The 142,726-nt window shown below is 45.9% G+C and overlaps 3 protein-coding genes across 10 annotated transcripts; 2 read left to right on the forward strand and 1 right to left on the reverse strand.

Moving 5' to 3' along the window:
* The first annotated feature begins 5,399 nt into the window (after positions 1 to 5,399).
* MLF2 (myeloid leukemia factor 2) lies at positions 5,400 to 22,245 on the forward strand. Of its 3 annotated transcripts, none has more exons than XM_048503117.1 (9): positions 5,400 to 5,800; positions 6,953 to 7,025; positions 7,129 to 7,255; positions 12,235 to 12,270; positions 17,103 to 17,156; positions 17,900 to 18,025; positions 19,255 to 19,414; positions 19,535 to 19,700; positions 21,547 to 22,245. In XM_048503117.1, exons 2-9 carry the CDS (start codon positions 6,976 to 6,978, stop codon positions 21,557 to 21,559), a joined length of 732 nt encoding a protein of 243 aa, XP_048359074.1. In that variant the 5' UTR covers positions 5,400 to 5,800; positions 6,953 to 6,975; the 3' UTR covers positions 21,560 to 22,245. The 3 variants fall into 3 exon arrangements, 2 of the variants coding, with proteins under 2 accessions (XP_048359074.1, XP_048359073.1); XR_007245030.1 differs by having other exon boundaries at positions 5,401 to 5,800; positions 19,535 to 19,775; XM_048503116.1 differs by lacking the exon at positions 21,547 to 22,245 and having other exon boundaries at positions 5,401 to 5,800; positions 19,535 to 20,306.
* A 28,266-nt stretch (positions 22,246 to 50,511) lies between these two features.
* On the reverse strand, positions 50,512 to 63,321 carry COPS7A (COP9 signalosome subunit 7A). 5 transcript variants are annotated; one of them, XM_048504108.1, is made up of 9 exons: positions 63,233 to 63,321; positions 60,819 to 60,874; positions 59,868 to 60,080; positions 57,129 to 57,204; positions 55,896 to 55,984; positions 55,586 to 55,788; positions 53,310 to 53,415; positions 51,291 to 51,442; positions 50,512 to 51,148 (listed from the first exon to the last, which is right to left on the reverse strand). In XM_048504108.1, the coding sequence occupies exons 3-9, from the start codon at positions 60,027 to 60,029 to the stop codon at positions 51,109 to 51,111; spliced, it is 828 nt and encodes a 275-aa protein (XP_048360065.1). In that variant the 5' UTR covers positions 60,030 to 60,080; positions 60,819 to 60,874; positions 63,233 to 63,321; the 3' UTR covers positions 50,512 to 51,108. The 5 variants fall into 5 exon arrangements, with proteins under 5 accessions (XP_048360065.1, XP_048360067.1, XP_048360063.1 ...); XM_048504110.1 differs by having other exon boundaries at positions 51,247 to 51,442; XM_048504106.1 differs by having other exon boundaries at positions 51,291 to 51,445.
* A 24,792-nt stretch (positions 63,322 to 88,113) lies between these two features.
* On the forward strand, positions 88,114 to 121,010 carry LOC125437211 (PILR alpha associated neural protein). Of its 2 annotated transcripts, XM_048504647.1 has the most exons (6): positions 88,114 to 88,322; positions 107,879 to 107,948; positions 109,255 to 109,823; positions 110,304 to 110,385; positions 113,772 to 113,999; positions 118,693 to 121,010. In XM_048504647.1, exons 2-6 carry the CDS (start codon positions 107,932 to 107,934, stop codon positions 118,712 to 118,714), a joined length of 918 nt encoding a protein of 305 aa, XP_048360604.1. In that variant the 5' UTR covers positions 88,114 to 88,322; positions 107,879 to 107,931; the 3' UTR covers positions 118,715 to 121,010. The 2 variants fall into 2 exon arrangements, with proteins under 2 accessions (XP_048360604.1, XP_048360603.1); XM_048504646.1 differs by lacking the exon at positions 88,114 to 88,322 and having other exon boundaries at positions 107,877 to 107,971.
* Positions 121,011 to 142,726: the final 21,716 nt, after the last annotated feature.

Here is a 142,726-nt window from a genome sequence, read left to right on the forward strand (position 1 = left end):
CAGAGACCAGACTTTACAGGGCAGAATTGGTGAGATAGAGGGAGATCTGTGATCCGATCTCCTGTAGTTTCCCCCCCTATGTGCACAAGGGACAGATAGTTCTGGAATCTTGCCTCTTTTTGACCATCTGTGCCACACCATGTCCCCTTGTGTATGTCTTATCTGAAGTTTCTATTTTGCACTCTGGCTTCTCTGAGCAGAGCAAAAATTCAGAGGCCGCACTAGGGTTGGCATGGGGCCTAGAGATCTCCCAGAACTATGGCAGATCTCCAAATTGTATAGATCAGTTCCCCTGGAGAAAACGGTAGCTTCAGAGGAAAGATTCTATGCTATATCACAGGCTAGGTGAAATCTTTCACCCAGTTCCCCATACCTCCACATGAACCACCTCAAAATCTCCAGAAGGTTCCCAGCCTGGAGACAGCAACCATAGGCTGTGCTGACTGGGTTGCTTCCTTCGGATGAAAGAACATCGGAGACAGCTTTGTCATAAATTTTGCTTTTTAAAAACAAATATGTAAGTGGAACATTGAGGCAAAGAAGCACTCTGGCCATGCAGCAGACCCACTACCCTTCAACAGGTCCCCAGTGAGAGAGACCCTAAACATGATGCTGGCAGGGGCTGATGGGAACTGTAATCCATAACATCTGGAGGGCATGAGTTTGACACCTATGCCCTAAACCAGGGATCTGTAACCTGCAGCTCTCCAGGTGTTCATGGACTACAAATCACATCATCCTCTGCCAGGGGCTAATGGAAATTGTAGTCCATGAACATCTGAAGAGCCGCAGGTTGCAGACCCCTCCCCTAAACGTTGGGATGCCAAGCTTCAGTTGGGGGCTGGAGATCTCCCAGGATTACAACTGACCTCCAGACAGCAGACATGGATTCCCCTGGAGACAATGGCTGCTTTGAAAGGTGGATGCTATGGCATTATACCATCCTGAAATCTCCCCTCCCCCTCTCCAAACCCCATCCTCCCCAGGCTCCACCCACCAAATCTCCAGGTGTTTCCCAAGTGGGGTGTTGGCAGCTCTACCTACACTCTGTGGCTTCAGTCCACTTCCACCAGTGATTTGGACACATATATCCCATTTTCCCCAAAGCAGCATGCAACATCATTCTCCCATCCTATATTTGACCTTCACAACAACATCCCTGTGAGTTGCATAGGCTGAGAGAGAGAGACTGGTCCAATGGAATCCAACTGACTTCTATGGCAGAGTGGTAATTGGATCCTGGGTCTCCCGAGCATGTATGCAAAGAGAGGTAGGAGGTGTGCATGTGCAAAAAGCAGAGGTGAAAAACAACTTGCAGTGGCAACAGGTAGAACTTCATGACTAGCCTGAGGGTTCCAGTTTATGGGCTGCAGCCTGCAGACCACTGGGACAGATCGGTCCACTGTAATTGACTCCGTCCAGACCCATTTTCCAAGGCAAACCAAAGAGCAGCTTTAGTGTACCTTAGTGTAATTTTAATCAAGAAAATAGCTCAAAGGGAAAGGGTTAAACCTCCATCTTTCCCAGCACAATGTGGTGGTTAGAGGGCAGGAGTACAGTCTGGGAGAGCCCGGTTCAAATCCCCATGCTGCCCTGGAAGCTACTATTACTCTGTCTCAGAAAAAGATGGTAGTAGATTGCATATAGAGAATTCAACACGTCAGACCTTCTTCGTTGTAGAATGCTCCTCCTGGGTCCTAGGGCCTACCTATCCCTGCTCCCTCAATCTGTTTGAAAGCTTGGTGATAGTCGTTCAATTAAGTATAAATGCTCTGGTATCAAAGTACCATGTTCAATAACACAAAAAATAATGGTTTTGACAAAGGCAGCGCATAAAAATGAATGATAATTCTCATATTCATTCAGGACTATATTCTAATGTGAAAGCACACAATTTTCTCAACTTCTGCACCTCAACTGACTATACTAACATCTTTATCTAAGACACATTATAGGTGCCGGCAACCCAGTCACACACTCTTAGCCTAATGTACCGCAGAGGGTTGTGAAGATAAAATAGAGGAGGGGAGAATGTTGTAAGCCACTTCCGGTTTCCACTGGGGAGAAAAGTGGGGAATATGTGAAATAAATAAATAGCATCACAATTGGTCTCAATCTGGTTCCTCCCCACTGCATCTTTTAACACAAAAAAATAATTGCAGGAGCTCTTAGCATGGCTCTTCTGTTACTTTGTCTGATAGGCAGTTTGAGAGACCACAGAGGGGAATCTGGCAGAATTAGGGTGAATTGTGCATGAAAAAAGAATCGTGCAGTTTCTTTGAATGAAGTAATAATCTAGGCTCAACAGATCAATTCCTTTGTGCTTCTTTTTCTATTTTACTCCCCTGTAGACATTTGCTGACTTTTCTGTCTGGTGAATATATCCGTCTGGTATTAAGATTAGTATATAATTATCACAGCAGTATTTAACCACCTTATCACACAGGCAGATCAGCAATGTAATGAAATTCATGTTAAATTTTCACATGTGGCCAGAAATTTTAAGTGGTTTGTTCAGGTGTGTCAGACTCTTTGTCAGCCTGAACCACAATGAAACCAGGACAGCAGAATCCAAACCCCTGCTGAACAACAACAGAAATCTAATATCAAATGTACACTTGACGAAGAACATTTGGCGAAGAACGGGGAGTCCCCCCGTTCAAATCCCCACTTTGCCTTGGAAGTTTGCTGGATGAACTTGCCCCAGTCACTTTCTCTTGTAGCCTAAACCACCTCGCAAGGTTGTTGTAAAATGGGAGACAGGAGAATGACGTTGTAAGCTGCATGGGGTCCCCATTGAGGAGAAAAGTGGGGTGCAGAAAAAGAAATACAAGTGCACCCCGCACCTCAACACACCTCTGCCAACAGCATGCAGGAGCCCTGGGAATTTTGGTATTCTGAGCCTACATTGCTTCTATGGTTAAGCTAGTCCCAGATTAACCTCAGGTACGTGAGGTGAAGTCTTTATTTACGGTCAATGACCAAGTATTGGTACGTGAGGTGCAATTTGGAAGAAAAGGAATGGGGAACCAAAACAAGAAGAAATTATGTTCTGGAATTTCATGCTGTCAAGGTCGGGGAAGGGATTTGGAACTTCTCAGCCAGCTGGATGTGACCATGGTGGAGCATCTCCCACTGCTTCCTGCAGGTAGCCAGTGCCTGAGGTTGGCTCAGTTAGTAGAGCTGAGGGTTGCCAATCTCTGGGGTGGGGAGGGGGGAGTGGCCTTCTCCTGGAATTGTAACTTCTTTCCAAACAACAGTGATCATTCTGCTCAAGTTAATGGCCGCTTCAGAGAACAGATTCTGTGGTATACCATATATTCTAGGTGGAATTCTTCATAAGATACCACTTCCACAGGGCCCACCCCCAAATCTTCAGGAATTTCCCAGGCTGGAGTTGGCACCATAGTTGTGAGCCCTCTTGACAGACCAAGTTTGTGTCTCGTAATCTGCTTTAATTACTGGGGCATTGTTGAGGTTGTGCATTTTGTTGGTTTAAACTGCATTTTTGTCTTATTTCGTTTTGTAAACTGCCAAGCCCTCAAACAGGAGAAAAGCAGGATAAAAATATTTAAACAAGCATGTATGAAAGCGATTGATTTCAAGAGCAAAAGAAAAATAACTACAGGGCGTCCTTATCAATTCCTAGATCTATAACTTGTAGATAGAACTTGGGCAATAAAAGTAGTCAACAGTGTCAGTGTGATTTACGACTGGCTACATTCTGGTTTCTAGCCTGACATTTGCAGTGTTCATACATACACGGGAAGAACATGAGAGCCCTAGATGTGAAAACAGCAACCAAAGCGATCCAGGAACTAAGCCCTCGGTTACATTGTTCAGGTAGGGCTTTTTAGCTAAGAAAACAAGGCAAGTAAGGAGACACATGGTAGAGGTCTATAAAAATAACGCAAGGTGTGAAAAGATGTTATTTGTTATTATTTATTACATTTGTACCCTGCCCATTCCCAACCAAGGTCAGTCTCGGGTAGCTTATGGGGATTAAAATGAAATACAAAAATATTACACATTATGACTAAAACCTATATATACGTGCATACACACAAACTCTTAATGGCAACAGCAATATCAAATTAACTGACAGTACATCTCCCTGTCTGGTGTTTCATCCATCGCATCAAACAGCAGGGTGGCAAGAACGAAAGAGACAAAGAAACAAGAAGGGATTGGTATCAGTGATTAGTCAATGGTAATTAGTAGTTGGGAGACTGGTGTGATGGATTAGGGACAGGAGGTGGCCTCAACCAAAGGCCTGGTGGAACATCTCCACCTTGCAGGCCCTGAAGAACTAATCAAGGACCCACAGGCCCCTGGTGTCTGCAGACAGAAAGCCCCATTAGGCTGGAGCCGAGACTGAAAAAGCCCTGGCTCTGGTCTAGGCCAATCAAATGTCCTTGGGGCCAGAGATCACCAGTAAATTAAATGCAGATTGGAGGACCAAAGTGACCTTCTTGGGCATTACAGGGAAATGCAGTTCCGAAAATATGAGGACCCCAGACCATGCAAGCCTGGATAGAGAGGGAGACGCTTTTCTAATACCAGATGAGAACCTGGGGTCATCCACTGAAGCAGGACAGACAAGAGTAAGTTCATATTCACATAGCACATAGTAAAATGGTGGAACTGGCTGACACAGGATATGGTGATGACTGCCAACTTGGAAGGCTGTAAAAAAGGAGTGGGCAAATTCAGGGAGGATGTATCCATGGCCATAGTGAATATCTACTCCAGTGCCACAGGGAGCATGCAGGGGAACGTGCGATTGCAGTCCTCCTGCTTGTGGCTTCCTAGAGGCAGCAGGTTGGTCACCGTGTGCATGGAGAGTGCTGGACTTGGTGAGCCTTTGGCTGGCTTCACCAGGGCTATATAAACCTCAACAGCAGAGTTGTAATCGCAGAGAGACCCATCCGGTTGGCCTCTTTCATTTTCTAAGGCTCGGGAGTCCTCTGCTGTTGTAATACACGCTTTGCAGCTTCGGCAAGTCCTGGCAGGTCCCCTCCCGTGACGAGGAAGAGGGCATCCTCTCCCTGTTCGTACGAATGGACCTGAAGTCGCACTGCAGGGAACCATTTTCTTAGCATCAAAATCAACGTTGAGATAGCTTCTAATGGTATATTCTGACCACCTTCGGAATCCCTCAAGCCCTGAAGAAAAATGGCATTGCATTCCACTTTTGAAAATTGCTGCTAACTGAGAGAAAGCCGAGAGTCAGTCATGCCACAGAAAGGAGAGGCTTATTACCGCCCCGCTGTTGACTGCACACTTTGCAAACTTCCACCTCTCACCCGAGCGAGCCCTGCGTCGCCTTCCAAAACTGCAACGCTACGTAGCTCTTTTCCCTGAGAGGCGGAGCTGGGGGGAGGGGAGGCGGGGGCTTCCTGACATCACATCCTGCTTGGGCCTTGTTGTGGGCTTTTCTTTGCAAAAGAGGGCAAAATAGCGCGTTTGCTGCAAAGGGAGCGCGGAGCAGCATTTGCATCTTGCAGAGCAGGAAGGAGGGGAAGAAGTGGTGCTTGTGCGGGGAGCCTGCCCGGGGGCTGAGGGGGCGGCTGAGTGGGCTGCAAGGGTGGAGAACTGGAACAAAGAGGCTCTCCTTTCTCTCCCCCTACGCCAGCCCGTTTGCAACAAAGAACCGCGAGTGGGGTGAGGGAGAAGCAAGAAGGAACGAAAGAAAGGAAAGGAAAGGATGCAGCAGTGAAGCTTCCTCTGCAATAGAGTCCGGGGGAGCAGGAAGCAGCAAGAAGAGGCGACGGGCGAAACAAAGCATCTGGAGACAGATGTGAGCCATCCGGGGGAGGGAGGGAGAACTCGTGTATTTTTGGGGAGGGGATGGTTAGTCCGCTCGCAAAGCCTGATTCTCCCTCCGGCTTGGATGCCCCGGCGGGTGACAAGAGGGAGGCTGGCTTTGGAGAGATGCGTGGGGAGATGCTGTAGGCCCAGGTGGGAAGATGAGGGCGAAGCGGAGGCTGAAGATGTAGAGGCGCAGCCTGCCACGGGTGGTGGCGAGAAGTGGACGGCCTTGCTTTTTTTGCAGTCTCATCGGGATGCACTAACCGCATTTGCGGCCGCTGTTGGGCCTCGGGTCCTACCCAAGGCGTAAAACTGTCCCATCCTGTTGCTGCAACCTGTGATGTGAAAGGGGGGCTGGGAGGGCAGTGGTCGGCGGAAGAGTTTTGATCCACTTCGGGACCGGAAGACTCTTTGCCAGACGCCAGTTGCTTTAACTGCGGGGTGGGCTGCGGGGAGCCATCTGGCCCGGGGGAGGGACCGCGAGCGGGAGCTCGAGTTGCATTTGGGGGTGCTGCTTCTGAGGTGGAGCTTTACTTGACCCCATTTTTAGCCCTGGCGTTAAGTGCAGGGTGCATGAATTTTGCCCTTGAAACTGGTTCATATTTATCCCTCAGGGTGACCAGATGCAAAGCGAGCCATCTGTGCCTTTAATGTGGTGAAGGAATTATGGGAGGTGCTACAAGAAAAGGAAAACGTCCCTACCTGGCTGCTCAGGTTTCCTTTTGTGTTAAAGGCACAGAGAACCTTGTCCTCTGGGGTTCCTCTGAGGTTCCAGAGTAGTAGAAGTTGGAGGCAAAACAGAAGCCCCTGGGAACAAGTGAGATTGGATGAAGGGAGTGCATGTTCAGTGTTGTTATGTGGGAACCTTTATAATAAATGGCCTCTGAGCACCTGGGGTGGGGTGTTGCTTCCTAGTGTAGAAAAGAGGGAGAAAGTTGGGGAACTGGAGAATTGTTCTTGCTAATGTTTATTTACAAACTGCCAGTGTACAAATGTACAGTTTCTGTGGGTGATGCTGGCTGTTGACTGAGATGAATGGGAATTTTGCTGTTTTTCACAAAGAGCGCTAAGGAAAACCATCTGGATTTGAGGCTGGCGCAAGTTTTGTAATATGTAGTTTGCCTCTTTCTGTCCTGGACAGCCCATCCTGTAATTGAGGGAATTATGTTCCGGTTCATGAGAGATGGGGAGCCAGAAGATCCAATGTTTGTAATGTAAGTATGGGCCCCTGAAACCTCTCTGATGTTTGGGTGGGAGGCATTGAGTGGAGAGTGTTTTTAGGATGAAAGATCTAATATTCTTCTGAACCTCTTACAGGGACCCTCTTGCCATTCACCACCAGCATGTGAACCGCGTGCTCTCGGGTGGCTTTGGTTATGGCCCCTTCCTCAGCATTGGTAATGGGACCATACCTACAACTCGCCAGGCGAGCCGCAGGATGCAGGTAATGGAGAACTGTGGGCAGGTTCGGTGTGATTGGGACACTCCGATTGGGAGTGTTCATGTGGTATCACAAGACATGCGTCAATGTGACCAAAGGAACCTTGTGTGGTGGGCGATATTTCCCAGTGTGGGATGCAAGGAGACACGCCAGATTTAAGACCACAAGAATGATCTTGTTGGCCGACCAGCTTGCCCTGGCATCATGACTATGGGCAATGTGGCACCTGCTGGTAGTTTTCCCAGCAACCACTTCCTCTTTCTGCAAAACAGGCAGTGTGTTTGGGCTTTTGTTCACCTCACTGGGGGTGCTTCGTAAATAGAATGAAGAAGCATTATCTTTGAATCTGCAGGAAGTGTCCATTTAGATACATCTGCCTTTTGTTGTGAGAGGATGCTTGGCTTGTAACCTCCCAATGGTTTTGTGATTGGCCCCTTAGGATTGGCCCCTTAGGTTTTGTGATTGGCCTTCTTGTGTGGGTTACTCCCCATTCTCAGAACCCCTGAAGGGTCTAAGCCCTAGAAACTATGTGAAGGAGGTTATGTTAGTTCCCCACCCTGCTTCTGAACATCTTTCAACTTGGCTATTCTGGCTAATAATGACAAAACTTAGCTGTTCTGGCTAATAATGTTAAAACAACCCTACATGAAGTTCTTATCTTTTTTCATTTAAAAAAAAGTTTGGGACCATCACTATATCTTGTATTGATAGATTCTGTAACTGACTGAGAAACTCTCTTGACTGGTCCAACTACTGCCAGTTGACTTTACTGAGTTACCTGCCATAATGAGACAGAGACGTTTCTCTCTGTTTGCAGCACTTATAATTTTATGGAATGTTATCATATCCCCCTACAACCATCTGCTTCCCAATTAAACTCGGTACACTTTGTCCATTCATTGCTGCGAAGATGATCAGAGTCTTTAATCATGTTACAATGTTGACTTCAATGTTCTTAAAAGGTTGTGATTCTGCTTGGTCAACTCATTGCGCAACTGGACTGAGGGGTGGAATCTGAATTCTGTATAAACAGAGATCGAATTTATGACTTCCTATGAAGCACCTGAGGGCCATTTTGGGAAGCCTAGATTAGAACATCAACTCACATGCTATGAGAAGTCTCAGCCTGGTAGGATGACAGATAACTTTGCTTGCAAAAGCTACTGGGTTTAGTTCAGTGGTGGCGAACCTATGGCACGGGTGCCAGAGGTGGCACTCAGAGCCCTCTCTGTGGGCACGCACAAACAGAGTGGCCCCCCCCCCACACACACACATCTAGGCTGGCCTGGGCCGCTGGGCTCGATTATTAGCATTAAACCTAAGACCTAGTTTTGGGGAAGCAGTGTAGGTAACCCTGTTAAGCAGTGTTAAACCCCACTGATTTTCATGCGAAGAACAAAAGCGCAATCCTTTACCTGGGAGTAAGCACAGTTGCTGGCAATTGGGCTTGCTTCTGAGTAAACCCTCCTAGGGTTGTGATTCACCCGTTGGAAGAGTTGCACAGTTGCTTCAAAGCAAAGCTACCGACTACCACCAAGCTTACTCCCAAGTAACGCACGCCTCAGAGCCAACCGTTTTTTCTAAACTAAAACCTCAGTATTCAGGTTAAATTGCCGTGTTGGCACTTCATGATAAATAAGTGGGTTCTGGGTTGCAGTTTAGGCACTCGGTCTCGAAAAGGTTCACCATCACTGGTTTAGTTCCAATGGAAAGGCCCTAGCTAGCGGTGCTGGGAAACGCCTCAGCCCATGATTGATCAGTGTGATAGTACTGGACTGGATGGACCATTATTGGACTTGGTAGAAGGTATGTTTCCGAATGTGTTTCAATCAAGACTTGGGGGAAAAAATCTCAATGTGAAGAGAGGCAGTATTATAACACTGTAGCATAGATGTAACTGGCACAGTCATATTTGAACAACTGGGCCCAGTTCTGTTTATCTTATTAGAAAGGGCAGCTAACAGTGCAGTCATGAACAGGATTAGGTCCTTCTAAGACCATTCAAGTCAAAGGAATTAGGAGGGGCTTAACTTGCTTGAGGATTGCTCATTCATCCAATTATGGGAATGCTTTTGAGCTCTTAACAAATCTGCTTGCAACTTTTCAAGTATGTTGGGGTCATCTATATTCCCAGTTATCTCAGGGTTCGCTCGTATACAGGTGTGGAGACTTTTTTTAGAGGAATTTTTAAAATTCCAGGCTTAAGACACAATCTCCCATCTTCATAAGCAGCCATGTATTTTTTTAGGATATAACAGACATTCTCAAAATTAGAAGATAAACATTTGGAGTGAGACAGTGTTTCATTTCAGCAGGAAGGTGAAACATATGGGATGTTTCTTCATAACAATGTACAAAAGTATACAGAAGAGATATGCAGTATTTGACATGGGCTTTCACAGGTGTAAGATAGTTCAATGTACGTTGAAAGCACCTTTGGATCATTGGAGCTTTAGAGATTCATAGCCCACTGTAGCAGAAATGGACACTGCCAGTGCCAGTGAAGGTTAAGATACTAGACGACTTCGTGGTTATCTGAGGCCCAAATAGAGGGTTTTGCTGAGCCAGTATTTCAATCAGTCAAAAGATGTTGCAGCAAACAGGACACATCACAAGCATTGCGTTGATAACACCTCTATTAGGCCCGAACCACAGGAGGACGAGTCTTGACACCCCCCCGAAAACACTCATAACAGAGATAGGTTCTGCGAGGGCGCTGTACGCCATAGTTGCATCCTTTTCACTATACCAACTATGGCCTCTCCTTACTCATAATTGTTGAAGAAGGTAAAATAGCCCTGGTCCCATCACAGGGCTAAGGATAGGACCTTGTGTCCCTCCTTATAAAAACCCCTGATTCTTTCCTCCCCGTTCTTTGTCCAATTGTGGATATATCAGGAGCGCATGCTGTTTTATCTCATGATTGCTCAGGTTCTTTAGGAGGTGTTGGTGAGAGAAATTTGTCAGAAGCTTTTTGAAATCCCAGGTATATAATATCTACTAGATTTTTCCTCTACTTAACTACTTTGGTGACACTCTTAAAGGCTTTCAAAGAGCTGTTGAAAGGAAATGTTGCTGATGTCATGCAGACTTTAATTCAGCAAGCTTGTTTTTCAGTTTTTCAGCACCCTGCACTTAATAATGCTTTCCTTGAGTTTATCTGGCACAGAATTTAGACTTTTAACTATTTGTAATCCCTCAGATCTTTTCTTTAAAAACTGGTATCAGATGAGTTATCTGCTAGCCCCTGGTGCGAGGAGTGATTTGAATAAAGTTACACATCTTAATAAAATGGCAGCAACTTCATCTTTATAGTCTTCAACAACCTTGGGGCTAATTAATTCAGCTGGGGCTAATTAATTCAACTGGCCCTAATGTGTTTTACTTGTTTTGTCAGCCAGTTATATAATTGTATCCCTAACACAGTTTTTAGATGTCCTTCCTGGGTATAACCTTTTCTGCAGTGAAGTGTGATATACAGAATTCATTTTGTTTCAGTGATGTTCCTCTTTCTCCAACTCATACCATTTACTTTGAACACCCTCTGCTTGTTTTTACTTCTAGTGTTGTTTAAAGTTTTTTTTTATTTTTAGTTCTTACAATTTTAGTCAGTTGTACTTCAGATAAAGATATTTGATTTATGTATGTAGGCTACAATCAAGAAATTAAGCTAATTGGTTTCAGAGCTTTCAGGCATCCTAAATCTGGACTGGATGCGGGACATTTTTTGATGGAAGCATTCTTTATTTAATTGTATTGGAATGTTCTGGACACCTGTGCATGATTTTTCTAATATGTGGGATACATTTTATGTAGGCCCTTCAGTAGCATCCAAGCTTGCTGAAGAGCCAGTGTGTTGTAGTTGGGAGCAACAACACTAATCTGGAGAACCAGGTTCTATTCCCCACTCCTCCTGCTGGGTGATCTTGGGCCAGTCACAGTTCTCGCTGAACTTTCTCAGCACACGCAGAGGCAGGCAGTGGCAAATCACCTCTGAACATCTCTCGCCTGGAAAACCCTTTGAGGTCGCCATAGGTGACTTGATGGCACATGGACACGCACATAAAGTATTCTGAAAGTCCTGGCCTGGATGTCCCAAGCTAGCGCAATCAATCTGGAAAGCTAAGCAGAGTGGGCCCTAGTTAGTATCTGGATGGGAGACCATCGAGGCATTAAGAACATAAGAACTAGCCTGCTGGATCAGACCAGAGTCCATCTAGTCCAGCTTTCTGCTACTCGCAGTGGCCCACCAGGTGCCTTTGGGAGCTCACATGAAGGATGTGAAAGCAATGGCCTTCTGCTGCTGCTGCTCCTGAGCACCTGGTCTGCTACGGCATTTGCAATCTGAGATCATTCCAGGATCGCTATGCAGAGGCAGGCAGTGGCCAACCACCTCTGTCAGTCTCTTGCCTTGAAAATGCTTCTGGGTTGCCATAAGTCAGCTGTGACTTGGCAGCACCTTCCATCCTCACCACCAAACTTGTTGGAAGAGTTTGACCTCTGACCTCTAGTTTTGAACTAATTATTGTATTTTTGAGAAATTCTGTTGAATTTATATATGACCAGATTTGATTTGGCAGTTTTCTGCTTAGTTATAAGTTGAGCTTTTCAGTGTTGTGATCACATATGGTACGTGATTCATTAACTTTTTGATCCACCTCCAAGTACAACTTGGGACAAAAACCAGGAGTGGCCTATGGTTTCGCTGGTTCCATGGTCAGGGCAACATTCCTCTCCACATACCAGTTCTTGCCTAAAAGTCCAATCAAGCTAATTGGCTACTCTGCTCAGTAGCATGTTTGCACGGGGCTATGTTTGACTCAGATAAACTTGAGGGCAGTTGATGTCCTATCTCCTCCCCGCCCCCCTACAGAATCTCTGAGCTTAAAAATAAGCCCCTTAGGATGTAGGCATGTTAGAGAGAAAAATCATAGGTGTTTATTACAATTCTAATTGTTGGATATTCCTTTCTGCTTTTACAGGCAGGAGCTGTTTCGCCTTTTGGGATGCTGGGAATGGTAAGCCCTTAATCTTCCTCATGCCTCTCCATACCTGTCCAGTTGAGGGGGGTCTTTTTCACTGAACAATATTTCAGTTTTCATAGAATCATAGAGTTGAAAGGGGCCATACAGGCCATCTCGTCCAACTCTGTGCTCAATGCAGAATCAGCCTAGAGCAGGGGTCTGCAACCTGCAGCTCTCCAGATGTTCATGGACTACAACTCCCATCCGCCCCTGCCAGCATGGCCAATTGGCCATGCTGGCAGGGGCGGATGGGAGTTGTAGTCCATGAACATCTGGAGAGCTGCAGGTTGCAGACCCCTGGCCTAGAGCATCCCTGACAAGTATTTTCCAGCCACTGCTTGAGGACTGCCTGTGAGTTGGAGTTCCCCACCTCCCTAAGCAGCTAATTCCACTGTTGCATGACTTTGACTGTAAAAGTTTTTTTTCCTAATATCCAGTTGGAACCTTTCTCCCAATAATTTATACCCATTATCCTCTGCTGCCAACAGGAACAGTTCTTCTAACTGACAGCCCTTCAAATAACGAGAGCAAATATGTGTCCCCTCATTCTTCTGTTCTCCAGACTAAGTATTCCCAAGTCCCCCGCCCTTTCTTTGTAGGGTCTCCTGGCCCCTGATCATCCTCGTCTCTGTCCTCTGCACCTGCTCCATTCTGTCCTCAACCTTTTTGAAATGAGGCCTCCAGAACTGTACACAATACTCCAGGTGAGGCCTGACCTGTGCAGTGTACACGGGGGGAGGGGGGGTTTGACATAATTTGAATGTTCTGTAGTAGAATGTTTTTCTTTCTGCTGAAATGAGGAAATGAACAAGTCAAAATCTGCCTACAGAATGGTTTGCATTCTTTAATTCAAGCAACAGGTGCATGATTCTGTGATTTAAAAGTTCCCTCCATTTTCTCTTTCCTGTCTCTTTCAATGCAGGAGGAAGTCAAAGAGCAGAAAAGGTTTAAATTAAAATGGTTTTAAGGCCTTCACTAATTAGGCTTTTTGTTAACTTGTGAGGTACTAAAGTTAGGAGTGTCGTGGTGTTGGGAAAGGGCAGGCGGCCTAGTTAAATAATGGGATCTAGTTAGGCTAGTTGGACAGAATGAGCAAGAAGATAATATTGTGTTGCTTGTCTTTAGGGCACATGCCAGGCCCAACAAGGTATTTGGCAACCTTTCTCACATGTCAGATTGTAGAAAGATGGGGTAGAAGACAACATTTGACTTGACTTGGATTATGGGTCAAGTGACGTCCTGTGTTCCCAGCTGGACCTCTCTCTCCTCTTAAGTCCTTGCAAGTGGGAGGGGAACTTTTTGGTCTTATAAAGCCACATCAAGCCTGGGTGGAGAGGCCTCACCTGGACATTAGGGAAAAAACGTTTTAAAGTAAGAGTAATTCAGCAGTGGAATCTGCTCTCTGGGGAGGTGGTGAGCTCCGAGTCACTGGCAGTTTTCAAAGCAGCAGCTGGACAAATAACTTGTCAGGGATGCTTTAAGCTGCTCCTGCATTGTGCAGGGGGTTGGGCTAGATTATATGACCCCTTTCCAACCTTATGATTCTACTGGGCCATGGAGCCAGTCTCTTGTGATGTTTGTGCCTGCTACAGTGCTTTGCCACGTAAATGAAACTCATGAAACTATCACACTGAATCTGAGTTTTAGTCTATCAAGGTGAGTGTCATCTCCTCTGACTAGCTGCAGTTCTCCAGCAAAGATCTTTCCCATCGCCTCCTACCTAGTCTTGTTACTGGAGATGTCCTGCCTTAAATCTGCAATCCTCTGTGTGTAACACAGATGTTTGACCATTGATCCATGGTCTTCCAGCCAGACAATAGAGAGAAAGGTTGTGTCATGTATCCCTGAGCAAGCTTGCTTCTAGCTGGCAACCAAATTTATGGACTCCTGGAGATACTTTATACCATAAATTATTTGGTCCTGGGCATTTACTGCCAAAGGTCTTAGAAGCCCAGTTAACTGTGCAGATCTTGCTGAAGTGACTGTGATTCCCTTTTGAAGAACAGAAGAGTTTGGATTAGTTATCCCGAAATGATTCCAGAGCTTTTATAAAAATGAGCAAAGCCAGCATTTTGTAGTGGTTAAGAGCAGATGGACTCTAATCCAAAATTTTCTTCTTTTACTCTTCAAAGAGTGGATTTTGTAGGTATGTAGAATGGCAGCTAAAATTGGCTTTGGGCTTTATAAGAATAAAACAGCAGTCAAAATGGACAAAATGATACTTTGTATAAAGACAATTATAAGTAACTTGGAAAAAAATACAAAAGACTTACGAAGATGGTCAGAATTGAGATTATCCTGGCTAGGAAAAATTGCTGTTATTAACATAAATATTTTGCCAAAGCTGAATTTGTTTGTTTCACATGCTTCCAATATAAATACAAGAAAAAACTTTGAAAGAATGGCAGACCCAAATTAATAAATTTATTTGGAGTAACAAGAGGCCAAGAAAAAGATTCAAAGTGTTACAAGATGAAAATAAAGAAGAAGTCTAGCTGTGCCTAATATTAAAGTATACTACCAGGCTGCAGGATTTGTATGGATTTCTGATTGGATCCAAAACCACGATCAAGGAATTTGAAAGGGGGAAACAGCAGATTTGAAAGCAGAAATACACAGTTATTTATGGAGGGAAAAATCAGACTAGAAGGAAGATCTAACCGAGGAAGACTCCCATGTAATCTGGAAAAAAGACCAGTACAAGACGTAGTCCTTTAATTTCACCTTTGAAATCTATGAAAAATACTACCGCAGAGAAACAAGAAAGAAGAATGATCACATACACTAAAGAAATGATCAATAAGGAAGGGAATATTAAGTCATAGCAAGAGATAAAGGATGAAGGAAAGACAATACAGTCACTGATATACTTCCAATTAATGTCAAGATTTAGAAGGGAATTAAAATCAAAGGGAGAAAGATTAAGAGACATGACAGAATTTGTAAAAGAGATTGCATCACAGAAACAACATCGGTTGGGACGGCTATATAAGATTCTGCTTAAATATGAAACAGAAACTGAGCCAGTAAAAGTTAGCATGGCGAAATGGATGTAAAACTTCCGAGAAGAAATACTCTTCCAACAATGGGAGGCATTATGGACCAAAAATGTTAAATGTACTACATGTGAAATGTTAAAAGAGAACTGATATAAAATATTGTATAGATGGTTTATGACTCCTAAAACGATTATGAAAATGAGTGAAAATAGCAGTGGGCTTTGCTGAAAGTGTCAAGAAGTTGGATCTTTTTATTCTATGTGGTGGACTTGTAGAAAAAACTAAAAAGCACTGGGTGGAAGCACATGCAAAAATTCAAAAAATATTCAAGATTAAATTTTCTTTTGCTGGCAAGACAATATTACTTGGTATCCTTCCTGAGAACCTCCCAAAGAAATGTAATGAACTATGCCTGTATATGCTAACGGCTACCGGAATAGTAATAGTATCCAGTTGGAAAATTTAAGGAAACCCAAAAGCAGAAATTTGGGAGGATAAAGTAAAAGAATATGCCACAATGGCCAAACTGACAAATTTTGTAAACAGAGAGCCAAAGTCTGAATTTGATCAGAAGTGGGAAGTAAGTTTTAAATTTGTAGCTGAATCAATAAGGTAAATATGTTAATAGTTCCATAAGTTATTGTAAAATTGAAATATACCAGTGGGTGCTAATTAAATGATCAAAACGCAGAATGTTAGATGGGGAGAAAGAAACAGAAGGCTTTCTCATCAAATTGTATTATGTTTATATGTTATGGAATATTAAGATCCATTCTACTTCTCTTTTCATTGTTTTATAGCCATTCTTTTTCTTTTGTTTTTCTGTTCTGTGTGTGTTTGCAGAAACTTAATAAAAATGATGTTTTTTAAAACAATAAAACAATAGTCTGATGCAGGAGTCACAGTCTTTTAGGGGTTGTGATTTTCTATTGTACTTTGATTATTGTGGCACAAAACACACCCTGTTCCAAATAGATACATTTGAAATTATGTGAAATATAAAACAAATTAAAACTACAATAGGAACAGTAGTTTTTGCTTAGTATTGTATTTAAAATTACATATATTGATACATATACTCTGCCATTGAAGTTTGCCGGGTGACCTTTCAGCCCTGCATTCCTCACAGGATGGTGAGGATGAAATGGAGGAGAGAACAGTGATCTAAGTCACTTTGGGTCCCCATCGGAGGAACGGTAGGGTGTAAATAAATAAAATATTTCTCACGGAGCAGAACTTTCCAATTGCCCCTTTCCCATTCTCCCTGGGCTCAGTGACCACTTGCACAACAAAAAACCTCCTTAGGAGCCAATTGAATGCATTTATTTACCATTTGGAAAATGTTGTAGAGAAAAATGATATACACACATGTGTATGAAATCTCTAGAAACTTCGTGTAGTGGATTCCAGATGATGAAGGTCCCCGAAAGAACTCTCACCATTCACACACAGAAAGCCCTGAAACAATAAATTCTAACATTTACAATATAGCAAAAAAATTAAAATAAAATAAACAGCTCCCTTCCCACTAGTTCCCAACAACATTGCAGTTACCTTATCAAGGTCTTAAGGGCTTATAATAATATATCCAGGTCCCAGCCTGGTAGCTTTGCTACTTCCAACCTCATGAGTTCTGCAGTCTTCTGCTTCTTTCAGACGCCATCCCTTTCTGGGTCATACCATTCTTAACATAAGGGTTACATGTACATATGTATGTATATGTATCTGTTCCTCCACCCTCCAACAGAAGTGAATTGGAAAGTCATTTTGTTTTGAAAATTTCATGGTAACCTGTCTCACCCCATCTCTCTCTGCTCCTCCCTTCAGACAGGCGGCTTCATGGACATGTTCGGGATGATGAATGACATGATTGGAAACATGGCAAGTTCTCTTAATTTTTGCATCTCTTATTGCCCAAACCCTCTCATTGCCAGTAGTCCTCTAGGTAGGAGATCTCTGTTGTAAGATCAGAGAGGAGGAAGATTAGATATCAGGAGGGCAGTCTTTCCATAGAAGTGTCATTTTTTACATTACCTGGTTGCATTACATTGTTATGTGGTTGGCCATGCAGTCACCAACGCAGACTTGCTGTGGTGGTGATCATAATTCTTTCTCCCTTGCTTCCTTCCTGTCCCAAGGGAGTCTTGCATCTAAGGGAGTTCATGATCTGATAACAGGAATACAATGTAGGTTCCTGATGATCTCTTGCTTTTTTTAAAAAATCAAGTTTTTATCCCTTATGGGTGTTAAAATGTTATTGAAAAATGAATGAATGGAGATGGCTTAGGATGCAGGATTTCTTTTTGTTGTTGTTGGTTGATTCTTTGAATTGCCCAGGAATATAGTTTTCAACGCACACCCTGACCTGGAGTACAGGGAGCCTTTTGTGCTGAGATGGATGGAAATAATTCCGCCATCTGGTTTTTTGTTTGTGCTTTGCCATTTTTTTCCCTGAATCTGTGTATTCCTCACTTGCTCCTCTGGAATAGTGCTGGAGAAAGAATAGTTGTACGCTCTTCTCCCAGATTTCAAGTAGAAATACACTTATCAGGAGGGGATGAAAGTCAGGTTTTGCCTCTTTGTTAGATTGCTCACTTATTTTCCTTGACTTTGCACACTTTCAGGAGCACATGACCAGTGGAACAAACTGCCAGACGTTTACCTCCTCAACTGTCATATCGTATTCAAACCTGGGGGAAGGGCCCAAAGTTTATCAGGAGACATCAGAGACACGCTCTGCACCTGGCGGGGTGAGAATATAAGGGGCATCTTCTGGCTAAAACTTAAAAAGACCCACTGTGATTCAGGTGTCCAACTTCGATCTGGTGGGCTCAGCTTTGAATCTCCTCTTCTGCCTTGAAAACTCACTGTGTGACCTTGGCCTACCCCACCTTCACAGGAAGGTTGTGTGGATTAAATGGAGGACAGGAGAAAGTGGAAGTTGCTTTGGATTCCCATTGGGGACCAAAATGGTGTATAAATGAATGAAACTGCCCACAAGGCTGTTCACTTGAGGGGCTTATAGACATGGTTCAGGGTTAGAGGTGTAGCTTGTATCCTAGTATGAGATTAATTCTTCTGTGGAGAAATAGACAGCGATGATTAAAGGGGAAAGTAGTCTCCTGTACAAACACTGGGCCATTACTGACCCATGTGATGTTTACCATCATGATGTTTATTGTACTCAGAAAAATATTTTAGTTATGGTTAGTTGAGGTGCAGAGGTTGAGAAAATTGTACACTTCCGCATTATAATATAATCCGAACAGATATGAGAATTATCATTCATTGTTACGCACTGCCTTTGTCAGAACCATTATTTTGTGCAATTTTGAACATGGTACTTTAATAAAAGAGCATGTATTTTTACTTTCAAATGGATGTTGGGGGAGAGCAAGCTAGACAGGCAGAGCATTCTACCACAAAGATGGTCTGTCATGTTGAGTTCTGTGGTGGAGGGATATACAACCCTACTAACATTTTTATCTGAGACAGACTATAGGCAAACTATGTTTTACAGGGTGATTTGCCAAGCTGAGTACTCGCTTTAACAACCTTAGAAGCCTTGAGCTGGCTATTGGAAACCGACTTCTGTCAGAATCAGCTCAGGTCTTGAGCAGATCTTTGTCTGCAGAACTGCAGCATACTGCTTTGTGCCACAGGGCTTCTCACAGCAATGATTAGAGTTTCCCTAGTATGAACTATGGGGAGGGGAATCTGAGCCGGGGGGAATAGCAGTGAAAGTGTTGGCATGGATTGATATCTCCATTGTAGCTTGAAGCTCTTCGGCTAACCTGGGGCAGTGATTCAGTCTATCCTACCTCATAGGTGTGTTGTTAGCTTCCTGGGGGGTTCTTGACTGAAAAGACCCCTCCACCAGCTAAACTGCGGACTATCAGAGGAAGCTTAAAGAGTTTTATTAAGCTTTTAGGAACCCCGCAAAGTATCCACCGCAGTGACTCTCTCCTCCTGCCCCCAGATCCGGGAGACAAGGCGGACAGTGCGAGATTCGGATAGTGGGCTGGAGCAGATGTCTATTGGGCACCACATCCGGGAAAGGGCACACATCATGCAGCGCTCGCGTAACCATCGCACAGGGGACCAGGAGGAGAGGCAAGACTACATTAACCTGGATGAAAGTAAGTGTGTTGCACGTCTCTTCCACCATCCTTCTTGGAAGGTTGCATTCCCCACCTGCTCTCAGTTCTGCTTTTTGCCCTGCCCCACTCAACCGCCCCCTTCCCTATTTCCCATTCCAGGTGATGCGGCCGCATTCGATGATGAATGGAGGCGAGAGACAGGCCGCTTCCGGCCACAGAGAGGACTGGATTACCGGCGTCACGAGGGAAGCAACGGCCGCAGGGCCGACGGGACCTGTCTTGCTATTCAGGGACCAGAGGAGTCACCGACCAGACAGTCCCGCCGGTACGACTGGTGAATCCAGAGCAGACTTAAGGGGGGGTGCGATGCGGTCACCCCCAAATCTACCTTCATGTTCTTGTAAGTCTTAACAGTTGCCCCTGCCAGAATATGACTGCCCAGCTCCAATGTATTCCTGTGCTCCTCAACGGAGCTGTCGGGGTGGCTGTTCAGGCCACTTTTCCATTTTGACATGATTTTGTTTCAGCACACAAGTTATAGTCCTCCTTGCTTTTTAGGTCTCCTTGTCATATGCGCAAATACAGACATAGGGGCAAAGCAGTGCATATAAACATTCACCCTTCTCACACACTCACCACAATTGAAACTAAGCTTCAGAACTGGTGCTGTTTGCATGGCAGGAAATATTGTGCATTTCTAGCAAACCTGACTAAATGTGATTAAATAGAGCGCTGAGATTTTCGGAAGGAAGGTAGTGACGTTTCTTTGGCGAGGGGAGTTATTGGTGAAGCACCTGTTTGGGGAATTGGGAATTAAGTTTATTTGTGAGGGGGACTGGAAGTTTTTGTTTGGAGGAAAGCTGTTATGAAACAAGTTTTTGTTTGGAGGAAAGCTGTTATGAAACAAAATAAAATTGAGAGAGAAAACTTACAATATGTGGAGCGACCTGCAGTTCCTCATGTAATTTTGGGTTGGAAGCGAAGCATGCTGAAGTCTCACGTAGTCCTTGGATGGAATCTGTCGGAGAACTGCATGCACATAATGGCACGCACCATTCAGAGCTCTGGGTGCAGACCCAAAAGGTTCTGTGCTCTTTCCAGACAGGATTTAACCACAGAGAATACCCCTGGCTGGAACTGCTGTTTTTATTAAGAAAAGTTGGTTTTTATGTTCCATTTTTCTCTACCTTTAAGGAGTCTCAAAGGAGGCTTACAATCACCTTCCCCTCCCCACAATGGACACTTTGTGAGGCAGGTGGGGCTGAGAGAGTTCCGAAGAACTGTGACTGGCCCAAGGTCACTCAGCAGGCATCATGTGGAGGGGCAGGGAATCAAACCCAGACCACCAGATAAGAGTCTGCTACTGTTAACCACTGCACCCTGCTGGCTTATTCCATGCCATTTTTTCCCCAAAAGACCTTTTCTTCGCTTCCCTTAAGGCTGGTTTTCTGTAGCTAAGGGTAGACTGGCTGCAGATTTGCACCCCACTTAATATTACACTTGGAAGGTAATCTCATGAGTTCAGTGTGGCTTTCTTAAGAGTAAATAGGGTTGCTGTCTCAGTGGCTTGGAACTGGGTGGACGGAGTTGCTGCTGCTTCTCCCTTGCACTCCTTAGAATTATAACTTTGTGAGGCAGTTAAGAAAATCTCTTGGGTGAAATGAGGTATCTGAACTGCTTGGGAACTGGCAAATTGGGCGTAGGTTCTGTTTTTAGTGATAGATTAAATGACTGAATAAGTCTTTTAAAAGTTCGTGTGACTCCAGTAGCAGAAGACACTCAACAGTCTTAGAAACTGAATCTCAACAGAAGCTTCCTTCAAGCCAGTGCTAACTTGTGTCTGGGCTGTACCATACAAGTAGAGACTTATATGGGGTTGGAATTAAAATCTATGTATGTTAATATGAATATGGATAAGGGGAAGATAAATTCTAGCCTGTTCTTGCTGATCTGCAAACATTCTATTCAGGAGGATTTTTTTCCTTCCTTGGAGCTGCATTCTGTTGTACATTTACCTGTCTGAAGTGGTATAGCCTCCTGCAATACAGGAGTCACCAGGCCTCCTGTATTGAATTTTCCATTTTCTTGTTCCTTCTGCGTTTCTTTTCTGTTCCCTTTTTTCCCCCTGATTTCTGTTGTCTTTCTCCTTCTCTTCCCATCTTTTTGTTCAGGTACAGACAGTGAAACTGATGGCGAAGCCCCTACCAAACATCACTTTGGACCTTCCACAAGTCGAAAACTAGCTTCCTCCCCCACCCCCCTTAAGATTTAAATTGACTAACTGTCTCACAGCAGCGTTATACTTTGCGAAGAGTGTCTGGCCAAGGGAAATGTCGGGGACTTAGTCCGTAAATGAGCAACACGGTGATTTGACTTCGTTCTCTTTCCTCTTAACTCTTCCCTGCCTTTCATTGATCTCCCTACGTCTGTTCCTTCCCCTTTAGTGTTTTGGGGGGGATGCAGGAATGATCCCCTTTGAGTTTCTTGGCATCCCTTCTGTATCTCCTGCTTCCAAGTTTTGGCTGGTTCTGGAGTTTGTATTTAATCGACCCACCCACTTCCCCAAGCACCAGCCACGTAGGCAAATCTTACTGACTTGCTATTAGATTCAAGCACTTGGAAATAACCTTCTAGTTGCCTCTGCTCTTGTCTCGCCTGCCTGCCCTGGAAGTGGGGTATGTTTGAAAGGTTGCAAGGGATATGCGGGGGTGGGGGTGGGGGGTGAGATGTGGACAAACCAAACATGCCCTACCTCTTGCACTGGTCCAGTCAACTCTCCCCTGTCTTATAAAATATGATTTTTTTTTTGGCAAAACTTGTAACTAGATGTTTCCAGAGTTGAATAAAGAAACCGAGCCTGTAAAAGCAAATCGAGCCTGCTTCATTTTTGACGGTACTCTAGGCAAGGGGGGAGGGACAGAAGAAGACGGTTCTATGTGAAGCTGTTTTTCTTAGCACAGCTGACCTGCCTTTCACTGAATCCATCACTCCAACCAGCTGTTTATCTTCTTTTTTAAAAAAAGAATCTTTACTCTTTTCTTCCTAATGTGTGAAGCTGTGCTTGCAAGGTAGAAACTTTAGCACAGGCCGAGGCAACTCCCGAGCACGTGTGCCGACAGTGGCACACCAGACTGCTTGCTTGGCACAAAACTCCACCCAGGCAAGAGTCACACTGAGAGTACTGCTGGGGCCAGTGGTGTAGGGAAAAGCCACAAGCACAGCTTAATGGCTGTTCATTCTGCAGAGCCAACAGGTGAGTCCCCACCATGGCTGATTATGCCACTGGGGCACACCTTCCTCCAAGTGTGTCTGGCCAAGTACAACCTTTGCCCCCATTCAACAGCTGCCACTCCCAACATCTTCTCAGGTAGATGTGGTTTGGGGGAGGGCATGTACCTGGTCCTAAAAGGTTTCCTGCCCCCTCTGGGAACAGAACAGGAATAGCATTCTTGTTTTTGTCATTTGTAGCCTCCAGTCAGTCTGATTAGGAACTCACATGAGAAGGAGATGAGTTTGGATCTATATCCCACCTTTCTCAACTGTAAGGGGTCTCAAAGTGGCTTACAAACTCCTTTCCCTTCCTCTCCCTACAACAAACACCTTCTGAGGCAGATGGGGTTGGGAAAATTTGGAGAGAACCGTGACTGGCCCAGCAGCCTTCCTGTGAAGCAGTGGAGAAACAAATCCAGTTCACCAGATAAGAGTCCACCACTTGTGGAAAAAGTGGGGAATCAAACCCGTTCTCCAGATAGAGGCACCACTCTTAACCACTACACCACACTGCCTTGAGGAATGCTTAAATTTCTTGGGCACCTGAGTATTGGAGAGCAAAGCTATTGTCCTCCGCAGACCTTGGATGCCGAGTCATTGAGCTTAATCCCTTCTTCCTGCCACAGCATTGCATGTATTAAACATGGAAGTTGCTTTGCTCTATCAGTTGATACAGCATCAATAATAGCAGTACCAGGCCGGGACCAACACTTGTTGACTGTAGTAGTCAGTAGAGCTCCCTAAGCTTTTGCTATTGCTCCCCCCCCCCCCCCCATCGTCCAATTTCTATGCACTAACACTCCATAGACAAGTGGGGCTTCGTGTGCCTTCTGTTTCACCTGTCCTAAAAGTGCTGCCACTCAACCATGTCATGAATTAGGGTGGAATTAATTTCACAAGAAAGGTGGATTTGCCGTCTCTGCATCCTGAAGCCAAAGAGATTTTGCTGAACCCGTCTGATTCAAGGTTTAGCAGGGTGGCTCTGTCTCATTCTGTCCTGGCTGCCCACCTTAACAGGAGGCTTTGCTTCTTCTCTCACAACGTCGTTCACCATGGACGCCACATACGGGTAGTGGCTGCAGGGGAATTTGGCAGAGTCCAAGGGCCAGGCGGGTGGGGTGATGGGATGGAGATGGGAGAAGGCTGTGACCAAGATGGGTTGGTGATTGTTTGCGATTCTGGAGGAGAAGGTGTTGGTCCTGTAGACATCTGTGGAGGAGGTGGCAGCAGTGGTGATGCCCTTAAAAAGGGAGGTGGGGCAGAGATAGTTTTGTGCGGGTGGCGGGGCCTGGAAATGGTTCCAAAGGAAGTCCTGAGCCCTGAAGTCTGTTCCAGCTGCCGCAAGATCTGAGACTTCATCTCCTGGTCCAAGCAGGAGCCAGCTGAGCTCAAGAAGGAGCTGACTGTATTGATGCAGTGGTGGTAACCAGCAGCAAAATCCTGACTGTTTGGAGAAGGAGACGCCGCAGCACCTGGAAGGGAAGCAGAAACTGCCACATCAGTTTCTCTGATGCTGTGGGAGAGCACAGATTGAACGCTGGCCCCCATGATTTCTTCTGCGCTCCCCGCATTTTCCGCAAAGAGCAAAAAGGGTCTAGGAGTCTTCATTACCTTGCGCCTTGAACCGCCGAAGCTGGTGCACCGTCATCTCCAAGATCTCGGCTTTCTCCAAGCGGGATAGAGCTCTTGAGTTCTGTGAAAGACCAAACATGAAACCAAAGCTTTGCTTTTATTATTATTTATTATCTTTAATAGACCGCCCTATCCCATAAGGGGATACCTTCCTGGGCTGGAAGAATTGTGATTGTCTTCACCATACATGCATATATGTGCTTAAAAGGTTTCCTTTTAGTTTCTTGCAGAAGTGGATTTGTTAAGTAACATTGCTAGGTATGCAGTATAACTCCAATTTTAAAGTAGAAGAGAAGTTCTCTTTTGCTAAACATGGTGTGCACTAATCCTGGCCAGTGCGGATAACCATGGCCACAAGCATAGGTGTTTTGAATTAGATAGGATTAGATTGACACATGGAGTATAGACCTATCGGTGGCTACTAGCCATGGTGACTAATGGGAACCTCCACATTCGGTAGCAGTAAACCTCTGAATACCAGTTCCTGATGTGACATCAGGAAGGCCTCAGTCTCTGTGCTCTGTTGGCTCTCCAGAATAACTGGTTGGCCACTGTGTGAAACAGGATCCTGGACTAGATAGACTAGATCTAATCCAGCAGGGCTGCTTTAAAAAAGGTCAAAATTATGCACTTGGACTATCCAAAGAAAAGATTAAATCATTGGAGTTGTATATATCTAAATACAAATTAAACTTGCACAAGGGAGGGACCTACAATGGCTTGCAGAGAGAAGTCTCATTTCCTTCTGTGATACTATTTCTTCTCCTTCCCAAAAAGCCCCTCTAGCTCCTCCCCCTTTTCCTGCTCTCCTTCTTACCCACTAAGCAACCTATCTTTATCTGACTCCTGCCTTCAGCTTTCCCTTCTTCCCTCTCCCCAGGAAAATTATGGCTGAGTAGCATAGTGCTGACTTTTTCGGCTACCTCATTTATTCTTGTATCCACCTTCCTACACTTTCTTTCCCTCCTGGCAGCTCTGATATTCTCACTTCTTCCTGCTTCCTTCTCTCGTTCTCATCAACCATCTTAACCTTCTGGGTGCTCCTCATCTTCAACTACACTTCCTTACTTTGCTCAAAGCCTGCTTTTCTCCTCAAGGTGAACCAAAAGCGGCTTGTGCCATTCTCTCTTCAATTTTATCTTCACAGCAACTCCGTGAGCTAGGTTAGACTGAGAATGTGCGACTGCTGCAAGGTCATTCAGTGAAAACTATTAGTAGGAATCTGAACCTGCATCTCCCAGATCCTAGTCTAAAATTCTAACCATTACACCACACTGTTTTGAGCAGCTGGGTCTGGGTGAACCATGGAACTCACATGGTATCTAGTCATCTGGAGGTTACTGTTGGCCCCATCCTTAGCAAGTCTTCCTTCAAAAGCCAAAACAGAGCTCAAATGGGACCTGCGCCCTGAACCTGCCTTTTGCTGAGAGAAACCAAGGCTTCAACTGGCAATATTGTTGTGGTTGCTTAGCAACAGCTCCTGATGGCATTTGTTTCTTAAAGGTATAGGTGCTGGTTCTATCGGGGTGTGTGTGTGATTAATTCCCCAGTAGTTTTTTTTTTAAAAGACTGCAAATTTTTCTGCAAACCTGTGCCTTTTCTCAGGTTTGTAGAAAGATCCGTCTTGTCTATTAATAGACTGAATTGCTGGATTTAAATATCCACAGATTTGACCATGTTGAGAGTTTGATGTATCGATAATACTTTTTTTTTCTGGTTTTATTTGTCAGAAGAACAAAGAGGTATGCGAGATGCTGAAGACCTACCTCAAACCACTGGAAAGTGTTAGCACAGAGAACTTCAGGCAACATTGTCCACCTCCTTTCAAGCATACTTTTGTAGCCTCAAATGTCTGCAAACATGACCCTCTTTAACATGAAAGTTGAGCTTCTCCAGAGAGTGACTTCTGTATCAATACTGTACTTGGTAGTTGGTATATGCACAGCCCTGTCTTTCTTAAAGGTCAGAGGCTGTGTACTTTCTTTGCTCCAGCTTAGTGCTAATGGGTTTACCCAACAGCACAGGAAGCTGCTGTTTGGATAAGCTCTGGCAAGAATCTCTTATCATAATAAGTGTGGGGGGTGCTTGCAACAGCTGATCTGAAATTTTGTTTATTTATGGTAATGTGTTCTCTAAATACAGGATTTTGTTGAACTTTGAATCTGAAGGGGGTTTGCTTTTTGCTTCCTTCGGCCCTGGTAAATACGCAAGGCTCCAAGCTAAGGAATTCATTGCTCTGCCTGTCACAGCAAGCTTCCTCTTCTAGAGGGCTGGCTGGGCGAAGCTGGCCTTACCTGTTGCTCTGGGCTTGTCTGCAACAACTTCCTCAGTTGCTCCAGGCTGGCGTTGATGCGGGCCCGGCGCCGTTTCTCAATCAGGGGCTTGATGGACTGGGGGAAAATAAAAGGGAAGAACGTGAGCCAGCAGAAATCAAAAGTATTAAATCGACCAGTGTCTGACAGGAGCACAGTTTTGGACAAAATGGGCTGATTAGTTCTGGCCGGATTGTTCGTCCTGAGTGAAGAAGCCATGTTACTTTGACCTGAATGTCCAACTCAACACTCTTGAATGCATTTCATAATTTTATCTTTTCTTTAATGTCTTTGAACGATGGGGCTTACTTTCAGTGAGAGCTTAGCCCCAAAGCCCAGTTTTTAAATCCTGCATTCAGTGCAGGAACACATGAAACCATAATGAAGAGTCTTATTTTAAGCTGTCTGTTGTAAAATACCTTGCATTTCCTCCTGTGTAACTTGTCACACAGTTGAGAACGATAGAACAGTCTGAGCCCTCTAATCAGTTTCCTTCTTGTATATATACTCTGTCATTGTCCCCAGTGGGGGCCCAAAACAGTTTAGGTTGTTCTCCTTTCCTCTGTTTTATTCTCACAACAACTCTGTACGGTAGGTTAGGCTGTGAGAGGGTGTGACTCGCCCAAGAAATACCTGCAAAAAGTTCTGTATTAAAAACAGTTCTCAAAAAGATAGGATTTCTTCTGCTCCAGTCCAGCATATATAGCCTACATTACATTTGAGTGTTGTTTGTTTATAAAGAATAGTTTTAAGGACATCTATGCAAAAGTAAATCTCATGATATTCAGGGGGGGTTACTTGCAGGGAAATGTTGTTAGGATTGTATAGAGAATATTACTGGGGGTTCTCTGAGAGAGCCAAATTACTTCATTCCCCCCTTCTACTTTGTTCTAGTCACTACCATGTTACTGCCAGTTTGGATGACTAGCATTTTGATTTTCCTCTTCTTTTCTGGAGTGTGGTAATAGAAAAGATCCAGAATGTTATTCCACTGTGCTAGGCAAAAAATGCACCCTCTTTTTCAGTAGTCCAAAGGAGCCACAAGGCTTGTTGCCTCCATACTGAGAACCCTGTTGACAAATTGTTTCATAGCACTGTATGACTCAAGAGGCATTATGTTAAAGGGACTTTGATTTTTAATGTAGGCTGTTCAACCATTAATGGCGGGGGGGCGTAGAAGAATTCTGCTTTGTCTTTGATTGGAACACACCCACGGCAGCTTGTTAAATCTTGTGTACCTCACTCACGGCAACGCTGAGCAAGGTTTATTGGGCTGTCTTGCTGTTTATTAGTAAGAGAAAGGAAAGGCTGATGGGTTTCAGAGCAAACCAGAAGAAAGTGTTTATGGCAAGAGGTGCAGAGAGGCCCCGTGCTTAGATGCAGACGGTGTTAGAGCCCATGAAGTCCTGAGGTAAATATATAAATTTGGGCTCATAAGACACTAGGGGGCGCAAGGCTTTGTAAAATCATGTGAGAGATGCGAGTGGAAGATGTCAGTAAGTTGCAGCCAGCTTATGGTGACCCTTGCAGAGTTTTCAAGGCAAGAGATGTTCAGAGACTTTGCTATTGCCTGTCTAGACATAGTAACCCTGCATTTCCTTGGTGGTCTCTCATCCATATATTAACCAGGGCTGACCTTGCTTAGCTTCCGAGATCTGGCAACTTTGGGCCATCCATGTCTGGCCTTGACAAATTTTCTTGAACTCTGTAAGCCAGCCCAGCCATGTTGTAGCCAGACTTTTAAGTCAACGGAGTGGTGTAGTGGTTAAGAGCTCTAATCTGGTGGTTGACTCTAATCTGGAGAACCAGGTTTGATTCCCCACTCGTCCACATGAGCGACGGAGTCTTATCTGGTGAACAGGTTTTTTCCCCTCCTACACAAGCAGCTTGCTGAGTGACCTTGGGCCAGTCACAGTTCTCTCTGAACTCTCTCAGCCTCATCAATTCCACGTGTCTGTTGTGGGGAGGGGAAGGGAAAGGAGTTTGTAAGCTGCCTTGAGTTTCTTTACAGGAAAGAAAAGGGGGTATAAACCCAAACTCTTCTTTTGTATATTAATTACCATCTTTTCTAATTATCAGTACCACAAAAAGCTCAAGTGGTTGACTTCAGTTTCTAATAATTTTTTCAAAGCTGTGACAAACATGTAGTATATAAGCAAATAACAAAGATAGCCTTGGTTGTCATTGCTACAACAAGCTAACCCGTCACCTTAGCCTAGTTTCTCTTCTATTTCGGATAATCTTATTATTGCCTTACAGGCTCTATTTAATTGTATACTGCAGCCAGTATACAAAGCGACTGATTGAATTCACCCACCACCTTTGGACGGTGAAAAGTTAATGTATAAACAATGACAAGAACTTCACGCACATATATTTTTTTATGCCAGACAACAAAGCCTATATTGATGTGACATGATAGTGTTAGTGCTTCTCATGAAGAGACTCAACAATAAAATCATTGCTAAAAATACAAGGGGCCACAGTGAAACTCCTGGCTGCCATGGTGATCTTTAAGGTATAAGCTTTCAAGATTCAAAGCTCCCTTCGACTCACAAAAGGTTGTACCCTGAAAATCTCATCAGTCTCTGGCCCTTTCCACACAAGTCACCTAAGAGATTTGCAAAATATTTTTGATCTCCTCCCCAGTTGTTCACACTCGCCCCCTTGAAACATTTCATGATTGCCATCTCTCTCTTTTTTGGCTATTTGTAGAATTGATGCTTTGAAGACATGATGAATGAATTCTTTGTTGCTGTGTGTACTCGATGCTTCAGAGATTCAACCATATTTAAAAGAACACACAGAACTGACAAACATAAAGGGGCAAGCAGTAATGCAGTGAACTCAGGGATGCCCTTAAATGGTGCTGAGTGGAAAGTTCAGACGTGGCACAGAGGTGTGGAAAATGCAGTGGGAAAGATAAAACATTTTAAATATGTCTGCATAGAAGGGAAGACATTTTGAAAATGTTTCACACAAAAGAATAGCTGTAAAAGGGTTTTCAAAAAAGAAACAATGCAGGAATCTACAGAAGAAAAGTTTTATTTTCTGCCTCAAAATGTGTGTGCGTGTGTGTGTGTGTGGAAAGGGCCTCTAAAGTGCTCTGTGTGTTTGTGTCGTGTGAAATCACAGCTGATATGGCAACCCCATAGGGTTGTCAAGGAAAGAGACATTCGGCTTGGCCCTGCGGGGGCTGAGGAGTTTGGAGAGAACTGAGACTGGCCCAAGTTCACTCAGTAGATTTCATGCAGAGGAGCTGGACATCAAACCCAATTTTCCAAGTTATAATATGCCACTCTTCACTACACCATGCTCGCTAAAGTGCTACCGAATTTGAATCTAAATACAATACACTAATTTTTACTAAGTGTAATATTGCTGCCCCATCTACCTCCTCAAAATACTCTTCTTGATAATACTTGAAAAACAGTTCTCTGTGTGAACGTGGACTATGTGAACTGTTACTGTGGAAGGGTATGCAGAGTGTTGAGTTTGTATGAGCTTTATTCAGCTTGTGTTGCTTGTGTTTATCTTTAAAAAGGGCGGGCTTACTTATATTTACACCAGTTTTAGCTTTCCCCTTCCTATTCCTGCCTGCAGAAGCATTTTGGTGCTATGATAGCTTGTTGCTACCTTGCCAACACAGATGGCCCCATAAATAACATCATCTCAACCATTAACATCCCATCTGTTCTCGTATCCTTATTTCTACCATCCTTCCTTTATTGTCTCCTCCACGGTTGGAATTCATGTTTTTAAGTTCCTTAGAGCAAGGACCTGGTTTTGCCCCCGTATGTTACTCTGTAAGGCTCTGCATCTGTAAATGGCTCATTTGTTGTCAAATAGAAATAATAATTGTGAGGAACAAACATGGCAGCCAAGTTGGAGGCTTTGAGCAATGGAAGCATTGCAGTACAATTCATGATGTTGATAGAATTGGGTGGAGGAAATCAAAATTGGAGGATGTAGACATGACTGACACGAACAAGACATGAGCTAAGTTCAGGTCTTACTTAGCTGGGCTTGTGTTGGTGACCCTTTGCATTCTAGATATAAGTAAGCATGCATAGTGAAACTTTTCCTAAGTACAGAGTGCCTAGGGAGAAATGTTCACATTTCCTTATCTCCTACCCAAAGACAGTTAGCCTGGAGCTGCATTCAATCTTCTTGCCTTTGTTGTTCTGTTCGCTTCCTCCTCCCTCCTTCTCCTGCATTCCTGCTGTTGGAGCACAGTATCAGCTCCCAGGGAGGAAAAAGCTTAGTTAGATTTTTCTCATTGGCTCTGTGCTTGTCCTGATTAACAGTTATTGGTTATTTGCGAGTATTCTGGTCTCTATGCTACTATGTCACTGTGATTTCAGTTTTTTTATAATTGCCTAAAGTTTGCTTTCATTGGTGGGCATGCCTTTATAGCAGGAGCTCTGTGCCCCATTTGGATTATTTTCTATACAAAATATGAACCTTTATTTTTCCTGTTGCGATTTTGTTTATTCCTACCTGGTTAAATAGTCCCAACATTGGACAGTGTGGACCAACTGTCTCTGGGAACCTGTTCTCACAGTCCCAGTGTGAAAAACTGCACATATAAACCGCACAAACTATAGACAGAGGAACAAAATGAACCCAAAAAATCATATAAAGAGAACTAAACATGACCATGTTGGCATTCTGAGTGAGGCTAGATTGTGGAAGTTCAAACTCAAATGGGATAGCTTTTTTTATAGTAGTTTTAAGTGGGCAGCCACATTGATCTGCAGTAGCAGAGCAAGATTCGAATCCAGTAGCACCTTAAAACCAACAAGATTTCCAGAGTGGAAGCGTTTGAGAGTCAAAGCTTCCTTCATCAGGGTAACTCATTCTGGCAATCCCATCCCACAGTTCAGAAGCTTCTGCCCATGTTGTCTGCTTATGTTTGATCATCTGAACTGAGTAAACTATACAGTCTCGTTCAAGAAGCTGTTTCTCTAAAAGCGCCAATCAGCCTGGACCATCTGAGGCAATCCTTTTGTAGGCCACAAAATGCAAATCATGTGGCAGGACTGAGAAGTATTCATGAGAGGCTGCTGCGTAGTATGTGCAGAGCAATTAGCATATTGTGGTGCTTTTGCTAAGTTTTGCTTGCCCACCAGGCTTGTATACATATTCATAAACAGTATCTGCTCAGCTTGACAAATTCCATAAAATAATCCGTGAGTCACTAATGTTGACTCTAGCAGAAGATCGCTGAAAGTCATAAGGACATAAAAAGACAAGAAGAGTCTTGCTGGAGCAGAGCAGTGATCTATCTGTTCCGGCATCCTTTCTCACACAGTGGCCAACCAATTACTCTGGAGGTCCAACAGCAGGGTGTAGAGCAGTGGTTCTCAACCTGTGGGTCGCGACCCCTTTGGGGGTCGAACGACCCTTTCACAGGGGTCGCCTAAGACTCTCTGCATCAGTGTTCTCCATCTGTAAAATGGATCAATATTAGGTTTGGGGGTCGCCACAACATGAGGAACTGTATTAAAGGGTCGCGGCATTAGGAAGGATGAGAACCACTGGTGTAGAGGCAAAGGCTTTTTCCAGTGTGGCATCCTAGCAACACTGGCAATTTACCTTTGGACATCATGGCTAGGATCCATTTGTGGGCCTCTCGTTCATGAATCTGGTGTAGTGGTTAAGCGGACTGTATGTTGGAGAACTGGGTTCTATTCCCTGGTCCTACACATGAAGTCTGTTGAGGGACCTTGGGCTAGTTACAGTTCTCTCAGAACTCTCTCAGTGCCACCACAAGGTGTCTGTTGCAGGGGGGAAAGGAAAGGTAATTGGAAGCTGTTTTGAGACTCCTTTCAGTAGAGAAAAGTGGGGTATAAAAACCAACTCTCCTTCTTCCCCACCCTTCAAGGCCATCCGTATTAGTTGCCGTCACTATGTCCACCAGCAGTGAATGCAACATTTTATTAACCATTGAGAAAAGCGCTTGGGACAGAAGGTGGCATGGTATAGCTCAATCTCTTCACATGTCGGAAGCTAAGTAGGGTGGGATAGCAGACCACCAAGGAAGACTCTGCAAGGGAAGCACTGTCAAATTAGCTCGACTTCTTACTTGCATCGAAAGCCCCTTGTGGGGGGTTGTCATTAGTCATTTGCAACTTGACGGCACCTGTGTATTTAAAGAAGAGCTTCATTTTGCCCCTCCTGGATCTATTGTCCCTGAATTCTAAATTTCATAGATCTTGCTTCCCTCAATCAAAGGCTGCAGGAGCCTTTTCTGAAATTAGCATACTCCACATCACTGAACATGGATTAATTATGTTCCTATTTAGTTTGTGTTTACTTCATTCATACGTTGCCTTTCTCCTCCAATGAGGACCCGAAATGAGCCCACATGGGCTTATTCTCCATTTTATCCTCAGAACAACCCTGTAGAGTCGGCTTGTCGAACTGATTTGTACAAGGGCTGGAGATATATACATATATATATATGAATGAATGAATATATATATATATTCGAATGGATGAATGTATGTATGTATACATTCATTCATTCGATTTTATAGGCCACCTCATCCCCAAAGGGCTCTAGGCGGCTCACAACAATCCCCAAACAACCACATAATAAATCAATTAATCCAATAGGATACAATAGGGGGAGGGGGTGGGGCTGTCTCAGTGGATTCACCAGGCCAAATTGGGAGCAGGGTGGGGGTGCTGTCTGAACTGCAAGGGGGGTGGGTTGCCTTTGCCTCCGCTGGCTTGTGGACCTGATAAGCCCTCTCACAGGGCTGGGTCCGGCCCCCAGGGAGCATGTTTGACACCTGGGCTGTAGAGGCTGAGTGTGTCTGTCTGGCCCAAGGTTATTCAGCAAGCCTCCATGGCTATTTGTCCAGGCATTTCAACTTCAGTCACCCAGACCATACTCTTAACGCTCTAACCACTATACCAACCATCCTGCCAGAATGACACGGTGGGCTCTGCCTATTCCCTCTGCCTGGGTGAACAGGGAATGCTAGGCTGTGCAAATATTTGCCAACATAGAACCAGGGCTTGTTCAGCAATTTGGATGAATTACTACGGAACGCAGTGATTTGGCTTGTGTGGGCTTCAGTCACCAAAATGTGCCCACATCGGGTTGTTTTGTAGTGCCTTGTTTGACCTCACATTCCTCCCCATGATTCTGTCTGCTGGAGCACACGCCTCCCTGTGATGAGTGATCTTCTATTGTTTGCAAGTATTCATAAGATGATTCATCCCCCCCCCTAAAAAAAATGTTATGACACCCCACAGTAGGTGCTAGTAGAGAACAAAAGTGTGGAGAATAACAAGGGGATTGTGGCGATGGAGTTACCTGGTGAGAACAGGGAAGTAACATGGAGAGATCTCTTAGGCTGTTTCACATGGCACCCACAATACAGCATTTCTGTGCTTCTCAAAGGACTGACTGATCACCAGACCTCAAAGATCAGCTCTTTCCCTGGAGGAAGCTTCCGAGGGCAGATTCTATGGTATACCATGGACATTCCGTCCCAGCAGAGCTTTAAAACTTGGCCTTCCCAGGACATTACCCCCAAGCTCCAGGAATTTCTGAAGCTGGAGTTGGCAACCCTACTTGGGAAAGGGATAGATGAGTGATTATGATTGGTTGTTGACCAGGTCCCACAGTTGTCGTTTGCCAGCTGGTTCCTCATTAAGACAGGAAGAAGAAGAAGAAGAGGAGGAGTTTGGATTTATACCCCCCATTCTCTCCTATAAGGAGTCTCAAAGGGGCTTACAAACTCCTTTCCCTTTCTCTCCCTGCAACAAACACCTTGTGAGGTAGGTGGGGTTGAGAGAATTCAGAGAGAACTGTGACCGGCCCAAGATCACCCAGCAGGCTTCATGTGTGGAGCAGGGAAACAAATCCAGTTCACCAGATAAGGATCTGCTGCTCATGTGGAGGAGTGGGGAATCAAACTGTGACTAGCCCAAAATCACCCAGCAGGCTTCATGTTTAGGAGTGGGGAAACAAATCCAGTCCACCAGATAAGAGTCTGCTGCTCACATGGAAGAGTGGAGAATCAAACCCGGTTGTCCAGATTAGAGTCCACCTGCTCTTAACCACTGCATCACGCTGGCTCTCGAACCATTAGATCTGGCGCTCTATACTACATGGTCTTATGGGAACCCCTTCATTGCATTCCACAAACGCAGAACTATAGCTTGTCCCCTCTGTCCTCTGCTGAGCCTGTGACTGGGTCTGTATGCTTCTGCGCTGAAATTCTAGCCCTCCCTTCTGTATTTCAGTCAGAGAACAAAGAATGAAATTGCACGGACTGAATGCAGATTATCAGAGAACATTCACTCAGCGCCTCAATATCTGCTTCCATCTTACAGAGGATCGGACCTTAATGTCAGGCCCTGAAAATGTTGCCTTCTGCTCTGCTATTTTTGAAATCCACCCTGATGAAGAGTTCTGGTGAACATGAAAGCTGGCACAGTGTCTTGTGTCACTTGATAGAACAAGAATTTCATTCTTGTTTTGAGGGTTGCCAGGTCTGGGTTGGGAAATTCCTGGAGATTTGAGACTTGAAAGGTCAGGTTTTGGGGAAAATGCCATAGAATGCACCCTCCAAAGCAACCATTTTCTCCAGGGGTACTGATGTCCGGAGATAAGCTGCAATTTTGTGAGATCTCCAGTAGGTTGGCAACCTGAGCGATCAATATAGCTGTTCACAACTTTTCACGCTTCTGTCCTTCACCTATCGTTGGAAGCTGGGGTCTAGATGAGGCTGAAATTCGATCTGGACCAGACCCAGCCAATGTGTCCCAGAGGGGTTATTTGCCCAAGTGGTGGCAAACCAATTAACGCCAACCATAAACAGATACAAAAGCTGATCCCAGTAGGAAACATCAGCATGCAGAATTTAATGTGAAACCACAACGCTATGCTATATTGTGTTGTGGTTTCACATTAAATCCTGCATGCTGATGTTTCCTACTGGGATCAGCTTTTGTATCTGTTTATGGTTGAAGTTCTTTTCCTGAACCTGAGTTCTGTATGTTTGCTGGACACCAATTAGTGCCCCATTGATCAGAGGTTTGCAAGCCTGATGCCTTTCTTGGACTCCTCGTTGCCTTCCGAGCCACAGGTTGCTGCAGTTTCTCAAACACTTTTTAATCAGCTACATCCACTGTGTCAGCTGCATTCCCTTTTGGAAGATAGGGATCTTGTCACTGATCTATGTCTGAGCAATTTCCAGGCTTCACTGTTCAGAAGTTGCCCTTGAAAGAGACTTTGGAGCCTGCAATTAGCAGGTGTTTTGCACTTCCGAGGCCAACCAGATGCAGAACACGAATAGGAGCCACGGGAGCCACTGACTTTTTCATTAGGCGCATGGGATGTTATGCGCATCTGCGGCATGAGACCCACACAGCTCCTCTTGGCTTGGGACTTGGCCTTTAGGAACAGGACAAACAGGACCCTGTGAGAATTATGGGTCTATCCAGGGTTATTATTACGTCTACTTTGCAGCCATGCAGGGACCTGATTGGCAAGTCATACATGAGGCTCTATTGATCCCCTGTATGCTCGGCAAATGATAACCCATGCACTAGCCTCCCTATGCAGCTATTAGCCCTTTCAAGGGAAAATGTTATGCAATAACTATGTTGAAGGATTGATTCTGATGAAGGGTACCAATTGGATTAGGGGTGGTAATATCCCTTTAACAGAGGTTCAATCTGCAGAAATCTGTGGCTGAAGGCTTTTGTAACTGGAAGATAAATAATGTCACTTGATCTAACACAGGGGTCTGCAACCTGTGGCTCTCCAGATGTTCATGGACTACAATTCCCATCAGCCCCTGCCAATTGGCCATGCTGTCAGGGGCTGATGGGAATTGTAGTCCATGAACATCTGGAGAGCCACAGGTTGCAGACCGCTGATTAACTGATGCAGAAGGGACAGCTGAAGGAGCTGCTTTAAATGTCGGTTATCCTAATTCTGATCAACAGAACTGCGGCAGGGACAGAACAGTGAAAAAAAAACCCCTTCTCTCCCCGCTCCCTCCCCAAATCTAATCTCCCTCCCCTAATCTAAATTGGGAATTGCATGGCTGAAATTGCCCTTCAGAAACTTCTGAGAAAATCCAATCAAGGATCTTCTAGTTTCGTCATCTGTTTTCTGTCTGTTTCTCCATATATCGCTTTCCAGCCATGTTCAGTCATCAAAACGAGCCTGGCTTCAGTTCCCATCTGTGTGTATGATGTGAAACACCTACAGCTAGAGGCAGGGCCTTTTCTTCTGTGGCTCGATCTCCTGCAGTCAAGGAATTGTTCCTCTTTGCTTTGGTTTAGGAGATGTTGTAACATCTCCCGTTTTGTCTGACTATTTGATTCTCCTTAGGGAGATTGCAGGGAGTAGGAATGACCAGTGACGTTTTAAAAATTGCCTTGTTCCACTTTTACCTCATTTTTGTGAAGGTTCTTTACTTCTGTTCCGGTGTACTAGATTACTTTGAGGATATGGCAGAAAAGCAGAATGTATATGTGTTTAAAATAAATGATACTGACAGAACAGAGGTCTGAAAGGCTTGGAGGGGGGGGGGATCCTTTCTCTTTTACAGAGGTTTATAGTATCATTATAAGCAGAATTACACCCTTCTTAGTCCATGGAAGTCAGTGAGCTGAAAAGGATATAAGTATGTATAGAAATGGACAACTGAAGCATTTCATGACACAAAAATAAAGTACCATTGCCTGGTAAATAACATCCCATTCTACTAAAGGGATAAGGCTTTTTTTCCCTGCAATTTTGTTGGAAATCCCATGAGAGAATATTAGCCAACCCTGAGCCCTCCATGTTGGATAAAGACTCAGCAAGGAACTCCATTTCACAGTGATGGCGAACCTATGGCACGGGTGCCAGAGGTGGCACTCAGAGCCCTCTCTGTGGGCACTCGCAAACAGAGTCGCCCCCCACCCCCCACATCTAGGCTGGCCTGGGCTGCTGGGCTCGATTATTAGCATTAAACCTAAGACCTAGTTTTGGGGAAGCAGTGTAGGTAACCCTGTTAAACGCTGTTAAACTGATTTTCATGTGAAGAACTAAAGCACAATCCCTTACCTGGGAGTAAGTTCGGTTGCTGGCAATGGGGCTTGCTTCTGAGTAAACCCTCCTAGGGTTGTGATTCACCCATTGGAAGAGTTGCACAGGTGCTTCAAAGCAAAGCCACTGACTACCACCAAGCTTACTCCCAAGTAACGCACGCCTAGAAATGTTTTTTCTAAACAAAAACCTCAGTATTCAGGTTAAGTTGCCATGTTGGCACTTTGCGATAAATAAGTGGGTTTTGGGTTGCAATTTGGGCACTCGGTCTTGAAAAGGTTCGCCACCACTGCACTAGAATCTGTAATCTTAAATTCTACATAGTAAGGAAAGGGAGGGATACAAAACACACTTTAGACACCAGGTAGGTTCTCTTGGGTTTGAGGTTTCAGTCTAGTGTGGTGAAAGGAAGGCTTTTGAATGCTCAAACTGGTAGGGTTTAAAATGCCTTCAGGACACAGCCCGAAGCAAGTTTATTCAGAAGCGCCCCACTGAGTTCAGCAGAGCTTAAAATTCTGTCCTTTCCCTTCTCCCCACAAGTGTTTGTAAATCGCTGCGGAAGCCTGTTGAATGGATTGGTGGAGATGTCTCCATCTTTGCATCCCAAAGTAATCTGCCCCTCCTCATTTCCGCCACTCCATATTAGACATTCTGCTCACCCACAGATCTACTGAGCAGATGGGCATTGAGAAATCACATTTAAAAGCCTGGAAGCCATAGACAAGATTCAAACAAACCCGTAAAACAAAGATCCTTTCTTGATATATAATCATCGATTTTCAAAAGAAGAAATTGCTCAAATGGTTTTTTAAAATCCCACTCTTTCTCTGAAGGGATTGGAGTGGCCAACATGGTTATCCCGTCCCCATTTTATCATCACAACAACCCTGTGGGTTGGGTTAGGGTGAGAAAGAGACTGTCCCAGGGTCACCCAGTGATGTTCATGGCTAAGTGCAGAGCTGGGCTTGGGTCTCCCAGATCCTAGTCTGATCCATTAGGGGCCTGCAACCTGCAACCTGCAGCTCTCCAGATGTTCATGGACTACAAATCCCATCAGCCCTTGCCAGCATGCCATGCTGGCAGGGGCTGATGGGAATTGTAGTCCATGAACATCTGGAGAGCCGCAGGTTGCAAACCCCTGCACTAGCCATTACTCTACAAAGATGCCAATCTTTTAGCAGAAGTATTTGGGAGGGGCTGTGGCTCAGTGGTAGAACCTCTGCTTAGCATACATAAGCTTCCAGGTTCAATTCTTGGCATTGCCAGCTGAAAGGCAGTAGGTGCTATAAAAGATCTCTAGCTGAAATGCTGGAGAGCCAGTCTGTATAAAGATTCCAGCTTCTAGGCGGGATCTAGGGATCCTCTGGAATTATAACTGATTCTCCAGACTACAGAGATCAGGAGAAAATGGATGCTTTGGAGGGTGGACTCTCTGGCTTTGAACCCCACAGAGGTCTCTGTCCTCCTCAGGCTCCAACCCCAAATCTCCAGGAATTTTCCAACCTGGATCTGGCAACCCTGCCCCCCCCCCATCCCCTGCTGGTGGTCAGGAGAGACCTGGCAACCCTAAAGTAATGACTTCGATAGACCAAGGATCTGATTCAATATAAGGCAGCAGCTCCGTGTGTTCATGTGTGTTTGGGCTCCACAAGAGAAGCAGGGGCTGGCTGTGGCGGCTGTTGGGTACTCTGCAGATACACAGTTTCTTCGCATCACACACTCTGAAAGCCACCCCAGCCCTGAAAAACAGCTCCAGGTGCTCAAGTGCACCGCAGTTAGGCACTGATGCAGGCCCCATTTGGGATGCTATGTCATTTTTCCATATGCAGGAAAAGACAGTTGCTCTTTTCCCTATTGGATGGTTCTAACTGGACCACAACAGAGAGAAGTGAGGCAGATTTCCTTACCTTTCTGTAGAGGTTGTTGGGGTTTTTACTGTTCCTTGCAGCAGGTCTCATCCTGTCCATGGGTCCTGCCTGGCCCAGTGCCACATCCATCACACCGCTTTTTCAACTAGGGTGGAAAAAGTCTCTTGGAGGCCTCTGGTACCCTCAACTCAGCAGAAGCAAGATGAATTCAGGATTCAGGTCTTTGTTTTCAAAGAGTCAGATCCTTCACCCAAGGCTCCCTTCTTTCACCTTCATCGGCTGCATCTGATTCAAACCTCGCTCCGCCTCACTTGTTGTCAACCCCAAGGTGAGAGGGACTCCTCCCTCTGTGTGAGGAAATGACCCCTCAGCCTCTCCCCCCATTAAGATTTGCATTATTCTAACATCACTTTATGTAGGGTTGCCAGCTACCTGGAAGGGGAAAAGAACCTTCTTGCTTTTTTAACAGCGGCTGAATTAGAGTGTATTTACCTGGTGATGTTATTGCCCTCTGTGCCAGGAAAAGTTTCAACTGCCCATTTCCACACATTAAGCCTCTGTTAAAAAGCCAGGATTCCCCCCTCCCCCCCCCTTCCAGGCCTGTTGGTGATTCTTGTCTTTTGGGAAGGGCCTGAAGGAAATATTTTTATGTGTGAATATCTATTGTAATTTCAAAGAAAAAAAAGACATACAGAACAACGACAAAAAGATACAAAAACACAATAAACAATTAAAATGACTTCCAACTATTCACATGGCAGGATAATCGCTTTCCGATATTTAACACTCAAAGTGTAATTTTAAGGTTATTTTCATATTAAAAAATAATAATTAATATGTCTTGTCGAATGCTTTCACGGCCGGGTACAACTGGTTGTTGTAGCAACTAGACACAGTGTGTAACAGACTTCTCTCTGTGATACGCCTCTGAAGATGCCAGCCACAAATGCAGGCCAAACGTTAGGAACAAGACCTACTACACCACGGCCACACAGTCTGGAAAACCCACAACAACCAATTAATCGTCTTTTAATAACAAAATTACTGTCTCAACTATTTCATACATCAAAATCAAAGAGTACAGAATCATTTTTATTGTAGCTATTGTAAACTGAAATCATCATCATTATCATCAGCATTATCATCTTGATTTGAAAATCGAGATTCAGCGACTATGGCGCAAACCAGCTGAAGTCATCCCAATGGTAATCGGCACCCTGGGCGCCATTCCGAAAACACGAGGGCAGCACTTCAAACATCTCCAAATTGACAAAATCAACATCTGTCAGATTCAGAAGGCAGCCCTGCTGGAATCTGCACGAACACCACACTGATACATTACAGCATCCTAGGCCTTTAAGCGAGGCTCAAATTGTAATGAAAGGCCAACAACCAGCTAAAGAACTGGTAGCTGTGATATTAAACAAAATTAAACAACAATAATAATGTTTGCATTATTTTAAAGAAATATACAAAGAGCCCCCAGTTTGGTGTAAACCTATCCAACTTTTGTCTTTCATTAATTGTGTTAATTTATTGAACTCTGCATATTCCTTAACCTTATCTAGCCATTCTTTCGTACGTGGTGTTTGCAGATTTTTCCAGTATTGGGCATACAGAGTGCTTGCCGCTGTAATCATATAAAGTATTAACGTTCTTCATTGCTTCTCGGTTTCAGGATCTAGAATGTTCCATCAGTACAATTTTGGTTTTAATTTAAAATCAAGCCTCTGTTAAAAAGCCAAGACTTTTTTTCCCTCCAGGCCTGCTGGTGACCCTTGTCTTTTGGGAAGGGCATGAAGGAAATATTGAGAGCAGCAGCAAACATGGGGGGGGGGGGGAATACATTGGTGATACATACATCAGCTGTGTGTTAAGTGTCATTAAGTCACTTCTATCATAATATAAGCACCACAGCCACATGCATCAAAGGTTAGCTTCTCTGCAATAAAATATACACAAATATACAACTCATATATAAACCAATTACATCATTGGAATCTTATTTGAAAACAACTTAGAGGTAGTTGTATATCTAAATACAGTTATATTGGCAACAGTGCTTCCAAAAAAGGAAAACACAAGATAACAGCATATGTCTTGCTGTTTACACTGTACAATTTCACTTCTGACTTAGGAGATGAACATGCTATGCATGGGGCCAACTTTGAAGACAGTTTGGAAACTGTAATTAAAGAAAAAACCCTCTTCCTGTCAATAGACAGCTTGTGAGAAGGGTGACTAGGGCCCTTTCCACACAACCAATAATAAAATGTTTTGAGGCTGGAAATAAAGAGATTGTGGAGTTCTCCATGAGTTTTTCCTCCCAAAAATGTTTTATATTAGCCAGAAAACATTTTATTTGCATCCTCTTCCCTAGCTATTCTTTTATGAAACGTTTTCTCAGCATTTTCATTTGCTGTGCGTATCTTTAAAATGTATCCCATGCCTTTCCACAGTCCCCAGATTTCTTCCTTGGAGCCCTGGCTTTTGTGATTAGCAGCACAATTTCCCCTGGCTACCCCCTCTGCTCGCTTTCCCATAGTGCAAAGGTTGGAAGGTATTTTAGAGGCCATTTAGTCCAACCCTCATCTCAAAGCAGGAGATCTAGAAACAGTGCATTCTTGAAAGATGGTTGTCCAGCTTCTTCTTGAAGACTTCTAGTGAGGAAGAGCTCCCCTCTCTACTTGTTGATTCCACAACCTCTTGTCATTAGGAAGATTCTCGTAATGTTCAACCCAAACATGATGTGTTCGAGTAAGGAGCAGCAGAGAACAAGTCTTTGTTTTCTTCTGTGGGGTTGCCAACTCCAGGTTGGGGAAATTCCTGGAAATTTGGGTGTGAAGCCTAAGGAAAGCAGGGTTTGGGGAAGGGAGGGATCTCAGGAAGGTGTAATGCCATATTGCCCACTCTCCTGAGCAGCAATTTCCTCCAGAGAAACTGATCCTGGTAGTCTGGAGATCAACTGCAGTTTGGGGAGATTTCCAGGCTGCATCTGGAAGTTGGAGCAGCAGTGGTGTAGGAGGTTAAGAGCTCGTGTATCTAATCTGGAGGAACCGGGTTTGATTCCCAGCTCTGCCACCTGAGCTGTGGAGGTTTATCTGGGGAATTCAGATTAGCCTCTACACTCCCACACATGCCAGCTGGGTGACCTTGGGCTAGTCACAGCTTCTCAGAGCTCTCTCAGCCCCACCTACCTCACAGGGTGTTTGTTGTGAGGGGGGAAGGGCAAGGAGATTGTAAGCCCCTTTGAGTCTCCTGCAGGAGAGAAAGTGGGGGATATAAATCCAAACTATTTTTTTTCTTCTTCTATGCAGCCTGTCAGGTATTTTGAGAGAGCAATCCTGTCTCCTCACAGCCCTCTCTTCTCCATGCTAAAGCTAGTAAATTCTTTCCTTCTTTCCTTTTCAAGACTCTGAACCATGTCTGTGGCCTTCCTCTGAACCAATTTCAATTTGTCCGCATCCTTGGTCAAGTGCCTCTGAAGATTTCTTTCTTCAAAATTAGATTATGTAGAACAGCAGGCATAGGTTGGTCAATCCTTTCCCAGGGAGCTGGGTAGTTCAGCATAAAAGAAGTTTGGACACTGTAGGATCAAGAAATATGTGTGAAATTTGTGAACAAAGGGTACCTTAAAGGCAACTGCCCTGTAGAATATTGAACTGCCATATAAGTATCAGAAAAGAAGTACAGTAAAGCTTCAGTTCTTTTCTAGGATCTGCACTGCCTGGCTTTTTTTCTTTTAGCTGACAGAAAAGAGAAAAAATAAAGAGAAATTTGAAATTAAAATCAGCTGCTACAGAAATAACGCTCAACACTTATCTGGCTCTTTCCATCTTTCAAGTGATTTACAAATGTTAATTAATTAATCTCCACATCCTCCTTGTCGATAAAATTCAAAGTCATGTTTGGGCTGAGAAGGAAGATAAAAATCCCTCAAACAAGAGAATGACAAGAAAGCAATAAACCTGCTGCTGGGTTAAGGGCATCCAGCCACAAACAAGAGACATATATTTTCCACATGTTTTAAAGTTTCAAGTGAGGGACTTGGGTGTGGGGCTAGTCAAAGATTCACACAGTTTATTATTTATTTACCAGATACACACCTTCCTCCCCCCAAAGTCCCCAAATTACTGATTTGTCCAGCTAATTCCTAATCCTAGGAGGTAATTTAGGCTAAAAGTGTAGGACTGGCCACAGGTGACCCAGCAAGAATCCATAGTAAGATAGGAATTTGAACCTGGGATTCCCAGATTCCATTCTGACTTGGCTTGCAACCTCTCCACATTTTGTGATTGGCCTCCCTGCTCTGGCAGCCATTTTGTGATGTCCCCAGCCCTCACAACAGCCATTTTGCCTAAAACATTCTATAAACATCTGCAATATCAACAAGATTGCTTAAAGGGAAGGAAGGGGCTGGGCTTTCCTCCTTAATGTGGACCCTGATGCAAGAGGGTTTGGAGTCCTCATATACCCCAACTTCTCCTTGTGGCACACACATTCAGTTTCACAATGATCACAGGAGATGGGGAGCAGATAGGGTCTTTCCCTTGGGATCCCATAGGCTACATGCTTGAATGTTCATCTTCCAGTCTAGCCAAAGTCCACAGGCCTTCCATTTACAGAAAGACAGGGTACACTTTCTGGCTCCAGGCACTAATTTAAGAAACTGGATAAAAAGAATTCCCACACGATGGGATAGATTTTGTCTTGGAGCAGACAGTGGGTTGCTATCACTCTTCAAGCTCCTGTAATCAATCCAAAGATAGTTCTTGCCCTCTTGTAGTCGTGACCCTCTGAGCCAAGGATGTTGCCAACTCCAGGTTGGGAAATTCCTGGAGAGTTGGGGGTGGACCTTGGGGAAGATATAATGCTATAAAGGCCACCTTCCCATTTTCTCCTGGAGAACTGTCCTCTGTAGTCACCTGTAATTCTAGAAGATCTCCAAACCCAACCTGGAGGCCGACAACTCAAACTCAGCCCTGAGAGTCCATTGTGGCACATAAACAGACCTCCCCTCTGACAGACAGTACTCAGCTACATGAAATCTTCTGACAGAATAAAAATAGTGAATCTTTACCATGCCTGGTTTTTGTGCAGCAGAAGCAGAAAGGGGGGGGGGGGGGCTTTTTGAAAGAAAGCATTATTTATTTCCCTTTTCTTTTAAGTCTGTATTTTTCTCTCCCAGAGAGGAGGGATTGTGAAAGGTAATGTCTGGGTTAAGAATCCTACAGAAGCAATGCCTTATTTCCATGTCTGAGGCTCTCAGATCTTTCCTTCCCCACAGCCCAGATCAAAAAGCCTTCAGAGTGGCCGTGAAGTGAGCAGCATCCTTCCGTTTTTGTGGATCTGGAAAAGGCCCTGGGCCCTCCCCTCCTACTGCCTCTCTGCATGTCTTAAGGCTGCCTTCCGCCTCTCATTAGCCAGATGGATCACCTTGCTCCCCTGGCTGTGCATTTCAAAGGCTGGGAGGTGACACAGACTTTTGGCGGGTGCTCTGGGATTGGGAGGTATCAGACAGCCATTAGCACCTTCATCATGTGCCAATTTCCCCCCATCTCATCCTGGCAGGAGGGGTGGGGATGCATTTGGCACAAGTCCCTTAAGCAGAATATATGTGAATGAAGATGAAGGAGTGTGGAAAACCCACAGAGGAAACCTCCCCCAATTTAGACTTAGACTTCTAATGAGATCTCCTCTGCCACAGCAGGCCCAGAGCCGCTAACAGCAACATTATCAATTTCAATTAAAAAACACAGCAATGAAATAATAATAAAGTATAATAGAATCTGGCATCATAAAATATACTGACCGATGAAGAAGGAACAGGTTAAGGGGCAGAGTTGCCCGTTCTCATTGACCCAGATCAGTGATGGCAAACCTTTTGGGCTTGGTGTGTCAAAATTTTGGAAAATGTCTAACTTGACTCTGCTGGCGTGTCACCCCCTGCCCCTGAACAAAAGAGAAACAATTCTTTGTGCATTCATTTATTTTAAAATATGCAGTCCAATCATTTGTAGTGCTGGGTATTATATAAAGACAATTACAAAAATGACTCAGACTCAAAACAGGAAAAATAGCTGCTGTCGAGTGTTGGTGAATGCTGGCGTGCCATCCAAAATGTCATTATTGTAATGTTTTAACTGGGTTTTTAACCCCATTATGGGACCTCGGTGTGGGGCGGGGTATAAATGGACTAAACAAACAAATAAATAAATGGCATGTCACTTTTGACTCCCATGTCATAGGTTTGCCATTAGAGGCCTAGATGCTACATTCAGATACCTCTTCACATATGATAGAGAATATAGGTTGGGATGGACTTCCCTCTTTCCATGTCAGATACAACAGAACCATGTGTGAGTTGAATATCATCCTCAGTTCCTGTGTTTGCGGTGCCCAATTAGGATCAAGGCAGCAGTATCTCTGCAGAAGAAACTTTAGCCTTTCCAAGCTGGAATAATCCTTATTGGGCCTCTTGGGGTTTCCTCAAATAGTGCTCTCTGAGACTGTTTCACAGCAATAGAAAATCAGACATGAGCTATTGAGCTGCTGGCAACGTTTCTTGGGGTGTGTGGTGTGGGTTAGAGGAACTGGGAGACTGACTGAGGCACTGAGAAGTGTTTGTTGTGGTCCCGACACCTCACAATGAGACCATCACAATTTATAGTTTCCAAAATGATGGGAAAGAAATGTGAGACCCCCTCCCCAAATAGCGGAGCGCTTAAAGTGCCTGATTAAAATAAAGGAGAGCCAGCTTTAGATCCCTTCTCTGTCATAAAAACTTGATGAGGGACCTTGAACCAGTCACACATGCTCACTCCAACCTACGTATCTCATAAGATTGTTGTGAGGGTAAAACTGAAGAGAGGAGAACACTGACAGCCGCTTTGGGTCAGGCCGAGAGTCACTAGCCTAAGTCCGTCCAGCAGACTTCATGGCAGAGCGGATATTTGAACTTGGGACTTTTAGATTCTATTCTGATGCCATAGCCAGTAGACAGCTTGGACAATTTCCATTACTAATGTACTGTTGGCTGTAACTGGTCCTATGTAGACCCTATTCAGGATCGCCCTACACACAAATAGCAACTAGCTGCTACATCTCCCAACTCTGGCTTGAAAAATTCCTGGAGCTTTGAGGGATGGAACCTGGAGAAGACAGGTTTTGAAGTTAAACTCCACCCTCCAAAGCAGCCGTTTTGTCCAGGGGAACGGATCTCTGCTGTTTGGAGATCAATTGCCATCCTAGGAGACCTCCAGAGTGTACCTGGAGGTTGGCAATGCTAGTTCCTACACTAATTGTTTGAATTTAAGAGGCACGGTTCAGGGATGGAAGAACAGCAACACGGACTGTCCCAGCAGACCCCTGAGATCAATATTCATGGGGCTGTGGTTTCAGTTTTGTCTCTAAGCAATATATTTTGCACAGCCTAGCTTGGTAAGAGGCAATTAGCAGCTGGGAGGCCAGCCTACAGCCATTTCCCATCACTGCCCAGCACAGTCCTCAGTTCCCTTGATCCTCCTCCTTGTGATGTTTCAGGGCTGCTTGCTCCTATCTGACTTGTGTGCAAAGGACTCATTAATTCTCTCATTGCCAGTGTGACCACCAACAGGCATGCCTTTGGTCATCCCCTCAGCTGCTGGTGACTCCTAGGAGTGATCAGCAGTGCATTATAACAAGAAGCAGAACAGGGCTCTGCAGAAACCTTCCTTGCTGTCCCTGCCAACCAGAAGGGGTTCAAGAGCCGGTTGTCTGTGGGTAGAGTTCCCAACCTCCAGGTGGGACTTGGAAATCTCCTGCTATTACAATTGATCTACAGATAACCAAGATCCATTCTCCTGGAGAAAGTGGCTGCTTTGGAGGATGGACTCTATGGTATTAAACCCTACTAAGGCCCTCCTCTCCCCAACACACACTCCCAACATCGCCAAATCTTTTCCAACCTGGAGCTGGCAACCTTATCTGTGGCTCAGCCAGCAGGTGAATCGTTGGGGTGGAGCTAGCAGTCGTTCACCTGCTGAGGATTCTGGGTCAAGTGCTAAGAGGCATGCTCAGCTGATGAAGGCTTGTGAGATCTCATGTTCATCACACGTGAACTGAGCATGTCTCCCAGAACGGACCCATTGCTGCATAAGACTGTGTGGCGTTTCACAGGAAGTTAGTAGCAGTGGGTGAGGCTTCAGGGAAGCCGGACCACTCATATTCCGGGAAAGGAGGACATTCTGAGCAGCTCACAAATTCTTCAGCACAGTTTGAAAACCACCAACACAGAGAAACTGCTTCTACTGAAGGACAGTTCAAGCAGGGCAGGCACACACAAGCTTCCCACCGGCCAGTTTATTTCCACATGCGCTGCTTGGGTTACGTAACCAAAATATTAAAAAGCTACTTGGGGGAGGAGGGGGAGAGCCTTTGGCTGTCACAGAGCTTCAATTGGAACAGATTAGCCAGCCAGCTCTCACCCGTTTGAAAAAGGGATTGTTAAGCTCCCAAGATCCTTGCAAGACTGCAGCTCTTCAGAGCTTACTGACAGAGCATACCCAGCCACTGGGCGCACCACTGCCTGTCATGTAACTGGGTGGCTGTCATCAGTCTCCTGAAGATGGCATCTGGTTGGGGAGGTGGACGTATTATTCAGGAGAAGAGGAGAGCTGAGGCGCACCATTAGCAGGGCCCGAAGGGTACAGATAGGAGGAGGAGGGGAAGAGGAGAGGGGGAGAAAACTAGCAGCCTTCTTGTGAAGGGAGGTGAAGCCATCACTGAAACAGCAGCTTTGGGGGACTGTTTGGGAAAGCAAAATGGGCCCCTGGCGGTTTCTGGGCCAGGGAAATGGCTCCTGCTGTGACCTTGCTGGGATCAAAGGGAACCAGCGTAATGTGGAAAAACTGAAAGGCAGCTTTCTCTCCAGGACAAAAGGACAGTGAAGTTGAAATGAGTGGAAAGAAAGTAGCACAGCCTGTTTAAGAAGAAGAGTTTGGATTTATACCCTCCCCTTTCTCTCCTGTGAGGAGACTCAAAGGGGCTTACAATCTCCTTTCCCTCTCCCACCCCCACAACAAACACCCTGTGAGGTAGGTGGGGCTGAGAGAGCTCCGAAGAGCAGTGACTAGCCCAAGGTCACCCAGCTGGCGTGTGTTGGAGTGCACAGGCTAATCTAGTTCCTCAAAGACGCCTCCACAGCTGAAGTGGCAGAGCAGGGAATCAAACCCAGTTCTCCAGATTAGAGTGCACCTGCTCTTAACCACTACACCACTGCTGTTCCTTAAGGCTATTTCTTTACTACCCCAAAAGGAGGAGGAAAAAAACAGCTGGGATTGCTCAGCTTGGGTACCTGTTGGACTGGGAGCCTGGCCAAATGGTTCCTCTGAATACCCAAGGGAATTGCTTTCAAGTCAGGTTATCTTTTGTTGCTGAATCCAGATTCTGAAATCGTTTATTGAGTGTGCGCACACAAAACTACCTTATACCTACCTGGTCACCAGTCCGTCCGGATCAAATTTGTCTTCGTGGCTGGCAGTGTCTCTCCAGGGCCTCAGGCAAAGGTCTGTCACATGACTTTCCACCTGATCCTTTTACATAGAGATTTTGGGGACTGAACCCGAGAACCTTCGGTACGCAAAGCACAAACGTTTCCACTGAGTCAGAGCTCCTTCTGCAAAACACTGTCCACGACAATACAAAAAACAAAACCTCCCGCAGTGGGCCAGTTTGCAAGTTCTCTAGAACTCCTAGTCAGACTGGATGTTTGAAAGAAAGGGGAGGAGAGATGAATAAGGGACAGATCTTCAGCCCATGAGGGGAAGGCATCTTCACAGGTTTCTCCCTCACAGTTTAGTGAAGTGGATGGTATCTACAAGTTATTGGTAAATATGTCATGTATGAAACCCACATGATGAGATGGGGGGGGGGATGTCTAGGAGTGCTTTTGCAGGTGCATGGTTTTGTTGCTTACAGTCACATCATGTGACATTTTTAAAATGTCATGGCGGGGAAAGATGCTCAGAACTGGGAGTCTGATAGTACCAATGCAGAAGACTTGAAGTTTTGAATGGCACGGATGGTCTTTTAGAACTGCATGTTGTTTTCCCAAAATTGCACATTTAAAAAATTCCAGGAAAGCACAGGGTTTTTTATTTTAATAAAGGAAGGCAAGACACGGAAGACATACAGTGAATGCCTGCAGAACCTGTACGTATGAATGTAGACCTGTTTGTAAGAATGAATCAATACATATTTACTTTACAAATGAAACTGGGAACCAGGACCTGGACAAAGGTGGGACTTTCAGCTGTATGTGAGCTGAATACAACATGAGGATCATTCAGCGCGCATATAAAGAAAAGCATACACTACACATGGATTGTATGTGCGTTCCCTGTAGCTTGTGAACAGGCTACAGCCAGAGAGAAGGGGCAACTATATACAAGCAGTGTGAAGTCTCCGTTCAACTCTTGCCCAGCAAACAGAAATAGCAAAACAACATCTTAAGCAGGGGTTTCTTAGAGAGATCTGACAGAAACGCCCCAAAAATAGAATAGTAAAAACAATGTAAAGGGAACTCTAATGGGACAGCTTTGGGTTCAATGTGGCCCCTGAGGCCAAGAACAATGCTCATCTAGGCAATGCCGTCTATCTACTCTACCTTCCCGCCAAGGATCTCAGGGTACATAATTCTTCCATCTTCTATTTTATCTTCACAACACCCCTGTGAGGTGGGTCAGGTTACGCTGAGAGACAGTCGATGGCCTGAGGTCACCCAATGAGCTCCCATATCTGACTGGGGATTTTGAATCCGGATCTCCCAGATCCTAGGGCAGGCCAACATTCCAACAACTATGTCAAACTGGTTCTCTGCTGCTATCTCTGCCTCATGGGAACCCCCAACGACCCTCTACTCTCAGAAACTTTTCCAGGGTTGAGGGCTGAACAAGGAATGTGTTTCGGAAGTGTCTCACAGGAGAATAATGTCAAGCCACAGCAATATCCATAGATATGTCCATAGATTTATTTCTTTTTTTAAATTGCTTTATATATTTATACTATTTAAAAACAATCCACTCAACGCACGCACACGCGTCTCCGCCCCCCCCCCCCCCTGCACCCGCTCCCCTGCACTGATCAGAACAAAGCAGGAAACAAATTATAGAGATGTTCTGGTGTGCCATCCCTGTCCCCCAGAGCCAAGATGTCCTGGGGTCCACTCTCCCGCAGAACCGAAGTGGCTCCTTGGAGCCTGGTTCTCATTCCCACTCCAGGGCCGCCCCAACAATACATGGGTGCAAAGGTAATTGAAAGATCTGAGGTCATTTTATGGCTCTTGACCCCATAAAAGAACGAAGTTCAGGGAGGGTGGAGGGGCAGAGAAAGAAAGATAAGGAAAGGAGGAGGGAACAGTGCTGTTGGAAACAGAAGGGGGCTGAAAAGGATTGCAAGAGCAATGGAGGGAGAGAACATGGCTGGAAAGGATAGAAACTGAAAGGGGAGGAGAGGGGCACACAAACAAAAACATGGTGGTTGGAGAAGAAAGCCCCACACGTGGGAAGCCGCCTGCTGCTCCTGCCCAGCCACACAGGTGTCCTGCTAGTTGGATTTCGACCAGATTTTCGCGCTGCCTCGGAGCCTGCGGGAGAAGGAAATTACCTCAGTACCAGCACGCTTGATGTGCCTCTGACCTTACTGCAGGGATCCAGCCCGCTCTGGGGGTGAACAATTTCTCACCGCCCTGAGGTAACTCCAAGGAGTCAGCTGGGATTCCACCTCACCCTTTGCCCTTGGAGGTCTTTTTGCTGGCCTGCCGCTGGTTGGTACCCGGAGCGGGCTCTCGCAGCTCGGATAGGTGCTGCTCGGGGTCCTGGGAGGTAGCAGCTGCGGCGGCGGCCGTTGTTACCTTAATGGTCTTCTTCAGGTTTGCAACCTGCTGGGGCAAAAAGGGGTGGTGGTGGTGGTGGTGAAGGAAACAAAGAGAACCAAAAGGGATGGGTGACAAGATGTTGCAGGCATAGTTACATGACTGGTCAAGGGAGACGCAGGAGATCATACTAGGCCTCCCAGTGAGTAGGAAGGCACTCCCTCGTAGAGTTAGCAGAAGAGTTTTTGCTCCTGTCCATCCAAGGGATTTGATTATCTCCACTATTTTCCAAAGGTGCAACAGCTGACATGCACACATCCCTCTCCCCACTCCTCAAGCAATCCCTTGGACTTCTGCACGAGTCAGTCTTCTATCTACCCTTCCTAACTGGAAGGAAACAAGCCCAGAGCAGCAACTCATGCAGAGATGCAGGAGACAGCCTCACAGTAAGATGGGCAGTTCTCCAGTGCCCACATGTCCAGAATTGGTGAAGGCTCCAGTTGGACCCGAGCTAGAATTACTGAGCTCTAGGGAGAGGCTAGCCAGATGAAGGCCAAGCCAGAACTTTACATCAAGCAGAGATGCAGCAGACACCATCCTCTATGGTTTGGGTGTTTCAGAATCACTGGGGCTGTTTAATCAAATAGTTAATTCCTCCTGGGAATTACCACCCTCGCTGTGAGATGTTACAACTTTGGGGGAAGAGATGGGATGGGTGTCTAAGTATACGATCAAAGGCTTAAAATGTTTGGTTGCAAAGGGGTAGTCTGCTTTAGCAATATTCCCTCTCCCCCCAAAAAAACAAATCCAGTGGCACCATAAAGGGTAACAAGATTGGTTTCAATGGGAGCTTTCTTGAGTCTGGTATATAATGGAAAATTGAAATAAGTTTTCCCAGATTGCTTTCCTACATAATACGTACAAAGTTATCCGTTTTCACATCACAACTTTCCCCATCACAGTTTTGATATATTGCTGATGGGCATCAGAAATTAAACGGGAATTTTTGGGGAATTTTACGGAAGCTGCAGACAATACATAAAGGCCAAGGTTCTAAAAAAGTTTAGAAACTCAGAAATGTGTAATATATGTATAGTGTTATATAATATCAACATATTTTATCTTTTAATACCATAAATACACACAATTTCTTTTTAAAAGTTAAAAAAAGAGAAGAAATTCAGACTTTGCTGGTACAAAGGGGGAGCCAAATTTTTTTACGTGGATTTCCAGGGGGAGGGGAGACCTTACCCCTAACCTCACTGATGTGGAAGGGATAACCGTACTGTAAAAAGTGGACTATGAGTCCCAAAAACTCATACACACTGAAACTAATCTTGTTAGTCTTTAAGGTGCCAGGGGAGTTTTTGGGGGGCGGGCGTGCGGGCGTGCGTGTGTGCGTGTGTGTTAAAAACAAAGTTTGCCTGCAAGAAGCTGAGTAAGATGAGGCTCCTGATCATAGCCCTCAGGGCACAACTACAAGGTCGAACTCCAGCCTTGTTGCTGTGCAATACCGAGGTTGTCTGTATCTGCTTCAATCCAGGCCCTGCTGCCCATAACAACTCGCTTGCGTCTCCGCAAACAGCGGCCAATGTGCTCCTGCTAGGAATGCCAAAGAGCCTGCTAAGCCCCCTCATTCCCTTTGGTCATATTATGTGCAAACGGACAACCCAATATTGCGTTTTCAAGCTGCCAACCAACTTCAGAAAGTAAACAACATTCTTGGCCTGGGAGTAAAACTGGACGTTGGCAGATGCCACTAGGGGTTCCCAGAGTGTAAATACAGCACTACACTGAAAGGAAGGCTGGCAGGTGGGAGGGAGGGAGGGCACTGGTTAAGGCCTGGAGGCAGTCTGTGTCCCTTCCCAGTGCTCCCCCCCCCCCCCGCAAAGGCTGAAAGAAGGGAGGGTCAGCTGCAGGCAGGTGTGCTCACCTCACTCTCAATCTGCTGCTTCAGGCCCAGCTGCTGCTCCTTGTGCTGATTCGCTCGGCTGACTTGCTCCTCGATGCTAGAGAGGACAACCTCACAGCCCTGGCACCTGGTGGGACAGGCAAGAAAGGTGACCAGAGAGACAGAGGCTCGCAGGAGAGCAAGGCGGCACCTGCAACTCCTGAACAAAACACACCAGACAGGAGAATCTAGAGATGTGGGGTGGGGTGGTTGGAAAAGCGAAAGAAATGCAGACACCGAAGCTGGAATGGTGGCAGCAATGCAAGTCACCTGTTCTCCAAAGGGAGGAAGCGGGCGACGCAGAACTAAACCTCTGATGCCTTGCAAGGAGATCCAGGACTAAATGTGCAAGGAAGCATCAGAAAAGGCCCACAGCTAGGCCACCTGAGAAGTACTGGATGCTGAACGCAGCTCCCTGTCTGATTTCACTTGAGTGGTGGTGTGGGCGGGGGAGCAATCAAGTTTCTAGTCCTCATGTTGCAAAGATTTGTTCAAAAGTGGGAGCAATCTTAGATGCCTCAAAGGGGGTGGGGAGTACTTGACAAAGATAATATAGTCTCCCTGAATGCAGACAACAAGTTACAGTGCAATCCACAGTGGAGTGGAAGTGGAGTGGAGATGGCAAAACCCCGCTGCTGGCGTAAATGCCTCTTACGCAGGCATAAAGGGCATTTTCATCGCCACTGGGGAGTGGCACAGGAGCGTGCTGCAAGGCACACATCTGGCACAAGGGCTGCAGCTTCAGCCAAAGGGGGCAGGGCCAGCAGCAGGGCTGATGTTACTTATGCATCCTAAGCCCCTTTGGGTCAGGAACGGGCCAACTTACACCAGGGGAAACCGTGGCGCAGTACGTTGGGCTTCTTAATAAGCATTTGTGAAATCTCTCCCCCATCAGCACAGCCCTGCCCACTAGCCGAAATGCTTTGGATGCCCACTAGCTTTCCCCCGGTCAGTGGGAAGGCCACTAGTGCTGGCCAAGGCCCCACCCCGAGAACCAGTAGCTGAACTCCGGGTCATTTAAAAACCTCAGACAGAAGCTGGCAAAACCCATAAGGTAGGGCCTGTGACAAGGGCCTGCTGGGGGGACTTAGAGGAAAAGGCGTGGCACTCATAGTATCAGCAAGACCACAGGGAGACACCTTGCACAACATGGCAAGGACTTGGCACAAAAACCCACCTGCTGGAGCAAAGTCCACACACTGCGGCTGAACTCTCCCACTTGGGGTTTGTTTCGCAGCTTCACAGCCTAGACACAATGAGGGGGCAGGGCAGTCCTGGGTAAGCTGGCCAAGGTTCTCCTGACACCAGCTCTCCATATCTACCTCCCATATTGGGGTTGCCAGCCCAAGTGGCCAGGGCGACACCCATGCCCATGAGCCAGGCAGCACCATCAGCTCTGCCATTTACCAGTCCCCTATTACGGCCAACAAGTAGGTGCGGAGAATACAAGAGCATTTATGGTTCATTGAACAAACGGGGGGGAGACCAGGCCTAGGTAGGCACTAGGTAGGCACTTGCAAACAAACAGGAGGGACCAGGCCTGGGTAGGCACTAGGACCCAGGCGGAGCATTCTACAACAAAGAAGATCCAGCATGTTGAGTTCTGTGGTAGAGGAATATATAATCTACCAACATCTTTTTCTGAGACAGAGTATAGGATGCGGGAAACTTGCTGGGTGACCTTGGGCCAGTGACATTCAACAGGGTTGTGAAAATAAAATGGAGGAGGGGGGAAGGATTTAAGCTGCTCTGGCTCACCATTGGGGAGAACGGTCACATATAAATAAATTAATAAGGGAAAATCTATTGATCACATAGAAGCAAGTATTCTTTTTCTTATGGCACAGCGTAGCGATTACAGCGTCAGGCTAAGATGTGGGTTCAAATACCCACCCTGCCAGAGCTGTGCACTCTTGGACTGACCTTTCTCACAGGGTCACTGTGCAGTTAAATGGAGAATAGATGGTGCTTGACTAAACTTTGGTAATCCCATATATATGTAATCCTTCTTTTTCAAGACTATATGTGACAGACTGTTAAAATTATTTACTTTTTACTTTTTTGCAATTGTAATAACTATATTACACATCTATTTGTAAAACTTTTTAAAAACTTATTCTGTACTATTTTAACTGGAAAATAAAGATGATTTTAAAAACCCAGAAAATAGAGGGAAACCATCAGGGAGGAAATGGACAGCGCATAAATGGAACCAATAAAATACTCTGGGTGGGAGGTGCTCAGACATCTCTGCTTACCATTCCTGAAGGGTACGGGTGATGGCGCTGAGCTCCTCCCTGCGGATGTCCCGCCCAATGCTGTAATCCACTTCCAGCCGCTGGTTCCGCTGGTCCAGGCTCCCCCGTAGCACGTCAGCGTACACTGCCTCGATCACTAGGTCTTCCAGCTGCCGCACGTTCTTCAGCTGTAGCTGGTCCAGCAGGACTGAATAAGGGATGCACTGCGAGGGGCGGGGGTGTGTGTGGTGGAGAACACAGGAAAGTGTGAAGAGCTGCAGCTGGAAGTGCGAAAGACGCTTGCAGCAAGGCAAAAAACAGGGGCAAATACCTTGAGCTTGGAAGCCAGTGTCACCACTGAGAGATGGCGGAGTTTGTTCTTCTGAGCCTCGGTTAATGCAGGCAGATTCCCGCTCTCAACTGAAAGAAAGAGCCAACATCACAGCCAATTCAGAGCTCCCTCGGGCCCTCGCTACTACCTGAGGGTCAACATTCATTGTCTTTCTCCTTCTTCTGTATTACTGGAATTTGAAATTATTTGAGGGCACTCAATGAAGCTGATGGGAAACAAATTCAGGATGAAGAACAGAAAAGACTTTGGATCTATACCCCGCTTTTCTCTCCTGTAAGGAGTCTCAAAGCAGCTTACAAACCCCTTTCCCTTCCTCTCCCCACAAAAGACACTTTGTGAGGTGGGTGGGGCTGAGAGAGCTCTGAGAGAACTATGACTGGACCAAGGTCATCCAGCAGGCTTCATGTGAAAAAGCGGGGAAACAAATCAGTTCACCACATACACCTGCTGCTCATGCAGAGGAGTGGGAAATCTAATCTAGTTCTCCAGATTAGAGTCCATCGCTCTTAACCACTACACGGTGCTGGCTAAAGGAATTAAAGGACATACTTCTCAATGAGGAATGGAATTGACTATCAAAAAATGTAGTGGGCCAGAGGTGGCCAAAGGAACAGATTGCTTTAAAATGAGGTTAAACAGAATCATATCGGAGAAATCCCACAGTAGTTACTAGCCATGGTGACTAAAGAGAACCTCCAGGTTCACAGGCAGTTAGTCTCTGAATACCAGAAGGCAAATTCAGGGGAAGGCCTCAGCCTCTGAAACTGGTTTGTTGGTCCTCCAGGCAACTAGTTGGCCATTGTGTAAAACACGAAAGACTTCTGGTTTTATTCCAGCAGTTTGTCTTACACTCTCTGATGCTTCCCCAAATTTCCCCCATTTTGCTCCTTTCTTTGGGTTGGCATCAGACCTCACTCAATTGCCAAAGACTCCCTACCCCGTGCTTCCTCACTTCGGGGAGGGGGGGGGTCCAGATCCAACAGAAAAACAGGCCCCCTCTCTGAGCCGGAAACACATGGTGATTCTGCTTACAGACTGGTTTCCCTGACCCTAAGCATGTACCACTCAGCATCTGATGTCTACTGCTTAGAACCCATCTGAGAACTAGGGTGTATCCCTCCAATTCTTCAGAAGACAACGTATATGTGAATTAAGCCCCTACCACTCCATGTACTCACTATTCCCATTTCCCCAGGACAAGAAGAAACATACCCAGATAATCTGAATATGTCCCATATGCAAAGATAGTGAGCAGGCGGAAGACGGGAGAGAAATCGCTGTCAGCTAGCTGTGGAGAAAAGAAAAACACCAACATTCAGCAGAGAGAAAAAATGTGCCCCCCCCCTTTTTTTTTCACTGCTGGTTAGAATTATACCAAGAGTCTTAGAATTCTGGAGCAAAATTGCATTGCAAATTGAAAAGATGATTGGGCATAAAATCCCATTAGAACTGGCCACAATTCTGCAGGAAAAGTTTGATACGTAGTTGATCCCTAAAGTCAGAATGGAACTAATTTCTTTGCTCTTGCTTGCAGCTGAATTTCTAATAGTTTCACACTGAAAAAAATGAAATTCACTGTACCTACCATCTGACACTGGATAAACTATTTTACAACTAAAAACAGCCAACAGCAGAACATATTCAACACATTTTATGGACAGATGGTCACCATTTCTAAAATTTATAGAATCTCTACCTTGCAAATACACAAACATCCTTTGAAATTACTATTTCTTTTAAATCAGATACTTTTCACCCAATTACTGCCTTGAGGCTAGAATATATAGCCATTTAAGCAGCATATTATGATTTTTCACTCCTCTGTCTCTAGCTGGCATATCATTTTATGTTTCACGTTCCAAGTCTTGCATTTAAAATTTTACATCTTCAGTTTAAACGCAATGCTATTTTTCAGACTACTGCACAGCAATTGTGACACTGCAGCTCTCTCTTATTTATTTATTGTTAATTGTAATAGAAAATGCAATAATACCAAAACAGTTAAACGATCTCTGTGTATAGAAAACTGGATTTCAGACTGAAGAACTAGACTACAGCTGTATTTCCTAACATATACAGAAAGCTTTAACAGAGGACATTTGCTACTGTCAGATTTTTCTGCAGTCTTTGACACTCTTGCCTATCAAATTATTGAGATATTAACATTTGGAGCAAGAAATGTTTGTGGACATAAGTAATTGCACTCTTAAGTTTTAGTGGTTAATCATATTCACTTCTTATTTTACAACAAATTATAAACTGGGCATGTTTTTATTGATTTCTTAGGATGGTCCTTTATTTTGTTATTCTGGAATTTGTATTGTTTTATTCCATGTTTTATTATTTATTGTAAAACAATAAATCAAATAATCCAAAGGAACCCAAACAGCCTTACTAATCCAATCTTATCAGCACTTGGAGGCTCAGCAGGACTGGCCACTGTTAGTGTTTGGGTGGGGGATCACCAAGGAAGAAGAGACTGGATTTATACCCCAGTATAAAGGCTGTCTGGTCTTTCTGATGCTGAGAAAAGGAATCCCTGGTAACTTCTCAGCCCTGGCCCTGGCCTAGTGGAATGCTCACTCCAAAGAGACCAGGCCCCTGCAGGGTGTATCTCAGTTCCACAGGGCCTGCCAGACAGAGTTGTTTAGTTAGGCGTAGGAGTGAGGGCAGAACTAGCCAACCTTTCCTCTCTCTTCCTTTTGGAGATTTTTTACTGCTGTCTCAGCATTCGCTGGTCTGCATTTGGAAAGGTGCCACTGTATGGGAAATTGAATTGCATATATTTTTGTAATTGTATAACGATCGGTGTTCATCGCTCTGAGCACATCTGATGGGGAAAGTAGTTTATAAGTTGAATAAGTAAATTTAATTTTAAAAAATTGAAGGAATTCCAGCACTTTTCCAAGCACAACTGAAGGGCCACCTGATGTGCAACTTGCTTTCTGCAATTTGGAGGGAAAGCTCCTAATCTCTGTTCATCAATTCTACAAATTAGTCAGTAACGGGGAGGGAGAAGCTACCCAAAGTCATTTATCTAAACAAACTTAAACAAAAACACGTTTATGGGAATCCTGATAATTGTGGACCTGATTTGGGGTGCGCGTGTGTGTGTGTGTGTGTGGGGGGGGGGGGTATATAAAGTGTTTAACAGCTACTGTACCAGCTTGAAATTTACAGCCCCATCCAGAGGTGGGAGGGTTTGAATCTGCTGGCAGATGGATGTTGTGGCCCTTCCTGGTGGTGGGACACAGTGCAGGACACTGTGCCAGCATTCCTGTACCCCCACCACAGGCCCAGTGGGGTCAGTCCAAGTGGGGGGGGGGGCTGACAGTCAGCTCCCTCCCAGCCATTGGCCCCGTTGGGTTGTGGGTGAGGACTGCAAACTTACGCCACCAAAAAGATGGCATTAGGACAAAATTTGGCCTAATGGGTGCTTCCTGATGGCCGGGGGCGTTTTACATTTTAAGCCTCCCCATGCTGCCAGGAAGCCTTCTTGGGGGTGGCAGGCCAGGGCAGCTATGGCACCTTGGCCGGGTGTCCGGTCTTTGGATGGTGCTGCCCATTAAGCACAGAACTGATCTTGCACTAGACAGAGAAGGAATTATTCAGAAACAGCCTTACAGAGTTCTCTAGGGCAGAAGTAGGCAACCTGAAAACAGTAGGCTATTTTGTCCAACATGGGAGCTCCTTTGCTTCATCTCAAAAAGCAGGACTGCAGCCAATTGGGATGCACCTATGTCATCAACATTTCCAACTTTACTTTAGTTCTTAACTCCTGTGCAAAATGTATACACAAGCTATGCAGTGCATCTTGACATGGATAACTCTTACCCCTATTTTTTTGCCAGAATATCAACATCTTCACAGGCAGATGGTGCCCAGTGTTTGGGCCCCAAAGATCATCTATCCCTGCTCCAGGGCGTCACCTCCCCAAGTCTCTGGACTCACCTCTCGAACATTGGGCATATCCAGGAGCTCCCCAAAGACATAGATGCCAGGGGCTTCCAGCACTTGGTGGATGAGGTTGGCTAGAGCTGCTCCATGGGCAGATTTGGCCAGCAGCAGGAGCTGTTCCTGGTTCTGCCCTGCCACCTTCACCTCGGCTGCCATGTTGCCTCCAAACCAGGCTGCTCCAGGGTCAGGAAACAGAGCCCTCAGATCCTAGAGAAGGAAGCAAGCAAACTGGAATGACGGCTCACTCATGAAGTGTTCTCATGCCCACCACAGGCACACAGCTGCCATTTTAAAGTGATTTTTAGTCCAAATGGCTGCACACACGCACGCACACACACACACACACCGGCTGATTAGTATTTGAAAAAAAGCACAGGCAGTGGGACGGGTATGTCTCAACCCACCATGCTGCAGACCATTTACATTGATTTTAAAATGACTACGGCATCCCAAAAGATACAAGGACATCATCAAGTCTAGCTTGGCCCTCCTTTTCCACAAAACAAGCAACCTGATTTGAAGGGACTGCCACTCCACCTGAACATACCAACTCTGACATCTCCAATTAAGACAAAGAGTAGCCAAAGTTACTGAAGCTGACCTAATACGAATCACTGAAGTATTTAGGTAGTGATTTAGCCCTGCAACGTTTCTCAGGTCACACCTTCCCACCCTAACAAATCAAGATCACTAAAAATAAAAAAGGCAACTGCAGTTCTGCAGCTTCCTTACCATATGCCTACATATTTCATTTTTATTTTGTTTCTGTAAATTTATTTCCCGCCCATCACCAGAGTCCCTAGGCTGAGTTCAATCATAAAAGCACAATAAAAAATACATCCTAAAAATTCCATTAATGCGCCATCTCCCTCCCTAGCCTCCCCTCCTAAAAAATGCACACCCACCCATTATGTGCATTAGAATGTGGTGGCAGACTGGACTCACCCTCTCTTGGATGCAGATGCCACTTTTTTTCAATGCTTCCCCATGGGAATAATACCCTGGAAATAAAGACCTAGACCATCAAGGAAAAGACACTGACCCATTCAACCACTCAGCACCCTAATTTTCTACTTGCAGGGAGTTTATACACAGATCACAATAACCTGCCTGACACTAAGTCAATCTATCAAAGGCAGTTCTGTCTACTCTGACCAGTAAGAACAAGGAGAAAGTGCTCCTGAGCAGATGCAGAGTGTATTTCTGCTTCACCCACTGAGGTATGTTAAAGTACCTGAGCCCTTCGGGGAAGGGCGGTATAGAAATTTAATAAAATAAATAAAATAAATAAAAAATAAGTGCGGAACATGTGGAAATACAGTATACTGAGTCAAACTATCTCTCAAGATCAGAATTGCTTCCTCTGACTGACAGTGGCTTTCCAGGTTGAAGTCTTTCACATCACCTGCTACCGTGTTTCCCTGAATATAAGACAGTGTCTTATATTAATTTTTGCTCCCAAAGATGCGCTATGTCAGCGGTGGCGAACCTTTGGCACTCCAGATGTTATGGACTACAATTCCCATCAGCCCTTGCCAGCATAGCCAATTGGCCATGGTGGCAGGGGCTGATGGGAATTGTAGTCCAAAACATCTGGAGTGCCAAAGGTTCGCCACCACGGCGCTATGTCTTATTTTCAGGGGATGTCTTATATTTCTGTATTCTGTTTGTCAGGCATGCTTCCAAACAAAAACTTTGCTATGTCTTACTTTTGGGCAGGGGTCCCCAAACTACAGCCCGGGGGCCAAATCAGGCCCCCGGAAGACATTTATCCAGTCCGCTGGGCAGAAGCGGATCTCCCCCTTCTCTATCTCCTTTTCCCCAGGTTTACAAACAGCATTAAGCGCGGGCGACTCGCTGCTCATTCCAAGTGGCTGGAGGGGACCGTACCAATGCGGCAAAGGGGGGAGAAAGGCAGCGGAGCTTCAGGGCCGGATTGGAAGGGGACCGCGGGGGTGGGGGGCTCGGCCAGGGGCGGGTCGAGGGCGGATGAATGGCGCCCCCCCCTGCGGGCGGCACTTGGTCCGGCCCCCGGCTGGGCTCTGGCTATGCGTGAACTGGCCCCCTGTTTAAAAAGTTTGGGGACCCCTGCTTTTGGGGGATGCCTTATATTTCGCACTTCAGCAAAACCTCTACTACGTCTTATTTTTCGGGGATGTCTTATATTCGGGGAAACAGGGTAAGTGTTCCTTTTAACTAAAGGCACCAGAGATTGAACCAGGGACCTTCTACATACAACACAAATGCCCTACCACTGAGATAGCCTAAATCGGGGGCCAGTGTACCTACCGGACTGTCTCTCCCAGTGTGTTCCCCAAAGATCACTGAACTCTGTGAATGAAAATCTAGTAGCGATCCCCGGCCTGAAGTATACCCAGCTAGCCTCAACCAGGGCCAAGGCTTTCTCAGTCCTGACTCCAATTGGGCGGTGGAATGTTCTGTCTGGTGAGCCCAGGGCCCTGATGAACTTCTGCAGGGCCTGTAAAAAACAGCTGTTCCACCAGGCACATGTTTGAGATGGCTAGTTTTCTGGCCTCCTGCACACAACACTTCTTCCCTCCCGATTTGACTTATTTATTGCAGTTTATACTGTTTCCATCGGGTTTAAATGAGGTTTTTAATGCAGTTTTTAATGTATTTATTGCATACGATTGTTATTTTATGTATTTATTAGATTGTTGGAAGCCACCCAAAACTAACAGGGTGGCATAGTGGTTAACAGCACGTGGACTCTAGCTGGTGAACTGTTTTTAATTTCCCCGCTCTTCCATGTGAAGCCTGCTAGGTGATGCTGGGCTAGTCACAGTCCTCTCTGAACTTTTTCAGTGCCATCAGATGTCTGTGTGGGGAGAGGAAGGGAAGGAGTTTCTAAGCCACCTTGAGTCTCCTTACAGGAAAGGAAGGTGGGGTATAAATTCGAACTCCTCTTCTTCTTCTAAACAAACAAATAAATATTTGTTTCTGAACTGAGCCAACCGAACAGCAAATATAATTCGTCTTTTAAGGTGCCGCCGTCTTCAGCCTTATTTCACAGTGCAATCGACTGCCTCTCCATACTCTGTGCCTCCTGACTCCCACCCTTTATGCTGCATGTGTTTCCCAGATCCCGAGTACCCGTGTTAAGAAGATCGGTTTGTGTGAACAAGGCCTGACTCAGGGATTAGGAAAGGGGGTGGGTGGAGCGAGAGTTTCTGGGCAGAGAGCCAGTGGGGCTGGGTCCCCCCTCCCCCCCATCAGTGACCTCAGGACCCTTCCAAAGTGGGAGCTGTCACTCAAGAGGGCGGGGCATCTCCCCTCCATTCACTCCTCCTCCCACTGCAAACCTGGGAGGGGAACCAGACCCACCGGCCTCCCCTTACCTGAGGGCTTCCGTCCCTGCGGAGAGCCGCTGTGGGGCAGACCGGCCGTCCCTTGCCCGGAGAGGGACCACTTCCGGGTTGGTTGCGTCACAAGCTGCCCTCTAGACCACGCCCCCTGCCCTCCCATTGGCTGGTTCTTCCCGAGGGAGAGTTGTACTGAGCGGCCAGATGTTTGGGGCTGTGCGCGCCTACCACGCGGCTCTGTTTTCCTGGGGTTTTTTTTCCGCCTCTCCCGATTTTTGCAACCTGGAGAAAGAGCTGGGCAGCAGAGCGACCGGAGGGGGGTCCAAACACAACCCGAGGATCCGCCTTCGGGAACGACAGAGGGGCGGCTGGATTAGCCTGTGGCAGCAAAACAAACGGCAGTAAAAGGAGAGAAGACGACTTTGGAGTTATACCCCGCCTTTCTGTCCTGTAAGGAGACTCTAGGCTGCTTACAAACTCTTTTCCCCTTCCTCTCCCCACGACAGACGACTGAATATCTTCCCTCTTTGCTACATAAATAGGTAGGAGTCACAGCGTTGCATAGTAGGTTCCCCAATCCACGAAAATCGATGCTGGTTTTTTAGGATCTTGCAAAAAATCTAAGGTGCTGATAAACTCTTGTTAATGTATGCTGCAAAGAGCAGTGTGGTCAGCAGACCTTCATGGGAGGGGGCATACAGCCAATATAGGCCATCTAATCCAGCCCCCTGCAGGATCAGCCACAGCATCCCTAATAATCCTTCATCCAGCAAGCTGCTGCTAGAAGACTGCCGGTGAGGGAAGCTCACCACCTCCCTAAACAGCCAATTCGACCACTGAATTATTCCTACTGTCAAAAAATATAAAATAAATCCTACTGTTCTTCTATTTTTCCACCTGTAATTTTATAAATTTTATTTCAGCAAATCACAGGTTATTTGAAAGAAGTATGTCAAATCTAGCACAAGTTCAGTTGACTGGCAAAACTTCTAGAAGCGCAATGTAAAATCAACACATCGATGCATTTTAATATGCTCCAGGACTGTTCTGGAAAAAAAACTGGAAAATGCAACGGTAAAATCTGGTCTGTCTTTAAAATACCTTTGGGCTACTCCTAAACCCAAGGACCACCACTGTGTTTACTAAAAATGCATCCTTCACTTTTAATGTGAAAACATATTCTGGCATGTCCCCATCTGAATAGGGAGCTTAATGCATCATAGATGTAATGTGGTCGAGTTTATTCTATGACTCAGTGGCTTCAAAACACCAGGCATGGAGGAGCTTTGGTGAATTTCTCGGGGAGGTAATTCCACTATGGTTGTCCTTACTACTGTTGTACACCTACCAGCACTGAGTATGCCTTTCAGGCCAGCGGGGCAGAACATCCCCATGTGATCTGCAAATATGGAGTGTACAATGTTTTGTTAAACCCAGTAGGATTTACTTTAAGGACACAGACTGAGGACCACCCCTTCCAAAAGGAGAGATGTAGTAGTAATAGGAGATTTCAGTTGTCCTGTATTTGTTGGAAGCTCTGCCAAGTCCAACAAATTCCTCACTTTCACACAGTTTCACTGTCCAGAAGGTGGAAGAGGCAACAAGGGGATCAGCTGATCCTAACCAACAGTGATGACCTGGTTAATGATACGGAAGGGATCCTTAGGCTGGAGTGACCATGTTCTCCTGGAATTTGTTATACAGAGGAAAGGGGAAGCCAAGTTTGGTCAGACATGTATTCCAGACTTTAAGAAAGCTGATTTCAGTAAACTTAGGGAACTGCTGAGTGTGATCCCTTGGTCAAGAATACTAAAAGATAAGGGAGTGCATGATGGATGGGAGTACTTTAAAAGTGGGATATTGAAGGCACAATTTCAAACAGTTCCAATGAGGAGAAAAGCATGAGGTGTCTAAAGAAACCTGTATGGGTAAGACCTTTCAACTGAGGCAAGATTTAAAAGGGACATGTACAGGAATTGGAAAAGAGGGGAAATTACCGAAGGAATTCAAACAGCACGTGTAGGGAGAAAGTCAGAAAAGCTAACATGCAGAATGAGCTCAGACTTGCTAGAGAAGTTAAAGACAAAGGCTTTTTTTATTATGTCCATAGCAAAAGGAAGAACAAGGAAATGTAAGATCACTAAGTGAAGAAGATGGCGAGATGCTAACAGGGAATGGAGAAAAGGCAGAACTACTCAACGCCTTCATTGTCTCAGTCTTCTCCCAAAAGGAAAGCTGTGCTTATTATGGGGGAAATGGAACAGATGATGCTATAGAGCAGTGATGGCGAACCTTTTCGAGACCAAGTGCCCAAACTGCAACCCAAAACCCACGTATTTATTGCAAAGTGCCAACACAGAAATTTAACCTGAATGCTGAGGTTTTAGTTTAGAAAAAATGGTTGTCTCTGAGGCGTGCGTTACTCAGGAGTAAACTTGGTGGTAGTCGGTGGCTTTGCTTTGAAGCAACCGTGCAACTCTTCCAACAGGTGAATCACAACCCTAGGAGGGTTTACTCAGAAGCAAGCCCCATTGCCAGCAACCAAGCTTACTCCCAGCTAAAGGATCGCACTTTAGTTCTTTGCATGAAAATCAGTGGGGTTTAACAGCGCTTAATAGGGTTACCTACACTGCTTCTCCAAAACTAGGTCTTAGGTTTAATGCTAATAATCGAGCCCAGCCTAGGCCAGCCTAGATGTGGGGGGGAGGGCACTCTGTTTGCGTGTGCCTACAGAGGTGCCATAGGTTCGCCACCACTGCTATAGAGGAAATCCAGCACAGAACTGACAAAGAGGTAGTACTGGAATACCTGGCTACTCTAAATGAATACAAGTCTCTAGGACCTGATGAACTACATCCAAGGGTATTAACTGGCAGAAGTAATTTCAGAATTATGGGCAATAAACTTTGAGAATTCCTGGAAAACAGCAGAAGTCCCAGAAGACTGGAGAAGGGCAAATGTTGTCCCCGTCTGAAAAAACTGGGAAAAAGAAGTCCCAAACAATTACTGTCTGGTCAGACTAACATCAATACCAGGAAAGATTCTACAGCAGATCATTAAACAGTCTGTAAATACTTAGAAGGGCAACATGGGTTTCTCAAAAACAAGTTATGCCAGACTAATTTTATGTCTTTTCTTGGTAGAGTGAAAAGCTTGGTAGATGAATGGAATGCTGTGGATGTAGCATACCTTGATTTCAGTAAGGCCTTTGACAAGGTCTCCCATGATATTCTTGCAAAAAACTAGTAAAATGTTTGCTAGACAATGCTACTGTTCGGTGGATTTGTAATTGGTTGACTGATGAAACCCAAAGGGTGCTCACCAATGGCTCATCTTCATCCTGAAGGGAGTGACTAGTGGGGTCCCACAGGATTCTGTCCCGGGCCCAGTGCTATTCAATTTTTTTAATATAAATATTGGATGATGTAATAGAGGACATCAAATTTGCAGATGACACCAAATTAGTAGGGGTAGTTAATACCCTAGAGGACAGGGATCAGAATACAGAATGATCTTGACAGATTAGAGGGCTGTGTCAAAACGAATAAAATGAATTTCAACAGATGTAAATGTAAGGTACAAGACTTAGGCAGAAAAAATTAACTTCACAGATCTAAGATGGGTGACGCCTGGCTTGACAACAGTACATATGAAAAAGGCGTCTTAGTAGACCACAAGCTGAACATGGGACAACAGTATCTTGCATCAGCTAAGATGTGGCAGCTAAGAAAGCCAATACAATTCTGGGTTGCATCAATAGTATAGTGTCTAGATGAGGGAAGTAATAATACCATTCTGTTCTGCATTGGTCAGACCTCATTTGGAATACTGTATCCCGTTCTGGGCACCACAATTCAAGAAGGATATTGACAATCACAGAAAGAGTGTCAGTTTGCTTCCAACACTTCTCGTCTAATGCTGAACAGATATTTTCTGAATGCTCAAATATTTGTCACATATTTGCCAAATGGAACTTTACATCCCATCACATTTGGAAACTTGCTGGGTGACCCTGAGTTAGTCACACACACTCTTGGCTTAGCCTACCTCACAAGACTGTTGTCAGGATAAAAATGGAGGAGGGACAATGTGGTAAGCTGCTGAGGGAAAAAAACAAATGAAGTTAAGTAAATAAATTTTCAAATCAAGAATTCTAATTTGCAACAAGAATTCAAATCAAGAATTCTAATTTGTTTAGTATTCAGTAGCAGGCAACCTCTAATACTATTCCTTATTTGCAAGAGATGCAAATAAGTCCAAAGTACCTGAATTTGAAATGTTGAGGTCAAATGCCACAATCATAGTGTATATTTTGAGAGACAACATTGGGGGAAATGTTCACAAACAATCATTTTGACTCTAAGAAGGAATTGTTTGTTCTGCTTCAAATTTGTTTATCATCTAAAATATTTGCATTATGCTTTCCATAATCTCAAGGTAGTTCACATAAAAATGCAATATAAAAATTAAACTTAAAACCACCACGTTATCCTGCTTTGTAACAAACTCTCTGAAATGTAGCAGCAAAGAAATAATCCAAGAGAATCTCTCATCAGATCAACCTGCAAAGCTGCTTAAAATTGCATCCGGTGCATCTGTCACCCAAACAGGCAGTAGCTTCATAAATTTGGCATATGTGATGGCACATATAAGCAGTTTGTTTACATTCTCCTAGATCATATTAAGCCAAGGTTCCTAGCTAAAGTAGTGCTACTACGTCTTTAGCATGAGTTCACATTGCTTTGGGGAATGGAATCTTCAAGCGTGAGAGTGATGAACAGACGGCCAGCTCTTGCCGGGAAATTCTTTGATACAAAGCAGGTTGACGTGGAGCTTCACAACAGCATAGTGTTTTAACACATGGAGCTTTACAACCCTGTGACATGGAGCTTCACAAGAGCACAGTAATCTAAGACACTGATATTCACAACAGCACAGTGTCTTAAGACATGGACCTTCACAATCCTGTGATGTAGAACCTCACAAAAGCACAGCAACCTAAGATGTGGAGCTCCATAACAGCGCAGAGTCTTAAGACATGGACCTTCACAACAGCGCAAGACGGCGTGGGTCATAGAGCTTCACAGGAGCATAGTCACTCAAGACATGGAGCTTCACAACAGCACAAGGCACCCTGTGACATGGAGCTTCACAAAAGAACAGCAGCCTAACACAGGGAGCTTCAGAACATCAGAGTCTTAAGAGATGGAGCTTTACAACAGCACAAGGTATCCTGTCACTTGGAGCTTCAGAAGAGGATAGCAGTATAAGACATGAAGCTTCATAACAGCACAAGGGACATGGAGCTTCACAACACTATAGTGCTGTAAGCTAATATTTCCTTGTGTGTGTATGGACACTAACCCCAAATGCTAGAACAAAGACTCTCAGCGCATATGGATGTTTATGCTAAGCAAGAGTGCTCTATTTTCAAGGGTTTTAATGAAAGATAAGCTCCCAATTGTGACTGATTAAGAATTTGCTTGCTGAGGCAGCTGTCTTATATACTGCACAGGAAAGCACCTTTGGAGCTGATGATGGATGTAAAAATATGTGTGTGTGCACATGCACACATTAGCTCAACATACATATGGCATAAACCAGCAAGGATATATCCATACATGGTGACCGTTAAACATTCTCCTCTGAAATGTGTGAGGCAAGTCTGTCTGGCAAATGAATGACTAGGATAGTGCCATCCTAGTGATCTGTAGATTCTGTCTCAGAAAACTATGAGACCAGTGAATTCAGGTGGTGGTTCTACTACCTTCATGGCCAAATTCATGGCAGATCAGTCAAGTGAGTTGTCTCCCTGCCTCTCAGAGTGATAGGTGATAGGTGTTGCAAAAAATACAACTGACTTTTTGAGATTAACAAGTAGATTTGTTGTGAGGCCAAAAGGAATGAAAAGAGACAACTATTCTGCATGTCATTACACTACTATGTCAATGAGTACAATATCCAATCACAGGAATACATTATCCAATTAAAGTGGGTGGGACCCCATTCCCAAATAGCATCCTGGGAGAATGAATCAGCATGGCAAAAAAAAAAATGTAGAACAGATTGTCATGAAAGGAAGGACTTTCTGAAGTGACCCAGACATTCTCTATTGAGTTCCAGTTCCACTGGATAAAATTTGCGAATGCATTCCAACTCAGCAGCTACACACTGAAATCTCTCTTTGAATTTTTTGGAGACTGTAAGGTAAGATGTACAACTGAATGTCCTTGGAAGGATGGAACTGCTAGTGCTACAGGTTCTGCTTGGCCTGGACCTAGAGTGTTTTGATGAAGAAGCTGTAAGCCTATTGTTAGTTTTACTGTAGATTTGGTCCACCTGGCTTACTGTAACCACACCTGTTAGTTACTTTGCTTGTCAAAGAAGACTAGAACATGTGGTTGGCACCTAATGTATGACAGGGATCCCCAGCGAGGTGTACGTGAACACCTTGGCGCCAGCTGCCACCTTTTCTGGTGCCCCAGATGGTTCTGGAAAGTAGGTGTGGCCAGATGGGGTGTTTGCCTACCGGGGATTCTGATTGGCCAATAGAGAACTGATTGGCTGTGCAGATTTTTTAAGAAGCAACTGCCACCACAGCCCAAAATTCTTTATTGTGTGTCTGAAAGCAAGCTGCAAGAAAATACTTTAAAACAATATGCTAATTTTGAAAAGAAAAAAACCCATCCTGTTAAACAACACTTCTGCCTGCAATGTCGAATAGTTACTAGTTAGAATGATATATGACCTTTCTCCCTGACAATTTGTGCTTGGCTCGACCTCCTCTGTCAGCCATTTTGTGATTGCACCCACCAACCTGTCTCAGAATTCCAGAGGTGCCCCCAGGCTGAAAAAGATTAGAGACCGTTGCCTTAGGTAAAGGTTCCCTGAAACCAGTCATTTTTGGAAAGAAAAGTCATGTCACACGAACTAAACTGAGAATGCTGATCCTTTCCAAAAGGCTACACTTGGCTACTTTTTAATTAAATGTCTAGAGGAAGACGTCACACCTGGCTTGGCAGCTTGAATGGTGGCATGATAGTGAATTAAGCGGTAAGATGCTGAGCTGGGCCTGGAGTTGCTGTATGATGGGGTTCTACAGTGTCTTCTTAAGGTGTTTTTATACTTGGGATGTTCACAAGCCGATATCTTGCAGGATGAGTCTGGTTGCATTGGGCAGAGAACTCCGTTTGCAGCTACTGAGCTGTGAAGCTTCCCAGACAACCTTGGCAAAATGCCTATTCCTGAGCTTACTTGAACTCACTTGGAGGTACTGAAGTGATAGAATGGGATGTTATTTATTTACGTACTTCATTTATTCTCCCCCCCCCCCTTCATTGTCCTCCTCTCCTCCATTTTATCCTCACAACCGACTCGGTGAGGTATGTTAGCCTGAGAGAGTTGACTGGCTCAAGAATATTTGGCAAGCTTCCACAGCAACGTGGGGATTTGAACCTGCGTCTCTTAGAATCCTAGTCCGACACTCTAACTGCAACACCACAGAGGATATAAATGCGTTTGCAGCTGGGTGAGAAGACAGTTGGGGACATTTTGGAGCCTGAGGCAAAGGGCTAAAATGGCACCCTGGCCAACTAATCATCCTAGCAAACAACACATGCAGACAGCCTCCCACTCTGACCCCTCTGAAATGAACAGGGACCGTGACTAAACAGAGGTTGTGGGTATTTGTCTCCCACACTTAATGGTGCCCCTGAAATATGTTGCTGGAGCTGGGTTGCCAACTATGGGTTGGGAAATTCCTGGAGATCTGGAGCCAGGGAAGGCGGGGTTTGGGGAGAAGAGAGGCCTCAGTGGGGTATAATCCAGCCTCCCAAAACAGCCATTTTCCTCCAGGGGAACTTGATCTCTGTAGTCTTAAGAACAGTTGTGACTCCAGGAGATCTCAAGACCCTATCTGGAGGATGGCAACCCTATGCAGGAAGGGCAATGGCTGCCAACCTATAGGGGAGACTGGACAGTTGCCAACATCCAGGTGGAGACTTTAGCACATCATTCTCTGCTGAGGTACTTTCCTTTCCCAAACCCCGTCCTTCCTTGGCTTCATCTCCAAATCTCCAGGTCATTCCCAACCCAGAATTGGCAACCTTACAGGGAGGCCTCTGCCAATTGCAATTGATTTCCAGGCTGCAGAGATCAGCCTGCTAGGAGAAAATGGCTGCTGCTTTGGAGGGTGGACTCTGTGGCATGATACCCTGCTGAGGTCCCTTCCCTCCAAATACCTTGCCCTCCTCAGGTTCCTCCCTCAAATCTCCAGGAATTTTCCAATTGGGAGTTGGCAACCCCAAACTGGAGCAGAGAGAACAAGACGTGCTCATTAGGAAGCCCTGCAAAAGCATCAGCCCCCTTCCTTTAGACCTCTGAGGCCTGACTTCCCCCACCAGCCCTACTTTCCACCCCTTTCCCGATGGATGTGCAAAGTCACCGTTTTAATCCAGCGATTCTGACATCCCATTTACATTTGCACACCTGAGGATGTGGGAGAACACTCGAGGAAAGCAAACCAAAAACCCGCCAGCCTCTCATTCCTTCCCCCGCCGGAGCCTGCCGCCTCACTCTCACAGGTTTTTATCTCTCCATCGATCCGCTGCTCCCACATTCTCCGACACGCTTGCTGCTTTTCATTAGTCAGATAAAGCCCAGGCAGCCTTCCCCTCTATTTCAGGTGGCTTCTGCCCTTCTTCCTGGCTGCCTCCTTGGCTCCAGGCTGCCGGCTCCTCACCTGTAGCCTCTTTTGGGGGCCTTCAGAGTTCCCCTTCCCTTGAGAGCTTGCCTCCCTCTTCCAAAACAGCTACAGAAGACTATTGTTTATTCCAGATGAACAAAAGCTAGCCTGAATGCTGCCCCCCCTCACAAAGAGAAATCCATTTGTTTTGGATGGACAAGCGGGGTGGGGGAAACTTGTTTGCTCTGCTTTGAAGCCTGCAGCTTTGCAGGTTGGTCTTCACATCCCACTATGTGGGCAGGGGGGGGGGTCAATGCACCAGCAGTGGCATAATGCAGTGGCGATCGAGCTTCCCAGCAGCAAAGTAGGAAGAAAACCATCTCAGTAAACTCTGGATTTAGCAACTGCAATAGGCACACCCACAGCATCCCTGGCAACTACAACCCCATTGCCCCAGCAGTCAGAAGGAGGCCTGCCTCTTCCAGGCCCTAGGCCCCTCATACCCACGCTGAGAAAGCACTACACATGTGCAGAGATCCTTTTCTGATAACCCCTTCCCATGCACAATGCCCCCAACACATCCCAGGACTTGACATGGATGCTGTTTTTTCCTTAGGGCTTCCTCCTATAATCTGGAAGCCTCCAGGGTCCAAGCCCCACTTGGTTTCCATTAGTTGCATGCCTACAACATGCATGCAGCATGCATAGCAGCAAAGAGAAGGACAGTTTGCATTTATAACCCATTTTTATCAACCGTAAGGAGTCTCAAAGCAGCTTACAAACTCCTTCCTTCCTCTCCCACAACAGACACCTTGTGAGGTAGGTGAGGCTGAGAGAGCTCTGAGAGAACTGTGACGAGCCCAAGGCCACCTGGCAGGCTTTAACCACTACACCATGCTGGCATTCCAGTGGGTTTGTTTTGGTGTCTCTTGGAAGGGGAGGTGATGAGGAATGCCCCGCCCCGGCCCATGCCAGGTAGTTTTAGCAAGGCAGTGCTGTGCATGGACTGAACAGAGACACTGAAGGAAGCCCAAAGGGAGGATATGGATATGTGGCTTGTTTTGTGAGGGGAAACTAACTTTATGGGGAAGGGAAGATGTAGGAATGGACTGGGAAGTGTAAATTACCTTAGAACCGTGGTGGCGAACCTTTGGCACTCCAGATGTTATGGACTACAATTCCCATCAGCCCCTGCCAGCATGGCCAATTGTAGGGGCTGATGGGAATTGTAGTCCATAACATCTGGAGTGCCAAAGGTTCGCCGCCACTGCCCTAGAACAAGCCAAGCTGTGGGGCCATTGTTGTGCTACAAGCTGGTACAAGTGGTATAGTGGTTAAGAGTGATAGACTCTAATCTGGAGAACCAGGTTTGATTCCCCACTCCTCCACATGAAGAAGAGTTGGATCTATATTCCCCCTTTCTCTCCTGTAAGGAGATTCAAAGGGGCTGATAAACTCCTTTCCCTTCTTCCCCCCCACAACAAACACCCTATGAGGTAGATGGGGCTGAGAGAGTTCAGAAGAATGGTGACTAGCCCAAGGTCACCCAGCTGGTGTATGTTGGAGAGCACAGGCTAATCTGAATTCCCCAGATAAGCCTCCACAGCTCAAGTGGCAGAGCGGGGAATCAAACCTGGTTCCTCCAGATTAGAGTGCACCTGCTCTTAACCACTACGCCACTGCTCTAATCTGGTGAACTGGGTTTTTTCCCCACTCCTCCACATGCAGCCTGCTGGATGACTTTGGGCTAGCTAGTCACAGTTCTCTCAGAACTCTCTCAGCCCCACTTACCTCACAAGGTGTCTGTTGTAGGGAAGGGAAGGAGTTTTTAAGCCACTTTGAGATCCTTACGTTGAGAAAAGCGGGTTATGAATCCAAACTCTTCCTCATGACCCTCAATGGTCAAGGCCACATCTCTGAGCTGCAGCCTGGTGATCCAGCTGTGGAGAAAGGCTGGAGGAGATGAGATGCATATTTTCTCTATTGTGGTAGTGATTCTTCCCCAATTTATTCCTTCCCTCCCCTTCAATTGCCCGTCAAGAGACTATTCCCCATTTGGTTGAGAGTTTCGCACCCTTCATTGTTACTTTCCAGCTTAGCATGTATCTGCGGCAGACCTGACTTATATGTACGCATAACCCTAAGGTTATGCATGTATGTATATAACCCTAAGGGTGACAACCCTAAGACAGACATTGCATGCAGTTGTGGCTGCTGCTTCAACCACAGTTTGAACACAGCATTAGATGCTGAATCAGTGCATTCCTTCTATGGCTGATTCCACACAGTACAAATGTAATGGGTTGACAACGGGAAATATCCCGTTTGGGCAAGAACTTTGTATGGGTCCCTTTTTCAAAGCGGGATTGACCCATGATATTTCCCTCAACCCGTGTTTTTTAAAAAACTCCCCAAATCATGATCTTTAAAAAAAAACACATCCGGGTTGAACCTGCTTCCGTGGGAACGGCAAGGCACCAAACTGCTTTATTTTTCCCACCCTGCAGCCTGTTCTCCTGCCTTCCATCAAGTCAGTTTTGTTTCAGCTGAGCTGCCAACAAGTGTGATATCCTGCCATTTCAGAAACATCCCCCAAGCAGGTTTCCTCCCTTTGGCAGTGACTATGAGCACCATTTCACCCCGAAATAACGGATATTACCTGTTATTATTAAGCTGTGTGGAAACAACCTATGTAAAGGAAATACATCAGCCCTCCATCTTGTCCCTTTTCACCAGGCAAATTATTTTTACCTAAAAAATTTCAGAAGCAATTGAAATGATTTGCAAAACTGCATTGGAAACTTAGGAGTGTTGGTGATGTCACAGGTACTAGCCAATAGTTGCCCAGCTTCCTTTCCCAAATTCAGTTGAAACCATGGAAATCCTGCAGTCCTGTTATATCTCTGGGGAGTAAATACCAGGATGGAAAAGATTACATGAGTTTTAGGAGCTGTAATGTCACAGCCTCCATATTCCTGCCCTTTAACTTCCAGTAGTTCATTCAAAGACACTATTTTCAAACATTTTGTTCTCAGGATTTTTGCCAGTGTTCAGCAGTTCACAATTCTATTATGAATGTTCTTGAAACTCTCTGGCTTGTACATTTAAAAATCTATACAAAGCCTATCTTAATGTCCACTTCAGTCTTCCAAATGGCCCTGGGTATTTGTGAAACAGCATTGTTGTGGGGAAAGAGATTTCTTTTTCTGAAATTCACTTTTTAAGAAATAGCCATTGATTCCTCTTATTCTCTTTGTTGACTTTGAAAAGAGGGATTTCTCTTTCGTTTCTCTTTCATTTCTCTTTGGAGAGAAATCAATGTACCTTTTTAAAATTTCAGCCCACACAGTTGTTTTATGTTACATACCAGAGAAGGAGAGGGCATTCTAATAGGAGGCTAGGAGGTTTGGGAAGCCATGCTTGTCTCTGAGCGTCTACAGAGTGAAATTCTGAAATTTGGCAGAACCTCCCTTCCTGTCCCTTCCTCTCTGAATTTCTCATTGATCAAAATAGAACTGGTCTGAATCAGACTCCAAATTCCTAAAAAAGAGGAAAAGAAATTGATTGTTGGGTATCAAGGAGAAATTGGATATAGAGAAATTTAGAAACTTTCTCTTAACAGTAGTGTGTGAAATAAGACAGATGAAATATGCACCATTACACAATTAACCTACCCCACAGGGTTGTTGTGAGAATAAAATAGAAGAGAAGAGAATGATGTATACTGCTTTTGTTCTGCACTGGGGAGAAAGATGGGGTATGACTAAAGTAAACAAATAAATATAAATAAACAGCAATGTAAATAAACTCCCTTCCCACTAGTTCCCCACAACATTGCAGTTACCTTAAACAAGGTGTTAAGGGCTTAATAAAATCAATCAAGGTCCCAGCCTGGTAGTCTCGCTTCCTCCAGCCTCATGAGTTCTGCAGCATTCTACTTCATTTCAGACTCCACCCCTTTCTGGGTCATCCCATTCTGACACAGGGGTTACAAGCACACTTTAAAACAGCATTTAAAAACACCACTTTAAAAAACACCCTGTGCACATTCCCAAATGGCTTCAAATATCTCTATATATCTGTCAAACTGAATCTAACACTTCATGTATTCAACCAAGCTTATGCTACAAAATACTTGTTAATTTTCAAAGTGTCACAAGATTTATTTTTGTGTGGTTTTGGTTGTAGTGAATTTGCACAGTTACCTGCCCAGAACCATTGGAATTGGATGCAGTTCTGCTGGCATTAATGTCTCCATATTGTCCCTTTCTCACCTCTTATCCCAGAATTTAACCTCATCTCACACATTTCTTCCACAACAGACCCCACTCACCAAACTGCTAAGTCTAGATCTCGCTGCCTAAGAATTTTGCTGTCATTTTTGCAAAGCTATGCTCTTTTCTCCACATTCTGTCTGTCTGCCACACTCTGCCTGTCGCATTAACAAGTTGCAGTTTTGAATGTATGCTTAAAATATCGGCTGTATGCATAAAAATATGATGCATGAAGAGCACCCTGAACTTCCCCGTTTCTCCCCAACCTCCATTCTTCAGCTTCCCCCTGTCCCATGTTGTCTTCATTCAAGTGAAGTGTTTTCCTCTCTTGGCCTAGGGTTGCCAACCTCCAGGCGAAGCCTAGAGTTACAACTTATCTCCAGGCTACAAAGGTTAGTTCCCCTGGAAAAAATGGGTGCTTTGGAGAGTAGACTCTATGGCAGCGGTTCTCAACCTGTGGGTCGTGACCCCTTTGGGGGTCAAACAACCTTTTCACAGGGGTCGCCTAAGACTCTCTGCATCAGTGTACTCCATCTGTAAAATGGATAAATGTTAGGGTTGGGGGTCACCACAACATGAGGAACTGTATTAAAGGGTCACGGCATTATGAAGGTTGAGAACCACTGCTCTATGGCATTATACCTCACTGAGGTCCCTCACCTCCCCAAATCCCACCCTCTTCAGGCCTCAGCCCTAAATCTCCAGGAATTTCCAAACTGGTGTTGGCAAACCTATATGTAGTCCTCTGCCCTGTTCATTTTCCAAGCTCTTTTTCCTTTTACAGTTTCTCCTCTCGGGAATTCTCAAACTTTGCGTAATTGAGATGGTTGCTCTTTTATTGACCTTTTTCATGGTTGAATATCCTCCGTGGCTCTCAGCTTTGGCAAATTATAATAAATACACTTCAGCTCTGAAAAGGTCACAAGTGGCCCTAGTTGAAGCCCCTTAGAGATAGGTGTGGGACAGCAGCAGAGATGGGCATAGAATAAAGCAAGTGTCTTGTGGAAGTGATATGGCTCCTGGCCCACCACCTGGACAGAATAGAAAGAAGCCTCCTTTCTTTGAAGCCAAAAAAGGCAATCACAGGATATGAATGAGCTGAGTGTGATTTGTAAAGATGCTTTATACATGTCCTGAGAGAGAGGGAGATGAAAAGCTTGAAGAAATTGAGAAAAACCTCGATAATCCACTACATAAAATCGTATCTGTGTGTGAAGTTGAAAGACAGATCTGCACACCACACATGCAAACAGGAGGGCTGGCAAGGTAACACCGACAGCTGTATGGCATGCACACCCACGCCCAGAGGTGGGATCCAACCAGTTCTCACCACTTCTCTAGAAGTGGTTGGTAATTTTTTCTGAGTGCCGAGAAGGGGTTACTAAAGCAACCTCCCTGCCCAATAGGGACTGGAGGTGCGTGTATGCGGCGGCGGTGCCGCTGTTTGAATCCCACCACCATCGGAACCTGTTATTTACATTTTTGGATCCCACCACTGCCCATGCCAGATGCAAAGAATTTATCTCCTTTTTGGGTAGTTGATGATTTTGCATAGGACACAAAATCCAGCACCTTGAGAATTTTTCGGCTCTAATTTTTTGAAAGCCGAGATCTTATGGCTACTGAGGAACTTTTAAAAGCGTACAAACTAGGTGGGTAAAGGATCAGCACCAGAACTCTATTGTTTGTGTGAGGATTGTATTTCCACATCCCCATCATGGGCATTTGGGATGGCTGCACAAAGAACCTGGAGGAAGCGGCACAACTAGGTTTTATACTTCCAAGGCCTGGAACAAGCAGTAGTTTGGCATCAGATGCTGTCTACGGAAAGCATATTAACAACAATTGCATGCTGATAGCACGGGGAGATGAAAAAATAATACTGTGGAATGATTCCTAGAGCTTGATGCCATTGATTTGATTCCTTCTGTTTATTTATCAAAATTATATTATGATGTCCATCTTAGTTCTTCAGAGGGTGAGAATTTCAGGGGCTGGAATGGACTTGGGTCTGTTCTCTTCAGAGGAGGGGAAGCAATGGAATCTTATGGTGCCTTTATACAGTAGCATGTATTACAGCTACACAGAAGTGCCCTGACCTGTATGGGAATGGCAGCTTTGGTGTACAAATTCTACAGCATCATATCCTTGCTGAGTTCCACCACTCCTCTCCCCAAATCCTGCCTCTCCGTGCTCCTCCCCCAAATCTCCAGGAATTTCCCAAGCCAGAGTTGGCAACCCTACTTGAAGTTCCATTCTGGAATTCCTAAGCGGAGTCTTTGCCAAGGCTGTGCAAGGCATACTTTGAATGCCCCTTAGCAGTAAATCTGTGGCATAAGTCCTCACCATAGCAGGCCCTATTTGAATCAGTGGATGAAATCTTCAGGGTTGATGTCACTTAAAGCAGAGCATTAGTTCCCACTTCTTTAGTATCTTTTGTGCCAAAATTTGTATCCCACCATGGGACCTGCATATCTATGTACATCAGAAACCTGCTTGGTTGGGAAATCCCTGGAAGTTTGGGAGTGGAGGCTGAGCAAGACACTGTTTGGAGAAGGGAGAGAGCCATGGACTCTACCTTCTAAAGCTGCAGTTTTCTCCATGGGAATTGATGTCTGTAGTCTGGGGATCAGTTATAATTCCAGGCAGTGCCCAAGTCCTACCTAGACATTGAAAAGTGTTTTTAATTCAACTTTTAGGGACTATGGTGTAATTTGGCATTCTTGTGCTACCAGTGGCACATAAGGTGTTGAGCATTCTTTCTGGATCCTTTCCACTGGTGGCCAGACCCCTTCAACTAAATGCAGATCCTGGAGGAGTAAAGGGTATCTTCTAGAGCACAGGTATCAAACTCGCAGCCCTCCAGATGTTATGGACTACAGTTCCCAACATCCCCTGCCAGCATGATGCTGGCAGGGGATGATGGGAACTGTAGTCCATAACATCTGGAAGGCTGCGAGTTTGACACCTATGTTCTAGAGCAACAAAATGTCTTGGACTGGACCAGTTCTCAGGGAGAGGAGTATGTGGAAGATCAGAAGTGGGGAGCCATTGTGGTATGGTTAAGGTTGGCAGCTCTAGGTTGGGAAATACCTGGAGTTTTGAGGGATGGAGCCTGGGGATGGTGGGATTTGGGGAGGGACCTCAGCAGAGTACAGTGCCATAAAGTTCATCCTTAAGATAGGGTTGCCAGCCTCCAGGTGATGGCTGGAGATCTCCCGCTATTACAATGAATCCTCAGGTGACGGAGATATGTTCATCTGAAGAAAATGGCCACTTCAGAAGGTGGACTTTTACGGCAATATTCCCCACTGAAGGCCTTCCCTCCCCAAACCTCACCCTCCTCAGGCTCCACCCCTAAAAATCTCCAGGAATTTCCCAACCCAGAGCTGGCAACCCTACCTCCAAAGCAGCCATTTTTTCCAGGGAAACTAATCTGAGTCGCCTGGAGATTAGAAGCTCCAGGCGAAGAGCAGAAGATCTCCATATGCCACTAGGACAGTGGTGGCGAACCTTTTGGCACTCCAGATGTTATGGACTACAATTCCCATCAGGCCATGCTGGCAGGGGCTGATGGGAATTGTAGTCCATAACATCTGGAGTGCCAAAGGTTCGCCACCACGGCACTAGGAAATTGACAACTATAGGTGTAGTGGATAGAGCATCTGACAAAGATCTGGAAGACTCCGGTTCGAATCTTTGTTCTGCAATGGAAACTTGCAGGGTAACCTTGGCCATGTCATGCTTTTCCAGCCTAACCTATCTGACCCGGTTGTGGGGATGATAAAATGGAGGAGAGGAAAATGCTGTAAGCAACTTTGGGTCCCTATTGGGGAGGAAGGCAGGGTAGAAATGAACCAAATGTATAAATGATTAAGGGGAGAGGTTGCAAGTGAAAAGGTTTTTCAGTGTGGGAAGTTCCTTTGCCCTTCCCTTCCACGCCACTGATGCTCTGGGCAGACAGCATCAGCCTCTGTGGCACCACTGGCCCTTTCCGCACAAGCCCATCATAACATTTTAGGGCCGGAAATAAAACGTTTCCTCTGTGAACTTCTGCATTGTTTTCAGACCCTTTGGTTCCCAAAATGTTGTATTTGCAGCCACAAAACATTTAAATTAATTCTCTTTTAAAACAATGCTTTAGTTGAAACATTTTGAAAGTGGCTTCATTTGCCTGTTTGAGCTCTTTAAGGCATTTCACATGATGCCTCCTTGCAGTGCCTGGACTTCCTCCCCTGTACCATTTTCTCTGGTTACTCTCAATTTCACCTTGCCTATTTTTAAAGCAGGGGTAGGGAACCTGTGGCTCAAGAGCCGCATGCGGCTCTTCTGCCCTTGCACTGCGGCTCCACAAGCTGAGCCGCCGGCCCCATCCTTGCCTGCCCTGCAGGCAGCAGGGCGGGCACACCAACTGCCCGCGGTCGGCTGGGCCACGCCGCGGGCTTCCCCTCTCACCCGTCCCGTTGGAGTGGGGTGGGCACTTTCCTGGCGGCCGGCAAGGCCGAGCCACCGGCTTCATCCTTGCCCACCCTGCAGGCAGCAGGGTGGGCGCACCAATGGCCGCAGGCTTCCCCTCTTGCCCGCTCCGTTTGAGAGGGGGGGCGCTTTCCCGGCGGCCGGCGAGGCCAAGCCGCTGGCCCCATCCTTGCCCGCCCTGCAGGCAGCAGGGCGGATGCATCCATGCGCGTCTCAGAATGAGCGGAGTAAAAGGTAAAAAAAACCCCAATATATATATACAGTGTTATCTTTACTTTAAATGTCAAAAATTATTTGCTGCTCCAAATGTTTTCTTTTCCCGTGGAAAACGGGTCCAAATGGCTCTTTGAGTGTTAAAGGTTCCCTACCCCTGTTTTAGAGCATTTGAGAAGAGTTTCTTCAATGGGGGGGGGGGCTAATCATCGAAGGACGGAGTTTACAAGCCACAGAGAATCACAGCACCCTGCTGTAAAGCAAAAACAAAAACAAAACAGCAATTCCACAACGAACTCAAAAAAAGCAGGAGAAATCACAAAATGGCAACCAGGAATTGCCTCGAGGGGGTGAGTGCAGACATACGTTGTGGTAAAATGTTTTAGAAATGCTTTTGTGGATTTGTGCAGAAGGGGCCATGGTTTCTATTCCCACCCTCCACCCCTCCCCTCCATCTGGATCATGGAACACATGCAGAGGTTTTTGGTTGTTTGCTTGAAACTAACATCTGAGAAACCCATGTGGCAAGTGTAAAATCTCTTTGGACTATTGAGTCTTGTTTGGAAAACAAAGTGAATCCCGGTTTCTAATATGACTTGCAAACTAGCTTTCTCACATTCACGCATTGCTTTTCTTTTTAAGCATCCACTTGAGCCATCTTGGGGTGTGCTATCTCAAACAAGGTCATAAAGCAGTATTAAGGTGGTGATCACAGACACAAATTCCAGAGGGGGGGGGGGGGCTGCCAAGCATGGCTCTTGATCCCATTCCTTGGCTGCATGTCTTGTTCACCTTCCGAAGCATCTGTCCTGCAGGTCTTTCTGACTTTAAAACAACACTGTTTGGAGGTCGTGGTGCTAATTCACACATTTTGAATAATGCAAAGAACAACGGAAGAACTGTTTGCTATCCCACGGCTGGGGACACACAGAACACAACCCTGTAATTCCTCGGGTGTCAGCGACTTCGAGCTGTAACCGCCTGGGCTCCCTGAACTACTCCCCTGCTGCGCCCTTGTTCTTTCTCAATTATTTATCACATTTTTACACATGATGCAAAGAGGGACAGAAAGAGGGGACCCCCAAGTGGCCTGGATTGGCAGTTGTTCAGCTACTGCAGTGATATGAAGTGTAACAAATCTTGTCATGTAACAGCTGCGCCTTGATGCTGGTGAGTAGAAATTAATTAGTTGCCCATCCTTGATTTTAAAAAAGGAGAAATATCATGTGACATCGGCAGTGGTGGTGTAGAACTAGGACTCAGGGTGTTCTGTGATTTCATGCAGGCGCCAGGAAGAGGTAAAAGGAAGAAGCTGATCAGCAATACAGCATTTGGCTTCCTGAGAGGATTTCAGCTTTCTTTGTTTTGTTCTCTCAAAACATTAGTTCCTAGCTGCTAGGGATTCAAAAACAGACTTTGCTGGTGGAGGAGGTTAGGTTAAGTCTCAAAAGTCTATAAGATCTCCTGTGATCAGGGTGATAAAGTGTTCTTTGTAGTGTTCTTTGTGAAACACATGTGCCTAGTGGAAGCAGAACAAATGATGTGCAATGTATGGTTAATATGTATAATTTACAGACGTTGGAATGGTATAGTCCAATCTTGTCACATTTTGGAAACTTGGCTGTGTTGCTACTTGGAGATTTTCAAGGAATACTCTGCACAGGAAGACAGAGGATGAGCCAGCGTGGTGTAGCGGTTAAGAGTGGCGGACTCTTATATGGAGAACCAGGTTTGACTCCCTGCTGTTCCACATGAGTGGTGAATTCTAATCTGGACCTTCCTTTTCCAATTTGACCTCAGCCTGATCTGCCCACTGAAAGTGCCTATCCATCTGCAAGTAAGGCAGGAATAGATATTGTGTTTTGAAGTGTGTGCGTAAAAGGGAAGGGATGAAGCCCTGTCCCTTCTCACCTTGCTGACCATTTTTCTTTCAGCTTCATTCCCTTCTTTTGTGGGAACCAGGATGGGGGGAAATGCCTTAACCAACACAGTGTTGTGAGGTCTGGAAGGGAAGGAGGGTAAGAATTTAGCTACCCTCACCCTTTTCTTTAAAAAGGATTCCCTCAGGCCCTGTTTTACGTAGGATTCCCTCAGGCCCTGTTTTACGTAGGATGGACCTTGATTGAGGTTCCACATCCTGGATGCCCACCAATTGAGAAGCCATTGGATTTGCACTAAGCGTGGCTATGATCTTACCAGGTGGTCTGTAAGGTATTTTCTTGCCCCAAAGAAGGTACATCCACTCTTTCTGGGGTATGCATGGCTGCTGGCCAGACTGAAGTCACCCTCCTATGGCAAGACTGCAGGGCTTGGTTTGGACACAGCCAGTAGTTCTGTGGGCCCAGGAAGGTATTCCAGTCATTTCCCGTGCCACTGACAGCTAGGGGCAAGTTGACCCCTGCTGGGCATCAGCACCCTCCGGACACAGAAGCCAAAGCTTCCTCCTACTGTTTTCTTCCTGCTGGCACTTGGTTGCTGCACCTGAACATGGAGGTTTCATTAAGTCCACTCCTGATATCTTTTGAAAGCCATCTAAACCAGCAGCCATCCTACCATCCTGCTACGCTCTTTGAATGAGGAAGGACTTTCTTTCATCTGCCTAGAGTCTGTCACAAAAGGAACAGTCGCCTGTAGCAAAATGATGGAGAAATTAGGACGATTTCCTCACCCGCTTGTGTGTGATCAGAAATCTGGGGAAGCAACAGGGAGAGAGAGGGAAAATTCATCTTGGCAGGAGGATACAGATGACCAACTTGCCAAAATGGTCACATGTCATAAAATGGTCATCAATTACCCCACCCCCCACTGGTCTGAGGTGGCTTCTTTTCAGACTGAAGTGCTGATCAATTCATCACCACTGAACTGCCTCAGTGGCTGAATATTCTGCATTCTCACTCCTTCTTTGTGGTGGGGGGACGCTGCTGTGTTTCTGAAATGTGAGGGAATCAGAGAGGGTGGGCTCATATGTACAGTTCACAACATGGCAAAGCCTGTCTTGGCATGCTCACTGCCTCTCACTGTGTGTACCCATGAGAAGCATTTATTTTTGCTCACGGCTGATTTATTTATTCTGTGTCCCACAATCTCACGAGGGTTCTCCTCAGTTCTCACGTGTGGGGCGCACAATATTGCTGAGATTATGGTGGAGATGATGAAGAACCTTCAGTCCTGTGCCATTTCCCCTACATCATGCAGTGTGGTTGTGGGAGGGGAGAGTCGTATGGCCTGTTGGGAAAACCCATGAGTTCACGGGTTCCCCAATCCTCCCCCAAATCAGCCCTCAGTATATACAAAATCACCACAGACTTCACATGTAAAGTCCATAAATGAAACCTTCCAAGGACCAGGAATAATCACCTGGGAGTTCCAAGGTTTCCTGCCTGCCCCCAAATTGACAGACCTCTCCCTCCCTCTGATTGGGGATCTCAGGAGCTGAGACATTGGCAAAGGCCTCAGTCTCTCCCCTTCTGCCCAGTATGGATAGCAACAGAATTCTCCCCTCAGCTCAGCTGTAGGCTTCTGTTTGCCCTGAGCTTGCTTTGTTTGCCTGCTTTAAACAGGGAGGAACTTTACATTGGCAAAAGGCTGTGTTGAATCAGGCCTTCATCCTATGCAAAGCCTGCTTAGCACACCAGAAGACCATGGCTCAGGCTTGAGTTGCCCTGGCATGTGAGCTAGACTCACCCCGCCACTTCGCACAACCGCCAGCCTGTCTCAACAGCAGCGCCAGGCTCCTCAGCCGATTTCTTTTGCTTTGCCCTGCGTCACATTTTCATTAGACCTTTGTGGTGCCAGATTTACAGATCAGATATGTAAACTATAGCTTCGGGCCTCACAATATGAAGGCCCTAAATAATGGGGTGGGGAGGGGTTGCAGTTTGAGTTAGGTTATAATTTTTCTGCCTTCACTTTTGTATAGATACAACAATGAAGTGTTCATCCCCCCCGCCCCCTCTTCAGTATCCTTTCTGGGAGAGTTACAACAGGGGTCCTCTGAAAATGTCCTCAGCTTGTCATAATCCAATCCTGGGCCTCAAAATGGGGCAGCCAGCCTGTTCACAGTCTCCATGACTGCTCAGCCTCTCTTTAGGTAGGAATGGCTCAGAAGGCAGGGCAAATATGGCCGGTTCCTTCATACGTTGCTCAGTGCTGGATGCTATGTAGGATGCTGGAGTTCTCTACCTGGAACTGTGGGCCTTCTGTGGTGGCAGAAAGTGCTGTCAAGTCATAGCTGACTTATGGTGACCCCTTGGGTTTTCAAGGCAAAAGAGGGGGTCTAATAGGCCCTAAAAATCAGTAGGGGGCAGGATATCGAATTCTTGGGCAAGAGACTGAGGCCTTTGCCAATGTCTCAGCTCTTTCCCCCATATTGTTCACCTGGTTGAATATATTGGCCCTGCATATTGACTTAACAGCCATAATGGGGGAAAGACCCTTATTCCAAAGAGGAGCCCATTTTCCTAGAGAAAAGATCCACAGTAGTCGCTGCTATGCTCCTGTATAGTACCAGTTCATCTCAGGAGGCCTTGTGCATGGACACTGCCCAATGGTTTGGGTCTCCAGGGCCAATGCTGCCCAGGCCCTGCTGATAGCATTACAGATCTGCTGTCTGAGCTGTGTCTGAAACAGAGCACCTCTTTCCTTTTGCGGCTTCACTCATATTGCCTCACTTGCCTGGACAGAGATTGGATTGCTAGCCTCCGTTCTAACCTATCAGGGATACTGTGGGGGGGAAAAGGGAAGACAACAGGCATCGATATAGCCACCAGGTGAGACCCTGCAATAGCTTGGTTTGCTCCAAGTGTGCCCAGCTAACTACCAATCTCATCCCCTTCTCATTTTGTTCACTGTGCGCCAACATCTGCACAGGTATGTTGCCATGTGGGTGCCCACTTGGCCCAAAAGATTGCTCACCCCGGGTTAGGCTGATAGAGATTGGGCAAAGGTCACCCAGTGAGTTTCAGGGCAGAATGGGGATTTGGACTTGGGTCTCCTAGATCCTAGTCTGAGTACTACACAATACTAGCTCTCAATATGTATAAACATACTGGTCCAGGCAGGCCAGCGGTAGGGGTGGTAGAAAGTGCTGTCAGGTCACGGCTGATCCCGCAGGGTAGGGGTGTCAAACATGCCCTGCCCCTCAAGAGGCCTTATTAGGGCCGGAGCCAGCTGAGGCAACCTCCCCCCATTCCGGATCTTGCCTGATGAGCCCACAACAGCTTTGCCAGTCCACCCACCCATCCTGCTGTCAACTGGCCCTGGAATCATCCCCCCGCCCCCCCGCCCTGTGCTGCCCACCTCCCCCACTACCATGCTGGGGTGTGTGTGTGGGGGGTCAAACCCCTGGACCCAAAGGCTCTTCACAACCCCAAATCATCCAGTCGATAAAGTTCAGGGCGGCCAAGCCCCCTTCCTATGAGCACCTGCCTGGAATCAAGCAAAATCCCAGCCACGAGCCAGACATCCCCGTTTTCCCACTCGCCCCCCCCCCCCACGTTTCCCGTGCTAGTTAAGCTTCAACGGAGATGAAAAGAGCCGCGTTGGGGGGGGGGGAAGAGAGGGCCCCCCCAGACGAGGAGAGCAGGAGAGCTGGAGCCAGAGAAGGGGGGAGAAAAGAGGATGGGGAAGGGGCGCTTGTGCCATTCTAGAAAGGAGGGTGCGGGGGAGAGGCTTGGGGGGGGGATGGAGGGGCTAATGCGGGGGAGCGGGGGGGGGAGCGGGAGATGAGATGGCCGCGCTGCGCGAAAGGAGCGTCGCGGCGAGCCCAAACCGCAGAAGGGCTGGAGCAGCCCGCAGTGGCGGGGAAGCCCAGCCAGGGCCGAAGGGGCTGGGCGACGGGCGGCTCTTCTGCCGCCGCTCCCCCGCCCTACCAGCCGGGGGGGGGGCTCGATCCCTCCCCCTCTCCCTGCGGGCAAGCTTGGCTGGAGACGGCTCCAGCCACAGGTGCTGCCTGGCCTGTCCCTTGGAAACGCTCCATAGCAACGCCGGAAGATGAGGCTGGTCTGGGAGGGAATTGGAAGGGGGGGGGGGGCGCAGAACGAATCCTGCAGGGCTAGTGTGGGGAGGACCAGGGGTTTTAACGGGAGGGGGAGACAGCGTTGACACACACCCAGTGAGAAGTTCGGGGATTTAACTCTGCATGGGAGAAACCTACGTCGCAGTAGTGTGAGGGAGCAAGTCTCTGCACATGCTCAAAGGCGCTGTGGGCGCAAGACTCTGCACATGCTCGAAGATACTGTAGGATGAAGCCCAAAAAACACTGTAGGAGCAAGACTCTGCACATGCTCAAAGGCACTGTAGGAGCAAGACTCTGCACATGCTCGAAGATACTGTAGGATGAAGCCCAAAAAAACCACTGAAGGAGCAAGACTCTGCACATGCACAAAGGAACTTTAGGAGCAAGACCAAAGGCATTGTAGAGGAAGACTCTGCACGTGCTCAGACACTGTAGGAACAAGATCAAAGGCACAGCAGCTGCAAGACTGCACATGCACAAAGGCACTGCAGGAGCAAAATCAAAGGTACTTTAGGAGCAAGACTCTGCACATGCACAAAGGAACTTTAGGAGCAAGACCAAAGGCATTGTAGAGGAAGACTCTGCAAGTGCTCAGACACTGTAGGAACAAGATCAAAGGCACAGCAGCTGCAAGACTGCACATACACAAAGACACTGTAAGAGCAAGACCAAATACATTGTAGAGCAAAGAGCAAGACTCTGCACATGCTCAAAGACACCGCAGGAGCAAGGGAATTGTACAGCAAGACTGCACGTGCTCAAAGACACTGTACGGGCAAGACCAACGGCACAGCAGGAGCAAGACTCTGCACATGCACAAAGGCACAGCAGAAGCAAGATCAAAGGCACTGTGGGAGCAAGATTCTGCACGTGCTCAAAGACACTGGCAAGACCAACGGTATTGTAGGACTCTGCACATGCTCCAAGGCACTGTAGGAGCAAGACCAAAGGCACGCGCAATCACGTCGGGGCTCCAAGGGGCTAGACGGGGAGGAGACGTCTAAAGGGAAGAGTGGGGAAGAGGCTCCATTTCCGCGGCTTTCTGCCCACCCCTCCACGCCAAGTGAGACTGGGACACCCACCCCGGCAGCCGGGCGCCTTCCGTGCTCGGTGTGTAGGCCCACCCCAAGCCCCGCGAGGGCCCCCGCCTTCGCCAGTCCCTCGCCGGCTGCGCCCGCGCCAGCAGCAGCCCGCCCGGCGCGCAGTCCTGCCGCTCGAGGGGGCGGCCTCTCCGGCGCGGCGTGCGGCGGCGGCAGGCGGAGGGTTAAGGGCGGCCGGCGAGCCAGGCAGGCGGACGCGAGCGTGGAGAGGCTGGAGCAGCCTGCGGCGGCCACCGCCTTCGCCACTCCCGCCTGGCCCACCATGGAAGGCGACGCCGGGTGCCGGATCGCCGCCGCCAGCAGCTGGCGCCGGACCCTGCCCAGCCCGGCGGGCGCCCTCGACCCTGCTGCCCCCGCCACCAAGGTGAGTCGGTCGGGGGCTCCCGTCTCTGGCTGCTCCCGGACGGCCAGCCCGCGCCGCGCTCTCCTTCGCCGTGCCCTTTGCGCCTGGCTGCGGGACCGAGGGTAGGACGGGTCGGACGAGGTGCGGGTCCGACGTGTGTGTGTGTGTGTGTGTGTGTAGGGGTCTTTGCAGTCATGGGGGGGGGAGGTCTTGGGCTCCGTGGGGCAGGGAGGGGCGTGGGTCTGCAGGTAGGGGGGCAGCCGACGGTGGGTCGTGCGCCCTTCGGAGCTGACCAGAATGGGGAGGGACGCCGTGTGCCGTGGAGCGTGTGCGTATGTGACCGTCGGGAATCGAGGCTGTTTACTTCCATCGAGGGAATCACGATCCTTCCAAAAGGACATTGGGGCATGCCGCGGGGAGGGGGGTGGTCGCCCTTCCTAGACTCTGCCCCGGTCCTAGAAGCTCCTCGAGGGTTCAATCCCCTCCTTGCCGTGGAAGGCGCACAAACACACGCCACACACGCTCAAGACCCGTTGTGCCCCAGGAATAGCGCAGCTCTGGATGAGCCAGGGACGTCGGCGGGCATGCCCGGCGGGAGGGGCGCGCCTTGCGCCCCCTGCGACGGAGGACTCCCGCACAGGGCAACTGGGAAGGTGCCACTTGTCAGCATGGATGGAGAAATGGCTGGTGGTGAATGCAGCTGGGAATTCAGCCACCACAGTTTGCTCACCTCCTGCTTTCGTAGACCTTCCTGGAACGGAAAATGCTTTTGGCTGCCGGGATCATACCCTCATTCTGGGCATGCTTGCCCCAAAGTAGTCACCCCATTTCTGGTCAAAGAGATTCTCTTCAGAGCAGAACTAGACCAGAGTCCCAGGACACCCAAAAGGACAACCGGAGTTGATTCCATCATCAGCTTTCATTTTTGGGGACCAGAACTTGTTTTTGCAGGGGCAGTTTTGTGGGCATCTTAAGGGCTAAGCGGATTTTATTGTGCCACAAGCCTTTTGTGAACGGTAACCTGCTTCATTTCATAGTGGTATGGGCCACGAAAGCTGATGTTTCTGGAATAAAATGCTGTTTTTTTCTTTTAGGGGGGCATGGGACACTGGTTTGTTTTTTTGCTGCCACAAGCAAGTGCAGCTGCCCCTTTGGAACTGTCTCCAAAAGAGGGACGCTCCAAAATTGGGGTGTCACCTCTGTCCTAGCCTGGAAGATCTGGACTGCCTTGTTCGCTGCAGCCCTGGCTGGGAGAGCTCAGCTTTCTGATCCACAGGTAGCCGTCAGGGAGGTTGTCTTTGGTAGCCTTTGATGAAACTCCTCCAGCAAAGAAAGGGTTAATTCTGTTCTCTGGTTTCTCAGCACTAGCACTGAGAGGAGGGCAAGAGAAGGGACCAGAACCTGACCTCTACTGGCAGGTGCTGTCTGGGGATCTGCGAGGAGCAGAGCAGCCACCACCGAAGTGAAGTCACAGCTCATTTCCTGCACGCAGCAGGATTCGCATGTAGGGTAGCATTCCTAGTGTCTGGATTCCCAGTCCCAGCTGCTTTGTACACAAACGCACAGACATACACAACATCTTAGGCTGTATTGGCAAACATAAGGATCATCTTTCCGGCTCCTATCTAAGCCAAAATTCTAGAGAACTTTGTTAGCCCGACATGATGTGATGGATGTACCGATTGCCTGCAGCATCCGGCGGTCGAAGGGATTCACTGCACCTCAGCAGGGAGGGTGTTTTGGCTCGTCTTAGCTAGGCTGTTCCTAAGTGAATGTGCTCCTTTTGTAAAATAAATAAATAAAATCCACCTAAACTTGCAGCCCTGGCTGCATGTTGTGGTAATGAATTCGAGAAGTTAATTATGTCTGGTGTGAAAGAAACACTTTCTTTTGTCTGGCCTGAATCAACTGCTGATCCATAGAACTTGAGACACAACGTTCTGATATTGTAAGAGGGAATTAAAGAAAAGCTTATTTACTCCCACACTAATAACCTCCCATGCCCCTTCCACTTTTCCTTCTATATGTTCTTCTCCTTTCTCTTGAACATGGAAGGATTTTTCAGATGCGCAGGCTTGAAAATTCCCACTCCATCCCTCTGGCCAAGGACTACCTGTCTGTTCCTCTTGAGTCTTGGTTAGTGTGGGATTCAGGTCAGTAGTGCTGGATCCTACCTGCCTCCTCTTAGCAGGCAGGGCCCCTGTTCTCTCTGCTCACATTGCTAAGATTTGCATGCCTTACTGAGCTAAGATGCGCACGTCTGAACAGCAGGGACTAAACCTCCCAAAAACCAAACTGAAAAGGTTTCTGGCTGTGAGAAGCTCAGTTTCACCCACAAGGTTTAGGTCCTTCAGGCAGGCAATTTGGGGGCACTCTCTTCCCCTCCCTGAATAAAGCACCATTCACAGGGTTGTGGGAGGGGGAGTGTTTCTCCCACACAAGCCTTATTGGAGTCCAAGGGGGTTGTGCAACTGCGCTTTCGTGCCTCACATGTTCACTTTGCTTGAGAACATCCCCACCTCATGTGGGTCAGATCTTTCTGAAGTTCTGCCACGCTGAACCACATCTTCGCCTTCTTCACAGCGGCTTCATCTGCGTTCTGCAAGGGTGAAAACACTGATTTAAAATGTTCAAAACGTTAATCCCGGCAGACTCCTGACTCAATTATTCCAGTTAATAATACCTCTGATTATCTGAGGGGAAAGAAAGAAAAAAGGGGGGGGCTACCTTTTTGTTTCTCTGCTGAAGATGTTTCCTCAACCTGGATCATCCTATGCCTTTATCCACTAAGGTGCTTTGTTTACTGTCGGGAAGACACAGAAATGCTTGGAACGCTGACAGAAACAGACGGGGCTCATAGCTAAATATTGTGATGTCAGGGAACAGTCAACGGTGGGATTAATAAGGGAAAGTGACACCACACTGATCTAGCCGAATCCTCCGAGGATGTCAGCCAGCGTGTAGAACAGGGCAACCCAGTTGATTTAGTGCAATTGGATTTTCAGAAGGGTTTGACAAAGCTCTTCATCAAAGGCTCCTCAGAAAACAAAGCCATTCTGGAAAAAGAGGGATCGTCTTCTTGTGAAGCGGTAATTACATGAGTTTTAAAAACAGGAGACCGCAATCAAATGTGGTTTTTCTTTAAAAAAAATATATTATGTTGTCCCAATTTTAATTAGATTTGCTTTTAGGGAAGCGGTTTACCTCTGGGTCAGAGCTTTGGGTATCTTACTGAGAAGCAAAGTGTTGATTATTTAGATTATTGTTATATATATTTTTATCATAGGGCTGGGAGAGAGGACAATTCTGGATTTTCTTTGTGTCTCATTGGGGCTAGTACCATATTGAGGACTAGAATGGTGATGAGGCAAGAGTACTTGTTTAGAGTTCATATTGGAGAAAAATAGAGTTGGATCCAGCCAGATTTTTTTTCACTCTCTGTTCCAATTCTCCTCCCTATCTCAGTGTTGTTTTGGGTGGTTAGGGGGGGGTCCCCTCCCTTTTTTACTGGCAGAGATTCTGGTTGGCTCCAACCCAGTAATACTTAGCATCATTATCTGGAAAGCTCCTGTCAAATGCATTCAGTGCCAGAAGTGATCTTTTTGAAAAGGAGGGAAGGATTCAGCGGGTGGAACTGCTTACAGCGGACATAATTTGAATGTCCAAAGCTTTCATTTGGAAGGTCATCATACAAATGGGTGTTTTCAGCCATAAAACAGCAGCTAAAATTCAGCTCTGGGAACCAAAAAACCTTATTTGTGGTGAGGAGGGGTGCAGCGGAGACTCCTTTTATGTTCCTCTAGAAGCAGAGCAAACATTCTGATGTCACTGTGTGAATCCAGGGGGCGCGTACGTTTCAGGTGGTGTGTCCACCCCATGCCAGTCTGATGTGATGGAATTAAAGCGGGAGGAGAGATGCACAGAAAAATAATCAGAGAGTTGGAAAAGCTTCTGTAAGATCTGAAACTCGAGCAATTTCTTGTTGAGCTAGATGACAGAAAGAAATGCACATGTGTCAATGAATTTATTAGGTTGAAATCCTAAATAGACTTGCAACTGATTGAGCAAGCAGCTTCATGTATATCCCACCTTTCTCCTCAAAGGAGACCGAAAGCTACTTGTTATTGAGTTCTCCTTCACAATGCTCCTGTGAGGTAGGTTAGGTTGAGGGTGTGTGTCTGGCCTTACGTCATAAGTGTCAAACTCGCAGCCCTCCAGATGTTATGGACTACAGTTCCCATCATCCCCTGCCAGCATGCTGCTGGCAGGGGAAGATGGGAACTGTAGTCCATAACATCTAGAGGGCCGCAAGTTTGAAATCAGTGCCTTAGGTCACTCAGTGAGCTTCCAAGGAAGAGTGGGGGTTTGAACCTGCGTCTCCCAGATCTTCAGCCAGCAGTTTGACTACAACCCGTGCTGGCTACACTTGGATTTACTTCCGAGTACACATTCTTAGGATTTCACTGTGAATGTTGTTTAAAAAGTTAACAGGAATGAAGGTGGTGTCGCTCGTTTTGGTTTTTGCTGTTACTCAGAGCACAAGAACAATTCAGTGTCCAAGGGGACTTGGGAAGTGGGTTTTGAAATACGCATTCACCGAGTGCAGTTCCATCGGATCCATGAGCAGAACTGGCATCAGCGTACCCAAGGTAGGGCAGCTGCTGGGAGCTGCTGCACCCCCTCCATCTATGCATCTTCCCTGCTCGTTTGCTTGCAAGGGCTCCCAGCTCCATAGCATTGATGAGAAAGTACATGCAGGTGGTACACAGTGGCAGCATGAGCTACACGCTCCAGCCAGCATGAACATGGCGCAGTTGGCTGTAAACACAGGGAGTCATAGGGATTGTGAGCGGGGAAAGATGCAATATCTGGTGGGGAGACACTCAGGGTGGTGGAAAAGAAGACATGATGAGTCTTGTGGGAGCAGAAGGGCCCCCAATGCACCTGTCTGGCCAGGGGCCCCCCAAATGAGCAGAAGAACATATTCCCAGAGGTATAAAAACTTTCCTCCCCACAGGATTCAAGAAAACTTTCCTGGGAAAAAAAAGAATAGCCCCACCATTTACAATCTTGGGAGGTTAGTGAAGATGGTCAGGGAAGACAGCTTTATGCTCAGGCTGTTCCTTAAATCTCCAGTGGCTAGGAGCTGTATGTAAACAGCAAGAACCAGATGGGTTGTCCTATTGTTCTCTGTGAAGCATTGAAGGTATCTACTGTCACCTATCCTGGTCCAGTTTGGTTGACTGTTGATGCACCAGTTATTTTGTTCCAAAATAATTTGTGTTCATAGGGGTTTATAAATTGATTTAGCTCCCGAAGTAAGTGACTTACTATAGTAGCTGCCATTTCAGATCTCATCTCTACAACAGTCTTGATAGATTTCTTGAGGCAAGCTACCCTCTCAGCTTTATTCTCCCCCGCCCCCCCCCCCACATCCCAATTTCCTATATACTAGAAATAGTAGTTTATCTACAGAGCTGTTAGTTTTGAAAAATATGTGGTGCGCTTTGTGGACTAAACGCTATGTAAAAATGTTGAGTGTTAGTATGAATGCTGAATATGTTCCTACATCACATATTTCTGGAACTTGGGAAAATCCAAACAGCTGACTTTATTATGGATTAAACAAATATTCCACATAGCCCAATAATTTTTTTAAAAATCAGTTCACCCACCTTTCTTGATTGTTGGCTAGGGTTGGCCAGATATCAAAATGCCTTTCATATAGAGCGATTTTGGGGTGTTCCTTTCAACAACCCTAGAAGGTAGGCCTGGATTATCAACCTCCCCAGACTGTAAGGGATGGGGGATTTGCCTTAGACCACTTCCTGAGTTCATCACAAGGGTGGAATTCAAAGCAGGCGTTTCTTGAGTCGGAGCTGCTCCATTATACTGTCTCTTGAACCCAGATCTCGCTATGAAAAACAGTTTACCTGCTACTGAGATACACACTCTGTGTATACACAAGCACCTTGAAAGAGACGTAGGCCCAATTATTTATTTACTCATGAAACCATTTATATCTTGCCTTGTCTTGTAGTTTAAGGCAGCGTGCCATAATAGTTGCAAACATTTTCAATTGAGACCAAAAATTAAACAGTAAACTCAGAATCTCTTTTCGAGTCCTAACTGATTTCCCCCACCAGGTTTAAAAACATCTACATTTTCAGATAGCTCAGGGAGGCTTATAGCCATAATCCCGTTTAAAACTAGATATATTAAAATGGGAGGCGGTGCCACAGAGATACCAAGCCCTGATCTGCTGCAGCAAGGAAATGAAATATGCTGAGCTAGTTAAGGAAATACCTCATGAATAAGAAGCATGTTTTTTTTTAAATGCCCACTTCCCGCCTCCTTCAATTTCCTCCAGCTGTTTTTGAACCATTTTCCAGAGTCGTGGAATGTGTTCCCACAAGAGACTAAGCTGGCCAGATGGCTTTTGAAACATAGGCATATTCATAGGGATAGGCACATTGCCAACTATTGGGCATAGTTGCGAAATAGAGAACCATCTAAGTTAGTTCTTGGAGCAACTCGGCTGGTTTGGTAGCCAGGTGGAGGATGGGCTGGCGATTATGGGGGAGAGAGAAAAGAGGTAGCACAAAATGGCCTTGACAGTGAGTTCACCCCCAATTCACAACAGTAACTGGGTAGATCTCTGTAAGATTCTCTGAACTGGTGATTGTCACAAGGTTTGGGGGACAGGTCAAACGAGTTGGGGGAGTAATGTCAAATATACTAGCTCACCTTCAGATTTGGGAGATATATCTTTTTTTTAAAAAAAATGTGTATAATAGAAGTGGGTTCGCAAGTTTGGGGTAGGTCCTCCCTCGCTTTCTTTTGTTCCTTAAAATGTGGACCTTTATTTTCCAGTATGAATGTGGTTATAAACATAGGAAACTGTGTAATGCCAGGTCAAACCATTGGTCCCTTTCAGCATTTCCCACCCTGTGGATCTCAATGAAAATGGATCTCAGGGTCTGTGAAAGAAGATTTTGCTGATTGATTGAGTGTTTGCTGTGTTTTTTCCCCCCAAGTGGGCGACTGTGCCAAATAAATTTGGACTTGTGTTCACTCTTCCAAAAAGGCTGGGTACTACTGAACTGGCTCACCAATATCTGGCAACAGTTGGACATCGGCAATGGCTCATAATAAAATAATATATTAATTGGTTGTTGTGGGTTTTTCGGACTGTGTGGCCGTGGTCCGGTAGATCTTGTTCCTAACGTTTCGCCTGCATCTGTGGCTGGCATCTTCAGAGGTGTATCACAGAGAGAAGTCTAACAGGAGCCCTGGAGAGACAGAAGAAGAAGAAGAGGAGGAGGAGAAGTTGGATTTATATCCCCCCTTCCTCTCCTGTAGGAGACTCAAAGGGGCTTACAAACTCCTTTCCCTTTCCCCCTCACAACAAACACCCTGTGAGGTAGGTGGGGCTGAGAGAGCTCTGTAGAGCTGTGACTAGCCCAAGGTCACCCAGTTGGCATGTGTTGGAGTGTACAGGCTAACCTGAATTCCCCAGATAAGCCTCCACAGCTCAAGTGGCAGAGCGGGGAATCAAACCCGGTTCCTCCAGATTAGAGTACACCTGCTCTTAACCACTACACCATTGTTGTTATTGTTGTAATTAATATTTTCATTTTCAACATCATTATCATTTTTTGTCTGAGTCCAGGCATGGGGGAGGAGGAGACTAGAATCAGTTGAGAAACGGTTGAAAAAATAAATGGTTGAAAAAATAAACGGTTGAAAAAATAAAATAGTTTTACCTTGGCACCTGGTTTGGGGAGGCCATGAAGGTACAGCTGTTTGGGAAGCTGGAATGCCACAACTAAGGAGACCTTCTTCCAGTCACTGCTAGCTTAGTCGCTGAATCCTGAGATAAGGAACCCAGAAAAAATAATCTCATGATGAGTTCAGTGAATGGGCAGTGTTGCACAGTGGCTAGAATGTCAGATGATTCACAGTGGCCCCTATGCTGTGGGATGCCCTCCCTCCAGAGGTTTGCCGGCAAACTCTTGGAGTCTTGGCACCTGGCAAAGACCATCCTCTTCTCCCAGATGTTTGGCTGACTCCCCTTGCTGGGAGGGCGACCCCTGAGATGTCCATACACCCTTCCCTTTTTGTAGATTGAGTGGGTAGATGTGGGAGATTTTAGATTGTTCTTGGTTTTTTAGAATTGGATTTATTGTTTTTTTACTGTCATGATTTTAACGTTGCATGTTTTATTGTAACCCGCCCTGAGATTGTGGTAAAGGGTGGGTAATAAATGGAACTAGAAATAGATTGTGATGGGGGAGTTATAGATTCTTGGCCCTGAAACTCACTGGGGAGATTACACTCAGCTTTTCCTACGTCAAAGGGCTGTGTTGAGGGATACATGGATTGAGGGAGAGAACTGCGAGCTCCTTTGCAGCAAAGTGGAATAAAAATGTGACAAGACAAATGGTAAGGGAGAGCTTCATGCCCGTTTGTCCAAGCTGTTCAAGATTTTGTAAGTTGCAAATGCAACAGCAAGTGCATTCCGACCCAAACAAACACACCTCACACAACCGCCCCCCACCTATGAGGTGGACAAAACATATACCCCACCACACGCTCAGTCCACACTGTGCCACAGAGAGAAAACACATCTTGCTACATAATGCCTCTGAAGATGCTAGCCATAGAGGCAGGCGGAACGTTAAGAGCCCAAAACTACCAGACCGCAGCCACGTAGCCCAGAAAACCCACAACAAGCAGTCGATTCCAGCCACGTGAAAGCCTTTGACTGTACTTTAATAAGTTAGCTGCAGCATTTTGTAGAAAGGCTGGAAATGCACAAGAGGTACCAAAGTTATTTCGTTTCCTGGAGAGACGTGTTCATTTCAGGTGAGGCCCAGCTAGTCAGTGGGCAGCAGGGTTTTGAACCGGCCGGATTTTGCAGATATTTTTCAAACAGAGCTGCTTCGTAGATGCATGATGTGAATCTAGTCGAAGCCGAGATGCCACGGACTGAACCCAGGGCTTTTTTCGTGCAGTGCCAGAGCTGTCACTGAGCCATGGCTTCAGCCCAAAACTTTGCTCCCCAAGGCAAGAATTATGCTTTGCTTCTACTCAACAGCTATTATAGGTACTGGCTCATATCCCACTGTTCTGCTTCAGTTGAGTTTGAAGCCTTTCTCCAACTTAAGGAGACTTCCGCCAACAGAAGAGGTTCCCAGAGGAAGGATTCAAGCATGGTGGCTTGGAGCGTCTTCCGTCAGAGCAAAGCTCCTGGGATTGGGGCAGGTAGAAGCCTCTTGTGTTATTTGGAAAACGATCACGCAGCTGCTCCGTCGGTCTGTGACGCTGTCTTTCCAGTTCCACTTTATATGGAGAAAGGAGAGGAATGAACTATAAACTCACTTCCCTGTCCCTGTTTAAAGAATTGGAAGATTTTATCTTTCTGAGATTGTGGGCTGCAAACCCAGCAAGATCAGAACTCTGCGCCAGAAGGACTTCTCTTCTGATAACCACTTCGTGGCTGTGGCAGAGACTTGAATGTATGCTGATTGACTTGGCCTGGAGTCTGTGCCTTGGGAGGCTATAACATCTCCGTACACCTCTCAGTACCTTCCAGCCCAAGGCAGGTTTGGAAATGGATGTCTATTGTTTGAGTATATCACTCTGTATTGATTCAATGATTTCATTTAGTCCAAAGACATAAATGGAGGGTTTAAAAACCAAGCTGCCAACATTCAGTGATCGAGAACAAAGTGTACCCACATATAATCCAATGTACTTTCCCTCTCAAACAGGCAATTGGTCTAGGTGAGCAGTGATGTGTTCAGTGAACTAGAATTTGCCTCAAGAAAGCTTTTCGGGAAGATCTGCATCATAGCGTCAAGCCAGATAACCCCCAGGTAGATCAAATGTTGGTTCAGAACTCTTCTTGTCCAGAGGACAGGAGCATCTTGTCAGTACCCTGAGGGCTTGTCCTAGTGCCTCTTCATTTTGTCAAAATAACAATGTTGCCTTCTTGGTAATCATTTTGAAGTGTCACGCTAGAGGTTGACTGTGCAGGACAATATAGTGTTATGCACACAATCCAGCTTTGTAAGAATTTCAGTGTTTTTTTAAAAAGGTGCCAATTTCTATCCCTCATAGCTGTAAAGACCCTCATTTGATCCTCATTTGTGATCCACCACAGCAAAGTAAAAAGTAAAAAGAGGTTTTTACTTTGCATGGCCATGCTGGCAGGGGCTGCTGGGAATGGTAGTCCATGAACATCTGGAGAGCCACAGGTTGCAGACCCTTGCACCACAGGGACCTGACTCTGTGCTTCCTCATCTGTGGAGATGAGACACATAATAACCAGAGGCAGGGCCTTTTCAGATGTGGCCCCTTGACTCTGGAATTCCTTAACATCACTGGGTATCTACAGAGCTGTAGGCTCCAGGTAAAACCTCTTTTTACTTTGCAGCCTTGATTAAGTGTTCATTATTGAATTTTTCTTACCTTAATATCTGTTGTTTATTCTCCTGGCTTCCATTTCTGTTGTTAAAATTAATGGCTTAAAATGTAAAGTTAGTTCAGAAGCCGTTGGCTTTAAAATTTTATTCTCCGCTCTGAATAATAGGGAATAGTTTTATTTGTGTTGCCATTTTAAATTGGTTAAATTATGTGCTGCTGGTTTGTTATGAGCTTCTGTGTTGCTGTTTTTAAACTGGTTAGTTTCTTACGTTGTGGATATATTTCATTTTAATTGAGGTTCGATATTTGATGCATAGCGTGCTTTCCTCTTTTTGTCAGCTGCCCTGAGTGTCTGTTGGGGAGACAGTGGATTAAAATAAGCCAGATCAATCAATAAGAGGCTTGAAAGTGTGGAAACGCAGAATAAGATTTCCAGCAGTTGGGAGGCTGGCCTTTTCCAGGGCCCCCTCCAGCACCACCACGCTCTCTCTCACATGATGGTTAGGAGAAGCCAGCAAAGCGAGCAAACTATGAATAATAGCTTAGCTTATGCAGAATCACTGAGGAGTGCCACAGCCCCTTGAAGACTACCCATTTTATTTTAGCAGTAGACTTCTGGCACAGAATACATGGATCTCTAGCTTCAACCTTTAAAGAAAGACGAGTCATAAGAAATAAACTGGCTGATGAGAAAGGTGGTCAAGGGTGTGGTGTACAGAAGCCTGCACAAAAGAATAAAAAAACTGAGCACAGCTGTCTCAAAACAATGCTTGTGAGTTCCAGACTCTTTTTGTATGCTTTTATTCATATGCAGGGAAACTTGTTACCTTCTCTGGTGGCCTCAGGGAAGAAAAGGGTTAATCTCCCCTGGCGTGCCCCCCCCCCCCCCATATACTTGATAAAGCAATCCTGGCAGCTACATTTGCAAAAGGTGTGTGTGTGTGTAATCACAGCTGTAACATGTAGTTGAACTTGGCATATATAAGCAGAATGGAAATCAATTCCCTCCTCCTCCTCCCCCCTCCCCCCCCCCCAGTAGAGGATGCGGAGTTGTAACTGGAGTGGGAAAGGCTTAGATAACCTACCCGAGGAGAATGGCCTAACCATCAAAAACAGTAAATAAACCACAGCAGAAAGTAAGCAAATTGAAATGTCTTGGGTCGAGAAGGCAGGAGGCAGCTGGAGCACAGAAGCCAGGAGGGAGGTAAGAGGGGGGCGTGTCCAGAAGATAGAATGGGCAGCAGGCCGAGTCCTACCCTTCCTTGCAGGGGACTGACACAGACAACCAAAGGAGGGAAAGGGGCAGGTTGATACAAGCTCGAAATAAACATCAGCATCTTTTGTCAGGATGATAACCAGATGAAGGGAAGCACACACCACGCTCAGACACATGTTCAAAATGCTAAATGTTATCTTTGTGCTTTGATCGTGGCTTGTACTGTCCCCTTTCCTTTTTTTAAAAAAAGAAGAAACTCTGTCTAAATTAACATAAAGCTGAAAAGTCTGTCCTCTGCTAAATGGCAATCCCCTTTCCGCCGCCCCCATCTCAGGTATGCTGGTTATAAACTCATCCAAAATGAACAGCAGAACAAATGGGCAGCGGAGAGATGCCTGAAAGTCCACACCTGCCCCCGGTTTGGCTTTCTGTTCAAAATAGGTGTTCCTGCGATGTGTGGGAGTCAGGGGAGGGAACGGCATCATGAGACGCAGGGAAGTCCTCCCCCCCTTTCCTCAACCAAAGCTTGTTTAAATATTTAGCGAAGCACAGCCTATAAATATCCTCATGAAGCATTAGCTGTGAATTGTGAGTCCTCCCCCCCCCCCCAAATGTTCTGCTCAACTCAGATTGGATTGAAGAAGAGTTTGTTGCATCCCATGGAAAAATGGGATCCCCCTTCCTGGTCAGAGTCATATGGGGAAGCTGAAAAAACCCCACGCTCCATATTCTAGGAGCTGAGATTCTCTTATTTTATAAGATTCTGGTGGAAATGGAGGTTTACTCGAGTCTAGGTCACACAAATGGCAAAAGAGATTAAGAACACACTGTGTGTGAGTCAGGCTCCTTCCTCACGTGCAGAATAATGCACTTTCAATCCACTTTCACAATTGTTTGCAAGTGAATTTTGCTATTCCACGCAGTAAAATCCACTGCAGAGTGCATTGAATGTGGATTGAAAGTGCATTATTTTGCATGTGTGGAAGGGGCCTCAGATGATCATGTGATACAACAAGTGGAGGAGAATTGTTTCACGTGATCATCTGAGGCCCCTTCCACACATGCAGGTGTGAAGATATCAGTATGAAGGATTCTTGCCTAGACTTTTCAATATGCTAGTTTTCTATTTGGCGAGGGGTCGGGGGGGGGGGTCAAGTCCCAGCAGTTTTGTGGTGGCCCTGAGGGTGTTCAAAGGAAGAGACATTCGGAGATGGTTTGCCATTGCCTTCTTCAGTGTCACAACTCTGGTTGCCCATACAAATACTAACCAGGGCTGACCTTGCTTAGCTTCTGAGATCTTACAAGATCAAGCTAGCCTGCTGGGACTATGCAGGTCAGACCTAGTTTTCTACACACAGGGAATATTTTGTATATGGAAGAACAATCAGTCCTAGGTTCTGCCTTGTTCAATCAGAAGCAATGAATATAGGAACAGTCTGTATCAGTTGTGTCTGGATTGGGTCATTCCACTCAGGCCAAAAGAAAGAGTCGAACCTTTAGCAGTGAAGGAAGAGAAGTGGAGATATTCTGCATTGGGAAGAGTGATGAGGTAGGTACTGAGTCTCATAGACAGCTTTGAAGGGGATTAGACAGATTCATGGAGGAGTGATCTATCAGTGACTATAAACCGTGGTGACTAATAGGAACCTCCACATTCAGAGACAGTAAATTTCCGAAGGACAGAATTGGGAGGCACCATCAGGGAAGGCCTTGGCTTCGTGCCCTGCTGTTGCCCCTTCAGAGGAACTGGTTGGCTGCTGTGTGAGACAGGATGCTGGACTAGATAGACCACTGGTCTGATGCATAGGTGTCAAACTCACGGCCCTCCAGATGTTATGGACTACAGTTCCCATCATCCCCCTGCCAGCATCATGCTGGCAGGGGATGATGGGAACTGTAGTCCATAACATCTGGAGGGCCGCGAGTTTGACACCTGTACAGTAGGGGATTTTCACTTTTATAGGAGGGCACTGCAGTTAATGATGAAACAGAGCAAGCAGTGACCCATGCTCATCTTCATCTGGGCTATTTTCCTCACTTGCCATTTTTCATTTAATAAGTTTCCTTCATTTGCTCATGTGGACAATTCAGATGTCATCGCTGGCCAGCTGATGCAGTCTGGTGTCATCCACGTTGCCCTCTTGTCTTTTTCAGACCTGGTTTGTTGTGATATTTTGACGTTGACTTCAATTTGTAGTGTCAGAGTGCAGAACGGTGAGAACTGGCAAGCATCATTGATTCATCCCACAGAAGGAGAGATTGGGTTGGTGATGTGGTTTGTAGTATCCCAGTTACATATACTAAAAAAAAAAAAGCTTTCTGAATTATCTTCAAACAGCCTTGGGGGTCCTGAAGAAGAAACGTGACGTGGAAATGTTTAGTTAAGGAGCCTGTGAAAGAGGAATGTGAATGTCTAATTTTAGGACTTCACAAAGAGGAAATTGATATGGGGATGTTTAATTTAAGAGCCCAATTAAATGCGGGGGGGGGGGGGGGGGGGAGGGAAGGATACTTGCAAAGTGAACATCTTAAAATTATTTTCAGTTCCTCTGGTACACAATACTAAAATACCGCAATGGACAGTTTGATTTAAAAAAACAGATTGAGGGATCCAAAAGAGGAAATTACACTGGGAAATGATTATGCTAATGAAAAGTTCAATTGTGTTGAGAAGGATTGGGGAGAGAGGCCTGCGTTCTCAAATCTGAGAGTCATTTATTTGCAAGGTTCCTGGTCTGTTGGGGTACAGCGAAGTGGGAAGACTGGGGTGGGGGGGACGGGGAAATTGCATCATTAGCCTGAAATTGACTGGAATATTTCTGTAGCAGGAAGGACAGGTTTCCTCCTTCCTGAAATTGACAAGAATATTCTCACTATTAAAAGGAGACTAGGAGTTTTTTTTTTAAAAAAACAGGATTTTCCCAAGACTTGCACATATTTGCAAAATGTTCGAGCCCTTGTAAATGAATCTGTTGGAATGAGTGGGGAGTGTAGCGGGCCAATCGCCGGGCCAATTCCCTATTTGGTCTTCCAGCAGGACAGAGGTCCAGCGGGGGCGGGGGGGGGGCATGGTTGTGAAACTCCCCAGATTAAAGAAGACTTCTGGCTGAGGGGGTGTGAAGGGTCCCACCTTGATTTGAATCCCCCACTTCCCCACAGGAAATAGGGGATTGCCCTGGGGATCTTTGTGGTGCTTTAGTGGTCTTGAAAGCAATTGTTCATTTTTCACTACCCAGAGGGAAGGACCCAAGTAACTTCCGTGAAGTCGCATTCTCTCCAAGTTCCTCAAGATCTAAGTAGACAACTCCCCAACGGGTTTGTTTCAGGCTTCCTATGACATTAACAGAGCTACGGAGAAGCTGTACAGTACTGAAGCTTGTCTTCCCTTTCTCAAAAACTCTTCTTCTTCCTTTTCCTCTTCTTTGCAATTTTTTCCTAACCTATACACTTACCTTCCGTAGCTATTCTGCTTAGGGGAAAAAACAAAACACTCTTCCCATAATTCTCCACATCAAGTGTATTTATGCACATTCCTTGAAAATTAACCCTTTGAGGCATCTTTGGTAAGCTTTTGCAGAGTAATGTTTTGTTCGTGTGGGACAGAAGTTGAAGTACAGCATGCCAGTTCCTTCCCCGTTGGCACTTCGTGGGAGTGCTATAGAGTTGTAGGATATCACCCCACTGCAGCTGGGTTGCTACTGGCATTAAGCAAACCCCAAGGATAAAGGTCTGTATCAAATATTTTGGAATGGAGCACCTGTCCTCAGTATAACTGTACTATCAAAGCTTTGGAAGTCTGAAGTGGGTGGGGGTGGGGCGTTGCCATGAAGAAGGATGGTGATAAATCAAAAGAAAGAATTTGGAAATAAGCTGGGTGGACGATAAAAAGATCTATGAGGCGAGTTGCATCAAGGAAAGCCAAAAGGACCAGGTGTGGTTTGCTGAGAGAAAAGAAGATTAAGGAGGGGTATTTAAATATTTAAGAGGATGTCGGAAAGAAGAGGGAGAACAAATGCTCTCCCTGTTCACAGTGGCAGCGGGTTTAAATAACAGGCAGGCAGGTTTTAGACTGAACACAAGGAAAGGCAGGCTGAGTTCAAGTAGTGGGAATGAATTCTCTAGAGAGGATGTAGAATCCCCATGCCTGGAGAAAGGAGTTGAGAGGATTGTTGACGGGTGCCTGTCAGGGACAGTTTAGAAAAAGAAGAGTTTGGATTTATGCCTTGTTTTTCTCAACCTGAAGGAGTTTCAAAGTAGCTTACAAACTCCTTTCCCTTCCTTTCCCCACAACTGATGTCTTGTGGGGTAGGTGGGGCTGAGAGAGTTCTGAGAGAACTGTGACTGGCCCAAGGTCACCCAGCAAGCTTCAGGTGTAGGAGCAGGGAAACAAATCCAGTTCACCAGATAAGAGCTTGCGGCTCATGAGGAGGAGGAGGGAATCAAACCTGGTTCTCCAGATTAGGGTCTGTTAACCTGCTGATTAACCTGCTGTTAAACACTACACCATTCTGGTTTAGTATTACTAGTAATAGCACAGCACAAATGTTGAAACTATCTTCACTAAGGCATTATCTCTGCAAATTGCTGAGAGAGGCAGGATGGTACAGTGGCTAAAGTGCTGAACCAGAATTTGGGACATCCAGATTCAGGTATTAACCCAAGTCCTCACCCTTGAGTCAATCTCTCCCTCTCAGCCTTGTCCACCTCACAAGATTGTTGTTGTGAAGATAAAATGGAGGCAGAGAGAACCGTGCACACTCCCCTGAACTTCTTAGAAGGATGGGCTAACTAAAATAAAACTAGAGGTTGTCACTGACACACAGCTGTCATCAAAAGCAGGACCCCTGCCTCCTTTCCTTTTCTTCTCTGACCCAAAATGTAGAATGAAAAATGTGTAAAAGACATCATTTCTCCCACTCCACTTCATTGGCTGCTGTTTGTAGGGGAGAATTTGTATTGCATTTTGCCCTAAGCCTTAGAGGAGGTGGAGACACAAGGTTGCTGCTTTTAATGGCAGCCTCGTATCATCTGAAACGTATGCTTCATGTCTTATTATAAATCTGTTGCAGATGGGAAGTCAGCCTGTCAGTGTGATTTGCTCATTGGCCATCTGAGGAACTTGCAGCTGAGGTGTTGCTTGAATAGGGAGGAGGACATCTGTGCTGACAGGGAGGCTTAGACAGAAAAGATAAAGATAACACATCCGACTTCAGTGCAAATTGCAGGCTCCTGCAGCCTACTTTTGCCTTGGGAGTGTGCAGGGCATTGGAGAGGGGATTTAACCCTTCAACTGCCACTCAGTTGTGCTTTAAGTCCAGCCTTCCTGTTTTGCTGGTAGCTTTTTAAAGACCCCCCAAAGTGTCCTTTCAAAAACATGTCCTTTAAAATGTTGATAACAAAGCAGAGAACCAAGAGAGGAGGTGGGAAGATTTGGCCTCCTCTCCTTTTTCTGTACAACCCGAGGCAAATTGAGGCTGTTTGTGGCTTCAAGTTGCATCTTGTGGTAGGAGGGAGAGGCAGCATCTTCCTGTGGTCTGTGTGAGCCATTGTGTACACTCGGATCCCTAACCTTTTTGAGCCTGTGGACATATTTGGAATTCTGACACGACATGGTGGGCACAGCAACAAAATGGTTCCACAGCTTAACTTTATTAACACGCTGTAAATCTTTGTGTCGCAGGCTGCTGTCAAAGCAACATTTTAAAAAGTCTGCACAGGCAATCAACATTTCAGTAGTCAATTAGATGCCTTGTTAAGAAAAAGCACTACTTGACCTACCCACATCCTAAATATCTAGCGGGAACCAGAAAAGGTGTCAGTAGGCACCATGACCCCCCCCCCCATCACCACATTAGGGGCCCCTGGTCTACACCCTCTGTTTGGGCTAGATAGGCTCATAAGCATTAAATTTATGGCTAAAAGTGTAAATTTACAGCTGAAAACAGTCCCTTAGGAAAACATGAGACTGATTACCATTTACAGCATCAAGATAATACCCAGCTGTTTAAATTTCACCCTTCCTCAAATTCCCCCTCTAAAATTTGAGGCATTTTCTTACTCCAGTTGTTCGTAGTAAATGAGAAATCTCCTTTAATTCGTCCTTTGGCCTGATAATTGCCCCATCCTGCTGCTAGAAATCACATTGCTAAAGACTGTCACTGTTCTGATTCTACACTTATTAAGCAACTTTGCACTGTTAGTTTTTTCTGTCTCCCTTCCTTACCCCACCCTTTCCAGATGCAGAGAGTTGGGTCTTGGAACCAAGCTGGATGGTACACAAATATTGCTTTGGCAGCCCTTTGCAAGAAGGGGAAAGGGCTTTTCCCTGACATTTGGCAGCTCTTCTCCCGGCAGATCTCCAGCCCAGGGATCGTGGCCTCCATTTAAATACAGTATAAGTGTCTAATCACCGCTGAATCATGTTCAGTGAGAGCATGTTTGAAAGATTAAAGTAATAAAAGTCTGCAATAAAGGAAGCGTTTAACATGTTGTAAAAACGTACGTCGAATTTACCAGAATATAAAGTGAGGCCCAAGTTTATTTTTTTCCTTCTGTCGGAGACAAAAATGTACTCTCTCTCTGCATTTTGTCATTTTTGCGAATGTAGCCATCTGCTGCAGCTACTTTTTAAACTATCACTTCCTCCCTCCCCCTCCCCCCTTGTCTCCTGCTCAGGTGTATACACTCATACACACACACACACAAACTGGTGGCTGGAGAACAAGATTGGCGGGGGTGGGGGGAGCTCTCCTCCACTAGAGAAAGTTGTCAGGCAATACAAGAGTTTGTTCTTGCCTCTGTGGTTGCTGTCTGTCTGACACTCTGGTGAACAAGTCAGCAAAATGTTAATATGTCGATTCCCCCTCACCCTCCCCTTCTAAGTTTTCTGCTTCCCAAAGGACTTATGTCAGCCTGCCATTGTCTGGCACATAAAGGAAGAATTTAAGATTTCACCCCCACCCACCCTGTAAGGAACCAGCTGCATTTCCCCCCATCAATGGATAAACCAGACCAGGAGTTTTACCTGGATGCAAAGGTTAAGTTGCCTTCCATTTCTGCGTCCCTGTTGCAAGACTTGGGATTTGGGGAGCAAATTCAAGGCCAGACTGCATACGCAGCAAAAAGAAGCCTTCATTGACAAAATTCAGACCCAGTTGTACCAAATCAATCCTATCTGGCTTGCCATGTTTTAAACTGCTGGTAAAAGTGATTTTGTGCGAGCTAGAGAGATAGCAGAACAGACCGATGGTTTGACAGACAGACGGCGAGAACGGGCTGCAATAAAGAGGTCAGGGGTGTGTGTGGAAAATTTGCTTTAACCAACTGGGGAGTAAATACTAAATATTTTATTGGTACATCCCCTCCCCAGCTCTTTAACAGCCTTGTACTTTTCCCGCTGATTCATTCCCTTTCACTATCTCCTGTGTCAATCATTCTAATTTTATTCCTATTCTTATTTTTTTTTCTCCCCCCTTGTCTCCACGCTCAGCAAAAGCGGTTCTTGATATTAAATGGATTCCACGCTCCTTGCCATAAATACACATGGGAATTAAAATCCCATTTGTTTTAGCGACAAGAAATCAGAGGCACCAAATTTTCCCCTTAAGGGTCCCTGAGGGTAGCAGCTCATGAAGCTCCTAAGAGCAGGGCTCTTATGCATTACATAGTTTTGGTTACTCTGTAGATGCCCAGAGGAAATGCATGTGTACATGTCGGGGTGGCATGTGCATGTGTGTGCTTGTTTTTGAGCGACTCTGCATGCTTCCTGTATTTTATAGCATGTGATGTGTTGGCGGGGGGGGCGGGGAGGAAGGGTCTGTGGAATAGAACGCTGCAAGGTCTGAAGAGGCATACATCAGCGGCACATGTGGAGGGGAAAAGCTTTAGAGAGCATGTAATTAACCTCTCACTTTTTCATTCCTGGTTTTAGTGAGGAATGTGAGACAGATTTGCTGCTGAGCTGGGAAGCGGCTGCCTTTTGATATGGAGACGAGGACATGGTAGGCGCTGCCTTTGGAATCAGGTCAGAAAATGGGGCAAGGTAGCAGGATTTGGCTTTGGCACCTAGTGACTTCTTGGGCCCTTGTCTTGAAGATGGGAAGGGGACTTAGTATGTGTCCCAGAACTGCTTCAAGCAAAGCAAGAGTGCCAGGCCTAGGGTGTTAGAGAAAGAAAAGAGACACAGTAGGAGGAGTGAGTGAGAAAACCAGTTGCACAGGAGCGGGCTATGAAGTCTGGCAGTGGAGCATTTCATCTGGGTCCAAGCAGCTACCACCCACTGAGAAGTATGGAGGGAAGCTGCACAGGTGGAGTCTTAAATAGGATGATGGAACTAGAATGGTGGTTTGCAGTTACTCCCCAAAAGATCCTCAACAGGGTTGGGGCTGGAATTAACACTAGAAAGGGGGCTGTGCAGCTTCATCTCCAGGGCCAGCCCACAGAATTTTTGGTTCTAAGGCTTTCCCTGGGGTTACCAACCTCAAAGTGGATCCTGGAGATCTCTTGGAATTACAGCTGATCCCCAGACTACAAAGGCCACCATGTATAGAAAATGGCAGCTTTAGAAGGAGAATTCTATGGCTTCATATCCCCTGCTGAGTTCCCTCAGGTGTGAGGAGGCCGCCTGGCCTTGAATCTCAGTATGCCATGGGAACTAGCTTGGTGGCCAGTCACTCTCCCTCAGCCTCACCTACCTCTCAAAGTTTTCGAGAGGATAGGACAAAGGAATGTCATTGTGTTCTGCTCTGAGTATCAGGGAAGGAAGATGAGATAGTGTACCAGAAGTGCCCTTGAAAAGAGCCCAGTAATCATTCGCTAGCCCTGCTTCTGTGGGAATGATCATTTGCTAGCCCTGCTTCTGTGGAGTCACACTGGAGGTGTTCCAGCACCCCAAGAAGTGTATTGATGTGTTTGCAGCCCTTAATGTCAACCAGATACCACCCACCAGCTTGGGGATAGAGTTGCCTGGCAACTGGGGGAGAGGGTTTGGTTGGGGAGGGGGCAGCATCACAGGACAATTTTTTAAAAATCCACCTCATTTACTTACCAGAAGTACAAGCCATAAAGTAAAGCCACAGAGTTTCTGGTGATTCCTAGAGTTTGCCTTTGTCACTTCCTGTGTGAGCTTCTAGTAAGTACATGAGGTGGGCAACAGGACTTGGGAGGATCTCTCACTTCCATGAAGGCTTGGTAGCCCTACTTGTTTCTCCCAACAGAAGGGACTCTCTAAATTAGTAATGTCCATCTCTCATTGTCTTTTCTTTCTCTCTCTTTGTCTCTTTCTCTCTCCTCCGTGTCTCCACCCAGTACTGTGATGCTCCCATTGGTCTCCTGCTTCCGTTTGCTGCAGATGTGGCCCTTCCTACTTCTCGCTTCAGTGGTCCCCCCGTACAGCGCCTGGTCTCTTCGTCCTCAGGGTCTTTTGGCAACTCGACTGCTCTGCAACCATCACAGCCCCTCCACCCCCAGATCTGTTTGCCTCTGGGGCAAAACTCTGCCCCCAGAGAGAGGCTCTCGCACCCCCTCACTACACCAGAGGTCCATGATTCCAAAAGGGGCCGAACGACGCGGTGCAGCACGGATAAGGCGTCAGGCCCAGGGAAGCCGGCCTGCCACACCCTCTGGATTGGAGGATGGCCTGTCCTCTTCACAGTATCCGTGGGCCATAGTATGGGGTCCCACAATATCAGTTGAGGATGGAGGGGATTCCAACTCAGCCAACCCAGGACTCCTGCCATTGGGTTACACCTTTGTTTCATCCAGCGGGATGGCGACGGCGCAACCAAATTCACACTCACTTCTGCAGAACAAAGAGCTTAATTTGCGTCAGACACCGGCCACGCTTCGGCCCTTCCTCTTTGGGGCCCGAGGAGAAGGTAGCCCACTTTTCTCTTTGTATCTTGCCAACATTTTTTTCTGGGTCCCTTTTAACAGCTCAAGTAACAAACCAGAATCTGACGAGTGAAGGTTTTTTGGGGGGATACTGCTGCTGGATGCCCCACCTACTGGATTTTGGAGGATGCATGACTCCTGCCTGGAAAATAAATATTGGCATCCTTAGAGGACGCCTCTGGCTTTATCCTGTCCCCTCCAAAGATGGCCATGTTCCAGGGCCAGTTGTGTGGCCTAACCACACAGCGAGGAGGCACTGAGAGTGCATCTCACTGTTCAGCATCAATGGCAAAGGCATGGCAATAGGTGTCCCCGTTGGGCCTGTCCAACCTTATGGTGTTGCCACAGGTATTGGCATCAAACCAGCTGGCAGCAAAAGGCGAGGGGGTACCAAGCATGAGGTGATAAAATGATGGGAACTGAACTTGGGGCCATTCTCACCGCCTTTCTTTTGTCCCTTCCAGGGGTGGATCCTCAGCTGTATGTCACTGTTACTATCTCTGTCATTATTGTCTTCGTTGCCATGGCGATAATACTCAAATTCTGGTGAGTAGATTTGAGGAAGGCCTTGCTTTACCTTGAACATTAAAAGAGGCTCTGTGGAGGTGGAGAGTTAGCCCTGGGGCCTATCATATTTGAAGGCCCTCTTTTCATGCTGGAATATGGGTCCTAAGTAGATGATCATGCAAACTTGATGCAAACATTTATTAGTGTGGGTCGGAGGGGGGGGGTTAGACAAAGTGCACTGAGATTTGTTAACCTTCCAGCAAACAAACAAACAAAGTTGGTTGTTACCAGCATTTTCGCTGGTTACCAGCATTTTATGCTATTTTACTGGTAAAAATTAAATGCACAGCATCATTTTCTGTCCATGTACGTGCTTGAACTGTATAGGTAACACAGACAACTAGAGCATATAATTTAGCTAAACCCAAGCATACCATTTCACATCTTCCTCTTAAGTTTTCCCCAGGTGTGCCCCTGAATCAGGTCATAGAAGAGCTCTATTCTTCCCAGACATATCCAGTCCTGATTTAGATTGAGACCACAGCTTGCAAAGAAAGGTACTTAGATCTCCCCCAAACCCCAATTTTTCCAATCTGAAAGAGCCTCAGGAACCTGTTATTTGTTTCATTGGAGAAAATTGCCTATAGCCACTACATTTATCCCTTCCACATCACCGGGTTTAGGGACACAGCGCCCCCCATGATCTGGAAATCTGCATACATTCTTTTGGCCCTCCCTCTGTACCAGAGAATAAGTCTGATTTTTTTCTTTTCTTTTGTAACTTATTGATATTATACAATACTATACATGTATTTTATGCATTTCTGAGTTTCTAAACATTTTCTGTTTCATCTGCTGGCCTTCCCATGTTGTCTGCAGCTTCCACAAAATGCCCCCCAATTCCCTCTTAATTTCTTATGTGACCTCATGAGGTATCAAAACCGCAATGGGGAAAGTCGTGATGGGGAGGGGCTAACTGTATTTGTCTGTCCCCCCGTGGAGGAAAATAGATTCTCGGGGAGATATTTCAGGTCAGGAAAATGGTGCCGGGAAGGTCTCAATCAATCATTTATTATAGTCATAGACCAGCAGAATAAAATGTACATGAACAGAAGTGCTTTCAAGAACATAAAGGGAGAGGGTAATCTTCTTTTTCCCTCATGATAGTGTGGTGAGACCCAGTGTGGTATAGTGGTTAATTTGTTGGACTAAGATCTGGGACACTCGGGTTCAAATCCCCATTCTACTGTGGAGGCTTGCTAGGTGACCTTGGGCCAGTTTTTCTCTCTCAGTTCAGCCTAACCTACCTTACAGGGCTACTGTGAAGAAAAAATAGAGGGGGAAAACAATGTAAGCCACTCCGGGCCTCAAATGAATAAAAATAATGTTCCGATCTCAATTGGTCTCCCGCAGCTTTAGTTTTCCTCAGGGCCATGCAGGGAATAAAAAAATGGGGTGGGTGGATGTTGGGTAGTGGTGGTGGTGGTCCCTAATCCTTCAACCCACTTCTGAAAATAAATAAAAAGAGTGTGTGTGTGTGTGTGTGTGTGTGTGTGTTAACCTGTTATCCTGCTACTGAAAATCTGCTCTCTGCTTCATTGTTAAAATTCAGAATGTTAAAAAAAGGTTTTTAAATAATGTACTGTTTCTCTTTTTAAATGCTGACAACAAAGCTGGGAGGTTGGTTTCAGATTGCAAAACTTAAGTAGCATGTGAAGGTTTAAACATCTTATCCTTTCCCTGCATAGCCCTGAGGAAAATTGAGGCTCCTCAAGGCTGAAATATGCATTTAATGGAATTCAGTAAGCAGCATGGTCTTCATTCCAGTGCGTAAGGGCTGTCCTAGAGCCTTAATGTAACCCGCACCCAATTTTCTTTGAGTGTTGTATCTACAGCAGTCATAATCAAGAAGCACAGGTTATGCTGGGGAAAGTAGAATCCTTTCAGCAAAGATGATAGCCTTTCCCATGCTTTTAATTTTTCCCCTCAAAGGATAAACATGGCTTTGTGATAAAGAAAGGGATGATAATAGCCGCTGAAGAAAGGGCACCTGCTACTGGTTACAGTCTTGTTGGGCAATACTAGATACTTCTGGTTTTAGGATTTAAAGGGCAAGACTCAGAAGGTCTCATAAAGACTGTACGCTTTTGTGATGAAGCAGGAAAACACTCTGTCTCTAATATTAAAAAAGTAAAATATACATTTTCAAAGGTCACAAAATGGCACAAGCATAGGTTGCTGTTATTTATTGCAAATTATTCATGAATGCTTTTCCCCTCAGCGTATGCGAGGGCTGGAAAATCAAATAAAAACAATGCGAAACATAAAACCTACAATCCAGAGACAGCAAGGAAAATAGATTATCACTCTGTGCCGTAAATAATAATAAGAAAACAAGTCCCTGAGAAAGCTCTGTTAGGCAACCAGGGTTTGACTAAATGGCAACAGGAATACCAATATGTTATTTTATTTTAATTTTTTAGCGTTCTTTCTCTTTTACAGGGACCCAAAATAGTTTCCATCGTTTTCTTCTCCACTTTATCTACATAAGAACCCTATGAAGTAGGCTGAGAGTGTATGACTGGCCCAAGGCCACCTAATGGCCTTGTATGGCAGAACGGGGACTCTCAGTGGGTGAATCCCCACTGGGAAAATAAACCTTGTTCCCGCTGGTTCCACAAAATACAACACCTTTTCATCCTGATCTCTGCTTCCCCACCACAGCGTGTGTCTGTTGAGGGGGTCAAAGTTAATCCCAGGATCAAAAACTGTAACTATTTCCACGAATCTGTGATCTGCTCTGCGACTTTTTCTGATTGACTGTTGTGTTGGGGCAGGATCGTGACCCCACAGCCCCTCCTCTCTGCTTGAGGAAGTTTTTTTTTTTTTTTAATTCCGGCTATGCAGCTTCATAGGAACATGGGATGTTCTGTTTTTTTAAACTTTTTGGCTGTGCAGCTTTGTTGGCACGCACACTCAGCGCTAGCTCTCCTCCTCTTTGCAGGTTCATGCCTACAAAGCCATGACCAGCACACACACAAAAAACCCTTTGCTCACTCTGTCCCCAGCCCACTGTGTTCTGATTGGTGTGTGCCCCCTAGGGAGGGAAAAATAAACCGTATTGGTTTTCTGCTGCCTCCACTTCATTTGTTGTCTGTTTATATAGATACTAGTTTGTGTGTTGTTTTTTTAATGGTTTGATGTTCTTTAACTTTTTTTTGTATGTGTGTTTTTATATCAATACAAAGTAATGAAAATATGTATAAGAAAGAAAATGCTGTTTCCCTGCAACAGGCATATTACCTTGATGAAAAAATTCTGGATTCCCTTGAAAGAGCTACATAGTGAACGCACATGAGACAGTATTCTGGAAGTGCCCTGCCTATCCTGAGAGTTACCCCCTCCCTCTTGCTGTTCCCCTACAGCTGGGACCGAAACCAGAAGCGGCGACGTCACTCGAGCCAACAGAGTGGGCCACAGCACCAGGGTAGCCAGCAACCGCTGACAGATCTGTCACCCACCGCAGTAAGCATCCTGGGGTCCTACGGGGACTCGCAGACTCCCCCACCGGAGATGACTGAGACCGGGCAGGTCCTAGAGGGTCTGGACAAGCTAGAGGGGATTGGGAAGACCAGTGCCTTCCAGCTCAACAGGTAGGTGACAGAAATATGTAACTGGACAAAGGAACACCTCAGCGTGGGGGAAGGGGAAGGTGTTGAATGACAGCCCAGTGGAAGTGGAGAGGAGATTTCAGCAGCCTAACCGGTTTGCAATCATAGCTGCTTCGTAACGGAAACTGACTGCAGCTTGCAGTCCTGGATTTCTGACTGCTGTCTGTTTAAGGGCAAGGAACCTGGAGGTGATGGTGCTTCCGTTGTGGGAACATCACCTTTCCCCAACTTTAAATAACTTGTGTTGGTTTTGTAGCTGCTGACATGGACAGCACAAGATAGCCTCATGTCATGTGATATCATGAAGCTAAGCAGCGTCGACCCTGGTAGGTATGTGGACCTCCAAGGAATAGCAGGGTCGCTACGCAGAGTCAAGCAATGGCAATCCACCTGCTTATTGTTAAAGGCTTTCACAACTGGAATTAACTGGTTATTGTGGGTTTTCCAGGCTATGTGGCTGTGTTCTGGTAGTTTTAGCTCCTAACTTTTTCCCCGCATCTATGGTTGCCATCTTCAGAGACATAAGGTAGTAAACTATTGGCAACACAGGCGGGATAATATGCAGTTGAAAAAGCCTGCGTTCAAAACACACGGTGTTTAAAGTAAACTGCAAATCATAAAATCCCCATGTAGGGTTGTAATACACTAAGGAAGAAAGTCACATGTACGCAGGCTTTTTCAACTGCAGGTTATTCTGGGTGTGATAATTTTGTCATTTGCCAAAGAGGCGATTGTTATTTTGTATTAAACTCTTAATTAAGTTTAATCCTGATCAGCTTTATCACAGTTGTAATCGTAATTGGATCCTCGGAGGTGTATCACGGTAAGATGTGTCAGAAATACACCTTACTGTGATTTGCTTGCAAAGATGCTAGCCATAGATGTGGGCAAAACGTTAGGGGCTAAAACTGCCAGACCATGGCCACACAGCCCAAAAAACCTACAACAGTCAGCAAACCACTGTTTGTTGGTTGCTTTGAAAATGCTGTGAGGTAGCCATAAGTTGGCTGTGACTTGACTTCACCTTACACCTGCACATACATTTTGTAGCTAGGAAAACGTACTTCTCCACCCAGTGAATTCTGCGGTTATTTTCATCATGGCTTCATGGGATGTCTGTTTGTCAAAGCAACTTGCTGGATTTTGGATGACGTGCCAGGTAAGGAGAGCAACCACATTGCTTGGCCTGGGATTTTGGACTTGTGGTTTTTGATTCTTTAGAGGTGGTGAAATCCCCCAAAGTGTTGGAGCCCAGCCAAGGGATACTTCCACGTCTCCAGAAGCAAAGGAGGCTGAGATCTTATGTTTGTGAATGTGAACTCCACTCCAGCCACACTTAAGCTGGAAGCGTGTCTTCATTCAAGGGCATTAGTACAAGAATAAGGCAATCAATGGACAGCCCAATCCAGAGGGGGTGAACCGGCCTCAGAGATATGTCATGTTATTTGTGGCTTATGTCTGTTATCCCCCCATGGACGATTCGTGGAGGGCTTTCAGTTTTTTTGTTTTTGGGAGAGGGCGGGGTAGCACTGTGCCTGCCCACTAGCCCACTCTGGATTGGGATGTAAAACAAGCAAATCCAGTAGGAAACGGCAACCGAGGGCAGGGGGGGGGGGGGAAATAAGCCTTAATGTAAAGGTAGTGTGCTTGACATGCAGAAGGTTCGATGTTCAATCCCTGGCATCTCGTTGAAAGGATAAGTTGGACCCTTGGCAAAGGCAGGTTCACTTAGGGAGGGAGCATGGCTTAGTGGTAAAGTGTTCGCCTGACATGCAGAAGGTTCCAGGTTCAATCCCAGGTATCTCCAATTAGAAAGAGGGTTTAACTCAGGTAAAGGCAGGGTCATTCAGGGAGGGGCCATGGCTTAGTAGCAGATCCTTTGCCTGGCACACAGAAGGTCCCAGGGTCAATCCCTGGGACCTACAGTTTTAAAAAATCAGCTGGTAGATGTGGAAAACCTTGGAGACGCCAAAGAGCCACTGCCACTCTGAATAGACAGCACTGATCTTAAGGGATCAAGGGTCTGATTCAATAGAAGCCAGCTTCATGTGTGTGTCAAAAACAAATTGGAAAGCTAAATATCATGAAATGAGAGTGGTGGCTTTGGTAGGGAGAATCCAGCGGTCTTCTTTAATTAAATTCTTCCCTTCCTGTTTAAAGGCAACGGGCATGCTCCCATACTACTATGGTACAGCAGGGGATCTCTCAACCCCTAGGGATTCAAATATAATAAGAAAGATTAAAAATGCACAAAGGTGGAAGAGAAATGTTGTTTCTCCTCAATATTCACATCCCAGCAAAGTCCCGACTGGTGGCTATGATGCACAACCCACCTGATTGCAGGTGGTGGTCCCAGGATCCAGAGCGGTGTTATCTGCGTGAATATTGGCATTACCACAATTACATGGTAATATCAAGAGCCACTGATGCCAGGGAAATGTGATGTTCTTGCAACTGCAGGGTCACCTCTGAAGGTGTCTGGATGCATGTGTCAACAGGACAGCTGCAACACTGAAAACTCAGGCAGTGAGTGTTAGCCTGTTTTAATCATGGATGAATCAAGTCAGGCTGCAGTCCTGTCTAGAGTTAGTCCACTCATATTCCTTTGGTTTCCTGAGTATTTAAGCAACCTCAGTTGCTTGTAGGATTGCAGCTCTGACCGATTTACTTATTCGGGAGGAAGCAAGTCTTAATTGGCCGAGCCATGAGCTTTGGGAATGTTCCTGATGTATGCCTTGAGACAATTTTTTGTTCTGCTCTGATAAGGCACTTGGAAAGCAGAAAATATTGAAATCGCCCATGTTTTATGGATGACTTGCCCTTTTCCCTTCTAGTGTTTGAAGTTTCTTCAGTGCTTCAAAAATCCAGCTGTATTGACGTGTTGATAATCCATGTGTGTATTTAAATGTAATTACTCGTTCAAGGGCAGACCATCAGAAAACTACCTTTTTTAAATTAATGGACAGCTCCCTTAATAGTGGAAAGGGTTCTTTGGTTTGGAAGCTACAGGGGTGGATCTAACAATCCTCCAAGGAGTCTTCATTTAGCCTAAGGGGTCTTCCGCCTATTTACCATAAGTGGCTCTTTCTCCAACAAAAGAATCCTAGAATCATAGAGTTAGAAAAGATCTCTGGAGTCATCTAGTCCAAACCCCTGCACAGTGCAGTAAGGTCAAAATTACTTTGCCCCACACACCCCAGAAGATGGCAAAAACCTCTTCAGGATCCTTGGTCAATCTGGCCTGGAGGAAAATTGCTTCCTGCCCGCAAAGTGGCAATTGGCATTACCTTGGGCCACAAGAACCGAGCAGTGGCCGATTCCCCATGGTCAATTCATCGTATGATACTCTCGCAAAATATCAAGGATTCAGGAAGAACTCCCCACTGCCTGATTCATCCTGGTTCTGGCGCTCATTCTCCCCCTTATCCCGCGTCTTTGCCGAACCTGCTTGAAAGTACTACTTTTTTAAAAAAACATGTCTTCGATCCAGTTTGGAGGGGAGGATCGGGGGTCTAATCTTGGTTCAAATTTCCCGCCATGGAGCATGATGCAAATGCCTTACAACCAATCAGTGCGCTTGGTGCTGTTCTCGCGAGAGCACGATAACCAACCAGAAACTTGGGTGGGGGAGACATTCTGATGTCGTAACATGAGCACATTTTTGCAGGAGAAAAAAAAAGGTCCCACCTCAACACGGCACAATAGCCAATCAGGGTTGACCCGCCAAGTCGATCGCATGGTAGTAGGGATTGTTACATTTCTTGAATCCAAGATAGGCCTAGATGTCTTCACTGGAAACATGCTGTAGTGGGGAGGTTAAAACCTTAATGAAAAGGTGCAGTTTATTTTCAAACTTGGTTTGATCTAGATTGAATTTCCCGGTGGGGATTCAGCCAGTGACTCATCCTTTCCTTCTCTGCCTCTTATAAGCTCACAGAATCAGCATTGCTATCTGATGGCCTTCTAGCCTCTGCTTAGAAACCTCCAAAGGAGAGCCGACCACCTCCTGAGGAAGCCCGTTCAACTGAGGAACTGCTTAACAGTCAAGAAGTTCTTCCTAATGTTTAGACAAAAATTATTTTGATTTAATTTTAACCCACTGGTTCTGGTCCAACCTTCTGGGGTGATAGAAAACAACTCTGCACTGTCCTCTATGTGACAGCTCTTTCACTTGAAGATGGTTGTCATACCACCTCAATCTCCTCTCCAGGCTAAACATCCTGAGCTCCTTCAGCCTTTCCTCATAGGACTTGGTCTTCCTCTTTTGAATTAGAGGAAGTCTCCTTAGGTTGGAGGAAGGCTTCAAACTTGAGCCAGAAAAAAAGTGGAGTATACATATTTTAATAAATAAAGCAATAAACATTGCTAATGGGAGTGGTATTATAAGGATAGGATCCACCTCAATCCAGCCAACTCACAACAACCACAGCAGGGGGCTTTCAAGGCAAGTGAGAAGCAGAGGTGGTTTGCCATTGCCTTCCTCTGCAGAGTTTTCGTTGGTGCTCTCCCTTTCAAATACTGACCCTGCTCAGCTTCAGAGATCCAACAAGGTCGGGGCTGTTGCCTTCCCTTCCTCTAGGCTGCATATCCAATGTCAAAAGTCCTCAGAATGCAGGGCTATTTTTCACATCTCTTTCTCTTTTTCCCCCCACTCCTTGATTTCCTTCTTTCCCAGGATCCCACTTGTGAACCTGTAGAGGCACTGGAAGCAGCGGGTCCGGCTCCTTCGCAGGCTGACCCAGCGCTGAGTTTGCAGGGGTGACCCCCAACGCCGACAGCACTGTCTTTGCCCCCGTCATCCTGTGAGCGTGGTACTACCACCCCTGACACAGCAGAAGTATTGTAGATCCCTTTGTGTCTTGACTTTCCATCGCCATCGCAGATCCAGCCAAGCCAAACCAAAGTTGTGGTTGGGCACCTGCCAGGCTGGGCTTCACAGCGGTCCCTGGCTATAGGGGAAAGGTCCGGGGACAGCCTCGGGCCGCAGTCCAGGGGGTAGAACAAGGTGAAAAGAGATGCTAGGGTGGTAAGAGTGTACATTTCTCCCTAAGCATCTCCGCGCACATGCCCGCGCACACACACACACACGTGCACTTTGATCTTTGTGAACAAGCATGCTTGATCCTGGGAGAAAGAGGCAGGTGGCTCTGTGTCTCTCGGTTCATCCCACCCCTTCCTGCATCACGTGGTTTGAAGCGTCTTCCAAAGGGTATCCTGTTTTCCTGGGTGACAAAGGCCCTTTTGCATGGTATGGATGGACCATATTTGGTACAAACATAGGAACAAAGGAGATTTAAGTACCTGCTGCTCTGGTCAACCGGCACATTTCATCAGTTCTCACCCCAACTTCCATAGTGCCTGTTTTTTGCCCATCACCCGTCAGGTTCATCTTACCTCTTCAAACCCTAGCAGAGCTGCATGTTTCCATCCATTCCTCTCACCTGCTCCCCCCCCCCCCCCCGGTTGCGTGGCATCTTTTTCTCCACTTTTGCCTGCATTTCCTATTCTCTCCACCACCACCACCACCACCAATAATGTACTGCTTCTTATCCAAATGTCGTTTTGGGGTTGAACCTTGGTCAGTCTCTATTCAAAAGAAAGCTTAATTCAAATAAGCAGGATTAAACCTTTAAAACGAAGGTAAATAGAACATAAGGTAAATAGAAGGCAAAAGAAATGTGGTATTGATACTTATTTCAATGGTACATGTTACTTGGGGTTTCTTGCTATAACTACTTGTGCCATATTTAAAACTGCTGTCCTCTCCTTATCAATTCAAAGTATTTGGGATCCACGGTGACCTTGATCCAGAGAAAGTTTGATTGCATTTAAGTAGCAATTGCTAAATTATCCTGTTTAGAAACAAGACTTTCGACATAAGGCAGAGCATTTGGACTATGGACAGTGGGACTGAGACCTTCATAGGTTTTCAGGGTCATGGCATAGAAATTCCTCTTTTGCTATTTTGGGACCATTTCCCTTGGATAAACCCGGAAGACTATAACCTTATTTTTTTGGATGTAACTTTGAGAACCTTTCTTTCTCCCCAGCATGCAGTTTTTTTATACCTCTGCCAGACGTTGAATAGATCTATACCAAAGTGCTGAGACTTTGTTTTGTTTTAATTTCAGGAAGCTTGGATAAAATTGCTCCCGCTTCTATGCAATTTGGAGCATCTTTTCTTTTTTAATAAAAAAGGTCTTAAGGGGGAGTTTTGGCCTTAGCTAAGCTGGATTGATGAAACTTTGATCAAAAGACTCCAAACCTTGGAGAAGGGGGCCATATGAAACAGGAGGAAATAGGACGGCAAAAGCAACTGACTGGTGGAGGCATCTTGCTGTCAGGTGCACAGTGGGATCTTTCTCACTGTAAAGTGGAACAGTGTGTTTCCTAATGTCAGAGAAATGGAGTGGACTGAAGGTTTTGTCCCCCAGGTATGTTCCCTGTGGGCCACCATTGTAGATTGGCCATTGACAGCTGAACCAAGCAGTTCCCACCAGTAATGGCAGCACTGCATGGTCTGTTCAACTCGGACCTGAGCCAGTCTTACTCCCATTATCATTGTTGCCCTGGCCCAGGACTGAGCCAATTGAGCCTTGTGGCACTGCCTGCACTGCACGGTCCATTTGGCTCATCTCACTCCAGGACTTATCTAACACCTCCAAAACCCCCACCCTCCCCTGGAGAGGAGAAAGCCTCTAAGGAGAGATTCAGGACTGGCTTACAGATGCTAATTCAGAATGTAGGAATTGTCTTGCTGGGTTGGATGAAGCTTAATTCTAGCACTCTGTTTCTAAAGCTAGCCCGCCGGATGCCTCCCAAATCTCACGAGGAGGGTATGAACATGATGGCTGTCCCCTGTTGCTTTGCCACCATCAGGTGTTCAGAAGTATAGATTGCACCTGTTTGTGGAGGTTCTATGTAGCTGTCCTAGCTAATAAATCTATTATCTGTGTCTAAACTTATATATTAAATGTCATCCTGTGACATGTTTTTTGGTTGCAAATTCCACAAGGGTTATGCAATCAGAAGTTTAGTTCAACCATACTGGGCCCATACCTGGACTATGTTACTTTTCTTAATGGTAAGAATAGCTTCCTCTCCCCACCTTTTGAGCCAGGACTGCTTCTGTCACAGGTATTATTGTGGAGAAAGATTAATACCTGTGTTGGGAAAACGATATCAAGAATGGAAGTCGATGGCTTCTGACCTGGTATAATGGGAACAAAATTGCCACTCAAAGCTGTCATCCTCCACACAATTTTCCTCTGCAGTCTGTTTCCCCACCTCCATGTTTTTGCCAAATGCTGCTTGTTTCTTAGAATTTCATTCAGTCAATATACTGAGGATTCCAATGCATACGGTTTTCCTGGCCGCAGACAAGGAGCCCATTCCACTCCTATGGACTTTTCAGGATCTTGCTTGAAACCCGAGAGATCCTGCAGGACTCCCACATTTTAGGGGAGGGAAAAACCTGCAGATGAATTAATATTTTACTGTTGGTTTCCGCACAGGGCAAATAAAATGGGCGTAGGACCCAATACAAACTGTATTTTTGGGCGGGGGGGGGGGGGACTTCACATAAGTCCCGTCCCCAAAACAAGTCTGGCTTGTTTTTTCCCCCCTCAACCTGGGATTTTTGAAACTGGCTAAACCAGCAAAATATATATATATATATATATATATATATATAAATCCCATGTTGGAGCCACTCCCATGCAAACAGCCCAGCAGGAGGCGCTTTATTTCCCTTCCTTGCATCGCACTGTCCACAGTCAGGGAGATCCGCCTGCCATTGCAGGGAGGCCCCTTTTTCTTTGCTTTTTAAAATTTTTTGCATGTTTCACATCTGTAGCTACGCAGGTGCAGCCAATTGTATTTCAGGACAGTTGGCATGGCTGCGGTGGTTTATTTCTGCATGCCTGCACAGCTGCACATGTGTTACAGGAGATTTTTAAAAAGGAGCAAAGAGGCTTTTCTTTGTGAAGGTATGAGCTAGATTAAAATAGGTTTTATTTTTCTCCAACCTAAATGTGAAAGCCTTGTGATGGTTGTAGTTACCAGCTGGTGGCAAGAGATCTGTCACCCCCAACTCTAGCGTCCATTGATGTTCCATTAGGTCTTGAGAGGAAAAATGAAGTTTTACAAAAATCGGCAGTTCACAGCAGTGTCACATTGCTTCCGGGGGAAACCTGGAAGTGGCATCCTGCCACTCTAGGAGTTACCAAAAACTCTATGGTAAAACCACCGTTACTGGTGATTTTTACAATGGTGTGATATCCTCAGGTTTTCCCTGGAAATGATGTAACCCTAATGCGCCCATGTCCCCCCTCTCAGATTCAGGCCTGATGCCAGCCATTAGCTGGCGATCTTAGATGCCATAAATTCTGCTTGGAACAAGCAGTGTCATGTTGCCATGCCTTCCTGATTTCCATGCTTTCATGTGGGGGCAGTGAAAGAAAGTGATGCAAAGTCTGGGATAAATGAGAAGATTATGCTACTTCATTCCAGTGGGATTCAAAGTGGGGGTTCTCAGATTCTAGTCCAGGGGTAGGGAACCTGCGGCTCTCCAGATGTTCAGGAACTACAATTCCCATCAGCCCCTACCAGCATGGCCAATTGGCCATGCTGACAGAGGCTGATGGGAATTGTAGTTCCTGAACATCTGGAGAGCCGCAGGTTCCCTACCCCTGTTCTAGTCTAACACGTTATTCACTATAACTCACTGCTTTTCGATGTCAGTGGCATCCATCTACCTTTACTATCGAATTGTGCAACATTACTGTCATCATCATCATCATTAAATTTTGTTTAATATCACCTTCCCCCAACCCTGCCTTCTCTAGGCTCCACTCCCAAATCTCCAGGAATTTCCTAACCTGATGTTGGCAACCTCAGCAGAAATCCTTTTGCTTCTCACACCACTCGAATTGCCCCCTGACCTTTCTCATAAAATGAACAAGGCACTGCTTCTGTTAAATGCATAGTTACAAGGGGGCTGGGTTCCTAAAGTTCCCATTGAAATTTTTACAAAAACTTCAAAGCGATTGCTTTGGGGTCATTCTGTCTTAACTTAGGAAATCAGGAGAGAGGAATGTAAGACAGACCATGCTAACTTGCACAGCGAATTGATATGAACCAAAAAAATGTAGAAAGGGCAGGGCTGAAGAGACTGTCGAATGTTTGTGTTTCTGTCTGCCTAGCTAGATGTTGAGCTGCTTTGTCTGAACGTGCATGTAGAATTCTTGTCTGAAATGTGCATGGGAATTCTTCTGCACAGCGTGTTATTGTCTTAGTTTTCAAGTTGGGCATGGGGAGAAAGTTATTTGCACGCCAGTCAAAACTGTGTGAAACCAGGAGCTCTTCGGGTCCGTTTAGTTCAAATGGCCTCCACTTCTCATTAAGTAGCGCAGGGCCAGTTCTGCCAGGAATTTCTCCTACGCAAGCCTCATTCAAATTACTAGGCTTTGCATAAGAGCATAGTGGCACCAATATTCAGTCAGTACTCTGCAACCAGTGTGGTATAGTGGATAGACTGGGAGACTCAGAACTCTGGGCAACCCAGGTTTGAATCCCCTCTTCTGCTGTGGAAGCTGAGTGAACTTGGGTGTGTGATGGACTCTCAGCCTGGCTGTCCTCACAGTGTTGCTGTGAGAAAATTGAGGAGAAGAAAATGCTGTTCTAGAAGAAGAGAAGGACGAAGAAAAAGTTTGGATTTATTCTCTGCTTTTATCAGTGATAAAAAGTCTCAAAGTGGCTTCCAGACTCCTTCCCTTCCTCCTCCCAAAGCAGACACCTTGTGAGGCACATGGGGCTGAGAGAGTTCAGAGAGGACCCAAGGTCACCCAACAGGCTTCACGTGAAAGAGCAGAAAAACAATTCCAGTTCACCAGATTAGAGTCCACCTCTCTTAACCGGTACGCCACACTGGCTTTGAGTTGCAACTGGAGAGAAAAGTGAGATATAAATAAATGCAAATACATCATCTTGTAAAAGCATCCCTTCTATCAGGTACCTTATAATTATGATGACGATGATTTTGTATTTAGCACAGCAATTTAAAGCAGTACAGAGCTGAAAGTGGGATGATACTGCAGTTATCTACCACCACAACAATCTCGCTTCCTCTGTTTGACTGTCCTCTCTGGTTAAATGGATTCTGCAGGTTTTTTAAAGCACTTGCAAGACCCTGTTAAACCCATGCTCTGAGATGATAGCGGGATGGTGACCTTGAGTAATGCCTCCACTTCCAGCTCTCTACAAAACTTCTCATTGCATCCAGACTTACTGAATCTGAATCCCTCAGATTACGCACTTTAGTTTCTTGTTACAAGAAAAGCAAACTCCTACAACATGAGCCTTATCTGTTCATCCACAGCCTTCGCAACATTTAACATCCACTTTAAATAAATCAGCAGGATTTCCAAAGGGGGTGGACGTACATTGAATGCAGTAGGCATGTGCCGAAGTGTTCACTCTGCGCCATCCCTTGGCAGTCCACGCCCACAGAGAGCACGACGTGTGTGGGATGGATGCCAGCCGCGCAGTCAGCTTGACCTTTGGCTCAGGGAAACTCTAGAATATAAGCTCTCTGATTTTGTGTTAAATGATTCTGATTTAATAATAAAGGGCTACCAGAGGTAGAGAGGAAGAGGTACATGCTCTGGGGGGACTGGTTCTCTGCAGCTCTCCTTGAACCACAGATACTGTGGAATCAAAGCATCGAAACAAGCTTGCGTGCAGAATCTATCTGCCTGAGAACCTCAGCTTTCAATTAAAACAATTAAAGCCCTTTATGACTGTGAAGATATGCTTGAATGTGTTAACTCTGTGACCTGTATATGTTATGCAGATTTCACAATTGCTCTAGTGTTGCATGGTTTTGCAGATTTAAACTGTTTTGCTTAATTTATTCAGTCTTGGTATTTGCAAGGAAGAGCAAGACGTAATTCAGGATGTAGAAGACCCCTCTCCTCCAGTTTCTGGACATTTTATTCATCCATTACTCTGGGTACTTAGATTTCAGTAGCTGGTGCCTGCATATTCTCACAAAAGTATATCGCCAAAGCCACAGGGGCTAAGAATTTCTCAGGAGGCTGAATTTCACACCCAGTACTACACTGTGTGCCTCATACACACGTCAGGGCTTAGCTCATAATCATCCGAGAAGACCCTGTGTTGGAGCGTGTGCATGCTGCAGAGATAGCAGCCTTCTGCAAAGTTAACACCCTGAATGGCAGAGCGTAACTCAGGGTTGTCACGGGTAGTTTAGGCTGTAGTGATAGGACATCCCCACATCCTTATCATTCAAGAGACTGCCTAGCTGACATGCAGTCCTGAACCACAGCTCTTGAGGACTTCTGGCTTTTGTAGGCTCCCAAGTCTCCAGCCCTGCTTGAAGGATGCATGTTATCTTCCTGTGTTCTGTTAGCTTTGCTTCTTTCTTCCATTCTTTTGCCTTTTCTTTTGCCTTTTCAGTTTATACGTAATGGTGTGTATCCTACCACTCTGTGCATGAACGTGGAGTTCTCCCACATTCCTCTGTTCCCATAGCTCTTTCTGAGCTCCAGAAAGATAATTCCCAGGCAGAGGAACAAGTGTGGGGGGTGGGGGTGGGAATGAAGGACAGTGGGTGAAATCCTTTTCCCTTATGCAAGCTCTGCTCTGCCGAGGAAAGGAGCTCATCGCTTTGCTCCTTGTTGTTTCAGCCCACTGACCCGCAAGGCTGTTCTGCATGCATCATGTGCCCCCAAGAATTATCTTTCTGGAAGCTGCAGGAATGTCAGAAAGCTGCAGGAATGGAGAATGCGGGGGAAACAAAAAGTGTGCCTTCTTTAGATGAATGGTAGGATACATATCACTGTCTCCAATCCAGCAGAACAGTTATGACTACACCCTGATTTGACCCATTTATGTTTTCTTCTCTGTCTGGACATATCCTTAACACAATTTTTCCAGTTCAATCCAATGAGTATTGTTACTTCATGACACCAGAAATATCGCCAAATGGTAGAAACGGAAAAGCCGCCAGTTTCAAGTGACACCATAGCTTGCATATCAGGTTTTTAAAGACGACGACAGCAAGCAGTTCTGGAAGACAAAATGATGTTTTCTTGTCATACCACGAAATCTCACATGTCAAAACTCGCATCCTGAGAACAGTATGAAACAGTGAGGAAATGACCAGCCACACACCATTAAAATTGTGCTCAGAAGCAAAAATAATAAAGAATTGCCAGTCAACTCCTGGGGATGAGGAGATTAGTAAAGACTGGGATAACAGCAACTTGTTGCCACAACCCTGTGTGTTCAAATAGAGTTGTGCTAAATTTGACTGGTATAGAGCCATATCAACTGTTCACAACCTCAAAAGACGTTGAATTAAGCAAAAAAAATTTTAAGGAAGTATGGGGGGAAGATATGCAGAAAAAGATTTGAGGAGGGAAAAGAATGCGGGTGTGAAAAGTGAAGAGAGGTTGATGTGTTTGTGAGAGATCAGATGTAGACTTGCGTTTCTTACATAGAAGACAGTATATCTGTGTGGAAATTTCTCATGTGTGAGGTAGGCCGGGGAGTCTTTCCTTCTGTTTTACACCTATTTCCCTCCTAGACTCCCCAGCCTACTTCACATGTGAGAAATTTCCCACACAGATACTGTCTTCTGTGTAGGAAATGCAAGTCTACCCTAGTGGCGAAAGTGAGCAGATGGTATCACCAGTCAAATTTGGACACTTGCCATAATTCTTAAAGGTTTATTAAGTTAAATTTCAGTTGCCTCTTGTAAAATGGACTCATTTACTCTCTGTTTTGTGTTGTAAACAGAACTGCTTACTATGTGCCAATAGTGTGGGATCGTTGCTTTAAAGAAGGTGTGTGGCCAACTGAGAGGGGTGAGCTAATGGGAGTGGTTCAAGAAGGGGTGGGGCTTCAAGAACAAGGCCAACAGTACCTGCAAGGTATTTGTATAAAGTACACTGCTGGTGTACCCTGGGTGTATACTGTCACATGTAACAAATACCCTTTTTGCTGTGTATACATGCCATGGGAAACAACAGAAGCTACACGTGGCAGAACTGGTGTATGACTTTGCAACGCTTTGACAGCGTACATGCCGTTTTCCCTCATGGAAGTGATAATCTGTATAGAAATTTTGTCATGTGTGCAGGGTCTCCCGTGTCCTTTTGCTCTCCTGCCCTTGTGCACTGTACGATATATTTTTGTAGGATTCTCTTCTCCTTGTGGTGAAAATTCTTAAAATTCTTGTGGGATGTTAAGTTTCAACATTTCTTTTTTTTAGAAAAAAAAGAATAAAATATTTGCAAAAATATACCCAAACCAAATGTCTGATGTGTGGATTGTTTCTTCACAAGAGAAAGCTGCCTAGGGGGACAGCTGGGGCAGTGGCGAGGCATATGGCTTAGTATGTTTGCTCTGTGTGAAAAGAAAGCAAATGCCCTCTTTGAAAGCACCTAGGCAGCATGGCTCTTTCCCAGTACCTATATTAGGTCTGGTGTCTGTTTAACTTGAGGAAGACTGCTGGCCAGTGCTCAGCCATAATTTTAGCTATGCCCTCTGCCCACTGCCACTGGGAAAAGGGCTGCAGGCAGCAATGAGCATGGGTGGTGAGTGGACTAAGAAGTGGGCAGGAGAAAAACGTACAGGCAAGTGGATGTCATGCAAGACTGTGGGATAGAAGGAGGGTATGTGTGAGGGCTGGTGGGAGGTGGGACCTGAGAATCCTCTGCCCTGGGGCTCTCTAAATCTGGAACTGTCTCTGAACATGCAGTGCCCCAGCAGATGTTCCACTATGCTCAAATTGCCTGAAGTTCCCAACCGGTCAGCTCAAGACATTTTGACATCTGCGGGAGAAAACACAACCAGCGTTTCCTGTCACTTGATGGAGACTGAACCCACCCACACTCCCGCACTGGCCCCATTGACAAGAACATGCTCCTGTTTGTTTCAAGGGAGCTTGCGTAGGAGAATGTCTTGATGGGTTGAATCCCACAGGCCAGATCTGACAGGCTCCCGCCCATAATAGTATCTTAAATCCATCACCCCCAGCAGCTGCCTCGTCTTCCCTCATGGAAGGGCTGCCTCTAAATTTCCACGCTCCGCTCTCTAATTGCTGCTTTGCCCAGAACATACAATTTCCCATCTTCAAAAACTTGGAATTTTAACATTTTAATTTCAGGCTGAGGCAGGCAGTGGGGGAAGGAGGACAGAAATAACTAGGAAAGCAAGAACGAGGCAGGGAGCGGGAAATTCTCTCGCTGCCTTCTCCATGGCTGCCTCCACATTTTCTATTTACAGTTCTTCAGGCTTCTCGTCTGTCCTGGCCGCTGTTGCTGCTGCTGGGAGATGCAAGTTTCTAATGCTGCAGTGGCCCACTCTGTTGGGTGTATGTGTGTATGCAGAGTAGAACAAGAGACAGATTCTCAATTGCTTTTTATAAATGAGTTTGCTAACTGTAAGGGAGAGTTACATGGAGATAAAGTGAGAAATTCTTTCCTGTTACACATCTACACTACTGTATGTTTGGTTACATCTTGCTACCTATCTGCTGTCTCACATGATCTCATCTACCTCGTGTCTCCTCTCTGGTGTCGTGTCTGCTCAAACAAAGAAACAGTTAACTTTATAACTTCAGATGTACGTGCTCGCTAACATGTAAGCAATGGCTATCTCACTGACCAATAGCTAATCAATAGATCAGGTCATACACAGTGACTTCAGCAACTTGTTTACATACAAACAGTTAACCCTTTTATAACTGAGTTGTGACAGACCCTTGCAAAATCCCAACAAAGCCCTTCTCAAGTGTCAGTCACACAAAACATGCAAACACAATTTATCACGAAGATTCTCAAACTTCATCTTGGTTAGTGGCTCTCCATCTTGGATATTCAGGTATGCCGGGTCCATTGGTATGCTCATTCCTTTAGCATCCATCATTTTCACAGACTAAAAAGTCCACAATTTTGGATTTCTGGTTGAGAAGAAAACCTCCATCTTGGATTCTCTCCATTTGTATTCCCAAATATTGCTGTGCTGCTCCCAGCTGCTTTACTTCCACAGACTGGTTCAAAGTGTTGGCAATTTCTGCTGCATCCTCTTTGCTCCTGCAACATAACAGATCATCCACGAAGGTAAGCACGTATTGATATTGTCCATCTTTCACTCTTGAGAACCAGCACAGCTCAGCTGATCCTTGCTGAAATCCTTGGTCCTTCAGTAGTGCTGTTAGTGTTTTGTTCCATGGTCTGGCTGCCTGCTTTAAGGCATATAGGCTTTCCTGAAGCTTGCACACATATTGTCCGTTCTTGGGTTGTGGAATCCTCTGTGGCAATTCCATGTAGATTTCCTGATAGTTCTCCATTGAGAAAAGCAGTCTGAATATCTAGATGCTCTACGTTCATCCAGAGGTGGGATCCAGCAGGTTCTCGCAGGTTCCCGAGAGTAGGTTACTAATTATTTGTGTGTGCCGAGAGGGGGTTACTAATTGGTGATTTTGCCACGTGATTTTTGCCTTAGTTACGCCCCTCCTCTCAGCAGTAGCGTGCAGAACTTGAAGCAGTCTAGCAGGAAGCGCACCGGCATGCGTGGCAGCCTGCGCCTGCGTGCATTCGTTTCCCGCCCAAGGACCGGCGCAGCGGCTGCGTCCTTGCCCTGCCACTGAAATGCCCAGCTACGCCACAGTTTGAATCCTACCACCATGGGAACCTGTTACTAAAATCTTTGGATCCCACCACTGCGTTCATCCCTCTTGAGGTTGCAATGCTTAACAATGTTCTGATAGCTGGGTAGCAAACAACTGGAGCAAATGTCTCAGAGAAATTATATCAAGTTTTCTGAGTTAATCCTTTTGCTACTAGACAAGTTTTGCTTATAAATTTACACACACACACACACACACATTCTGATCCACTTAAATACCCCTGCTTTATCAAAACCGGCAATCAAGGGTAGTGAAAGGAAGGCCTTTCTGACGCGAGGGCGGAGCACTGGCAGAATGTCACACTTTAGCCTTGGGTCTCTGGATGGGGGTGGGCCCTATACACACAGAGAGCATTAGAGTTCTCTGGGGTTTCAGCAAAAGAGATTATTCTCACTAAGGACTGCAAATGCTGTCAGTAAGGTTACCAGTTCCTGGTTGGGAAATTCCTGGATATTGTGGGGGAGGGGTAAAAGCAGGGTGAGGTCAGGGTTTGTGGAACGGATCTCTGGAAGATCTCCAACCCCACCCCACCCCCTGAAGGTTGGCATGGGCAACCCTGCCTGTCAGTTTGTCAGAGCAAAATAAAAATTTCAGTGGCACCTTGAAGACGAACAGCATTCATTTAAGTATGCTATTTTGTGATGCACGATTCATTTCAGATGTGAGTGGAAATCACACAGTCCTTCTTATGGGGCAGGTTATAAGGAGGGAGAAAGGAGTTAATCGGGGGACTCGCTATGCTGGAGGAAAGGAGGCCGAGAGGTGCAAAATCCCAACATAAATCTCCAAAGAGCAACATCTCTGTACAGCTGAAACCAAACACTGTTCCGACTCTGAATACAGGAGCACACAAAGAAGCAGGCCGTTAATCAGATCCAACAGGTATCAGCTCTCCACCCGTTCACCAAACCACATTATTCTCAGTGAATGTGCGCTGCTGTTCTCACAATAAAGACGGGACAACTGCAGCAGCTGAGAGTGGGTTGCGTTTGTTCTAAAAATATCACCTGAGGAGCAAACGCTACCCACAGCCAATCACACAGAGGTCCGGCAAATTGACAAGATTGCCATAATTTGGCGTAGGCTGCGTGCAAGCAGGTGTTGCGATGCCTGAATGCATTCCAGTCTCATTAGCCATCTATCTCATGTATTTTTATCCCACCCTCTCTCTGAGGAGCTCTGGGTGTTCTACGTGGCTCTCTCCTCCTCCATTTTAACTCCCACAACACTCTTGTGAGGTAGGTGAGGCTGATGGAGAAAAACTAGCCGCAGGGCACCCAGCAAGATTCATGGCAGAGTGGGGATTAGAGTACAGTGTTAGGGGCTATGCTATCTACTCCATGTATACGTTAATTATACTTGCTTTCCAGTGACCTGGTCGGTCCAGTCTGACCACTGATTACTAAGAAGTCATTGCAGTGTTGCTAATTTGGCCTCTTTTCCCCGCCCCCTCATGATGACGGTTGTGACTCTAGCATGCATTTTTATATATTTAGAGCATCTGTGTTTGGAAGAAGATTACTTTGGATTTATACCCTGCCACTCTCTCCTTTAAGGAGTCTCAAAGCAGCTTATAAATTCCTTCCCTTCCTGCCCCACAACAGACACCTTGTGAGATAGGTTGGGCTGAGGGAGTTCGGAGAGAACTGTGACTAACCCAAAATCACCCAGCAGGCTTCATGAGAGGGGTGGTTTAAAAAAACCAGTACACAGCTCACGTGGAGGAGTGGGAATCAAACCCAGTTCTCCAGATTAGAGTCTGCCCCTCCTAACTACCACACCATGCTAGTATAACCTAACCCTGTTTGCAAGCAGGCTCAAGGTATCTTACAAACCAAAATATATAGATCATGAAATTATACATGAACATACCTTTTATCGAGTCAGCCCATTGGCCTATCAAAATCAGAAATATCTTCAGAGAAAAGCTGGGGATTAGGGCTGGCAGCATAGTACTTGTACCAGGTGGGAAATGGGGATGGATCAGCATCATGACAATGCCGTGACATCAGTTCTGGCGTGAATGGGAAGTAAGGAAGGACCTCCCCAGCAATGGGCTTTAGTGGACCTGTAGCAGACTCCACCCCACCCTTGCTCAAGGTGTGACACTTACTTGGGTGTGCATCTGTGGCTTGGGGATGGCAAGGTGAGATTTGGGGTGGGGGAGGGTTGAAAGATAAGGCTTTGGGTGGTGGGAGGGAAGGTGTGGCAAGGGGAGGGGAGGGCTGGTAGGTGAGTATGAAGGTGGGGAGGGGTGGCAGGTTAGTATTGGGGTGGGGAAAGTGGCAAGGTGAGACTTGGGGCAGGGGAACATTAGAAGGTAAGGCTTGGGGTAGGGAGGATTGAAAAGTGACTAGAGGTGGGGAGGATGGAAAGATTAGGATTTGGGTGGGGGAGGGTGGAAAGTGGCGGGGGGTGATAGGTGAGTATGAGGGTGGGGAGGATGGGGTGGGGGTGGGAGGCAAAGTGAGGATAGGAGTGGGGGAAAGTTAGAAAATGCGGGGAGGGTGTGAAGCTGTAGGTTAGGGTGGGGGTGGCAGGGCCCAGGCTTCCTTGCGGGGGTGGGGGAGGCAGGGGAGGGCCCACGGAGCTGCTCCACAACCTGCACTTCTTTGCGGGGGTAGGAGGAGGCAGGGGAGGGCCTGTGCTGCTGCTCCATGAGTCCAGGCTTCCTTGCAGGGTGGTGGTGGTGCGGGTGAGCCTGAGAGGGTTTGCTGGGGTGGGGAGCGGGGGCGATAGGGCTTTTAGACTGCCACGGAGCAGCGACAGCAAGGAACTGCTGCCCTGGGGCGGGGGTGTGGCTGTGTGTGGGGGGGAGCGATTTTATACCCCCCACGTGACTGAATGGCAGCCGCCCAGAGTATTTGTGCCCAGGCCACTTCGTGGAAGCTCCGCCTCTGACTATCCTATTAGGGATTCCAATTGGCATCTTCTGTATGCAACCCAAATGATGTAGCTTTAAGCCACCTACCATTGTCAATCATTAAGCAATGCGGCCAAAGGTTATTATTTCCCCTCAAAATAGCATCAATTTCACCGTCATATAGATTTAACCATCAGTTGCTATCTGTTCAATCAAAAGACACTCTGAACAGTTCTGCTTTGCATAATTTTCTAAGTGTGGATGCCTTCTAAAAGGCTTTGATACAAGCAGAAATGTTCAATGCCTGTGCTAAGTCTAGACTCTGTCTCAGAAAAAGATGTTCGTACTGTCAGTTGAGGTGCCGTGGTCAAGAAAACTATGCTTCTGCATGAGAATATAGTCCCAAACGAACATGAGAACTACTATTCATTTTTACATGCTCCCTTTGTCAAAACCATTATTTTGTGCATTATTGAACGTGGTACTTTGATGCAAGAGCATTTATAGTTCATTGAATGACAATCACTAATAACCGAATTGATGCAGGCACTTGGATCCAGGTGGAGTATTCTACAACAAAGAAGATCCAGCATGCTGAGTTCTGTGGCAGAGGCGTTCCTCCCATTGGGAAAAGAGGGCAGTTGCCCAGGGCGCAGCCTTGTGTGGGGGCGTAGGTTCGTTTGTGGGATTTTTTGTATTTTCAGTGTTTTTTCCATTTTTGGCCTGCAGGGGGCGCAGTTTTTAGGCTAGCAGCACCAAAATTTCAGGGATTCTTCTGAAGACTCTCCTGATGACACCACCCAGGTTTGGTGAGGTTTGGTTTAGGGAGTCCAAAGTTATGGACTCCCAAAGGGAGTGCCCCCATCCCCCATTGTTTCCAATGGGAGCTAATAGGAGATGAGGGCTTCTACACCTTTGAGGAGTCCATAACTTTGAGACCTTCTTGAACCAGAAACTTCCCGACTCAAACCCTGGGTGGTCCATCATCAATAGGGTCTCCACGAGAGATACTTCCTGAAATGTACGGTGCTACTACTATCACATTGCACTCTGACAGCATGAGCACACCCTAAATTTCCCCAGATTCTCCTTTTAAATCCACCCCCTTCCTGCCACAATAGCTTGTTTTCTTTTCTTTCTTTTATTCCTCTCACAATGCCTAACTAAAAGGTTATTATTATTATTATTAAATCCATCCCATTTCGGGAATGGATTTTAAAGGAGAGAATCTGAGGTCCTGGTTTAAACATTGAAAGTGATGCTGTTTCAGGGTGGGGAGAATCATCTCAAAAAAGAAGCATCACTTTTCAATGTTTGTTTAAACTAAGGGACCCCAGATTCTCCCCTTAAAAGGTGGATTTAAAAGGAGAATCTGGGCTCCCTTAGTTTAAACACCATTGAAAATAATAATGCTGTTTGGGGGTGGATTCCAGCATCACTTGTTTAAACTAGGGAGCCCAGATTCTCCTTTTAAATCCACCTTTAAAGGGGAGGGTAATCTGGGGGTCCCCTGTTATAACTAATAACACATTTATTGAAAGTGATGCTGTTTTCCCCAATTGGGGGGATTGGATACAACACCATAAAATGTTTTCATAGCAGTAATAAAACATTTCGAAAGCATTTTGAAAATGTTTTCAAAAAAATATTTCTGCTGTGTTCAGATTTGTGAGTTGGGGCATGTTCTATAATGTGATGGTGACTTTGAAACAACCTGGTGGAAAAAATCATTGTTTGGTTACCATGGGAGAGGTTGGCCGCCCATGGGGGGGGGGGGGGGCATCAAACTCAGGTTTTGCCCAGGGCTCCAGTTTGCCTAGGTACGCCCCTGGGCAGAGGAATATGTCAATATCTTTTTCTGAGACAGGCTATAGCTTCATGTGGTCCCCCACTTTCTTGCTGCCATTCCTCTGGTGACATTTCCTTTCCTGATTCCTTGTTGCATTCTCCTCTCATCCCCATGAAACCTCAGTGAGACATCTAGAACCTATGAGAGTTCCTCCATGCAGGTGGCAATCTGAGGAGCTCTGGCGGTGATTTTATTTACAATCTGAGCTAAACCTTGTAACCAAAAGAAGCATTCTTCTGACTCTGGCAATTTCCCTATGAATGTTGGTCACAGAGTTTGGGCCTAGGGTTTCCTGCAATAATGAGAGCCTTCCTGCCACCGGCTCCATTCTCCATCACCACCTAACTGAGAAGTGGAGGAAAAATAAGGGAGCAATTCAGCATCACACTTCTGCCAGAATATCACTTTCAGCATGAACCAGAGGGGATGTCATAGTGGTCAAACCATAGAGTTTTCTGTAAATCCCAGAGAATCATGTTGATATAGGGTTGCCAGTTCTGTTTTGGAAATTCCTGGAGATTTTGGGGGTGGAGCCAAGGGAAGATGGCATTTGGGGAGGGGAGGGATCTCAGCTGGGTACAATGCCATACAGTCCACCCTCAAAATAAGCCATTTTCTCCAAGGGAACTGATCTTGGTTGTCTGCAGATCAAATGTAATAGTGGGAGACCTCCGGGTGCCATCTGGAAGATGGCAACCCTACACTGATATGATTATGTCACTTCCAGTTATCCTGCTGAGTGCCAGTACTGGGTGGGCAACCCTACTTGGGCCTAGAGAGCATTGCATCCATGCAGTGATATCACAGCCTCAAAAGGATGCCAGTCAGGTAGGTTCCAACTCTCTGTAATCTTCTGCCAGATGTAGGAGCCAGGATACCAACCCAACTTGGATCTAATGCATTCTCTGAGACCCTGGAGACAGTTGACAAAAAACCTGTTGTCTTCTGAGCAGTACTCAACCCAAGGATTTCCCTTTTGACCCCCTAAAGTACTCCTGCAAACACCTAAAGGGTGACAAACTCTGTTCTCAATAGAATCTGTAATTTGAGCCTTTAATGGAAGTTGTAGGTTGTAGATTGCCTAGAAGAGACTCTGAAGCGTAGGGGTGCAGTGAGGAAGCCCCTCCCCTCCCCTCCCTCACCGACACTCTCTTGGGGATGGGGGAGCATGTCAATGCTATGACAAGTTGATTTGCCAGAATAGAAAATTTAATATATATCTAATTAATTAAACACATAAAATGGTTTCAGAATTTTAAAGGATCGAATGCCAGACATAGTTTCACATTTCTGTAAGGAAAAGGAAAGATTTACAGCAAAGTTCAGGAGCCTGGTTTTTTAAAAATATATTTCAGATTAATTTTAAAAAAGCAATTGGATTCACATATGGCAACCAAGCAGTTTTTTACAATTATAGGAACAAAACGCCTTGTGTTTTGCCTCCTGTTCCTTCTTGCCTTGGGCATGGCTCAGGCTAGTTTCTGTACCTGTGACAAAGTGCTGATTTAGGTGGGCACCCATGTTGGTCTGTAGTAGACGAGCAAGATTCGAGGGCAGTGGCACCTTAAGGTCCACAAGATTTTTGAGTATAAGCTTTTGAGAGTTAAAGCTCCCTTAATCAAAAAGCCTAATCAAAACTGCCTTCCTTCAGTATCCTCTCCCTCCCTGATTGTTATCCATGTTACGTAGTATTAACTTGATAAGACTGCAATTGCAAATTTTTAAAAAAAATTGATAACTTTTTAAATTGGATTTGTATATTATATATACAATATGTATAAAATACATACAAAATAATTCATTGTATTTTAAATTGTTAACTACCCTGAACATGACATTTGTCAGGAAAAAGTGGGATATAAATATAATACATTTAAAATAAAAATATCATTGGGTTAAACCACAAAATGTTGTTTCATCCAATGTGCAATCTATGGTTTATTTCAATGTGCAAACTATGGTTTGTTCTCTTGCCCCCATGCCAAGAAGAATAAACTCCAGACCTTGGAATCCTGGTACAGAATTGCAATTATAATGAAACAACAATTCATTTCTGAGTGTACTTGAGGGAAGGAGAAGGAAGAAGCAAGAACATGTTCTCAAATAACATTCATATGCATTTGGAAATGGTGGCTTTATGTGGGGAGAAGTCACCTCTGTTCTCCCCATTTGGCACAAAGGTTAGCATCCTCATGATGAGGTCTGAAGTTCTCTTGGAATTATAAGTGACCTCATAGAAATGTTGTCGCCGCCCCCCCCCCCACCCCCACCCCCCCCGGCTTGGCTGTAGGGAGAAATAGCAGGTACAAGGGAAAATGAAGTGATAGCACAGACACTGTCCCTATCTGGATGCCGTATACCCACTTTGACTGCCTCTATATTCACTGCAGCGGCAACAGCACAATGGTGAATTGTCCCCGAAGCAGCCTGGGATGAAGAGCCAATCTTTCATGTACCAAAGATTTTTGAAAATAAGAATAATGCCCTGCATGGATACTCATAGCACTGTGGAGGAACACCAGCCCACACATTACAAAGATAGTTTTTGGAGTCCCATGCCTCCTGGGAATCCAGGGGCCCAATGCAGATTGGGATCTTGTGCACAAGGAGAGGTTGCTCAAGCCTTTCTCCTGGCACTATTTTCTTGACCTAAAATGGCCCCAGGGGGCCACTACTTGCTCTTCTGAGGAAACTGATAGCCAATCTTCCTACTCTGGTGTTGAAACAGCACTGCTGTCTTGAATATTGAGGTTCCCCTGACCACATCTGCAAAGAGCACACTGTTACAAGAAAACACTCAACTTAATATCCTTTGCTCTTTCGACTTGCAATTTCCAGTTGTCAGAAACTACGCCGTCTTTATAAAAACCTCTGCCTGGGTAGCCGGAACGTGCTGGAGGAACAGACGCCGCATTCAAGATGCCAAGCACAGCTGCATATAAATGAAATACAGTAAAACACAGCTAATAACGGACACTCTGAATCACGCGGGCAACAAGCTAGCAAAAGAAATAAATCTCATTATAAACTGTGTTTGGGAGAAAAAAAGTAAAAAATAAAATAACGAGCCCACTATGCCTCAAGAAGAGGAGGCTGTAAAGTCAAATGCTCCCCGAGTTAGGAATTGCTACAATTAAGGCTGCTTGTTCAACCCCCCCTCCCTCCCTTGCCTCCCCATTTGGCACACCACAGGCTGTTTAATTATATGATCGCATCCTGCTTCTCCAAAGAAACTGGCCTCATTCAGGGCCCAAGATGGATGGCAGCTGAATGAGGTTAGCTCGCCAATATTCTTTCTTCGACTCATCACTGGATACCTGGCCCCAAGCCTTATTTATCACACGCCACACGAGCCCTGCTCGGAATACAAAATCATTTATTCCCTCATACTTTTGATTTCCATGGTACCAACCCCTGCAGCGTCTATGCCTTTCACAGTGTCTCCTTAGATCCCGACAACACCACGTTTGGGAAAGATAACATAGAAGGAACCCTAATCTCGCTGAAATGGGCTTTCGGCATTTGTCAGGTCCCTAAGCTAGTCATCAGGAACCCCTGCAGGGGAAGGGTGTTTTTTCACACCGCCCTGTGTGGTATCTCTCAGAGGATTCTTTCTACAGCAACCAGGAGCCTCTATCAGCCGTGTGTTGCCGGGGCCTGCAAAGATGAGCCCGCAGTTATTGCTGGGGTTTTGAGCGGTCAAGTCTTTTCAGTGTGTGTCTGCTTGGAAATTTAAGTCTTTCGATCCTGCTTTTATTCACACTGGGCTCCCACAATGGCTTACAAAGAAGCAGAAAAATATAATATCAAAATGAGAAAGAGAAACTTACAGCCCAGCTCCAATTCCTGGACTGGCCATAGATCCACTAGGCTGACACACGTTATTGTCAGCCATGGGGTAAGAGCCAAGGGCCAAGAATTCTTTGGCTCTTGCCCTTCAACATGTGCCTCTGGCCACGCCCAGGTTATATACCTGCATCAAAGGAGGAACGTAAATTCAGCTCAGGACCAAACCCCACTCAAGTGGCACCAAAACATTCCCAACCTTTCTACCCTGCTGCTGCAGTGGAGGGCAGTGTATCAATTTCAGCTGTGAAGTTTACTGGTTTCTGTTTATATGAAGAGGAGTAAAATTGAGGGACAGATGCTTAAAGGACATGATGGACTCTCCTTCTTTTGATTTTTTTAAACAGAGGCTGGATGGCCACCTGTCAGGAGTGGTTTGATTGTGTCTTCCTGCATGGCAGGGAGTCGGACTCAATGGCCCTTGTGGTCTCTTCCAACTCTATGATTCTACACTGCGCTTGGCATTTTTATGGCCACTTCTTCCTTTCCATGGTACATTCTGGCTACTTGTGCAAAGGTGTTACAAAGCTACGTAAATGTCCGTGCAATTAATTACCACTGGAAAGTGCAGGTGTAGGAACAACACTAGTATCGGTTCTCTCTCCCAACAGATTTTATTCCAAGGGTCAGGGAATGAGGAAATGACTGAGCTCCAAAACTGGACTAAGTTCCAAGACCATAGCTCAGTGGTAGACCACCTGCTTTGTATTCAGAAGGTGCTGGGTTCATTTCCAGCATCTCCAATTAAAAGGATCAGGTAGAACAATTGGCCATGCTGGTAGGGGCTGATGGGAATTGTAGTTCCTGAACATCTGGAGAGCCGCAGGTTCCCTACCCCTGAGGTAGAAAGTTGTGCAAAAGACCTCTGCATGTGTTGGAAGTAACAATGTCTAACGTGCAAAGAAACAGAAGAAAACCCAGCAGGGGAGGGCAAGTGGTCAGCTAGAGAGGACTGTAAGGTTACAGACTCTTCCTCTTTTGTGTCACATTGTGTCTGTCCTTAGACCAGGGGTCAGCAACCTTTACCACCCAAAGAGCCATTTGGACCTGTTTTCCACAGCCCCGAAGATCTATGGAGCCGCCTCCAGTTAGGCCCCTCCACTCCCCTTTCTTTCCAGCACTGGGAGGCACAGGCGCCGGGCAGGGAAACCCCCTCTGCCCGACGGATCAGGCAGTCGCCTGCGCTGTGGGGCACAGGGGGGATGGCTTCTGTAGCCTGCCCAGTGCCGCCGCCTCTCGCTGTGCGGGAGGCAGTGGCGCCAGGCAGGGAAATCCCCTCTGCTCCATGGAGCAGCCCCCTGCTCCGTGGGGTAGAGGGGGAATGGAGGCCGCGGCCTGCCTGGTGCCGCCACCTCTTGCACTGTGGGAGGCAGCGGCGCCAGGCAGGGAAACCCCCTCTGCCCGATGGAGCAGGCATGGGCAGAGGGGGGATGGCGGCTGCGGGGATAGCAGAGGGGGGATGGCTGCTGCTCTGGAGGGACACGCCCACGCTACCCTCCGACCTCCTGGGGTCGGAGGGTAGTGTGGGCGTGTCCCTCTAGCCCTCCAGAGCAGCACTGGAAGGAGAGGTGAGTGGAGGGGACGCGAAAAGCGGCGCCCTCACTCATGGAGTTGCCTCTGGTTCAGCCCCTCAACTCACCTTTCCTTCCAGCACTGCTCTGGAGGGCTGGAGGGACACGCCCACACTACCCTCCAACCTCCAGGCCATGTGGAGCCGCAGTATAAGGCTGAAAGAGCCGCATGCAGCTCCAGAGCCGCAGGTTGCAGACCACTGCCTTAGACTGATGATCTCAGATATAATTTCCTTGTTCTTTTCAGAAGTCCCCTTTCCTTTCCTTCTTCTTTCCGAGAGCCAGCGTGGTGTAGTGGTTAAGAATGGTGGACTCTAATCTGAAGAATCAGATAAGATACTGCACTGTTCCATGTGAGCAGCATAGTTCAATCTAATGGACCAGGTTTATTTCCCCACTCTTCCACATAAAGTCTGCTGGGTGACCTTGGGCTAGTCACAGTTTGCTCGGGAATCTGTCACCTCACCCCCCCCCCACCTACCTCACAAGGTGTCTGTTGTGAGGAGAGGAAGGGAAGGAGTTTGTAAGCCTCTTTGAGACTCCTAATGGTTGAGAAAAGTGAGGTCTAACGCCAAACTCCTCCTCTTCCTCCTCCTCCTCTTCTCCCCCCTCCCCACAGCTAGCGAGGTAGCTGAAGGCTATTCCTGTCTCAGCTTTCCTATCTGAAATGTAGTTCTCTAATAAACATTTAAATTTACCTTCAGTCAGTGAGTGTGCTGTTTCTCTGCGTAAATAACAATCTGCCAATAGCCTGAGATCCAACTGCTGAGTAGACAATACATGCTACCAAGGGTCTAATTCAATATGAGGCAGCTTTATGAGTTTGTATGAGAAAGGTCGAAATGGGGGCTGCTGGAATACAGGTATCTTTAAGAGACTCAAGAAGAAACAAGGTTAAGTTCTTGGGGCGGGGCCAGGAATAGAAGCCAAACAAAACTGGATCTTGCCAAGAAGCAAGAAAGAGCCTTCCCAGACATTCATTCCTAGCATAGCAAATACACTCATCATTTGTGATGGGGGATCGATAACGTTTTTCCAAAAGGAACAGCTGCTGTTTTTGGGAAGTTGTATTAATACATATTTGGGCCAACTATCATACATATTGGGGGTTCTGAAATGCTGGCACAGGAGGGGAAAGGTTCCCAGTTGAAGTTTGTGCAAAAAAGATTTGAAATCACAAGGGGACCTTTTTTAGGCAAAATAAGAAAAGGAAGAATAACTTGCGCACCAGCAGCTTGCGAACCTGAGGCCCGAGCTCCCCCCCCCCCCCCCGCTTAGGAGTGGTTCCAGTGCTACCATTCCTCTCTCAGGACAGGTTGGGTGGGAGGAACCCAAGTTCTCAAAGGATTAGTCAGCTGCTTCCCTGTGCTTTGCTGAATTAAATTATGGACAGTTTGTAGTATCTACAACAGAAGTGGATCATTCTTTTCAAAAGAAGAAGAACGGGCTTAGGGGAAACTCATTTGAGGCATAACAGATTTTCCTGAAATGCCCAAGAGCTGTTCTGCTGTATTTTTCGGTTTGCCTCTCTTTTGCACGGAGCCAACCTGTACTGAATCAGAATGAGAGCCCTGTGCTACTATAGTCTATGCTACTATTGTCTGCTCTGGTTGCTATCCCCAGTGAAAAGGACCCGGTCTTTCTGCTGAAGAGCCACCACCAGTCAGAACAGACTGACACTGAGAGATGTTGTGTATGTCTGAGTGAGGGGCGGTCACTTATGCCTTTAGTTTGGGTTATTTGGATTTTTCTGCAGCTATTACGGAACAGGCCTGTGCTCGGTTGATCCTGCTACCAAGAACTCCTATTGATTTTGCCTGTCCCTTCCAGGGAAAGATGTTCTTGATGGCCACAGACTCCTACACTTCATTGGATTCCATCCCCTTTGGCCATTCCACAAAACTACAAGAGCTAAAAAAAAGAAGAGTTGGTTTTTACACCCAACTTCTCTCTACCTTTAAGGAGTCTCAGAGGAGGTTTACAACAATCACCTTCCCCTCCCCTCCCCACAACAAACACCTTGTGAGGTAGGTGGGGCTGAGAGAGTTCAGAGAGTATCCAGCAGACTTTATGTGGAGCAGTGGGGAAACAATCCTGGTTCACCAGGTAACAGTCTGTTCCTCTTAACCATTACTCTGTGCTTGCTCTCCAGAAAGATCCAATCCCCACAAAAAGCACAATACTTTGGAAGTACACCCCACAGCTCTGATTCTGTAGAAGGCAGTTTCATATATTGTTTATATGTTCTGTCCTAGCTGACTGGGATCCAACTCACGATTCTAAGAGCCAATCGCAAAGTTTTAGGCCCTAACAATTCTGGGCTTGCAAGGTAACTCCTCATGGGTTTACCAACTCCGGGTTGGGAAATCCCTGAAGATTTGGGGGATAGAGCCTGTGGAGGCCTGGGATTGGGGAGGAGAGAGAACTCAATGAGGTCTATAGGCATGGAGGCCAACTCCAAAGCGGCCATTTTTTCTAGGGAAACAGATCTCTGTACTCCGGAGATGAGTTGCCATTCTGGGAGATCTCCAGCCACGCCCTGGAGGCTGGCAATCCTATGAGTCCTCATTCCGTTTAGTGTGTCAACCAGGGAGGACCTACCTCAAATAGAGGCTGCATCGTTAGATTTTTGCACTGTGTTTGCTTTCTAGCAATTTATTTATCATTTATTTGCTTCATTTAGATCCCACCTTTCTCTGTAATGAGATCCTAAAATGGCTTAAAGTGTGGTATACTGCTTAAGAGCAGTGGACTCTAGAGACCTGGATTTGATTCCCCACTCTTCCACATGAGTGACGGACTCAGTCTTATCTGGTGAAATTGATCCCACCCCCCACCCCACCCCGCTCCTCTACACAAGCC

This window comes from Sphaerodactylus townsendi, linkage group LG07 (assembly GCF_021028975.2).
Source record: "Sphaerodactylus townsendi isolate TG3544 linkage group LG07, MPM_Stown_v2.3, whole genome shotgun sequence".
NCBI lineage: Eukaryota > Metazoa > Chordata > Lepidosauria > Squamata > Sphaerodactylidae > Sphaerodactylus > Sphaerodactylus townsendi.

What these genes read in the sequence shown, in the direction of transcription:
- COPS7A (XM_048504106.1), bottom strand. Translation starts at nt 60,029, where the DNA reads ATGGCAGCCGAGGTGAAGGTGGCAGGGCAGAACCAGGAACAGCTCCTG. An exon ending in CACTGGCTTCCAAGCTCAAG is followed by an intron (nt 55,789 to 55,895) that starts GTATTTGCCCCT and finishes CGCCCCTCGCAG; the next exon opens with TGCATCCCTTATTCAGTCCT. An exon ending in AAGACCTCCAAGGGCAAAGG is followed by an intron (nt 51,149 to 51,290) that starts GTGAGGTGGAAT and finishes CTTCTCCCGCAG; the next exon opens with GCTCCGAGGCAGCGCGAAAA.
- LOC125437211 (XM_048504646.1), top strand. Translation starts at nt 107,946, where the DNA reads ATGGTAGGCGCTGCCTTTGGAATCAG. An exon ending in GGCGCTGCCTTTGGAATCAG is followed by an intron (nt 107,972 to 109,254) that starts GTCAGAAAATGG and finishes GTCTCCACCCAG; the next exon opens with TACTGTGATGCTCCCATTGG. An exon ending in GCGATAATACTCAAATTCTG is followed by an intron (nt 110,386 to 113,771) that starts GTGAGTAGATTT and finishes GTTCCCCTACAG; the next exon opens with CTGGGACCGAAACCAGAAGC.
- MLF2 (XM_048503117.1), top strand. Translation starts at nt 6,976, where the DNA reads ATGTTCCGGTTCATGAGAGATGGGGAGCCAGAAGATCCAATGTTTGTA. An exon ending in CACGCTCTGCACCTGGCGGG is followed by an intron (nt 18,026 to 19,254) that starts GTGAGAATATAA and finishes TCCTGCCCCCAG; the next exon opens with ATCCGGGAGACAAGGCGGAC. An exon ending in CTACATTAACCTGGATGAAA is followed by an intron (nt 19,415 to 19,534) that starts GTAAGTGTGTTG and finishes TTCCCATTCCAG; the next exon opens with GTGATGCGGCCGCATTCGAT.